Genomic DNA, 144,179 nt, shown 5'->3' with positions numbered 1-144,179 from the left:
TTTTTTGGCGGCAAATTTGAATTTCATATTTGCACATTTTTACATATTTGATTGGTCAGTGGGGCGTATAGCCGATAGTACCCACACATTCCCACGCGCCCACACATTCCATCGTATTTTGCGTTCGCGGTTCTTGAATTTGAAATTTTAATTTTTCAACATGAAAATGGTAGAAAAAATATGCATAGATAGCGTGTGCCTGTCATGTGTGCCGATTTCGCAAAGTGGATATTATTATTTCTAATAGAATGTGACGTAGAAAATGTTATATGTGGTTTGCGGATTGTTTTCCCTAGTGATTCTCCTTTACGTTTGCAATGAGCTTTCGACTGTTCTTCGCCACTGAATATATGTTCCAATTTGTTTGGTGCAGTTGTAAAAATGAAAAATGTCAACTGTGGTTATTACTCAGATCGACTGGGGATTGTGAAAGCCTCCTTAGACGTCCACACAATTTACTACTGTGTTAAACTTTGTTGCACCGAATGAACTCTCAATGCTCACTCCTTTCTTTAAAGTATTCGACTCAACCAAAAATGTTTTAAAAATAAAATTATACAAAGTTGAGTAGGTGGTTAGCTGGTTGGTAGTAAAAACATGACATTTTTACTGCTAACTAATGGAAAATTGTACAAAAGTTGTTTCAGTATATGCATTATAGGGTTCGATAGGAAAAGTCGTTTCAGTATTGCGTAGGGGTGGGTGGAGGATCCAAATAAAAGGTCAAAGTCGCTTCACAGCATTTATTTGGTCATTAAGGAGATCCACGCACTGCCAGTACTCTGTCCAGACCTTGATATGGCATAAGTACCTGCTTATAAAAGGCAGGTCGCTCAGTGCATCTTCCTCGACACGTTTGTTTACCTATTGTTATAGTCACGTACCAGCTATGCAGTCCCATGGTCTCGCACTCTCAGTTCTGAGAACTCTAGCGGGAAGTGACCGAATGCTGATACCGACCACTAAGTCCATTCGGGGGGTCTCCATTGTTAAGCCTGGAGATAATCCTCGAATACCAATTATAAAGGCGGCCCCTTTTATAACATGCATACATTAACCACCGAGCCATAGCCAGCAGCATGTATCGGTGATTGCGATTGTGTTTAGCACCGAGAGGTTACCAGGTTCGATCCCGTGCTAATCTTTAATGCTGCTGGTCAAACTTGGATACTTTTTGCTACATGTCGATCGTTTCCTATCAGAGTTTGCCAATTTATATAATTTCATTGTTAAAACGGTTCCTCCATCAAATTTCTAAACACTATCCTACCCGCTATGTCACCGATGTCTGAATTTGAGTTATGTACAACATGTAAGAATTAATGTACAAGTCTAAATCCATAGATGTCGCCATCTCGCTGTCAGATTTTAATTGTTTAAACGCCTATATTTTTTTTATTTTTTCACTCTATATTTTATAAAATTTGCTTTATAGCTTCTCATTATCTCTCATATATATTTTTAGTTCACTCAAAGTGTTATTAAATATATGTTTTATTAAACGCATTGACCAAAATTACTAACAAATTCTAGCCGATGTAAGAAAAAATGTATATAAAACGTTCCGAAGCAACGGAGATTGGAATTTTTCAACCGTTCGAACTGACCCTTATAATCCGGCAACGGAGAAAGGTCAAAAGCGTGACGTGCCCGAAACATTGATACAATTGTTACGGACTGTGCATACGATCACACACGCGTGCCATTATCAATAAAGGTTTCTCCGGCTTTTCTTTCTTTGCTAGACTAAATAACGTTCCGGTCGACCGAGAGACGGCAAACAGTTTGATTGGAGCGTCAAACATTCGTATGATGGGATCGTATTTGTTCTTCTCGCCATAGCCGGATGCTGCAGAACATAATCTCAACCGGAGTAGATATCTTCGGAACAAACAACCGGGGAAAACCCTCACCCTCACCCCTCCTCCCTCTTGGCGTTTCACCCCCCCCCTCCCCTCTACTTCCGGTACGTCTCGTGTGCTGACGACGCTACGGGAATAACTAATAAAAACGTGTTACGTAAAACTAGTCACGTACGAGTTATACGGCCGGCGCGCCCCCGCGTTTGGGAGACTCTGGTCCTCCCCCATCCCCTCCGCAATCCCGGTATTTAAAATTACGGCCGGACATAAAGCGGGTACACTGGGAGGGTACATCGAACGACGCCGAAAAAACGACGCTCGTATATCCGACGAAAGCGCCGTAAACCGGACGTGCCATTCTTAATCACTGAAAGCACTTGCCCTCGCCAAGAGTTCGGAAAATTTTACACCAAACATTGTCAGCTCTCGATTGTCGCTTCTTATCAAAATACTTCAGTATTTTGTGTGAAATATTTGCATCAAAACGTGCAGGTTTATTCACGATTCCTGTGTTGATTTATGTATATAATGAGACTTAATATTCATTAAGTCTCATTATATAATTTATACAATGAAACTTAATGAATTATCTAACTTTCGGCTTATAAGCAACTAGTGGTGCTACCCGGCTTCGCTCGGTAAATGGAAATTCTCAGACTCCTAAAAGAAAAATCGAACAAATTGATTAGGGATTTTTTTTTTCAAACAGAGTGGCTAAAGTTTGGTTAAAAAAACCTTAATATTTTAAAAAAGCTAGATGTCTTTCTTAAACTAAAAGAGTTTTTATAATTCTTCTTTTCCGATATCTTAATTTCTTTCTTTATTTTAATTTTCTTTTAGCTACCATTTTACTTCATTTTTAAAAATAGAACAGTACAGCTTACTTTTACCTCTTTTATTTTTTTTTCTCACTCACGCTATTGGCTTTGCCGCCTTCCCAAAGTACGTTAAATAAAAATAAAATAAATATTGAGATCTAAAATGTATTAATATCATTCTAGGTGTGTACGTATATGATATATACGATATATACGCGATATGATATATACGTGATATGATATATACGCGAATATATCGTCAAAAATATTTTTTTTTAAGTAAATCATTGAATACATTTTATCTAACAAAACTGTATTTTTTTTAGATTTGTTAAATTAAAAACGTATTTGATGTCCGAAGTTCATTCATTTTTATAAATTTAAAATTTACACCAATCGCATTCAAAGTATTACCACAGACTAAATTGTTGTTTCAATTGCTATTATATTGGTGCTGAATTGTTTTTTAAGAGGATTATAATATAAATTTCTGTTGCCGTGATGTTCCGTTTTTTTAAATGAAAAGTTAAGTCGATTGAAATGCTAAAAAAAAGGTACTCGGCATATATTTGTAATTAAATAAATATTATACATTTTATCAGATTAGATCCATAAAATATTCAAACTGATTACTTTTTGTTTTCATTAAACTTTTGATATTTTTCTTGAGAAAAGACATCGATCTCTGTCTACTTTTTTGTCACATTAGCAATATTCATTACGTCTAAATTAATCATATTCTTCTTAAAAGTTTTTATTATTATATAATTTTTCTTTAAGGGAAAGTTAATTTTATTAAATTAAAAGTCGCATTAGGAATATCAGTTTTTACATTCAAAATTTTTAACTAAATTTTTTTATACGACAGCACGTCTCTAAAAATAAAGAGCGAAATGTCATTTGTAATAGAAACGTTTGAAACGAGATCTAAAGCATGTTACTTTGAAATAAACTGGATTCTGGTAATCTTTTTACGTCGTTCGAGATACTTCTTCGTCAAAAAACCTATTTCAGTCTCAACGCTAAAACTACTAACGATCTATTTCTCCCCGTATACCACATATGTACATATTATAGGTACATTTTATTTTATAGCATTTGATTCAGTACAGTATTAATGTTTAATTACAGTTCTATATAGACATGTTATTTTTACACATACTAATAGCAATGGAGTTTTAGGCACGTACACGAGTGTCCATTAATTACGCGGTCGACCCCGGAAAAGCGGAAAAGCCGCGATTGTTTGACGCGAAAGCCTCTCGTCCCACGTAACGGAAATGAGTGGCTAAGTGAAAGCTCCGTGGACTTCTTGGACAACCTTTTTCAGTTTGAAAAGCGCCTCTGAAAAGCTTTTAAGCGTTTCGATCGCAATCAAAGCGACGTGCACGGAAAAATTTCATTTTACCGATAGAATGCACCGCTGATGACTACCACTTTTTGCTCAATTTCCTCTCGTATTCGGATTTTTCCCTTACATTATTAATCTTCGCGGCAAAAAGTACTAGGAATATACCAAAGGGGAAAAATATAAGAAAAAACCGCAGTTAACTGACGCGAGGCACGTTATCTCGTGATTCGCAATGCAAATTTCGAAACACCTCTTCTTTATCAGTATACGTCGCGTTGAATAAATTTTCAACGTGGAATTTATGAAAATCGTACACTACAATGAATATATTATTTAAATATGCATGAATATCAAACAGTGACATTTTATCAATCTGAAATATTTTCTGTAATGTTGGCGAATAAATATCGATATTTACTTACAAAGATGTATTTTATTTATTTATCTTATATATTTAATTTTTACCATAGATATCACAACAGTTTGCCCCAAACCGATACCTATGGTTTGATTATATATTAGTACTAAACAAATTCTACAATTTAGGTGTATGTAACAATTGTAAAAATGTGCACGACACGGAAAAGATTGGATTGGATTCTTCACAACAATTTAACTACATAAAATGACTAACTCTTCACAGGAGACGGTCGGTTTGGATTTAATAACCATAAATTACTCAATTCCGGCCAAGATTTGAACCGTCAATATTTCTACTATGCAGTAAACAATGGCTTAACCAATAGACTTCACTGTGGGTAATTATTAACTAACCTTTCCATAAAAATACATATCAATACATTTACAATACAGTACAATTCATCAAAATGTCTTTAATGTAAGAGTAATATATGTATATGTTTTTTTCTTTTAATTTCATTTAATATTTTATAATTGAATTCGATAGTCATTTTTTTCTGGAAAACCTTGAGCTTTCATCAAGTACATATATACATATCATATAATTCAGCTTTATATCAACTCTCATTTGAGCGAATTCTTCTAAATAAATACTAAAATTTGTGAATGCCATACTAAAAGCGCATCGAACTTTTCACTTTACCAATTTTTTTTAAATATAAACATATATATACGTATGTACATATATATACATTCATTTCGATAGTCTTATTTTCTCCTTTTCTTATTCGAGAGTATTCTCTATAGATTTCGATGTTGTCGTTTGAATCGCTCGGAACGTTCGAGCGTTTCATAAAAAATGTACGATATCGTTTTCACACGTCTATACAATTTTCCGCACACGTTCATTGCAGCCGACGAATTTTCCCGAGGCGGTTTTAATACGATACAGAGTTTTTCCGCCAACGGTGCTACATTTTCCCATCAAGATTTTCCCGTCAGGATCACAGAAAGTTTACTTTTTCAATACTGAGTATACACACTTTTAGCAATCGCAATATAAATTTTCTCATAATTAAGTGTCACTTGCTCGTATTTGTCAATTTAAATTAAATACATATTCTTACTACACATATCTACTCCATTTTTTTCTTTGTAATAAGACGTGAATAAGTGATTATTTCATTTTTCCATTTAAATAACTCAATTTTTAATTATCCATAGGATTTTGGCAAACGTTTGATTGTATAGCGAAAGGGACATATTGCAAGTTATAAATGTAATGATCATTTCATGATCAAAATAGAATAAACATTTTTATGTATATTGAATGCTAAAATTTTGTTACACAGGACACGGTTTTTCAATACAATGTGTTTGAAAATTCGAACAATTGCGGTCAATTCGAATGTGCGCGTAAATTGTTTTACCGATTTTGCATTACGTTGCAACGTTTACTGGACAAAACCGGAACGGCGTGTTTCAACCTGATTTTATTCTGTTTGTTTATTTTTTATTCTTCCACCTGCAATTTTATCCATTTTAGCGTTTCGCAAATTGAATCGCTGTCACTAATTGAATATTGCAAAATTGCGCACAGAAAAAAATCGTTCGGAAACGATGACGCACCACCTCTCGGTTTCAATAGATTTCATTTTAACATTATAAAATAGGTATTATGTATAAAATTATATGATGAAGAATATGAACGTAAAAAATAAATGAATAAAAAAGGTTTTATTTATTTGAATTATTGGATATGTGCACTTATACGAACGCCTTAATATTTGTTTTTATTTCTGATAGAGAAATCGACTTTAGCTCAAAGGATTCCGAGAAAAGCCTAATAAGCAGCTCAAGTTGAAAATTTATTTGAACTATGCGACCGCATCCAAAATTTTCCGATGGGAAATCCGACGACAAACCGGTGCGTTCTAGAGGAAAATGAGAACACTGAAATTTCTCTCAAACGTTCTCTCCTCCGTATCATTTCAATCCCCCTAAAAAACGATAAAAAAAAATCGCCGATTGATATAAAACATAAATTACGAGCAAAAATTAAACGGACTTAATCAAACATGAGAAAAATTCGGGGAAAATAATCTTTCATCGACTTAGCTCAGACTTCCCCTTCCTCAGCATCTCCGGTCGCCATAAATCATACTTCATTGTAGGCAATTCGGTTTTCTTAGCTGGCTCATCAGACACGAGAAAATTTTACGATTTTCTTCGACAAATCGAACCTTTCGATTGCTTTGTGAAAGAGTTTCCACTTCGGAAAAACTTCCTCTTAATCTTTACTTCCTTCGAAAGATTAGGAAAAGTAGTTTGCAAAGTAAGAGGTTATCCGCCCAATCTATGGCTATAATTCCTTATAGAAAGTGAGATGAGGGATTTGGAGCTTTCCTTGAAAACTTTGTACCATTGTGTTTGCGCCGAAATGAAATTAAATATGGAGAAAGATTTTGTACTGAAAACCAAGTTTAAATAATGATAAATGAATCGTATAATTTTATATATCGAGAAATATACATACGTTTATTTCAATATATACAATCACTGGGCTATAAGAACCTCTCATTTCCAATAAACAACATTTAATTGCATTATGTAATACATGTATTTGTATTGATATTGGTTTGAATCTCAATTATAACCGATTGCTATTTCCAGATTAGAAACGTGACGAATTCCAAAATATGAAATACGAATGTAATATTCACAAACGATATAATTAATGTTTATTTATCGTCGAATCTGTAAAACGATGTTACGTTGAAATTACATTAGTTTATTCGCACCAAAAATATAATTTCTATTTATATTCGTTTGTGTTTCTAGCCACGAATTCAATCAGGTTTATTAATTAACGGTACGAGCGTGAGCTTTCCAACAAAGAAGATATGGCTATAAATTAATCGCGCTTCATATTAAAATTTATTTACATACCAATTTCCGAACGTATTAAATATAAATTTAAAACGCATTTTAACGTTGTGGTATCGGAATCAAATTATATGCATTATACTCTACAAATAACTAATCCGTAAATTAATAGTCCTTATTATCATATATGTATGTACCTAAATATATATAATTCCCCTCTGAATGATAACGAGAGACTACTAAAAAATATATTTTCTGATTTTTCAACCGAATGGATGATTATTTTTGACAAAAAGTAAAGATAGAATATCAATTTCGCATTAAATAAGTTCATATATGTATGTATATGTAAGTTTATGTATATTGTTTAAATGTATTTTTCAGCATTCGTATCTCTTAAGCCGTATTGGATTGATATTGAAATATATTAAAAATGCAAATCTTATCTTTTTTTTTTTATAATGATATGATAGCACTTAGTGAGTTTTTTATAATGATAGTGAGTTTTTTGATGCCAGATATCAGGTGTTTCGACGTGACAGAGATTATTCTCTTCATAACCAAATATTTGGTGGTGGTGTAATCATAGCTGTGAAAAATAATCTACCCTCTGTCATTCAAAATAATTGGTTAACTTCCACAGAAGACCTTTGGATTACTATTACCACTAAATTTTTTAAACTAAATATCTGTACTGTCTATATTCCTCCTGGTAATTCTCACCAAACTCTATTAGTTACCCATTTAAATAAAGTATCTGATCTAATAACCAATTATCCAGAGGATCGATTCATTTTACTCGGTGATTACAATCTTCCCACTATTGATTGGACAAAATACGACTCAAATCTGCATCTATTTCCTTCCAATTGCATTAATTTTTCTTCCCTTTCCTTTACTCAATTCTTATCTTATAATAAACTTTATCAATACAATTATTTGTCAAATACTAATAATCGTATTCTTGACCTAGCTATTAGTAGTTTCCCCTTATATATTTCTCGTGCTGACTCTACGCTAATCCATGAAGATTCTCATCATTTATCCTTTTGCATCTCAATAATTTACAACAAATCTTCACCCTTGAATTATAATTATAATAAAACTTTCCTCTTTAGAAAAGCTGACTATGCTACAATTATTCCAATTTTAAGCGATATCAATTGGAATTCACTTTTGTCCAATTTAAATATTGATTTAGCTTGTAAAAAATTTTACGATACCTTACAAATTATTATTGAATGCCACGTCCCTTTTACTCTTAAATCTAAGCGTACCAAATATCCCCCTTGGTTTACATCGTCTCTTATTAAAATAATAAAAGAAAAAAACAAATTCCATAAAAAATTTAAAATTTATTCAAATCCCTTAGATTATCAAAGTTTTTCACTATTAAGAGCTCGAATTAAAAAATATTCTTTAATCTGCTTTAGAAATTATATTTCTCTTATTCAAAATAATATTAAAACTAATCCCAAATCATTTTGGTCATATATAAATTCAAAAAAAAATACCTCCTCTTCATATCCTTCCGTAATGTATTATGGAAATAAGTCGGCTTCACATGGTTCTGAAATCTGTACCATTTTTGCTGACTATTTTGACTCCACTTTCAATAGTGATTCTACCATTAACCTTTCTATCTCTAATACAGATACTTCTTCTTGTAACTTATCTACTTTTCATTTTGACTTATCTACTGTACTCAGTCACATCAACTCTCTCAATGTTAATCTTGGTGCGGGTTGTGATGGTTTGCCTTCTTTTTTCCTTGTTAAATGTGCTGTCCCATTATCTCTTCCCATAACAATCCTTTTCAATCTTTCTATGTCGAACGGTAAATTTCCTGACTATTGGAAATTATCTTACATCACCCCTATTTTTAAAAAAGGTGATAAGAATCTTATTGAGAATTACCGTCCTATATCTAAACTATCTGTCATTAGTAAAATCTTTGAAAAAATTATCTATAATTTCCTTTTCTCCAATTTCAAAAACTACATTATACCTGAACAACATGGTTTTTTTAAGGGGAGATCGGTAGAGACTAACCTGCTTAATTTCACTAGTACTCTCACATCTTATATGGACAAACGAATTCAAATAGACGTCGTTTATACGGATTTCTCTAAAGCTTTTGATAAAATCAATCACAACCTTTTACTCAATAAACTTTGGTCCCTTGGAATCCGAGGAAATTTATTTCGTTGGATCTCTTCGTATATACTAAATCGTCACCAAATCATAATTCTCAATGGTTTTAGATCATCACTTAGACATATTCCTTCCGGTGTCCCACAAGGGTCGCATTTAGGTCCCTTATTCTTTTTACTCTATATTAATGATATCTCATACATCTTCAAACATTCCTTTATACTTCTTTACGCTGATGATTTAAAAATTTACAAACCTATATACACCATAGACGATTGTCATAAGATACAAGAAGATCTAGATAGATTCTCTATATATTGTTTAAATAATGATCTTTTTATTAATCTAGAAAAATGCTCTATTTTAAATTTCACTAGAAATAAGTCAATTATTACTAATCAATATCAATTAAATCATTCAATCCTTAACACGTCATCTTCTATTAAGGATCTTGGTGTAATACTCAATAATAAACTAGATTTCTCTGAACATATTTCTTTTATTACCAACAAAGCATTTAAATCTCTTGGATTCCTACTCCGCTCAACAAAACCCTTTAATGATCCTTATGTACTAAAATTACTTTATTTTTCCTTTGTAAGGTCTCACCTTGAATTTGCCTCAATTATCTGGTCACCTTTTTATTTATCCCATATTAATTGTATTGAGAAAGTTCAACTTAAATTTATTAAATCCTTACGCTACCTTTTTCCTACCTATACCCATTCTACTGTTTCCGACATTTTAAAAATCCTTTCTTTTAACAATCTTTCTGTCAGGCGACGACATTCTGATGCTATATTCTTCTTTAAGCTCATAAATGGTTTCCTTGATTGTTCTGATTTACTGAATAAGGTTAATTTCAGAATCCCAGTTCGATACCCTAGACGCGTTACACTCTTTTCACTTGATCCTTTCAATACTAATTCCCAAAAATATTTTTATCTGCAGCGCGTTTATCGTATGTTTAACGGAGAGCTGAATGAGGTTGATCTGTTTGGTATTTCCCTACATCAATTCAGGTCTAACATCAAGAGAATCTTGACCGATTGATTCATTTTTTCTTCTATTCTATTTTTCCAATATTTCCATTATTTTTATACTTTAGTTTAGTTATGTAATGTGCTATTTAATCATATTATAGCTTTCATTCCTTTCCATTTCATTTGTTTATTTTGTATTTACCTTTTTCATTTGTTTTTTATATTTGTAAATTTCAATTTCTTCTTATATTCTATCTTATAACCTTTTCCAAATATTTTAATACTATAGTTTAATTATGCAATGTACTACATATTTTGTCATGCCTTTATTCTTTACTTTTTAATTTGTTTTCCTTATATTTATCTTTTTCATTTTTGTAAAAATCTATTATTGGACTCGGGTGTTACATATATTATTTATTTACTTTTTGTGTTTTTTATACCTATCTCTGTACATCCTGTCTGTTGATTTTTCAATTAATAAAATAAAATAAAATAAAAAAATAGCACTGAACAAAAAATCACGTTTTCAAGATTATAAAGTGGAGCTTATCAATATTTACTTAACTCCTTCACCCACTGAATTCGAATATGATAATAATTTTTATTAAAGTCTTTAACTCTATATTATGTATTCCTGTGATCAAACTGAATATTGGAATCAATAGTCAAATGTTTTTTCTATTGATTTTAATTTTTTGTTGATTTAAAATACTAATATTTCATTATCTAGTGAATTCTAAAAGTCAAATATACATATATACAGGTATATATATAGGTATTTTTTTTTCGTGCTATTTACTATACGTAACATAATCATTTACCGCTTAAATTAGTACTTTTAAATAAATAAAATATTGTAATAAAAAACCAACTCTTATAAACGCGATGAATTGAAAAACTGGCCAAATAAATACACATATGTAGTTTGTAAAAAGAAATATATATTTTTGACTTTTAATTAAGTATTTAAAGCAATAAAAAATCATATTCAATATAAAAAGCAACAGACTATTAATTATACCAATTACTCACTTTGAACACAGTCATAAGAACACAAAAGCCGAAAAAACCGTAAAAATTGTGTATTTTCATTAAACGCTCATATCTCAAAAATGAAAACAAACCAATAAAAATCATTACCATATTCGATTTCACTGCGTTAAATTTTGTAAAGATTGTTGAGCTTCACTCTGGTAATTTTGATTGTTTCACAGTGTTATTTATTAATAAATCAACTGAACCAAATATTAATCATTATACATTGCCAGACTCTATAAAATTAAATTTGTGATACAAAATTTTTCCTGAATAAATTAGTTTCCAATTCAATGATAAAAATCTTAAATTTTTCTATGCTAACGATGTTTGTGCTTTATTGAGCATAAATTCTGGTCGGGGCTTATTTATTTGTCGAAGACTACCACGTAAAGAAAATTCAACGACATTTTCCACTTAATAACGTTCACCATTCGAGCAACTCAAAGGAAGCATTTAAACAGCGCATTTTTTTAAATCAAATATGATAGTGCTACTTATGTGAATGCTTTCGCAAATTTATCTTTTCTGCCGAACGTCTAAAAATCCGTTCGGTAGAATAGATAAATTTTTAAAGCATAAGGTTCCTGTTCGGGGTCAATCTGGTCCCCTCTGATGGGGGTGCCGAGTGGTTGTTTACCCCTGTTGGCCACAAATCGGGGCCTCGGAGACTCGACCCCTGGCACCACGGGAGCTTTTTTCCCTCCAACGCTCGCAATCGGGGAAAATTCACTGCGAAGCTTTCATGCGAAAGTGCCGAGGGTAAAGTTTTCCACGCGTAGTTTTTCACGAGCTCTATAAATATACATAGGTATGTTTATAATACAATAGTTTATCACTGCGGCTCGTTATAATGTCGCCTGAATATATTACGTCTGACTGTACATATAATATGTATGTATGCGGATAACTACACTTTTTCCGATATTCATTTTTAAATGGAAAAACTTCAATAGAAAATCTTTTGATTTATTCCGTCTCGTTATTTTTCCATGTTTCCAATAGTAAAATCTAGCATTTTCAATTTTAAATATCGATGCGAAAATATTTATTTCTTTTACTTAAGTCTATGTAGGATTTCAAATTTGAATTTATAAATTATTCAACAGCTATATCAATAGATATCAATTCTTCTGAACAAATTTAAATTCATATAGAATACATACATGAAATATTACCAATATTTTTTTAATGTGAAATCTTTGGGAAGAGTGCTTTTGAATCATATAATACATTTCTTACAGAAAAAAACAGCAATTTGTAATCATAAATGTTAATGGAGGACTAGTCCTAATTTAATTGTAATGTTTCTCATTAATTTAAAAAAAAATTAGATGTAACCAGCCCATGACTTTATTTATGTATGTATTTGAGGAATATAGGAAGTATAATACATACACTTTCAAACATATCGGCTATCAGAACATATTCGATAGAAATTGATTGCAGGGAAACTTAATTCAATTTTTTCTAATTACTTACTATAAATATTGTAAACACAGAATATTTAAAAAATTGAAATAATTTAAAAGGTCAAAATAAAAACAGTGGAAGAAAAATATAACAAGAGTAAACTGCCACTTCTGTTTGACGGTGTTCACTAAATATTATATAATAATATAACTTGGTATTAAGCTTAAACTTGTAGATGCAAAATTTTTATACAATAAATCAAAAGGTTTCTCTAGAGTTAAAGTACCACTTTCGAGTTAGGTGAAAATAATTCTAAAATATTATTGCATAAAATTAACAATTTCTATTACATGTTAAATAAAGTTAAATTTTCAGCCTTTAAAAATGCAGATGTATACACTTGATATATGTTTATACAAAGAATATCCAATATCCAGATGCTACTTGTGTTTTATTAAATAAAATTTTGGTTACTTCAAAATACTGATAGTAAATTATATGTGAAATGAAAACAAATCATAAAGAAAAACCCATATACAATATGGAGCCTCTACAAACGAAATTAATATTATGTATACTTATATCAAGTCTTAGCTCATTTTGGTGACGTATTTATTTACGTTCACCACGTAGACGATATTTAAAAAAAAAGTAAAAGAATTTTACCAGGCGCGGGGTGAAAATTGCCCGCGGCCGACGTTCGTTCGCATTCAAATTTAAATGCGAAAAACGCAAATGTGTCGGAACGAATGTCTTTTTCACTGTGAAAAACCGACGTTGAAGTCACGACGTCGATAATGGATATTCTAATTCCAGATCGGTGGAGACACTGTGCCTAACGTCAAACACTAAATCTAATTCCATTTTTTCTCCTAAGCCCCCAACGAACCATCCATGCACAAACGCCCCTGGAGAAAGGGGAGATTTTTCAATATTCAACTGAAGATAAGTACATGCAAATAAGTTTCGAAATGATCCACATATATGTATATGTATATGTACGTATGTGATCAGACGATCAAGCACTCGCCATACTTTTAATAATACATTGAAAATCTTACAACTATTTATTTCAATGTATTTTAAGTTGATGAAGTAAAACTTAGTGCAATGACCGGTTGCCCCAAATCGATACTTGTGGTCAAACTTGTACATGTACATATAAATAAATTTTAAATTATATTCGATTAGACAATGGTGTTACAGTCAACTTTTGAGCAATTGTTTCAACAATAAAATAATAAAAATTGGAAAATTCTGATATAAAACGATCAACCTGCAGTCACAAATATCCAAATCTGCAGAAATACTTTAAATCATAAAACACATTATTCTAACCAGGACTTGAATCTGGCACCACTCAGTCGCTTGCAAGATACATATATATTTTTACTTTATCTACATATGTACGTAGTAACAATAGATGACGTTTTGTGATCATGCAAAAATTTGAACTCGAGATTTTAACTGATTCGAACTCGGAATCAATGACTGTGTGTCTGTGTGTAATAAAAACAAAATCCGACAATCGGAAGTACACCTTTTGTCTTGTGTCAGTTTCCCTAAATTTGCGATTCCCTAATTTGTATCGAAATTACTCTCATAACCGGTATGTGTGAGCGTGTATGTATGTTTAATTATCGAATTTTGTATTAAAATTTTGTCAAAATTGTATTAAATAAATGACCTTCTTATATTTCTCAAATACATAGATAAAGTCATGGGTTGGTCACATCCGAATTTTTTTATTTATTTAATACAATTTTGCCACAATGACATTACAAAGTAGTTTCAAGTCGTCACTATGACCAAACTAAAAAAAAAAAGAATACAATGAGAAGAAAATAAAACATAATAAAATCAATTGACTAAACAAAATTAGCATAAATATAAAACAAATAATCAAAAACAAGTACATTAATAGAACACGTTACGATTCCAAATTAAACAATCCCACAACTAGATCAGCATATTTTAGATTAAACAAATCCAAACAGCAATCTATTTCAGTATGTACTGGTATATAAATATGAGCCGTTATATTTGAAAATTGCGAAAGTCCGATTCTAAAATACTATTTCTGCTTGACTTAATTCACAAATTGTTATCACTTCTTTTAATTCGATATGTCCAGAATCTCGGAAAAGCAGAATAAACGTATTTACAGGCCATCAGTATTTAGTAATGAAGAAAAGTGAACTTATACCACTTTCAATTATAACGGCTCATATATGTATGGTATGGTAGCTAAATGCAAAACCTTAGAGAGTTGATAGCTCATATCATTTAGAACATTTTGAGCCACACATACCTTCGTCCAAAGTCTTGCGGTTTTTTTTTTATTTTATTTATAAAGATTTTTAGTAAAAACACCAAAATCTCACAGTCAATTGATAATAATCAGATTTTTCTTATTTTGAGAAATTTCCGATTTTCCTACAAATTTTTGAAAACTTATGGTGCCTCTATTATTTTTTTCTGTTAACACAGATGATTGTATTTGTTTTTATTTGATTGAATAAACATTAGATAAACAAAAAAAAAATAACTGATTAACATATCACTTTTAACTTAAACAGTATTATTAGCAATCAACTGTGAGATTTTGGTGTTTTAACTAAAAATCTCTAAAAATGAAATAAAAAAATTTCAATCCGATTCAGTTAGCAGTTTGGGAGATGGTTGAATTCAAAAACTTAAAAAAAAAAAAGAACACACCTATAAGGGGAGGTATCATTTCCAGTCAACTTAAAAATTTGAAAAAAATTTACGTCGTCTCGATAAGAATTTCAGTTACCGATACTAAGTTTCAGTTTGATAGGACTAACGGTGTTCAAAAATCTTCATAATAGACAGACACATTTTTTTTAGATCACGAAAACGTGATCAGTAATCGATTCTGAGTTCGAATCAGTCAAAATCTCGAGTTCGAATTTTCGCATGATCACAAAACTTCATCTATTGTTACTACGTACATAGATAAAGAAAAAAAAATCGTAAGACTTTGGACTGAGGTATGTATGTGTGGCTCAAAATGTTCTAAATGATATGAGCTATCAACCCTTTAAGGCTTTGCACTTAAAAGGTTGTTTACCAAACGCCCTGTATATACGCGAACGCTGGTTAAAATATAGAACGGTTTCTGAATGTTTGAAGACAATTCTAAAATATATGATATGTAAGTACCTACATACATTCCCGAAGTTTTTTGAGAGCACCTCGTATGTGTAATATATCAGAAGCCATATTAGCATAGTCGTAAATAACGAAAGCGTGTATAGACGTCAATTTATCACCGTATTTCCGGTAAGGCTTCGACGCCGAAGTCGTTTCACCGCGAGGCTTCCTCAATGGACCCTTCGCGAGGGCATATCATCACCGACACGGTCGCACAGTGGTCCATTATTCAAAATGGCCGTATCGATTTGGCGCCATTTGTCAGCCGGCTGTCACGGGGCGCCATCCCATCGACATACGGGGCGCCATCCGCTCGAGTGACGCTAACTAGAGGCCTCGTTAAACGGGCGCCCCGACAGAAAGTCTCAAATTACGACCACGCATCTCTCCCACAGCCTCAAATCGACCGCTCCAATGGGAATGTTCATACGTATGAGGAATACGTGCAATTTTTTGCAGCACAGAAGTGCCACTACATATTTTTATTTTATTTTAAAAAATTCCAAGAAAACCTAACAGGCAAACCTTATACGCCTTCCTGCCCAATCAAAAAAATATATATACATATGTACATATTTTATTTTTACTTTTTACATATACAGGAAGGCCTTACAGGTAACCCCAATGCGCCTTCCTGGCTAATTACAAACGATGCAGCATTTTACACAGGTCGCTGAATTACGACACACTGAAAAACTCGCAAATTTATTTATTTATTTATTTATTTATTTATTTATTTATTTATTTATTTAATAGTTTTGGACCATTGTGGCATTACAGGAAGAACCTAATGCGCCACAATGGCCTACATTTGAAAAATATATAAAAACATGATATAAAAACAAGTAAACTGTAAATAAAGGAAAAAAGCAAAAGCAGAAAACATGGTAAAATAAAATTACAAAAAAAGTAACAAAAGGAAAATAATACATCATTCAGAGAGAAAAAAAAAAATAACAAAAGTGTAAAAATTAAAAATAAAATCCATAAATCCCATTCTTTGTTTACACTGATCAAAATTAAAATAGTATATAAAAATGTACAAAAGAGAAAGAAAAAATAAAATAAAATAAAACAAAATATGAATAAAAAATAAAATCACAGCGAGGCCCAAATGGAAGAGAGTAGATTAAGATTCCACTCATTCATCACATTCAAATTAAGAAAGTAATGATGAGCGCAGGTTACCAGATAAATATGTTAAGATAATATCCGACAATCTACGCTCCCCAAGGTGGAAAATATCACATTCAGGGACAGCAGCAACGATTTCATTGAGAAGTCGAATAGCTCTTGGAATAGGAGCCATTCGAAAAAGAACTGTGCGAGCAGCAGGTACAACCATTAAATGATGATGTCTACCACGCACATAATTATTAGGGACATAAAGTCCCAACTGTTCCAGCAACAACGGGCATGACGTATTACCACGCAATAGCTGGAGAACGAAACGAATTAACGAGAAGTTTCTCCGAAGTTCAAGGGAATTATACCCAAGCATGCCCAAAAGGAAAGGAGTAGGATAGAGATATGGGTAGTACCCATACTCTTTCTTATAAAGAAAACGAAGAAATGCTTTTTGCACTTTTTCTATAATAAGAGAGTAGTTTGCTTCGTGCGGATTCCACACAATTGCATTATACTCTAGCTTACTTCTAACAAGCGAGTTGAAAAGCAAGCGAGAAGACAAGGGGTTGGAGAATAATCTAGCATATCTCAAGACAAATCCAAGTCGACGAAAGGAAACGTCAGCGATTGTCTTGATGTGGTTGTGAAAGGTGAATTGAGGATCAAAAGTGATACCCAAGTCGACCATTGATTCCACGCGCTTCAACAATACGGATCCAATGGAATATCCGTGACAATAGAGCGAATTCGCACGTCCATAACTCATAATAGCACATTTACTAGTATTCAGTTCAAGCCCTAAACTGGAACTGAACTCTAAAACAGCGTTAATATCAGCTTGAAGGAGAGAGGCTTTCCTCTCATCCTTAACAGCAAAGAATAGTTTAACGTCGTCAGCAAACAAGAGACATGAAGCATTGCGTAGTACTTTTGGGAGGTTATTAATGACTATTGTAAATAGTAAAGGGCCTAAGGTGGACCCCTGAGTTACACCAGATCGCGTAAAAAATGAAGGAGATTCATAAATACCATATCTAACAAATTGCTTCCTATCACTAAGATAAGAAGCAAAGAGTTTAAGTTTAAATTAACGAGACATCTATGAATAATTGTACATTAATCAAACTCAAATAGTGGTGACATAGTAGGTAGGAAGGATTTTGGTCAATTTTAATCGGGAACCGTTTCAACAATGAAATCAGAAAAATTGGCAAACTCTGATAGGAAACGATCGACTTGGAGTCACAAATATCCAAGTATGACCAGCAGCACTACAGATGTACTCAGAAAAATTCTTTTCAATCGAGGTCAACTCGTGGGATCGAACCCGGTGCCTCTCGGTGTTAAGCAGAAGCTTAACAACCGAGCTATGCTGCTGGCTATATATTTGTATATAGATTATCGAACATCATTTTAACCTATTTGTCTGATGGCCTGCGCTCATCATTATTTTCATAATTGAATATGATGTATGAGTGGAATTTTGATCTTCTCTTTCAATTTGGCCCTCGCAGGTATGTTTTATGTTTGCGGCTGGTTCTTATATATTGGTGCAAGATGTTCCCTTTATTATGCTTTGTATTTTATTATTTGATATTTTTACTTTATCTGCTATTATTATAATGCTGTTGGTTTTTTTTATGATTATGTAAAAATGTATTTTTTTGTCTGTGTATATGTATGTATTTATTTTTATTTTTCTCATCTCTCTGTATTTTTTTACTAGCCTGTTCTTAGCTCGCTTTCGATTTTTTCGTCTGACGAAATTTGGGTTCTTGTCCGATCGTTTTCAAACTTTTTTGCTCGTTTTGGTCATCAATATATGTGGAAATCAAATCCACCATTACGATGGTGAAAAATAATCGTAATAGAAACGTTTGAAAATTTACTCCATTGTCGTTCTCGGTGACATCTATTATTCACATTATCCACATTTATCCACACTCTTTCGATCGTTTTTTTATCTTTCCCCACCCTCTCGCTATGTCATATTTTAATTGTTTAAACGCCTATAACTTTTTCTTTTTTCACTCTATATTTTATTTCGCACATTATGGGGCATTATGGAATTCTGTCATGCCACAATGGTCCAAACTTAAACTTAAAATAAATAAATAAAATAAATATATATGTATTGTGACGGAACGCTCTTTAACTTTGTTCACACGGTCATACATGGGAATAACAAATTTTAAAATTGCGATAAGCTAAAATAAATTCGATGACACAGATATTAACATCATCGAATCGACTATATAAACCGCACTTTAATGCGATAGTCAGACAATATGTCCATTTTTTTTATTTGTTACGGGTATACACCGATTTTTTTATTAATACAACAACTTTGTGAATAAGTATTATTCAAGGCCAATTACAAACATTACAATCATCATAGAGAAAACTATGGACAAATTTTTGCAGCATTTTAAATATCAAAAATTATGAGATGCTATAACCTCAAACTTTGCAAGAAATAGGACAGGATTGCCAATTTGTTGGAACCGTTTCCAATTACATCTAATGAATTGGCAAACAATTAAAGGAAACGATCGACCTTGCAGTCAAATATCCAAGGTCTGACCAGCAACAAAGTCAGGAATAGAACCATTAAGGAATTGAAAGCATTAAACGCTAACCACTGATCTATGTACATATGTATGTCTTAAACTCTTAATAGTCAGTGTATCAATTCAATCAGTAGTAGTTATTACGAGCGGAAGCTCATAGATAAACAATTTATCCGTCTCTCAAGTTCATTGTACCAATAATAAATTCAAGAGCAAAGTATATATTTTTAAATATAATATAATATAAAATTCAACAATAAAACGAATGTATTTTATTTCTCATGAACTTATGATATAACCTAAAAAAAATAAAGAAATATTGATTGGCATGTTAACTGATTCGTCATTACCCTAATGCAATCATTAAAAAACTCCTGAAAAGTGACAGTATGTATGTGAAAGTTTACAATAATAAAAAGCATTTGTAACTAAGAGCCATTCAAAAAAAGTTGCCTGATAGAACTGTATGATGCAGTGAAAATTTCAACATGGTCAGGCAGCATGTTTAGTATTTGAATGACCTTAAAAAGGGGTGGGTCCACAAGCACATTGGCTCTAGTCGAAATTGGCAGATACAGAGTTTTGGACCTTAGCTTCTTTGGCACCGAAAGCTTTTCAACCAATGGAACCTCTGGAATGTGACATGACACTCAACTATTAGGACTTTTATAAAAACTTTCTAAAGTTCTCCGCTTCTTATAGAGACACTTGAAGTGTTGAAACCTAAAGAATTTATATTATATTTATATATGTATGTAGATTCTGTAAGATTCAAATGATTGGGCATCTGTGAATTTGCACCAATTTGCACCACGAAGTCACATTTTACACAATTTATTTGAAGCATTTTAATGTTAGGTAAAATAAAAATAGTCGTCTACTATAAATGTAATAATAATAACATCAAATTTTCAAACAATTATTTTATTTGATTTAATGCGTATACAAGATATGTTTAATAGTATCTACAATTTATGTATGTATGTATGTATTTATATACATATGTTGTTCAAGTATTTATTTTCGACCATCCTGTACATGGGAAATAACAAAGGAAGAGAAGAAAAATGTGTACGACGCTCATATTGACCGGAAAATCAAATCAGAAAATGGAAAAGGACGAAACAATAACCGATTTTGTTTATTTCCCCCGTTCTCGGCGAGATAGTCCGAGATATTCTCGCATCATTTGACCTTATAATCTCCGGGGCACGTTTATATTCATATATTCGGCCTTCTTTATTACATCCTGATACATTTCTATGCGGCGAAATGTGCGAGACGTACCTTTTTTTTCCACTCCCCGGGCAGGGATGGAAAACCGGCCAGAGTTGGCTTGTTGACAAGGAAACGTTAGAGGAAAAATATTGTCGCAGTAAATCACCGAGCGGAAATCCTTAACCGACTCATCACTTCCGGCCTATAAGGCCGAAGTATTCCCGAAGCCAAAATCTAAATACTCACAAAGGAACCGTCCCCTACCTGGACCGCGGGAAGTATCCCCCGAAATACCGGGGACGCCATTAATAATAATTCCCCTACCCAGAAGGCGATGTCGCAATAAAAAATATACAATGCTCGTTTGAAATTAATTCCCCGATATCCCATACCTTCCGCTTCCCGTAGTAAGATTTCTGATATATACATATTTACATATATATATATTATACATATGCATGTATGTACGTGTTAGTATTTACGAAATGTCTGTTACATATGTATGTAGGTAAACACTTTGGCGTATTCGATTTCACGGTTCACTAATCTCGGAGCAATCTATGTTTATAAAATAACTTTCGCCTTTTACAAAGTCACTCTGCTTACATTAGAACTTTTGTGTTTAATGTAAGCCTATATTGTATTTATGTATGTATGTATGATACATAATCGTAAAAGATTTTTGCTCATTTTTTTATTTATTTTTCATTTTGTACAGCCTTTGATCTTGTTTTTTATTGATTGCCGAAAGTTTTTCAATCGCAGACATCTCTCTTCCTGAAGAAAAGTGGAAGAGATTTTAATTTTGTCGCTCGAGGCACTCTTATTTATTCCTTTGATAAAGAAAAACAAAAAAACGCGATGTAATTATTATCAAGATCAAATCTGAAAATATTTTTAATATATAATATTAGTTTGATATAAATAAGCGTTAATAATGATAATTGAAAGTTGATTTCAATTGTTCTCTCGTCTTATATTAAACTTTCTATTTTATTATTAAGCTTGAAGCGAACACTAAAATCAAAATATGCTAGATTAAAATGCTCGGAAAATAACATTGAGTGTATAAACAACGATATTTTGAGGAATTTAATTTTTCCTCGTAAAGATATTGAACACTCAAGGCACGAATAAATAAACATCTCTTATTAAATTTAGTAAAATTCCTAGAAATAAATTTAATCATAAGATTAACTAAAAAATAATTGAACTATGATTATTCAGTACCAATAAATTACTTTATTTTGTTACATTTTTGCATTATCTTAAAATATTTTATAATATATAAGCCAGCAGCATATACTAATGGTTAGCATATAATGCTTTCGAACAAAGTGGTCACGGGTTCAATCCCACCGGTCGCTGCTGGCCAGACCTTGAATATGTGAATCCAGGTCGATCGTTTCCTATCAGAGTTTGCCAATTTATCTGATTTGCATTAAAACAGTTCCAACAAATTGATAGCCTTTGTGCTACAAATTTGTCCATAGATGTATTTGCGGATCGATTTTTGTATTTGCCTTGTATAATCTTACAATACAATACGTGACCATAGATATCGTGCTTAATGTAAATATATGGGTGTATACCTGAATATATAATCGAAAATTCTTAATCTGTATACCACACTCGTCGCTTTGGAATAATCTGTTAAGAATAGCGTGCATGATTGATTGAAAATAAAGATAAATAAAATAAAATAAAAATAATGTAACAGTTCTGCCTTTGGACTACCCATATATCATTGTGACAGCCTCGAATGAAAATCTGAACATATGTATGTAGATACAAATATATTAATTAAATAAATTCATTAAAACTCAAATTTAATTTAAATTTGAATACGTATTAAAAACGTATACTTTTTCGTTTTGAATATTGAAATTTTCGGTAAATATAAAATCAAAAAATCAATGTAAAATTATTTAATAACTTAATAGATTTTTCAACTGCCAAGCTAGCAACGCAAACTCACAATATAATTAGCTTTACGTAATAGAATTTTCCATTAGATATACTTTTATTTTCCAATTTCAATCATTTTTTTTCTCTATGGGAAATGCAATCTTCTGCACCTGACTCCTGGAAAATCGTTTTACGATCTTGAATTATATTTTACGTTGCACGGTCTAAATTGGAACGTGATCCTTATATCGTTTTCATTCTCTTCTACGTAGTACATTCTGACACTAGACTACATATTTTCCATTCCACAAGCCCTTCACTTGTTCGGTAGTATTGAATTAATCTCGTCGCAAAAGAATTCTTGTTAAAAATTATGATACGATACCATTTGACATGTTACAAGTTGGCTTTTCATTAATCATCGTAATTTATTGCGATCTCGGCAGCAATATTTCTTGCTTGCTTTCTTGCCCGCACACATACGCGCACATACATCATCTGTATTATCTGAAATTGTCATCGAAACACTTAATTTATCGTCCGCTTCGAATGCTGTGCTATAAGTACATAGTTCTAAAATATCGAATAAGGAACTCGGAATAACTAGGCGTGTCTATTATGATAGGAAACCTATCGAATTTTATCCTCTCTGTATACATGCCCATACATACAACACATGTCTATAAATCATGTAATATGTACTTAATATTTAAATTATTGTATACACTAAATAAGACAAATAAATAAATACAAACCAAATGTAATTTGTATATAACAGTCTTCATCAATTGCTCTAATCGCCTAATTGCTCGTTCACGCCAAAAAGGCTTCGGCGTATGCTCAAACTGTATACAACAGCCAATAAGATCTCGCGACTAATCAACCAATGACCTTTCTGTGCTGAGATTACATGCTGTGTATAAATATTCGGTGGTTTTATTCCGTGCTTCATTCAGAACTGGATCGTCGACTGAACAACAATAAACTACACACATACATACCTATAATACTACTTACACGTCCATGCTAAAGTAAAAAAAGTTCGTATGTACTTTTCAATATCAAATAGCTGCTATTTGATATTGATCAGCTGATCTTCAGATTTGGTACGTCTTGATTAGGTATTTCAATAACTATACTATCGAAACCACCATTGGTCAAAATTCGGTATATAAAATACCGGTAGTAACGAAATATAATTATTTCAATTTTATATTAGTTGAATTGTTTTAAATTTGAAAGAAAACGTTTAAACGGTTAGTTTATATTACATGTATTAGTCGAAGAATGAGTCAACACTCAACGGTAATTGGATAAAAAGTCACATCACGATCGCCCAAAAGACAATTTTTGCCATGAAAATCGCGAATACGGAAAATTTGGCACTCGAGTTCTGGTTAGTATGATAGTTATCGTTAGTATGATGGAATTTTCGGCTGCCAGATGTTCTGTTATAGAGATTTTAGTGACTTTTGGGCGAGAGCTTTTTGACCAATAATCACCGAACCACACTCAACATCCTTTTTTGACCTGCTATTCAACGGAGCCGTTTAGTGTATCATAAATTTAAAATCAAACATAAAAAGTATTTCAAAAATATCGTACTTGAAACTATTTCCAATTATGTAACTGATTGTTAAAAATGAGAAGCTTGGTTGTCTTCCGATTTTTTCCAAAGTTATTTCAATACATATATAGGTATAGTATTTAAAAGCTAGAACCATCCCTTCCACACAAAAATTCTTCAAAAGGAAGGAACAAGCAAAAAATGATTTACTTTTTTTTTACATTATTGGTAATTCTCGCAGCGTAGGACTCAATACATTATTTTAAATTTAAGAAAGTAATGAATTCAAGCATTTAATAAAAATAATAAATTTCAAATAGTTTAATATTTAGTCAAAATTCTGTGAAAAATCAGTGTTTACAAATTTAACATTAATCTCATATTGTATTCGCTATTGAGCGATATTGTTAAATTTATGGACCGGCATTATTGAAAGTTGAAATGTGATTTGTTGTCGTAGTTTTTGATAGTACGTATGTATGTACATACATATGACCCATTATATTTGAAAGTGGCATGAGTCCACTTTTCTTCATTTCGAGATATGTATGTATATCTCGCAAAATATGAAATATAATAATTTGCGTTTAACAATATTTGAAAATACTGGTGGCCTACAATACGTTTATTCTGCTTTTTCAAGATTCTGGACGTATCGAATTTAAAGTAGTAATAACAATTTGAGAATTAGTTCAAACAAAAATAGTGTTTTAGGAACTGAAAATTGGACTTTCAAAATTGGACCGCCACTTTCAAATATAACGGCTCATATGTATATATATGATATTGCTGTAAGTTATTCGTTTCATAAAAAGTATAAATTTTGTTTCTAAAATCGAAAATATATGTAGATATGGAACTTCCAATAACTACAAATGTATTGTTTAATTAAATTCTTCATTGTGTTTTTAAACTTACTATTTGAAACAACTTGAACCGTGTGAAAGCTCGACATCGATGGTTATTCCGTTGTTTCGTTTAGTTGGATCTGCCGCTTTTTGTTTTCTCGATCGTTCGCTATAAACAGTTCCGTTAAATCCGTTGTTCAAAAATTGGATCCGGAACAAGTCCGGAAGCCGGCGATTGTTAAAAGCGGCTCCGGATTGTTGGGCATGGACAACTTTTCACTCAAACAACGGACAAAATTTTGCAAGCTAGCGTCAAAATTAGCCGAATCCTTCAGCCGAAACCGCTCCGAGGATTATTCGGTTCAACTTTAACCGGTTGCTGTTGTGCGTAACTTCTTTAAAACTCACCAACTAGAACGCAAGAGACAACACAAACCTGACCCGGAAACGGTTCCGAGAGAATATCCTTGAATCTGAAATTGAAGCTTACGAAGTTTAATCTTGACATGACAAGGCCTTCAGTATACTATACTTTTTTTATTATCGTAGCTGAGTTACGGCTTACTAAGTCGGATTATCGGCTACTCAAACAGACCGATATTATAAACTTTTATACTGTAAAATTATTAACTGAGTAATAACTGACCAACTTTAATTAACTGATGTCTATTTATATTACATTCAATATTAATTTAATACTCACCCTTTTTTTGAATTGTAATAAAATAAAATTGAAACAAAGGTTTTTGGCTTACATACATGAGTAACTTTTATTGCGGATTAATTTTTTTACAATTTCAGGTAACATCATCTTTTTGTACAAAAATATTCTAGTAAACTTATTACTTTTAAAATAAAAATTATCTATGTATATCGTTTTTATTTTTTATTCATTTTTTTTTTCAAATTGAACAAAATCGTAATGAAAAATAAAAACAAATACATATATAATAATATACATTCATATCTTATCGACTAAAACGTTATGTGTTACCAACAAAATACATATTTGGCTCATATTTAGTTAATTGAAACGTGGCATTCAATTCGTATAGGTATAAGGTAATTTTCAAACCGTTTTACACAAATTTTATTCAGATATTACATTTTATATATAATATACATAGATAATAATAAATATAAAAAGTTTTTTTTTTACACTGAAAGGGCTATGTTATCATATATAGAATATGTATGTATATAAATATTTAAAAATTACCAACAAAATTCCTTTAAAATTCCTTCCAGTTACAAATCAAATGTTTATTCAGAACTAATTCGTATAGCGTTCGCAATTAAATTAATAAATTTACCTAATAAACATTGGAATCGTTCGATAACATTAGTTAAATTGTATGTAATATATATGTACATGTATGCGTGTATCAGATATATTTTAATACTTACTAACAAAAAAAAAAAATAGAACGAAACATATCACAACCCGTAACAGTTAATCGTAAATCGTTGAAGAAAATTATAATGTTTATATGTAGATTGACTTTAAAGCTAAACCTTTGGAATAAAATATGGTATAAATTCGACAGCTAACTAACTATGTATACATAAATTAATTACCGTTAAAAGGAATAAATGCATTTTCTTTTAGTTCATTTTTTTTTGTATTCAATTTAGACTGACTCGTTTCAACATACAATTTGAATGTATCACATTCATGCTTAATAACTAAATCACATATATATTTTTATGTTTAATTAATCAATTAGATTTAATATTTAATCCTCATACGTTTATATGTAATAATTTATGTGTATTTTACAAACATTTGATCATATCAAATTTTATGTCACACACTTAAATTTAATCAAATAAAAAATAGTCATTACGGCTAGTGTCATATAATTCACATTCGACTGTTTGCATCCTGTACTCGAAGTCACTGAAACACATAAAATCAAATCAATACACATTCATATATGTATGCATCACAGACATTTTATAAAAGGTATTCAATCATTTTAAAAGACTAGCAAAGATTATATTCATTTTTATTCGCTATTTTATTTTATGATTTTTTTTTACATTTTTGTTCAAGACGTTTCTGACATTTATTTTACATTTTTAAAGAGGAAATGATCTATAATATTTTCTTAAGGTTTAGATATCTTCAGTATTAAAAAAATTATGTAGTTCTTAAAGGGAGAAAAGGTTTATATAACGTCGAGGAAAAACCATTATTTTGTGTACAGAAAATGGCCTATAAATATATACTGGTACGTATCGAGTATCGTCTCAACCGAACTAGTCAAAGAAAACCCCCATTGAACCAATCAAACGACCCGCTTTCAAACACGTGACAATTACAGCCACAAAATACAAGCTTTTGCCATTGTATCGGATACTATCTGAGGGGTTGAAAAAAAATAATGATGCAAACGTACCTCTTCCGATCCTCGGCGGGCCGTCACTTTCGCGCAGCGGAAGTTCGACGACTTTATTGTAAAGATCTAAAACCCTGGCTAAGCACCTCAAAATCGGCGGTCCGTCCAAATAATGTTCGGGCAAAAGCAGTAATGATACCGAAAGCTCGGCTTTGTGGAGACCCTCGTCGGCGGGCTGGTGCCTCAGCAGACCAGGACTAATCTGAAAAGAAACCGCTCGCTCATCATCCACACTCGCACTCCAGGGGGTATGGGGAGGTAAAATAAGCTTAACTTGCGAGAAAAAAAAGGTAAATCCGTATTATTCAGCTATTTTTAGTACCGCGATTTAGGTAGCGGCGAATCGAAAAGGCTGGAGCTTGACGAGCGTAGAGATGTAATCCCTCGCTGGGTACATTGTTATGTACATAACAATGCCCAACATTTACACACAAAATACATAATCACACTTCAAATGTTAATTATATAATTAAAAATTAGAACGTTCTATTGTTAGTCAAAGTTCCCTTTGGTTATTCCCCGAATCAAACTACGCAACGTTCTGTCTACTTATGTATTTTGAGCTGATTTCTGTAGGATTTTGTTCATTATATGTAGTTAACAATGTGGTTAGTACATAATATGCTCCTAAGCAATGGTTAATACCTCTAATACTTCCAAAAGTCGATTTTAGAAATGATGAATGCACAAATTGGGTATTAAATTTTGTTGTGAATTTAGCTAACGAGACTAAAATCGTGTATTTATAACGTAAATGCTTACATACATTAAGAAATTTCTTTTAAATACACATGATGGTATCATTTGATTTGTCTCTTGTTTATCGGTTGTAAGTTGAAATCATATTGTTATAAATCAAAAATAATATTAACAAAGTTAATTCATATTAGATATCTCCTGTTACATTGTCTGATCAATCTAATCGGCTTTTTTTATTGAAAATATATATTCAATCATACTTTTGATAAAAAAACAATATAGGTATACGAAAAAAAAATTTTAAATGTAATTTACCTATCACAAAATCGTCATCATTATATGCAGACTTCATCATTCATTCTTGGCCTTTCCAACATGCTTCTATTCACCTGTTCTGATTCGGAACTTCTCAGGAACAGTCATCCTCTCTAACCCCACATTTTTTCCACTTCGTTATCTCATCTCACTTAAGGCTTCTAACTTTATGACTTGATTTTTCGTGTTTACTCTGTCCATTTTCCAATACCTTCTCGTTATACCGAGCAAACAACATTCCACACTTATCTAAATACTTTGGACTTCATGTATCATCTTAGATAATTTATTTCAAAACACACGCATCAAAAAAACATTCTTCTTCCAGCAGTGAAATTTTTTCTTACTTTGTTCTCTCATCTCACCAATAGTCTCAAAATTTATGACTCAAACACTTATCTTGTTCACCTTTCAGCCATTTTTCTACCCACATGCCATATATATATAAATATATATATATATATATATATATATATATATATATATATATATATATATATATATATATTGCTATTTTTGCATCTCTTTACTCCAAACATATGTATGTACCTCTCATCAATGTACATCTCGATGGCTTAGTGCACATATATTGCATGTCAATTTTAAATTTGTATCGAATTTTAAGCTTCTTGTGCTGTCTCGTTATATAAAGTAAGCAAAATCTGAGTGCTTTGGACTTAATGAATCATCTTACGTAATTGCTTTCAAAACACACTCATCAATAAAAAAAAAACAATTACCAAGAAGCAAAGAGAAATTTTTTCTTACTAAAACTTTATGATACAAATACTTCTGTTCACTTTTCATCCATTCTTCTACCCACGTGTCATGCTCATTGCCATTTTCCATGTCTTCCCTTCAGACATATGTACATACCTCTCATCAATGTATGTATATACATACAACATATGCATGTATTTATATAATATAGCTTCCTGTACCTTCTCGTTATACTAAACAAACAACATTCCAAACTTAACTGAGTACTTTGGACTTCACTTGAATCGCTCTGGTTTGCTTTATTTTGAATTACCCTACTAATTGAACTCTCCGCTAATCAAATCTCAAACAATTTCAACGGATACAAACATACATAATTCTAATAACATTTTTACTTACTTGCATAGCGTTTATCAAGAAAGTTAAATTGACCAAGGGTCGAGACGGTGGGGCCGTGCAATTGGCCCTCAGAATGTCCCCTGGGTCGTATTGGGGTCGCTCGGTCACAATGACCGGAAGACCCTCCGGAAGAGCTGCAAAAATTAATATTCAACATGAGACACACGCAAAAAAAAACACTAAAAATTAAATTTCACTTTATTATTATTGCCGATGGAAAAACCTTATCCGCGAGTATCTTATTCGGGAATTTCATCACGTAAAATGTTGAATGGGCGGAGAATCTCGACACCCGCCCACCCACCCCACGTCTTTTATAGTATTGCTGTCGCGACTCGATCTCAGTACGGTAAATCATTAAGGCTTTGAAAAACCCCTAAGCCAGGCTTGTCAAACTTATTTCGGCCGAGGGCCTGCATTTACAATTTTGAATTCCATTGAATGTCGTTACTATCTGTTTGACCTACAATTATGTAAATCTTTAAAATTCGACGTCCTCCATTTATGCATATTTAAATATAGTCTGAAGATTTTTTTTAGAATATAATTAAATATACGACCATATATTTTTTTAGTAATATAAAAATATTTCCTTTAGCAATTATAATTAGTCAATCATTAAACATACATATGTATGTATATTAGAATAGTCTTCCGCTTGCCAAAGATTTTTCAAATAAAAGTCTGTTAATGAACGTGTCATAGTCTAATTTTTTAAAGATATGTATGTATCTTCAAATGTGAATAAAAAGCATTAATAACTATTTTTTCAAACATAAAATATATATAAAAGCTCTGACTTTTGTAGTGAAAATGTCCTAAGGTAAAATTAATAAAAAAGTAGAATTACTAAATAAGTGTTTTTACGATTTCAAATTTTAGAATGTTTTGCAAACTTTAAATATTTTTTATCATTGTCAAACATTTCATTTTACATCCCTTATTTCTAAAAAAAGCAATAGTTTCGATCACTACATTTTTACTATTTTAATTTTCAACTACCTAAATTTTTATAATAATTCAAAAGCTTATAACTATGACGCAATACCACGAACTTACTATAAGTCAGCAGGCCAACAAATTGTTTTTTCTACAATGCGTCATATTTACGCTATACAATGATGTAACAATTTAAAAGATATCTCTGATTTATATTAATTTAAAGGGCAACATTTTTTATCCTATTGTAATTTAGCTGTACTAACGTTAACATAAAATAATGCTATTAGCACAAATAAAATTTTAAAATGGAAAATGATCCCCGAATCAGTAAATAATAAAATATACCCAAGATGTGTTTTATATTTTTCATTTTTTGTATGTTATTTTTTTATATTCACATTTTTTTATATTTTATTTTTATATATTTCATTTTTACCATAGGTGCCTCGACAAGTTGCATTGACAAGTGACACCTTTGTTCAAATTCAAACACAAAAACTAAACTAAACCCATTCCACAATGTGTGTAGGTATATTTAACAGTCAACAAATTTGGATTTGCGATGAATTTGCGATGAATTTGCGAGAAACAGGGGGGGGGGGGTGATGATTTTATTGGATCTTTCATTTAATTTTAAATTTTTATTGGTGACCAAACCGCGCAAAATGCCAAAGTTTCAAACCGATCGGAAGAATGCAAGAAATGCAAATCTGACAAAACGAGAGGGTGACGGAAAGTCAAACATATAAGTTAACAGACCGCTAAACGTCAAGATATGCAAAATGTTTGCATTTTTAAACGTGTCTATTACGATTATTCGGCCGCATGTTCACTCGAACTTGTATGGATGACTCTTTCGCACGCATATATTTTGTAACTCTATGTCAGATTCCCAATATACCTCTCCACTTGTCTTATAATCCTGATACTTTTGTCTCGAATTTTGCCCTTTTAAACTTTCCAGGAAGATCCAACTCAATTTTAATATTGCCAATCATCAATGCACATTGAAATGTCATCTGCGCGACCCAATGCATATCTCGTCTTTCGTATATGCTTACATTCAAACAGTCGCGAATTTCGTCAAATACCGAAATCGAAATGAGCATGCAGTCGCGTCGTTTGCAGCGTAGTTTTTATTTTGGGCATCCTCTCAGGCGTAGTTTTTATTTTGGGCATGAATCTTTTGTTCGACTAATATAGGACGAATACCAGTCAAGAAATTGAAATTGTTCACGCATCTTTTGAAAAGAAAGTCTAGTAAAAATCAAAATCAATAAAAAGTTTTTCACCAAAAATGAGGATAATTCTAAAGTATATGTAATACGTATATGTTGAAAGCTTGTACTCCGTTTGAATTTCGTATATATTTGAAAGTTTTAACGAATAGCGGGCCGAGCGTTTGACTCACCCACCCAAAGGTGACCCTTTTTAAACATTGCTCAGTGTAATCCAGAATCGATTCCCAACACATCTATCAACCTGAGCAAACGTATCAGTTTCGTGTTCGATCGCATGCAAACTTAACCAGATCGGGCGTCCATCGAAGCGAGCGTATCGAGTTTCCGCTTCCGATCAAATTATGCGGTTCGCCGTTAGCGAAACGCCACGGCCAAACGTGTCAAACTGGCCCGGCTTGTTAGTAGATAATTTTGTTAGGGACACTTCTCGTCGAAATCCCAGCCTCCCCGGGGATTCCGGGAGGTTCCTCCTCCTTTCGTGACCACCCCTCCTCTCCTTCCGGCTTACGCGGCAAAAGCTATTTGCTGGATCGGCACAAACTTGGCCAAACTGCCCACCTGCCGGGGCCACTTTCGTTCCAGAACGGATGGACACCCTAACTGGTGCGCCGTAGACAATTTTAGCACATTCGAGTTGTGAATCGTAACAAGACACAGCATGATGCAATCTTGTGTGCTCAGTTGCATGTGCTCATTGTTGAAAAATTAATGTTATAATATAAAGAGGGCTGTACACCCGAAACCTTAATTTTGTTACCGTTCCTTTCTTCAATATATATATTGAGTGTATGTATATATTGAGTGAATGCAACAATATATATCAATATATATATATTGAGTGAATGTGACAGTTGCGCTTCGACCAGATAAAACGTATTTTAAATTGACACAATCGAGGTTTCGTATTCTCCTATTTTCTCCTCCAAAACTGAACCAAAAAGATTCATCATCGGTATGAGAAAGATACTTTCTGTGCATCTATCGGCGTATTTTTTTTTAAATCGACCGTTAAATAAGCACACTGGACTCGTTTCGTGGGTGTAAAAAAGAGGCGATTTTATAGATGTTCGGCGGCTCCTAGCTCCTATAAAAAATAATTAATCAAAAAAATAAAACGATAGATGCACCCCAATAGTGGATATCCATAGGATATTAAAAAATACTTTCTATAGTGCCATAATTGAGGAAGGGAGAAGTATAGTACGTTTGTATGGACAAGGTGCTGCTGTCCAGCCCTCTTAAAGTTCAATAGTAAATACATACATATATATACAAATGTTAAATACAAAGTGCTTGCTCCGGTTCGTTCATGAAGTTTGTTGAAACGCGGACTATTGATTTTAGTTTAAGTGCTAGAAATCAAAAGCTATCTCCAAATACATACATATGTATTTGCAATTTTTTGTAATCTGCAGCGCGTTTATCGTATGTTTAACGGAGAGCTGAATGAGGTTGATCTGTTTGGTATTTCCCTACATCAATTCAGGTCTAACATCAAGAGAATCTTGACCGATTGATTCATTTCTTCTCCTATTCTATTTTTTCAATATTTCCATAATTTTTATACTTTAGTTTAGTTATGTAATGTGCTATTTAATCATATTATAGCTTTCATTCTTTTCCTTTTCATTTGTTTATTTTGTATTTACCTTTTTCATTTGTTTTTTATATTTGTAAATTTCAATTTCTTCTTATATTCTATCTTATAACCTTTTCCAAATATTTTAATACTATAGTTTAATTATGCAATGTACTACATATTTTGTCATGCCTTTATTCTTTACTTTTTAATTTGTTTTCCTTATATTTATCTTTTTCATTTTTGTAAAAATCTATTATTGGACTCGGATGTTACATATATTATTTATTTACTTTTTGTTTTTTTTTTATACCTATCTCTGTACATCCTGTCTGTTGATTTTTCAATTAATAAAATAAAAATAAAAATAAAATATGTAGATCCACCCGGTGTCCTATGAAACTTTTAGCAGTCAAAACTTTTGACCTGACCGCTCATTTTCAAAATATTGCAACCCAGGGTAAGCATACATATTATGTACATCGAAGATTGGATAAACGATTGAGAATGCCTAATAGTTTGTGCATGAACAAACTGGTTATTTTGTCAATCTGTTCTTTTGCGTACAGTGTATAAGTAGACTATTTTGGGAGTAGTTTATATTTTTGACATGAACCTTTTTTTTCGAGTAATATAGGACGAATACCAGTCAAGAGATTGATATTATTCTAGCATCTTTTGAAAATAAATAATTGCAATGAATACTTATGTCAGGTCTTATGGTATATTATTACCTGATATGTCCGTTTATTGAGACTATTTTTGTAAAAATATTGTTAATTACATACTATTTTTCTCTAAGCTAGACATTATTAAGCCAGTAAAGATGTTCATATTATTTCAAAATAACACTCTCAAAGAAGCCCAATATTAAAAAAATAGAAAAAAATGTTTATGACGGACAGACGGACCGATGTTATTAACCCTGCCTCACCGAAGTGGAGTATGCAAGTGCCCCAATTTTTACGTTTTTCATAATAACTGTGTGGTTTTCAAAGCTATACACCCTATATTTCTTGTATTCCTATAATGAACTATAAGAAATTTATTTTAATAGATTTTGTATGATTTAAAAAGGGGTACATCGTAAAAAAATACATTTATACATTTCTACGTTCCAAAGTATGTATGATTTAAAGGCGGTAGCGATAAGTCATGTTTTTGACTGTTCGCTTGCAGATTTTCATTGATCGATGAATCAATGCGAGAGAAAGAGACAACTATATTTTCGTAAGCTATTGCTTTCGTGGCTTTGGGCGCGTGACTTTAGTAGCTCATATGCGCGAACACATGTCGATGCTTGTCGTTATTTTTTAATACAAAAAAATAGTCAAAAACATGCTATACAACTAAAACTTTTTTTATGTTGATGTATTAAATGATTAATAAGATATATATTGAACCCATTTGTATTGAGAAAAGCTGTATTTTGATTACAAAATACTGGGATCTTACGCGACCCCTGTTTGGGGCACTCGTTCGATCTCGACGCTCCGTCCTTCAAAGGTTAAATTTATGTATGTAAGTGCAAACCTAAATACAAAAGTAGGTATAAACTTCCTCGACAAAGAGAAAAAGTAAACAACGGATCTACGTACAATATTTAACACAAAAATATTTACATTGTTATTGATTGATTTTAATACAATTTATCGTGCTTGTTTATTTATTTTATAGTGATTTATTTTATTAAAGTACAAATTATATTATATATTGAAAACTCCCGACGGCTGCATCAATAGATTCAAAGTAGGCCAATAAGATAACACCATTGATATAGAATATAGGTATTCTATATCTATGGATAACACTCTAAAAATGAACTACGCACAAAAAAAGCCCGCGTGACGACCACCAGCGTACACTATCTGGTCAGATTGGTTCGTGTATGAACAAACCAGTGTATTCTTGAACGAATGAAATGTACACTTGGACTGTAGCATACATATACCTATATATGATATACATTATATATACATACGTATGTATGTATGTACATATGGTTCAAAGAGATACGTATGGTTCAAAGAGTATGTACATCCACAAAATTTTTCCAAAAAATAAATAGTCTGCACAATAAACCCGAACAGATGTTAATTATTGTTTTTTTTTCAAAACGATATATATGTATGTATGTACACATATGTATATGTAATTGAGCAATTCTAAAACAAAAATAATATTCCGAAAAACGATTTGCTCAAAATGAATTGACATATTTCAAAACAATGCTGTTGAAATTTTAGGTGTATAAAAATATGTAAAACCTATAATACGTTAATTTATAAAAATTTAAATGAAAAAAAAATTAGTAATAAAGTAAACAATAGAAAAATTTTAGAATCTCTTTTTTCTTTGGAATGATACATTAAGGAGCAATTATCAAAACGTATTATTTTATAAAACTGAAATATTTAGAAGGAATAAATTAAATTTATATCTTTTTAATTAATTTTCTTTTTAATACTATTTAAAATTACAATTCATTACATATGTACATACAAATTACAGTTCATTACATACATTATATATGGATTTACGCAATGTTATATACGTATTTAATATATGCATGTATGTATGTACATATTTGTTTAATATTATATTACCCAAGCGAATATTTTTTTGTACCGAGGTTGTTACTTTATACTTTTATTATATTTGGGTTTTTTCCTTTAACTGAAAATTTTCTTAACATAACTGCGGATTTTATGAGTATATAAATAAAAAAATGGCAAAAATGCGTATCACGAGATCTTATCGGTACTGTAATATTCTGAGATGTTTGCTCTCGTTGTTTCATTATTCAAAAAACTTCCCTCTCAAGGATCGTACCGAGCACAATTTTTTCTTGTAATTTTCCTTACTTTCCACATTCAGGCAAAGCACACATCAATTTATTCGCATTTCGGCAAATTTACAGCAGATGGGATAACCCGCACCATTAACCATCGCCCGAGATAAAAATTTGAGCTTTAAAAGCTCCTCAAAAGCCCTACCACTCGTCGCGAGTTTCTCTAGCGAAAATTCGTGAAAAAGAAATTGTTTAACGCTTCGCCAATCATGCGCCAAAATATACACACATATGTATGTACATACCACATGGAAAGAAAAATTATGTAATTTTGAAACAATATTTTATGTTTATTTGTGTGTGATTTGGAAAATTGTTTCTCGAGAAACCCACGTAAGCACATCGCAATTTATTTGTATACGAATTCTTTGAAAAATTTTCATTACTTCACGTCACTTTTGTCAAGATTAATGCGCAATAAATTACATCCAAACATACATACATATTTTTATAGACTGTGAAGTTTGACTATGTAAATGTAATAAATCGGAACTCATCCATCTAAAGGACGACAGCTTTCTGGGTGCTGTCGCAAACCCAGAAAGGGGCCGAATAAAATACATAAAAAAATACAGTTGAAACGGAACATTCTCACGAAATAATTCCGAAAGTGAACAGTGGCGTATAAAATTATTGTAATGTAAGGAGAAAGCTATAAATTATCTCATATCTCACGAAAAGAAAGGCTGCAGACAGGGCGCGTACGAACCGAAAAAAATCCCTTTCACGTCTCGAATTGAAACGACTGCTTTACTACAAATATGATTTACTAGGAAACGTTTGAATACTGGGCGAATGGATTTACGTAGTTGAAATTTAATTTTTGAACTATTAAATATGTAATATCAATCGCTTACCGACGACTTCCATGTGTGCCGAAGCTATGGCTGTTGAAAATGTTTGATCAGCTGAAACTTCGCAGCTGAAATTGCCAGAGAGTGCAAATCCGACCTTCTGCAACATCACTTGTGTAGAATTCGACTCGGACAACTGTCAACAAAAACACAACATTAATATTCACGCTATAGTAATTAGTCACATTAATAATTTGACTTAATTAATATTGAGTCGAACCATTTTGTGAAGTTATTTATTAGTATACAATTTTTTATATAAAAACATATATATAAAAAGTATCAATAGATGAAGTTTTGTAATCGTGAGATAATTCGACCTCGAGATTTTTAGTGATCAGTACTCAATATCGATGCTTACCACGACTTAATGGAGTCTACTTTATTATTATATTACTACATAATTTCACACTATAATTTTACTTTATTTTTTTAAACATTCATATTATATTTTCGAAAGGCCTGTATTTGTTTGCTCAAATCACGTTTGATTTGGTCGATCGCTGACTGCCCAACTATGGTCTGTTTATCAAAAAATACATTAAGTGATTTACTGGCCGTTCATTTTTATATACATATGTTTATTGTACACTATTATCTCCAAGTTTTGGTAAAAAAACTGACCATTTTTTGAAAAGAACTGACCATTCAAATTGTCGGCTTTTTAATTTACCATATAACGAGCGTTTTTAACGTTTACAATTTAAATGGCAAATTATTTTTATCAAATAACGGTCAGTAACTTAACAAACAATCAGTGACAACAGTTATATGTATTCGTAGGTAACCACTTATTTTTTAATTATTTTTTGACAAACAGGTGACCGATAATACATATAACTTACAGATCATCTATTTACTGACCAAATAAACGAAGTTAATGATCAAATGTATACAGGGTTATTTTAACAACATTTTTACATAGCATATAAAACATAATTAATTTAATATCGTAAAAAATACATAAGTTAAAGATTTATTATCTTAAACTTAATATATTAATTTAACTGATATTTTTCTACAAAAACGATTTTAAAGATTTGATATTATTTTAATTACATTTTTCTTATCTTTCGAAAAACTTTTTTTTTGAGTTAGACAATCTGATTCAACCAAATCATCTTTTAACAAAATAATAATAAAAATTCTTATTTCGAATAATTTCTTAATATTTAAAAAAAATTCAAACATACCATTAATCTATTTATTTATATATGTATAAAAAATTCCTGTCAACATTTCTACATTATACTCGTACATATGTAAATACTCAGTCGCAACTTTAAAAGTTTCAAATTAAATTCAGACACGTCAAAAATATCTACATATACAATTCATAAATATGTTAGAAAGGTTGACACCAAAATTTTACAACATTTTGAAACCAAAATTAATCATAAAAAACTATGAGGTACATATAATATAACTTTTTAATCCACATACAAAAGTTAAGCGGCACCCATTGGCATAATCAAAGAAAAACATCTCAGATATTTCATGACACTGGCTATCGCATACTAAAGAGCGAAATATGTGAAAAGATAATCCAAGCCAGATATTAAACAGTAAATTTCTCATCAACTTCTGTGTGTAGGTCGTTTTTATATAATACATATACACAGTATTTATAACGCTGTCTAGTTTTTCACGTAGGTATGTACATACATAGTACAACGTTGATGATGACATATATGTATACACTCTCTTTGAAATATACGTCTGGATTTTCCTCTATATATCTTTTTTGCGGTATCGCATTAACGCCCTCCACCCATAAAATCCTCACTAAAAGAAATAGAGTGTGCATTACGGTTGATGTATGTGCATATCATCACATTAAGTATCGTTAACGTGGCAAATCCGGGAACATTGTCGGAGGCTTTCACGCCACTTCAAAATTACGCCATTCCTCATTATGAAATTTATGACCCAGTTTCTGGGTGTGTATGTGTGCTAGGTTAGTGCCTTTTGAAAACTTACCCCCCATAACGTGACCTTCCTAGCGTGAAAATTGATATTATTTAGCTGGCGAGATAAATGGATAATCTAATACGATGAGCGTTCTCAGAGGAGACGATTAAAATGAACGGTTTTTTTGCAGATTTTTTTTGTTTGCGAAATAAAATATTTCTCCTCGGCGAGCGGAAGGTCTGACTCTGAAGGAAACCCCCATTTTTCATTTGCGTGAAAAAAATCTGAAATATTATTTAATTTAAAGGAAACTGCGTGCGCTCGTAAATTTTAAGTTCTCAACTATAAACTTTTGTTTTAATTTTTCGCATTTACTCGAATTTTTTATTATTAACGTGAGATTTAATACTCTATTCTACATACATTTATACTGGAATAATAATAAATATATGTATTTTATTAAAATATTACAAATATAATGAAATTTTTTTATATTTTCTTGATAATAAATACATACATTATGCAAGATTCTTTCCCTACGAAAATGTAAAATAAATTCCTAAATGTGTACATTTTATATACTACTTTTCTTTTGTTCAATATGAAACTATGAATGAAATTTGAGGATTTTATTTATTCTTTCATTTGATTTTTTTATCATGTTTTTCTGCTTTTGCTTTTTATTTTATGTGTTTTACTTTATTTTATTTTTTGTTTTTCTTCTCTTTTTCAAATGTAGGCCATTGTGGCGCATTAGGTTCTTCCTGTAATGCCACAATGATCCAAAACTATAAATAAATAAATTTTATATTGATTTGAATTTGAATATCTTTAATTTGAATACAAAAAATACCCAAAAATATTACAAATTTTATGAAATATAAGGAGGCCAAATGACCTGTTTTGACGTAAAATGTCAAGTTATATTCATTTCAATATGCGTAATAGCACAATTGAATTTTCGGATTTCATATTTTGAAATATTATCAAAATAAACTACCTATTTAATTTAAATATTGATCAATCAATAACTTTTTATCAAAATTTCGATCGTTCATTTTATTTTGTATCCATTTATAATGATTAAAAATGTTATTTATTTAAAGATACTTAGGAGAGGCGACATAGCCGATATATCCAAAGGAATTGTTACTTATAATACAAAGATGTAAAATCAAATAAGATAGATCAAGATTCAAAACAAAATTAAAACCAAAAAACAACTAAATCTAGAGGAAATAAAATTAAAAGAAAAATAATAAGACAAAAACCTAAAAAGAAATTAATTTGTATTTAAAAATTTAATATTATATTCCAATCAAATTAATATTCACATTCACTTAATTCTATTGATGTTTCCAATTTAAATATAAAGAAAATCACAATTTTTTTATTGAATAATTTTATATTTCTTTAGCGTTGAAGTTTAATATATGTATATATATACCCAAAAGATTGAACGCTTTTTAAGTTTCAAATATGTTTTCCTCGAATTCGGAAAATGAGAACGAAACGGAATTCATCACAGCGTAGGCGTTACAAGCACTGATAAATTTGATAATAATAAGTCAAAAAAAAAAAAATACGCAGATTTCATAACAAATAAAATAAATTAAAGTCGTAAACAAAACGTCAAGCGCAATATTATACCGTTTTATAACTGTCAAAATCGATTAATGGTAGCTGGCGACAAAACCACACACACGCTATAAACAATTCCGGGAACGCAAAAACCAATTCATTTTCAAAAAAAAAATACATACAAAAACGTTAACGAAATATGCTGCGTCCAAAATAATTGCACTAAGTGAAAAACTACTCTTATGTGAGGAAAACCTAAACACAATAAACGTCAATGTGACCCAGCGCGGCTCAGTCGGGGCTTTGGGTCCGTAAGTGTGACGAGTTGGTCATTATTTCACGTGAAATTAAAGCCTAATCCCCCCCCACCCCCCCATGGAAGACAAGTATAGGTCACGCCAAAGCCCCAGGCATCTTATGGGACCTATTTTGTGGATATGGCGAACTACATGGCTCGACCCGAACCGTCCACTTCGTTTATCTACTGTGTATCACTCGACTCGACGATAAATTCTCATTTTTCCCCTACACGGAATCGCACGTGAATAACCGTTAACCCTTTCGAGCCCTGCGTTGAAATTTTATGTTGTGAATTTGGACCGACCGGTCCGAATCTTTGAGCATCGCCAATTTTGTGCCTGACGATAAAAGAAATCCATGTCGAAGCATCTACGACAATCTATACCAACTCTCGTATCGATATGATAAACTTATATGTATTTACAATATTATATAATAAGCTTTTCTACAGTAAAATTTTTGCTTTTAAATAATCGAAATGTTTTTTTTTTATTATAATTTATCGATGATACATTACTTTATAAATTTAATCTATAACGAACCTAAATATACATAGATTGGATTAAACCGCAAAAGTTTTCTGTTTTATAAAGATTAATTTATTTTACTATTGTCACTATGTGTCGGATGGTATTTAGTCGATGGTGACCATGTTTCCCTGGACTTAAAACGGGACGTTCCCCAAAAATTTTATAATTTTTCCCTCGAATAACCATTAATATTGTCAGAGAATTATGTTTTTTTTTTTCAGAATATACTATTCATCTGTACAAAGAAAATAGAAACAAAATTAAAAAGAACCAATATAATAAATAGATAGATGTTCTTTGCGCCGCAGGCTCATTTATTTTCTTAAGCGTATCATATTAGCAAATAAATTAATTAAAATTTTCCAAAAAGATATTCTTGCTTTCTTTTAATTAATTATATGAAATTGAAAATTTTGAATTGTTTGATTTTCATTTTTCTTTTGTTAGGTAATATAATTTTTACGATAACATACATTTCTTTAAAAGAAGAAATGAAAGAATATTAAAAATTTATATGATATAATATTATTCTTTAGTTATTTAAAAATATTTATGATGAAAATAATAGCACAAAGCGATTTTTCCTTCAGAAATACATATGTAAAATGAGTCATGTTAAAAAATATTTAAATTTTACTTAAAATGAATATATTGTATGTATATAAATTTATATTTATATATTAATATTTGTTATTGGAAATCAAATTGATTTGGAGAAACAAGGAAAAATATAACAATAAAACAATATCGAAAAAATAAACGTTTTTCTGTGCATCAGTGGACGGACAAAACGAGAAAAATCAAACAATTTTACGAAAACGCCGGGACGAACGTCAAGTATGTAAAAAACGAGATTGTTCCGGCCAAAATGGGACGTATGGGCACCTTATAATTGAAAGCAAGAATGAAAAAATGGTCACTTCAGAGGCTGAACTTGTCAATTGCTTTATACTTTTCATAGAATTATTGTAATTTATAAAATTTAAATTATTTTTTAAATAAAAAGTGAACAATGCAATATTGGTTGTAGTTATTAGTAGCAAATAAATGGATATCTGATATAAATTTTGAATATTTTCTAAAAACTTTGTACTAAAAAAATAGTACATGTGCCAAGGACATGTTCGGGTTAATAGTGGAAGAAAAGAACGTTGTTTGTTATATTTCCGCTAGCTTTTGGATATTATTTAACTTATATGTATATACATATATGTTATGTGTTACGTTAACAATAACAATACAATACAATAACAATAAAATTTATCAATACGGCCTATTGTTAACTTGCCCACACCCCAAGAAGATCTCTGTTCTGGTCAAAATCCGATGTACATACATACATATAGTCACCATCAGAAATAAGCCAGTCGTTAGGTCAATGGTCACAAAAAAAGATTCAGCGAGAGGAAAAAATGGACACTTCGCGGGCTGAACTAGGCAACTGCTTTATATTTTTCATTGTATATATGATAATTATTATTTTTGAAATTAAAACTATTTTTTAAAACAGGAAGGAAATGAAATATTGATATTTTAACTATCACATTTTATCAAAATAGATTTAATTATCTATCAAAATACATGTTACGCAAGGGACAGAGAGATAATTAATTGTATGAAATACAATACTGAATTTTCATCTCTAATATCATTCACAAAATAAGTGCTTATTCAATATTACACAATGCAATTTCATACTGTCGAATAATATTATTAAATTAATCTATCATATCGAATGATACTAAACAATAACAAATCTGATTCTGCGATACATTCCTTACACACTCAATTTAATACATTGAATCTAAATTATGATCCTAATAAGCAATTGAAAAAACATGTGAAGTTAATTGATTAATTGTGTCCATCTCTAAAATTCTGATTTCCAAATAAAGTTATCAAAAAAACATATATACATACATTTATACATGTATGATACATATATGTTTATTTACATGCTATTAGTAAGTACATACATACATACATCAAAGCTATTGAAGTCGGAACTCAAACATTATCTTATTTATCTTAAATATAAAATGACAGTTAATATAATCTCAAACAAGTAATCGACTCAATTAACTCGCTTTGCAATGTTGAAACCAGTAAATAAAAACACATTCGAATAATGAGCAAAGATAATTCACATTAAATAACAGCATGTTTCAATCATAATTGCATTTCAATTTCACTTTAAATTTTCATATTAAAAATAGCTTTAAAACTTTTTAATAGTTTTTGACTTGTAAAGTACAAAAGAAACTTAAAAAAGATGCATATAAGGAACACTCCAAAGACCAACTATTGAAACTCAATTTGCATTTTTATTTACTTTTCTATTTTTAATTAAAGTTTAAAATAAATTTGAATCATTTAAAAACCTTATACATATCATATGTATTTAAGCTAAACTGCATCCATAAAGTTAACAACTCCAAGCATAGAAATGTAAATACAATTGCAGAAGACTATAGGACTGCCCACCCACTAAATGATTTTGTGTGAATATCTAAAAATATGGCGAAGACCTCACACATCAACAGTGGGCGGTCCTACGGCCTCTTATTAAACATAGATTTAAATGGTGGTCAAGTATACTCACATCTACGTAGATTCCTGAGAAGGGGAATATCCTGGCATGGGGTCTATCTCCTGGGGTGTACCTGTAGAACTCGTGCCGCCCCCTGTACCACTTGACACAGTACAGGGGCGCACCTTGCAAATCGTACAGGCACTCTAATGTTGCGCGCGCACCTCGCTGCACCGCTGGGGGTGAAATGCGCAACTCGGCGATGCGCAAACAGCACATATCTGTAACAAATGTATGAAAATTTAGATCAAATATGATATTTCAGAACCTTCCCAATACGAATACTTCCTACGCACATTTGTATGAAGATAAGGTGACGTGGCTAAAAGAATGGATGAAAGGTGGACAAAGGAAGTGCTAAAAGGGCGAAAGTAAAGCCGCAAAGAAGATGGAAAGACGAAATTAGAAAAATAATTTAGGGTGAGATGGATGAAAGTTGCGCAAAACAGAGATGAATGAAAGTGTGTTGGAGCGGTCTCCGTGACGAGACAGAATGTTAAATTACAGAAAACGCAAATATCGGAAGGCAAAGATCGAAAATCGAAAGATCTTTGGTCGAAAGATCGAAAAAAAGTGGTGCATGGTAAACGGTACATACTCACTTAATTTGCGCGAGCAGGATACAACAGGAACAAGAGGAGCATGCTTTTCTTCCCGTATTCTGCGCGCGCACATTAATACGGGAGGAAAAGCCTGTTCCTCTTGTTCCTGTTATATCCTGCTCACGCAAATTAAGTGAGTATGTACGTGAGTGTGTACCGTTTACCATGCACCATTTTTTTTTTGATCTTTCGACTTAAGATTTTTCGATTTTCGATCTTTGCCTTCCGATATTTGTGTTTTCTGAAATTTAACATTCTGTCTCGTCACATAGACCCGTGTTGGAGATGCCTTCATCCAGAAGTGGATGGTTAATGGAAAATTATAATAATTATGAGATAGATAAAAAATTCACGCTTTACAGATATGGGCTTGGAAGTATATGTACATGTCATAGATCTAGAATATACTAGATCCGCCCTCACGTGTTATACTTGTCTCCCTTTTGGCGCATGCACAGTTTCTCTTAGTATGTAGGTAGGTAGGTACCGCTGCGTCGTAGGGAAAACACCCAACTTCCCCGGTAGTTAAACCCCCCACACCCCTCAGTTAGTGAAGACAAAATCTCCGACCAAAATAACACGTCTGGGCCCATCTGGTGTATTATACATCAATGGTATATGTACATATGTATTAAGGAGTACTTGAAATTCCTCTATTCTTAAATAAATGGGGATCAATAACTCTTTGTTCTACAATTTTCTCATAAGTACATACATATAAAAAACGTATATTGTGTATATTGATTTCAAATTTAGAGAAAAAATAAGAAATTTCCTACTCGGAGCTAACCAAGTGAAGCCTCTTACATTCGTGTTTTCATTCGGTTTTTTTCGAAAAGAAAATTGTCAAGAGTACATGTATTACTTAATCCCATATGAATCAGTGCTTTATTTTGTACAGTAGAAAATAAACGAAATATTTATTATTATTATGAAAACAAAATATATTATATTATATATGTATGTACATATATATGTAAGTACATATGTATGAGAGCAATCTTGCATAATCAACAAAGGAGAATATTTCCATTAGGTAAAGCCCTCGCTGATACAAGTCCTGGTTTTTACGATTGATGCTCCGTGTGATAGGTGGACTTCCGAGCGAAAGGTCTAAAAACTTAGTTTAGCCCTTGCATGCGAAAGAGCGAGACGGATGTATGGTGATTGTATACATCTGTCTCTTACACAACAACGTGTACTTACACGTTTTTCATTTTTGTATACAGATAAGGCACTTGCCTTATCTGTATACAAAAATGACACATATACATTATTATTTTTATAGTACAGAGGTAAATAATTTTTAAATTGAAAACGGAGGATACGAAAGTAGATACTTGAAACGTATTGTTGGCATTCGTGTAAAAGCATTTGCATATTTTATGAAAATGTGAATTCGCACTCGCCAATTTGCATTTAAATTCGGATACAAAGTAGTAGTGTTATGTTTGAAATCCGGATTTTGACCTTATTTCAGAACGGGAACTCGCTCGTATTCAAATTATATACGAATCACATATATGTGTATGTACATATATTATACACTCGAGATTCATTCATATTATACAACTAAATGATAAAAACGTTCATTTTGACATCGATTTATTATATATATGTATGTATGTACATTAGTATGCGGTGTGTTATTGTTGATCTAAATTTTGCAAAGCTCCGCTCGCAGTTTGTAAGACACTTTTTAAATATTGAATCAAGCATTCGGATGTATGTTTTTTGTTTTTATCATTTTATGTCTTTTTTCCGAAACAAATCATCCGCATATGTACTTAGGATTCTAATGGGTGGAATTCGGTAACTTTTCAATATTTACGTCAAATTCGCTTTGTTTCCCTTTCGAACGTTATTATTATATTTATATCCAAATTGTTTCTGAATGTTCGATCCAATCAAGAAGTTTACGAACCCTCTTTACCATCGCAAACCCTCTTTCCTCCCCCGAAACCCATTCCGCCTTCACCTCAAAGAATTCTAGATGTTAAAAGCGTTTTCCGTTTTTACTTTATTTCTTTTGTCTTGAAAATATATATCAAACAAACAAGATAATAAATATGTCGAACTCTGACATAAGCTGCGTCCGCTTTTTTGTAACGAAATTACTAATTTACAAATGGCAGATCGAACGTAAATCAGTGAATATTAAACGACGGCACGTTACGTTATTTTTTGTCATTTATAAAAAAATTATAAAAACTCCAAATAACATTTTTTGTTACACATAGAGTTAAAATCACAAATTAATAAAATAAATTTAACAGATACTTTGTACATTTGTATGTATGTACCGATAGATCAATGCCTCCTGTATAAAAGAATATTCTTGATTTTTATTTAGAATCATCAAAAACAACACTTATTATCTTCCAAGATGGTCATTAACAGAAAGTTTTGTTTGTAAATAAATGGACAGACAACTTTCTAGTAATTTGTCTGTCATAATAGTTCTTCAAATACCAGTAATCCTACTGCCAACAGATGAACCATTTTTTCACAACACAATATTTGTATAATATATATATGTATATTTAAATATTGATCGACTGATATGTTTAATTGTTTTTGTCTTTGAGCTACGACAAACACTGGAAAAAGATGTCCATAAATATAATCAGTACACATACGATACAAATGTCAACTCTATAACGCGCTAAATGTGTTTGTCAATAAAACGGAAATAAATACGAAAGGAAAAGAAAAATAATGAAATTTAAAAAATAAGCATGATGCACGATGTAGTGTTTTCTTTATTTTGCTTATTTTATTTTTATTTCAATCGAAAATGTACACTCGCCTTTACAGATCGCTCCAAAGCGACGAGTTTACTAATACAGATACAATTCGATCAATACAATCAATACAAGCATTTATACAATGCGAATTCATACAAATATCATCCACAGTGACAAGTATGGAGAATTTTGTAGCATTTCATTATACAAATCGGCACACCTCGATACGCTGAATAACTTGAGATTTACATGAGAGATTGGAAAGGATATGCCAATTTTAAAGCAAACATTTTAAATAACCTACGTCAACAAGTTGAAAACAAAACAAAAAGATCGACCAATTCGTACAGCGAGATGTCAGTCACAAGCTCAAATGTCAGAATGACAGTTGAGCCTGAGGCATTGGGCATATCAAGCATATTTAATTATTACCATCAAAATATAAACATTTTAACATTGATTATATAACCTATGAGTGAAGTAAAAAAAAATATATAAGAGATAATGATCACCCATATTGCAAATTTATAAGATTTAGTGTGAAAAATAAAAAGTTATAGGCGTTTAAGCAATTAAAATTTGACAAAACGAGAGGGTGGTGGAACGACAAATATATAAGGCTACTACTTGGTAAAAATTGTAGCATTTTCAAACGTGTCTATTACGATTATTTTTAACCATCGTACTGGCGTAATTGATTTGAATATAAATTTTTGACCAAACCGCGCAAAATGGCAAAGTTTCAAAACTATCGGACGAATGTAGGATATATTATAATAAGTTGTTGTAAGACCAATTAGCGAAGTGAAATATAGAAGAGCCTTGTAATAAAAATCAGAAAAATTGGCACTGATAGGAAACGATCGACCTGGAGTCACAAACCAGCAGCTACTAGTGACCACTCTGCTCGAAAGCATGATACACTAACCCACGTTGCTGGTTATTATTCTTATATTCTTAGATGTCAGAAAAGAAAAAGCTGAAATGATCCAGCGCATTATATTTTTATAGAAGAATTATCTGTTTAAACAAATTTTTATTTTTTAAATCGCCTTCGTGAGGTGAAAACACTACATACATAATATATATACATATTTAGCCAGCAGCGTGGTTCAGTTGTTGGGCTTTTGCCTAGTACCGAGAGGCGCCGGGTTCGATCCCGTGAGTTGACCTCGATTGAAAATAATTTATTCCGAGTATATCTGTAATGCTGCTGGTCAGACTTGAATATTTGTGTCTCCAGGTCGATCGTTTCCTATCAGAGTTTGCCAATTTTTCTGATTTCATTGTTTAAACGGTTCCTCGATTTAAAATTGGCTAAAAACCTTCCTACTTACTATGTCACCACTGTTTGAGTATGTTTAATGTACAAGTTAAAATTCATAGATGTCTCGTTAGTTTCGAGTTTTCAGTGTCTCGTAATTCAGCGACTTATGTAATAAAAATGCTGCATTGTCTGTAATTTGCCAGGAAGGCGCATTGGGGTTTACCTGTTAGGCCTTCCTGGTATATATGTATATAATAATAAATAAATATATGTACATATATGCAATTAGACACAAATTAATCTAATCACTTTAACATGGCACAACGCAAAATTATTTCATCACTCGAAACGCACAACACTCGCACCACTCCCGGCACTCCATTGAACAGTGTGTAAATATTTCAAACTCGGGAAACTGAGGAGCGGTTAAATTTGATATCGAATCGCACCCCACAACTAACCTCGCGATTTACTCAAACTCAATTGAATGCTGATCAAAACCACCAGCCACCCACTGCGTACCTAAGCTTCCGGTTAAATTTCATCAAAACCCGACAGCGTAACATACGCCGGGGCTAAAGGGAGAACTGTGACGCTGTGCGAAATTACAGGTAATTAGCGGTGTTGGTAGAGTACCTCAAGACCTCCAATCCAATAAGCCCCACTCCGATGAGACCTCGCAAAATTTAATGGCCGCTTTGGGGCGGTGCAATCATCCCCTATCTCTCTCCCGACTCACACATTCCTATGTAGCTATATGTATGCGCTCGCTACCCTCTAAGATAACACGTCGTTTCAACAAGCTCTCAGCAAAATACTTATCGAAATTTTATAACCGGCTCGAAACGGGTTAAAATGTTATATTATGTCGTAAGGATCGGTAGTTCGTGGAAATAAATATACAGACATGCCATTTTTTTTAACATCGTTTAAAAAATCACTTGATAAAATGTGCAACCATTTCTTATGATCCTATATAACTATCATCATCATCATCATTTACAGCCACTCGCCATCCACTGCTTGATGAAGGCCTCTCCAACACGCTTCCACCCGTCTCTGTTTTGCGCAACACTCATCCATCTCACCCCGCACATTTTCCTAATTTCGTTCACCCATCTTCCTTGCGGTATTCCTTTTACCCTTTTGCATTCTCTCGGGTACCATTCAAGCACTTCTTTTGTCCACCTTTCGTCCATCCTCCTAGCTACGTGACCCGCCCATTGCCATTTCAATCTCTTCACTCTATCCACTATGTCCACTACTCTTGTCATACTTCTCACCCATGTGTTCCGCCTTCTGTATTTCCTCGTTATGCCAAGCATACAGCGCTCCATACTTCTTTGAATGCATTGGATTTTATGTAGCATCTTGGTGTTCAGTGTCCAAGTTTCACATCCATACGTCATCACTGGCAAAACGCATTGATCAAAGATCTTTTTCTTCAGGCAGAGTGGCATTTTTGATTTAAAAACAGCATTCATCCGTCCAAATGCACTCCATCCTAATTTCATACGTCTCTTTATCTCTTCATCTTTACTACCAGACATGTCAATTATTTGACCTAAATATAAATAATTATTTACTACTTCTACTGGTTTATCATCTAATGGGATGCTATCAGGCATGCAATAACTATTGAACATTAGTTTGGTCTTATCTACGTTAATTTTCAATCCTACTTTTCTACTTTCCCTGTCTAGCTGTGTTAGTCTGTTAAGTAGGTCAGCTGAATCACGAGCTATTAAAATTATATCGTCTGCGAACCGAAGGTGACTCAAGAAGCGACCGTTGATGCTTACTCCGGCTTTGTCCCATTCCAAGTTCCTGAAAACTCCCTCAAGCACCGCATTGAATAACTTGGGCGAGATTGTATCTCCTTGTCTTACTCCTTTTCCTATGCTAAATCTATCTGTACCTGAAAAAAATTTAACCGAAGCTGTGGCATTCTTATATATTGCAGCTAACAGCCCCACATAGGGTTCCGGTACTCCCTGTGTTTGTAGAGCGTTAAGTACTGCATTTTGGCTCACTGTATCGAAGGCTTTCTCATAATCGACGAAACCTAGGCACAATGGCCGTTGATATTCGTTGGCGCGTTCGATTAGTTCGCCAACTACTTGGAGGTGGTCCATTGTGCTGAAATTTGCCCTAAATCCTGCCTGTTCTAAAGGTTGGTTCTCGTCGAGGATATTCTTCAGCCTTTCAACTATAGTAAAGTATTAATACAAATGCTATTTTTTTTTTATTTTTCATTTTGAGTCAAAGCCTTCAAAGTTAGTCTATGTACTACTTAATGCAAATTATTTCGTATTAACTAAAAAAAATTGGATGTGTACAAAAAGTAGCTAAGAAACTAGGTGTACCGTGTAGATTGAGAAAGGTGCTGTACAGAAATATTTAAGTTAGAGTATATATGTATAATGCAATTGTCCGACCACATATTATGTAATGTGGATCTGTTTTAAATTTAGTGAATGATACAATTAAGGAAATATAGAATAATTCTAAAAGTTAATTAATATACTAAAATAAAATCCACGTTGAATGAATTTAATTGGACGAATGTTAGGGATATACTCTGAAATTATGTTTGTTAGTCTTTATTTATAAGCTAGATACGAAAATGTATATACATATGTATGTATATGTGAATAAGTATTTTGTAAGAGGATTAAATATACATACATAATTATGGTACTAGGGGTAGTGATAAGTTATGAGTAAAGAATTTAAAGTTAAATAAAAATAGGAAAAACATATTATATGAAGGTGTTGTTAATTACAATAAGCTACCAGATGAAATTAAGAAAATAAATAATATTGACAGATTACTGGTAGCCCTATAACAACACCACCGTATTAATAAATAGTTAAGTAAAGTTTTTTTTTAATTTTTATTCTTTATTAATAATTGTTACATATGTATATGTTTATATACATATGCAAAGAACTACTACTACTACTATTATAAAATAAAATAAATAAATACAAAATAATGATAGGTATACATAAATACTAAGGCTTCCAATCCCGGGATCCCAGGTACCGGGATCCCGGGATCCCGGTGTTTTCTGGTACCGTGAATCCCGGTGCTGAAACTAGTCTGAATACCAGGATTACGGTGCTGGCAGAAATTTCTTTAAAAATAATATGGAAAAATCGTGTAACAACATTATACACCGAACAATAACAGTCATAATACATTTGTTTGCACTGAAGCGTTTCACCCCAGCTCGCCGTTTCCTCGAAATATTAAGCACGGCCTGAATTGTATTGCAGATTTTGTCCTCAACTGCAATGATATTTGAAGCATATTGACATTTTTTTTATTTTTATGAGACCTGTGTTATTTAGGATCGAATATGATTTTCTCAGTCATACAGAGGATTTTCAAGTGTTTAGATCTCGTTACGCGGTGTGTGTGTTGTACTAAGACGCTGTTGTTTCTGTTAATCGTACGAAGATTATCTATTTTGATGTAAGTACATTTTATTATAATATTTATATGTCCAGATCTTCGATATATACATATATCAATTAAATTGAGTTTTTATATTAGATGGATTGTTTCGTTTTAGCTAACTTCGAACTTATTTTAAAATAAAAAATAAAAATTAAATTCAGATCTGTATAATAAAAATAAATAAACGAATACTGTATATTATATATTTTTTTCATATAGTACACAGTATTCTATATTATTTCTATTTCCCGGGATCGAAATTTCCCAAAACCGCAATCCTTGTGCTGACGAAACCTTCCGGGATTGGAAGCACTAATAAATACTCAGCTCGATAAATTTAGTAACAATATATTCGACTTTTCTAAAACGAAAAAGTCATACTTCCTGTTTATTTTATTTATTATTTATTTATATATTATCTTAGCTATCAAGCTCATTTAAAAAATACATCTTAATTACTTATCAATTTTTTTTTCTTTTGAACGAATCAATACATCCTTAGCATAAGCTTTGACAAGAAAAAAATGTCGCTTTTAAATTGTAATAATACTTAAATACATTATTAAATAGGGCAAGAATGATGGTTCTTAACAAAAATAATGAGTTAACCTTTCCGATTTAAAGTCAGTCCATAGTATTGCATCAAAGCCACTAAATTTTTTATAAAGTATAATAAATGACCATAATAAACGAAACAATTGATAATTCCAATAAGTTAATATGTATTTAAAGCAAACGCACAATACAGTTGTGAAATAAATGAATCGCTTTAAAACAACAACTGTATTATTGAATAAATCCTGATCTAGAAGTATAATAGTTCCAACTTTTATATAACCAAAACAATTTTTATAACCTGTCATATATGTATGTATGTACATACATATATACATAATTCTTGTAAGAAATATCCTCGTGTGATAAGCAAACGTTGACTGTATATTACATATTGTTTCTTGGTTTCGGTTATGAATGGCTTGTCGACCTCCTCACCGTGTTATCGGACCTCGCCACAGTGACCCCTAGGGGTCGATATCGACCCTTCCCAGGCACATCTGATTTATATTATATAATATACTCGTGTCGGTAGGGGGTTAATACCTGCATTAAATATCGGTTACGTACGCCATTGTTCGTCGATCGAATTTCCCAATAGTGCTTTTTGCAAATGCGCTTAAGGACGGCTCTTCTCAAACTTCGTAAATGGAAATGCTACGCAAAGGAGAAGTTTTCTCAAAAGGCATAATTGGAAGAAGAATCTTGAATGAAGCTATGTATGTTCAGTATTTCAGTGGCCGTTTTGTTTTATTTAGGTATTAAGGCCTTACAATTTAGAAAAAAAACTTGCGTGCGTAGTGTATTGTTTTATACAGTACATAAAAGTTGGAATGAAAATTTTCCCTTGGTTATTATATTATTACCTTGTAAATGTATTTTAAATACAGTAATAAACATGATATAATTTGTACGAAAATAAATTTTTTTCCTGCGGAAAAAATTGAGTACTTCAACGCTTTTTGCGCCACATGTTATTTAACGTTTAATACTTCAAATAAATATATAAAAAATATTAAATACTATACACTCCACGTATTTTAAATCTTTATGTACATTCATACATATGTATATATACGAGTATGTTACAGTCCAAGTGTACAAGTGTAAAAGTTTGTTCACACGAACCAATCTGACAAAGTGCAAAAAATAACAAATTGACAAACGAACTATGAATTTTGTTCATACACAAACTATTTGGCATAACGTGTAAGCTTATCTTGGGTTGCAAAATATAACGGGAATGTTAGCAACGTTTTATTGTAGTTTTCATCGGATTTCCCTTTTAAATATTTGACGTTTTGACATCTCAAAGATTTTGTCAGCAATTTAAAGTTAGCTTTTATTGTTGGCACTTCAACTAAAACCAATAGTTCGTGTATGAACAAGCTAGTATGTTCATGAACGAACTGTAGTGAGCATTTGGACTGTAACATACATATGTATGTATACACTAAATAAATTTTTAATATAATCCCTTTTCATTGTTCTTAGTATGATTGTTATAAGTATTTATTTTAATGATACATCAGTACGGAAAAACGCATTAAATAATTAATGGTTGCTTTATTTTATATGAAATCTATAGAAGTGTATATTGACTTGATATTATATTAATTTTCAAAGACAATTTAGATAAGATTCTGGGCATTTTTCCCCCAAAACAATATATATAATATATCAATATAAATTTTAAAAATAGGTCAAAAGGTTGTGAAACTCTACCCCTCCATTCTCTTCTTCAAAGATTCCGTAGTACTTTTTTAGTGTCATAAAACTATACCGCTATCCGGTAACCGATAACCTCACATGAGCTTTAATGGAAGCTTATAGGATGATCTATAAGACTATCAACTTTTATCACCCATCAGAACACCATAAATATCGTACTATAAAACACGAATAAAACACATCACTACATACAGCTTATATGTAATATTATATAACATGCACGTCAAAGTACACAAAATATAATATAATACAAACACGAATACTGAAATCTCCAGCTTTGATTTATTCACTTCTTGCGTCGATAAATCAGATATTTTGAATTGTATACCTATACGAGTCGACTCCCGTTTAGCATACCTATCCCATAAATATGACGAATACTAGGCTTAAATCAAGATCACTATCCTTCAGTAACGATACTGTTCTGAATTTACACTGAGGTACATGTAATATTATTTAAAGGGGGTGCCAGTGGGGTGGTTACATTTATTATGTGTATAACGTTTGAACTAATCGATGAATGTAAATATGTATATTGAAACTGAATATTAATAATTACTTAAAAACAGTATGTAATTATTGAAAATAGCATTTACATATGTATGACGTACATATGTCCCGTAAACGACTATATGAGTTTTTAAGTACTTTTTTGAAACAGTTCCCTAGCGTAAGCATTTGTTTTACTAATTACTTTAACTGTTCCAGTCAAAAGCTTTTTCCCAGTTATAAAATTATAACGAGATGCATAAAAAGCATATTTACGATTTTATGTCGTCCATTATTATTTCTACTTACATACATGACAAAAACTTTTAAAATTGCAATTCAAATAAATTTAATAAAAATCAATATTGGTCGTATGTATATGATTTATTTTTTTAAATTATCAATAGATCAGTAAACATTACAAATAATAGACCTAAGATTTACTGTGAAAATTATTTATAAAAATCATTTCAAAATAAAAAATATATGTACATATGTTTATAATATTTTTAATAAAAAAAATAAATCTTCAATAAAAATTATAACCTTCTGAATCATAGAAATTCAATATAACATAGCATACTTTTGTATATTATGTATTTGTGATGTGTAAATAATTTATACAGGGCTAATTTAAGGCTATGTACATACATATGTATGTTAATAATTTATTATATAAAATATGTAGAGATGAGAAGTATGGCACGAGTAGTGGATATAGTGAAGAGATTTGAGGGGTTGAAGTGGCAATGGTAGGGTAGAAGGATGGTCAAAATAAGTGCTGGAATGGTACCCAAGATAATGTCAAAGGAAGTTTGCAAGAAAGATGGGTGGATGAAATTAGAAAAAATGTTTGGGTTGAGATGGATGAAAGTTGGGCAAAACAGAGACGAATAGAAACGTGTTGGCAAGGCCTTTATTCAGCAGTGGATGGTGAATGCCTGTAAATGGTGATGAAATCACTTTTCCTGACCGTAAAAACGAAGACGAATACTCAACTTTATCTATAAATACATATGTACTTAACGTTTCTAGTTATTTTTGATGTATTATATATGTATGTATGTATGTATCTCGGGAGTGGTTAGTTAAATATTCTTGTTGGGTTTTCTTTCGGCTATGTCGTCCAGATGCTTAAGGACTTAACCGCCATAGTTCTACCGTGGCATATGCACGACCGAATTGGCTACTTTCGACTAATGCGACCGGTTTAACCCCTTATGTCCCACTTTCCGGTCTCGCCAGTCCGTTTTCTTCTTTCTTTGGCCGTCCTCCGAGATTAGGGGCGGCGTTGAAACTCCTAAGTACCCGTCTTGACCGTAAAAGTAGTTAGGCATTGTAACACAATAAAAGAAAACGACGGGGATTCTTCACGAGAAGCACTCAGAACACGTGAGGGGAAACGGATATGTCAACACTCGACCACGAATCTCAGGACGAAATTTGTTATATAAATACATATACATTATATACATATATATATTTTCCACTTTCCTTTTACTTTGAATCACAAAGGACTAGTTTTACCCGAGAAGACTCCGTATATAAATATAATATAATATGGAGCTAAAAAGTAGCACCAAACAAATTTAATACACGGAATTATTAAATATCTCATACATAGCCAGCAGTTTGGCTTAATGTTAGCGTATATAATTAGCACCACTGAGAACCAAGGTTCGAATCATCAAACTGCTGGTTAGATTTGGGGATTTTGTGACTCCAAATCGATCGTTTCTATATCAGAGTTTGCCAATTTTATCTGATCATTGCTGAAACGATAACTGAAAAATTGGTATTAAATCATTTTCCTGTTGGCACAAAAATCTGTCTGTGTATAATTTGTAATGATTATGCACAGTAATCTGAAATCTATAGATATCTCTATAGACATCTCTATAATTTCGTAAAAAAATCTAAAAAATAATCCATAGATGTCTCTATGATTATTGTTTCTGATTAATTGTTATATAATTAATTGGTATTTGCTATATATTCTGATTGTATATGTATTATTGTATTTATGATTTCTGATTGTTTATGTATTCTGTATTTCGTTATCAAACACCCGTCGCATTGGAGTGATCTGTAATGACGAGTGTATATTGATTGTAACAATAAAATACTATAATTGACAAACTATTTATATACTAAACATGTTTCGTTATAATTATTAATTTACTGTCTTTCGTACGTTCTTATTAATATATAATGTATTTTTTATATAGAAAATCATATTAAACGCCCACACTCAAATAGAATATGTATTTTTGGGACAACAAACGATTATTTTGTAAATTGAAAAACCCTTAGAAACCTTTGTTAGCTTTACTTGGAATTTTTGTTACAAAATAAATATGTATTCAATTTTTTTAAGCCGGTAATAACTTAAAGAAGAAGCCCACTTCTTCTGAAGTTCAATCTCATTTTCATGCCATCATTAAATATATCATACATACAAGGAATAATGTCAAAAGTAAAGCATATTATCTAGATATATAAAAATACATATAATTCTCGTAAATACATATCTTAATAAAAAGTACGCTGATTGCCGTAAATATAAATAAAATGGTTGCTTTCTGAGAATTCAATCTTAAATTAAATTCAATTAATTTTTTTATATCTACATATATATTTATTTTCGCAAAATAATTGTTGAAGTAAAGTTAAATCATTGAAATGAGCCGAATCCGTCTAACTTTTTTATTGAAATGTTATTGGAAACATTTAATTGCTATAAGTCCCTTTCGAATCGGGGGCGAGAAAGAAAAAAAAAGAGATCATCCCCGAGTTCAAAGGTGATCGCTTCACTTTTTTATAGGGAAAGTCTCTTCAACGAGGACCGAGTCAAGTGTTTGAATAATCTCGAGGCGTTTCAATGGCCCTTAAAGGGCCATCGGCCACCGTCATAAATTACGTTTTATTACCGAAGCGATTTGGCGATCGTATCTTATCCGATCCGATGGCGTTCTATCAATATTACGCGTGGGGAGAAATAATTTGCAATTCTGAAAAAAAAACTTCAAAAATTTCTCACCGTGATTGTTTTTCTTCGAGGGAGAAGAGTCGGGAAATTTCCAACTTCTTCCCCCCCTCTCCTTTCCACAGAACGGGTTTATCTGAATTATAAATCAATCCAGCTTTGAAATATTTGATACCATCCCCTGCTCTCAGAAATTCCCTTTGTGGTTCGTTGGCGAAGGAAGACGTTTTGCGTTATACACTCTCGACTAGGTATAAAAGCGGATTAAATATGAAATATTATCCATTGTATTCGCAGATATAAATTCTATTCGAGTATTTAGTGAGAATATTGGATGAAATTTACACGTGCATTTAATTGTTCAACCAAAGATTATCCAAAACTCACAAACAAGCTATTTGTACGAACATACATAAAAACAATTAGAGATTTTTAAAGCATTTTAAGCCAGCAGAATGGCTCGCTGGTTGCATTTATGCTTAGCAATAATTCGATCCCGTGCTAATATTTAATACTGCTGGTCAGACTTGGATATTTGTGACTCCAAGTCGATCGTTTCCTTTCAGAATTTGTTAATTTATCTGATTTCATTGTTGAAACGGTTCCTCCATCAAATTTTAAAAACAATCCTATCCGCTATGTCACAAATATCTTAATATGATTTATGTACAATATGTAAAAAGTCTTAATCCGTAGATGTCTCTATGGATTAATTAATTGGTAATTTCGTGTTCTTCTTCGATTTATGAAATAAAAAAATACTGCAATGTTTGTTATCAATTTGCTAATTTATCTGATTTCATTGTTGAAACGGTTCTTCCATCAAATTTTAAAAACAATCCTACCCGCTATGTCACAAATATATTAATTTGATTTATGTACAATATGTAAAAAGTCTAAATCCGTAGATGTCTCTATGGATTAATTCATTAATTAATTAATTGGTAATTTCGTGTTCCTCTTCGATTTATGAAATAAAAAAATACTGCAATGTTTGTAATCAATTTGCTAATTTACTGATTTCATTGTTGAATCGGTTCCTCCATCAAATTTAAAAAAAAATCCTACCCGCTATGTCACAAATATCTTAATTTGATTTATGTACAATATGTAAAAATTCTAAGTCCGTAGATGTCTCTATGGATTAATTCATTAATTAATTAATTGGTAATTTCGTGTTCTTCTTCGATTTATGAAATAAAAAAATACTGCAATGTTTGTAATCAATTGTCTAGGAAGGCGCATTGCATTTACCTGTAACGCCTTCCTGGTATATATCTATGTAAAATAAAAATAAAATTTGAAGTTCAGAGAAAATTATTATTAAAATAATTCACTGAAACATCTTGAATGAAATCATTATTAAAATATCTTGTTACGATTCATAGAATTATATATAAATATTATAATGATTGTATGTATAGGCGTACAATTTTTTGTTTGTGTATATACATATATATTTTTCATCGAAAAGGTTCATCTCTGTATTTTTTCGACCATTGTGGCGCATGAAGGACTCCTGTAATCCCACAACGGTCTAAATTTAAACTTAAATAAATACAAAATCAATTTAGTTATATATAATTATTTTAATTTAGTAAAAATAAAGCGTCATACCAATTTTCCACTCTATTTTACTGAAAGCGTGCAACTTCATAAGATTTTTTCAAAATCCGTCACTCATATAAATATAGACACATTAATTTGTGTATGTATGTACATATTTTTAGAAAAAGCTTTTTCTCTGAAGACCAAATAAATCGATTACAGAATACATGTACATATTGTATAATCAAAGTACAACTAAAATGACCTAAAATAAACAAGATCCTCTCCGCATTGATAGCTTGTGACGGAAAATGAATTTTCCACATATTACATTGGTATTTTTTGTAGCGTAAAATGAGAGAGTATGATTTCCCGTCGTCAAACAACATCACAACTGTAATAACGTTTTCAAGCTAATGAACTGGAAAATTACCAAACTTTCAAGGAGTATGCGAGCATTCCGACGACCGCAATAACATCCACGGTACTAACGACAATTTTCTTTTAATAAAAAATTGTAACGGAATCGCTTACATCCACAAATATAATATACACACACACACACACATTCGTAAAATCCATATGCGAATACGTATTACTTAACGTGGAAATATCGTTCTCGGCGCGCATTCCTTTGCGCGAACGAGATTTTCAAAGCGATAGAAATTCTCGATAATTCCACGAGTGCCTCGGATATTTTTTGATCTCGACGTAATAAAAAGATATCGGATCAAAAGGACGCGAAAAGTATTAAAAAATACATAAATAGACATACACGAGTGTGCGTGTGTGTGTTTCGTATAAATGTATGTTTTATATTTCCTATTGCGTCGTTCCTCGGAAAAGTCGTCCTATAAAAGTGTAATAATGATCGGACGGAAAACAATCGACGAAATTGATTTTCTCGGAGATTTTTCACGCTCGATTTCCCACGTCGGTGACGTCAAACCAATAAAAATTTATGCGTGCCGAATAAAAAATAAAAAAGAGCGATTTTCGCCGATAATCTTTTTCTCCTTCTTTAATACGTCCGCTCGGAAAAGTATTGCACACTTTTGCCGCAATTTTTGGTAATTAAATAAAAAGAAAAATCGATCGAAGGCACTCTTTCCTTTCAGGTCTGCAAATTTCAAAGCGTGACTTTTCCATTTGAATAATTTCACTCTACTCTAAGACAAAAGTCCTTAAGAGGATTTATAAAATATGTACAAGTATATAAACGATCATTTTTCATTATATTTAATACTTAAAATCATTTTCATAATTTGAAATCCTCACCTCAAATTTATCGTAATATCTATTTATAAAGAGAATATAAAGCATACATACATATGTATGCTTTATATTATATTATATATTATCTGCTTGCTCATTTATTTATTTAAGAATACTTGTGAGAGGTGGCATATCCGATGAACTTTTTAATTATAAAAATAAAAAAACCAAATATCGAAATAATGTAAGGAAAGTAAAGAAAAAAAAAAGTTTAAAAAATTACTCCTGAACAAAATATTTTTTTGGAAATCATCGAGTCTATTTTTAAAGAGGCTTAGGTTATCAGAAGTTACTTATTCATTTGATTGACTATTCTAAAATTTAAACCACTCTTTTTGACTATCTTTTTGGAGTCGGAGAATCTCTCAAATATGTTTCTGTTAAAATTAAGAAAGTTAATCTTTGGACAATTGTAATCAAAGTGGAGAGATTCATTCTTTTCAAACTCATATCGTATGATTTAAATTCAGAAAGCAGTTTTTATTCTTCTTCGTTGGACCTTATCTATACATACAAACAATGTCCTTTTTAAAATAAAGCTTCCAAATAATTAATATCTTAATAAGTGACCTTCATAGAAACACTCTCCAGCTCAAAGAAATTCCATTTAAGCGTGTGTTGTACATAGATTCGAATGAATGTAAAATCAATTTGATAAAATTTATCTTGAATTTCATATTTTGACTAGTATTAAAATTATTTGTTATACATTGCGTGATTATATATTAAGTTCTAGTTCCAAAAACCTAAATTGAAAATGAAGCTTTGCAAGATTTCGTAAGGATCTTTAAGTATGACGCACGAACCGTCTATCAACACTTTTTAATTAACGCGTTGAAACCATCAAAGTCTTCATTATTCTAACCTTTTTACAAAAACAACACGTTTATGATGTAAATTATTACGTGAATATGAAAACTTTAACAAATAAAAGCTCCAAGTTATATAATGTGTTTGTACACATTTCAACCCTCAACATAATAATGTATGCTAACACGGAATACTTTCTGATGCAAATTCGTTAGTGATATAACGAATATTAATATCTAGGGAAACTTTCTTGTTTAAAACGAAATCGCACTAAGTTTTGCAATATATTAAACGTATACGTGGAACACGCGAAAGTTGTACTAAGTTTCCAACAATAATATGTTACAGCTATTACTCACATGTTTAATGTGTTTCTTGAATATAAACATCCTATTTTAGAAATGTACTATATTATTTCTTAAATTAATTAATCTTCCTCCCCCCCCTGTTTATTGCGCTTTAATCAAAACTTATCTCATTACATAATAGAACTGGTTTTTCTTACTTTCAAAAATTCCATTTATTAAATGTGGTTTGATTCATAACAGATATTATAGCTCTCCTTTTTTATATAACGCGCGAAAGTATATCACGATTTATTATTTGATAAATCGTCGAACGTAGGAAAGGGACATTATAGAAAAATGAGCCTTTAAACACGCTGTTAAAAGCGTGATTTTTCCCATTTTCCATTTTCCTTTCACATCCCATACCAATTCGGCGGGTTAAGAAATTGAGCACTTTTAAACGGGGTAGAATTTATTTATTGTTTGTAATGGATTTAATGAGGGGAATGGCGCCTGCGGAAATATTAAATTTCCCCTTAAAAGGAATTTGATATTATCCGAAGAAATAATATCAAATTTTAATAACAAAAAAGCGCGAAAATGGATGGAAAAGAGAATGAGAGTGCGTGTTACCTAATCTTTCGTGTTTTATACGTCAATTTGTGAAAATGCTTATTTATCGCTTTAATGGCACCATTGTAAACATCATTTTAATAAAAATTAACCGTTTCAATTTGTAATGCTTAAAAAATTAATCAGTCTTCTCGATGACAAACAACATCGATCAGCTTAATCCCAAATCGATGTTTTTGCGAAAACACATTTTATTCAGACTCTTGATACAGAAAAAAAGCATTTAGTTTCCGTCTGCTTCTGCTAGTGGATCTGTCACTTTCTGTAATAAGACATTAATCACAATCTCATAATCTCATTATATACCGATTACCGCTTTACAATTTCTCTTCGAGTTGAAATATAAAGAACATATTATAAATTCAACGACAGCCCGTCATTTCATTTACGATTTGTTTCAAATGTCAGCTATTCGGCACGAAACGAGTAAATACATACATATTTAATACCGAGAAACTTCAAATAGTTTTTCGAAATCGTATTGTCCAATTTTCGTAAGCGCTCCACGATAATATATTGTTAAATTAATTTAAAGAGAATTGGAAAAATAATAAATCTCCCCGACGAAATTTAGAACGGTCGGTTTTTTGGTTAAAATCCCATATATTTTCATTACACAAGACAAGCTCTAATCTATTTACGTGTTTTCAAAATATAATCCTTCTCACACTGCTCCCAATATATTGTGTCATTTCTAAATATAGACGTATTGAGATAGAGACGTCGTGATTTTTTAGTCTTCTAAATTAGTCTTATTGTAAATGGCTTACATTAAATATTTGGACTATATAACACTCAAAATTAATGAAAAAAAAACACAACTAAAAAAATCAATTATTGTATTTAAACACAGTTCACATATTCTAAGCGATTATTAATTTATGGAATAGTTTATGAAGAAACCCAAGAAATTTTATAACAAATGTCGATGTTATTAGATCCGCCCTAATTTTATTATTCATAAGTTAAACGCTATTTTCAAGAACACGAATATAAATTTGTTTTTATTTAAGAATTATTATAACTATAAAATATTCTGAATGAAATTTTAAGTCTTTAAATTAATCGTATACAACATGTTTCAATTGTATTTGAAACGCGTTCAATTGTTTCAATTGTATTATTTCAATGTATTTGTTTAGAATCATTCAGTTGAATACAGACTTATCAGACAGTGTAGAATTACAGACAGCTTATCAACTTACATATTTACAAAATATTTGGAAATATGTAAGTTGATAAGCATTTATATGTACGTAATAAATTAATCAAAAAATAAAAGTTTTTTAAATATATCGTTTATTGTTGCATAAAACAAAAATAATAATATAAACATTTTAATATTAATTATATAACGTATTAGTGAAGTAAAAATATATATGAGAGATAATGAGAGCTTATAATGCAAATTTTATAAGATAAAGTGTGAAAAAGATAAAGTTATAGGCGCTTAAACAATTAAAATCTGACAAAGCGAATGGGTAGCGGAAAGTCAAACATATAAGGCTTAGTGGCCACTAAACGGCATCATCTTTTTTAAACGTGTTTATGACGATTATTTTTCACCATCGAACTATCGGAAGCGATTTAAATTTTTATCGGTGACCAAACCACGCATAATGCCAAAGTTTCAAACCGATCGGAAGAATGTAGAAACACTATCTGAACGATTAGCGAAATAAAACATTGTAAAAAATTGTCATTTATACGCCCAATGTTTTATGCAGATTTAAAACTTTTTTCATACATTTAATAGATTCAAATGAATGTAAATTGAACATAGAATAATATTATAAGTAGTTTAAAAAATAAATTATACATACCAGTGATCAGTGAGGACAGTATGAGGAGTGCGTAGATTAGATAAGAACACATTGCTAACAGTAGTCATTTCCAACAAACACAATATTTATACATAAACTTTTTTTTTAATTCATCTATACATGGTAAGATATGATTCGAACATCAACTTACAGTTTCACTCATTGCTTTTATAAACATACAAACCACCGCCAAAAGACGTCTTAAAGCGGACCGTCAACTCAAACATCGCAATAAGAATAAAACAACATCGTCAGACGAAACAATCGCAAGTGGAATACGAAGCGGACACAGTCGGAGCGAACACTGAACCTCTGAGCCGAGGGATCGTTCAAGTTTCGCATATATTTTTCCGAATACTTTAGTCGATCGTGGGTTTTGGACCGAGAGGAGAACACGCCCTTTCCGCGCGGTGCATCGAGGGAAACTGAGCCGAGGAGAAAGAGACGGTCGAAAGCCGGGAGGGACGGGAGGGATTGAAAACGACGTATTGGAGGTGGAAAGACCAGAATGGAGAGGGGGTGAAGGTGTGGAGGGGTGCGACCGAACGTAATATGAAAAGAATAAATAAATAAAAATAAAAATAAATGGGGGGGGGGTCTATTTCGGATGGGCTATTTCCGCGTAGTGCAACGCGCTAATGACAAAGCGCGTCAAGTTTAATTAATTTATTGTCTTCGGTGATCTACCGTTCTCGAGTGCGTGTGACGTAAACTGGGAATATTACGAACCGGGATGATTTTGTCATCGGTGTGTGCGTGTGATGACGTCTGTCTCGTTTTGCGCGGATCTGCGTTAAATTGTTCAAAAAAATTTGACGTTAGCCTAGAAATTGACTCGGTTGGATTCGCACACGAATTGTGTAGTACAGCTATTCCGTTACAATTGATTTAAATACAAATATTACAATATACTATTACAGTATGATATATTATATTACAGTACATTATTACAGTTTAAAGTATAAAAATTGATTAAAATACGTATATTACAGTATAAAATATTTACATATATTATAGTATTACAGTATACTATAATTGATTAAAATACTTATATTACAGTATTACAGTATACTATAATTGATTAAAATACTTATTTTACAGTCTGCTAGGCTTTGCTCGGGATGGTTTAAATGCAAAAAATATTGAACTCGTTCAAAAATGTAGTACATATGTACATATACGATATAAATTAAGATATCATAAGATAGAACATAATATAACCAAATTATGTAAGCTGTAAATTATTATATGTAGATTTGAATGATGAATAAAGAAAAATTTTACTTTTTGTTTTATATACATTTATAATATCATCAACTAATCAACCAACTTTGTGATGGCAAAATACGCGCATTGTCGTAGAATTATATCAACCCGTAAGCCACATATAAGAGTTAGATATAAATCTGAAATTTTCTCAATGAAACTTATTTATATCGTTGAATACAGTAAAAAAATTGAGATCATATTTCACAGGGCTTAAAAAACTATCCCCCCCCCCCCCTTATATATAAAAAAAGTAAAAATACGTTGCACGTCCAAGAGTTTTATAATTTTTCCATAAGATAACCATCAATACTGTCAAGGTATTGTAATTTTTCTCAGAATATACAATTCTTGCGTACAAAGAAAATAGATGTCTGAAATGTGTAAAATGAAAAAATAAAATAAATACAAATTTTCCACAACAGATATTCTCATTTTCTTTTAATTGCAAGAATTATATGCAACTGAATATTTTCATTTCTTCTTTTGTTAAGTATTATGATTTTTACCAGAACGTACATTTCATTAAAAGAAGACAATTAAACAAGATAAAAAATTATTAATAATATTGTATTGTGTTTTATAGTTATTTCAAAATCATTATGATAAAAAAAAAAGCAAATATCGATTCTTTTTTAAAAAAAAATCTTCTGTGAACGAATAAAACGAGACGTATCGTCAACCTACGTTTAAGCCAATGTTGCTTCAAAACGTCGCAAAAAAATTATGAAATCCCATAAGCGACTTATAAATTCCATTATTTTTTATTTAAATGATGTTTATATTCTTATATTATATTAAAAATTCTGATGATAAAATGGATAAATACATACTTGTAGACCTCTGGTATTCTTATTTTCGTAAGAAATCCTTTCATTTTCATTTCTGTCTTATTTATCTAATTTATTTTTATTTTATTTTATTTATAGAAAAATCAACAGACAACGGGATGTACATGGATATGTATAAAAAAACAAATAGTAAATATATAATATATGTAACATTCGAGTCCAATTACAGATTTTTACAAAAATTATAAAAAAAAATGAAAAAGATAAATATAAGGAAAACAAATGAAAAAGAAAAGAATAAAGGCTATAACAAAAAAAATATGTAGAACATTGCATTATTAAACTGTATTATTAAAATATTGGAAAAAGGTTATAAAATAGAATATAAGAAGAAATTGAAATTTACAAATTTAAAACAAATAACATCAAAAATATATGGTAATAATTATATTAACATCAAAAATATATGGTAATAATTATAATTAATTACACCGAGCAACAAAAAAAATTAACGCAGCCGAGACTAATCAATCTGTACTAAGTTTATCCCACTTACATAATTTGAATATGATAATGATTTTATTGGTTTCCACTCTTATATAGGATATGAGCGCTTAAAAATGAGCAATTTTTACAGGTCTTTGGCTTTTGCAGATTTTAACTCAAAATTTTGTATTATTGTGGCAAAATTGAGTATCGGAATCAATAGTCAGGTATTTTTTCTCTTGATTTTAATTTTTAATTTGTTTAAAATACTTATACTTATATAGTGAATTTAAAAATTTTAAATAAATAATTATATAGTGAATTTTAAAGTCAAAAATATACTCTGCACATTTTTTCAACTACAAAATTTATATTTTACTACGTTTACAGGGATTGGTTTTCAATCTCAATTTTTGTTTATCTGAACGTACTAATGCGAGCAATAAATGATTTCATCATACGATATCATCAAAAAAATTGTTTAATGCCTTATATATTTCTTTTATCAATTATATACATAGAAGCGTAGATGATTAATCGTATCAAAATGCTTTTAAAAATTTGACATTTCTGGAGATCTAGAATCAAACAGTCTTCCACACCCCACCTTTTACTCTGTCGCTATTGATGAATACTTGTTCAAACCGTTGTTTATTTTAACCATATGTTCAAGTATTGTACTATATACAATGGTGACTACATATAAATAGCCCCTCTTTTAAATTGTTATATGTAAGACCATATAGGATAGATTTACTTTAAAAACAAACATTCAACATGTGTACATAAACAACCATTTTTGTGTTATTACTAGCGGTTTCGTCAAAGGGAAACCATCTTCTGCGGCGTAAAAATATCACTCAAAAGAATCTAATTACTCTCAATATTTACACTTCCTGCGGATACACAGCTTATTTATCATATTTCAGCACAATAATTTAATGAGTTTTAATTCCCAATTAAGGACCAAGATCGCAATCATATATGTGTATTATATATAAACCGGGTTTATGATTTCTAATATAAATTATTTTATTTGTGGTAATTATATTATATATTAAATATGGAAGTTTGTATTTCTCGAAATACGAGTTTATACTCCTGAAGTGACTTTATTTGATCTCAGACATTAATCCAAACTTAGTCGTATATTACTCGTCACACTCGGTCCATTGGGATATTTGCTTTTTCCATTGGAATTTTAAATTTTTCATAAAACAAACCTTTGAGGCAATATTATATATACCTATGCATACATATTTAAATATTGAAATATCAAAAGTAAAATTCATTTTTCGCCTTTTTTTAAATACCATATTTTCCAAAAGAAAATATGCTACTGCTTTATATTACATTAAATTTACATCTTATTTTAGCTATCCCATTCTAACAATTTTCCAACTTCGATTTTCATAGTGTGTATATTATGTATATGGATGAAAAATTTTTCACCTTTGGCATTTATTCATACAGTTTTTTCACCTACAATATGAACATATATTTTATTGCATACATACATACATACATAATTTGTGCCATGACAGAAGTTACCCTAAAGGCGTCACATATGGTTAGATTATTTTTGTACATAAGTACTTAAAATTTTTCAAAGATATCAGTACATAGAATAATATAGGGACATCTATTGACAATCAACAAAAATTTGATACACAGCAAATTTATTACAGAAATACATTAAATTACGTTATAAATACATTTTATAAGATTCAACAAATTCGAGATGCCAATAACTCGAATTTGCAAGACACCGATACCGATTTATTAAAACCGTCACAATAATTAAACTAGAAAAATTGGAAAACTACAATATCTTGCCAGCAGTGTATTTGGCCAGGATTTGAACCCACGGCCTCTCTGCCGATATGCAATAGCTCTAAGAGTTCTGATAGGCTTAATGTATTTATCTTACGAAGTCGTATTTTACAAATACATGTATTCATATAGATGGATACTTCTTTTATATATTTCATATATGTAGATGGAGAATTTTCATCATTACTTACCTCTTATACAGTTCACATGGTTTTCGTGTTAGTGGTCATTTTTTATATCTCTTATCTCTTATCCGATCGTTTTCATACTTTGCCATATTGCTCATTTTGGTCATCAACATACGTTAATGTATCGTCTGCCATTACGTTGGAGATAAAATATCGTATACAATGCGTATCAAATATCCAGAATCTCGGGTACGGTGACGTCTATGACGGTACGCAAGCTACCATAATCTTCAACCTTTTCGCCTCGATATGGCGATATCAGATTTTTTTAAATCTTGAGATAAAATACATAGACCGTCGGGAAATAAAAATCAACTGTTTATTTATATAATTTTAGATATCAAGCTAATTTAAAAATACGTTCTTAATTACTTTACTCTAAAATTTTATGTATACAAATATAAACCGTCGTTTACAGAGGTGTCTCCTCGCATCTCTCAAGAATTCATCCACGGTTTTAGAAGACCTGACGCACTCAGGGAGGGCATTGTACATGAGCACACCCCTGTAAAAAACACCACCACCTGTCTTCTTTTTCCTTACTCTACCTAAAACTAAATTGTTCTCATTTCTAGTATAATAACTATGGATATCTCTATTTCTTATTGTACATATATGTATTTATGAAGATTGAGTACAATATATGAATATGTATGTATAAATCAAACGACATAAACACGTACAGATTATGCGAATAGAGTACTAGACAATTGAAAACACACACGCAAACAGTGATTTGACCCATTTAATCCGAACGCCCTGTCATAAGAACAACATCGACGATGATGACTTCAACATCATCAATTGAATTGTGACGCGCGTTACCGAGTCAGAGAGAAACGAAGACACACTCCATATAAATATGTATATACATAGGTACATACATATATACATACAAAGATACGTTAAATAATTAAATAGGGAGAAATTCGACTATTACGAATCGACGACAACTATGTATGTATGTACCTACCCATTAGTTTTGTTCGTGCAAGAAACACACACACACATACAATTAAGTTTCGTCCGGAATTTCAAACCAAACCGAGAAACGGCATTAATTAAACCGGCTGAGTCTTACATAATTAAACGATCATGTTTAATTATGATTTCTTTATTGAGTGTCGACGACGAAAGGTACCTTTGTGCGTAGTAATGGCCGACGGGAACGTTCTCCTCTCCTTGATTAAATATTGGTTATTTCTAATTAAATTCACCGGCCAGTGCTAGTACCCCTATATACCTTTACTACATAGTATGGCTTCCGTTACTGTCCCGGTCCTTCGCAAATAATTATAAACACTAAATAAAATCAATTACCGCTCGAGGGGTGTCCGGAAGATGGGGTGTGGGGTCCCGGGGCTCTAACGCGGATTATGTCTTGTAATTGCTTTAATTAAATCAGACCTTACTCCGGTTGTACAGAATTACCGACGTATAAATAACCGTTGCGTTTCACGCCCGCCGAACAATGGTTACCGTTCAATGCCGCAATTTATTTTATATCTAATAAAAAAATCGGATGAAACCATCTTGCGTGGTGTCTATTTCAAAAATATCAAACTCAATTTTCTCAACATAATATTGATACGTATAAAGGTACATATATGTATATTATATTTATTTTTATTTTACATATGTATATACCAGGAAGGCCTTACAGGTAACCCCAATGTACCTTCCTGGTCAATTACAAACAATGCAGCATTTTTATTATACAAGTCGCTGAATTACGAGACACTGAAAACGCGCAAATTGACAAGACGTCTATGAATTGTACATTTATCATACTCAAATAGTGGTGACATAGTACATAGTAGGTAGGAAGGATTTTAGCCAATTTTAATCGGGAACTGTTTCAACGATGAAATCAGAAAAATTGGCAAACTCTGATAGGAAACGATCGACCTGGAGTCACAAATATCCAAGTCTGACCAGCAGCACTATAGATAAAATTATTTTCAATCGAGGTCAGCTCAAGGGATCGAACCCGGCGCCTCTCGGTGTTAAGCAGAAGCTTAACGACCGAGCTATGCTGCTAGCTAGAATTTATGATTATGAATTTATGAATTTAATCAATCATGCTCACTCGTCCAAAAGATTGCTCCAACGCAACACGAAGTGTGCTATACAGATTAAAAATTATTTATTAACTATTGAAAGAGGTATAAGTATTATTAAAAACGACATCTATTGTAAAACGATTAACAGCCATAAAGACATGTATAAACATTTTTTGCAGCATTTTCTAATCGGTGTGTGAATATATCGATTTTTTGCGAAAAAGGGTTGCCAAGTTAGGAACCGTTTTATTCGTATATATCATCATTATTATCATCTACAGCTGCTCAACATACTGTTGGATGACGGCTTCTCCAACACGCTTCCACTCGTCTCTGTTTTGTGCAACTCTCATGCATCTCACCCCACAAATTTTCCTAATTTCGACTACCCATTTGGTCCCTGCGGTCTTCCTTTTACCCTTTTGCATTATCTCGTGTACCATTCTAGCACTTCTTTCGTCCACCTTTCGTCCATTCTTCTAGCCACGTGGCCCACCGATTGTCATTTCAATCTCTTTACTCTATCCACTATGTCCACTACCCTTTTCATACTTCTCACCCACGCGTTCCGATTTCTGTATTTCCTCGTTTTGCCAAGCATACAGCGTTCCATACTTCTTTGAGTGCATTAGACTTTGTGTAGCATCTAAGCGTTCAATTTCCAAGCTTAACGTCTATATAAATACTTCATCACTGACATACATTGATCGAAAAGGTTTTTCTTTGGGCAAAGTGGCATTTTTGATTAAAAAACGGTATTCATTCGTCATATACATACATACATACATAAAAACAAGTCTTCGTAATTTTGATCTGAATTCAGAATTGAGATAACAGAATAGTTGTCATTGTCATCATTATCAACCAGAATAAATGCCGTCATTCTTCTCTACTATGAACTTAAATCACAAATCGAAACAAAGTGATTCGTTGCTTTTTTCTTACTTCATGAACCCAATTATGTAACTTAGGTATTATTCAAGCATCTCATTCTCTCTTAAAAAACAACATTAATTCGTCCGAATAACATACATACGTCCGAGTAATATATGTATGAGTAACATTCGAATAACTAAATAAGCATACTCGGTCTAAGTGCGTGTCAACCTGTGACCTATCAAAAATCCAATAATTAATCATTAACATATTATATATTTGTACTTAAAATAATACGTTGAAAATGAAGAATAATAAACATTGAATATTAAGCTATGTAAGCATAGTTACATATGTAATTAGACATTTTAAAATATCAACTTCGTACAAAGGTAGAGTTAGTTAGTTACAAAGTTATTACGCTCCAGTATTTCTACAAATTTTTTATAGCTATGGTATTCTAGAAAAGTAACAGAAGCTGACGTTTTCATTGAAAAAACATTAAATGATACCAATTTTATACGAAATCGTCAAATAAAATCACCCAAATTCAACAACTACATATGGACATATATCAATCATTGAAAAAATCAAATACAAATACAAACAGTTCCTTCCCTACTTTTACAATAAAATTTTTGAAATCTATCAATCTTTAAAGTCAATACGTATATGTGCAATATATACATAATATCATATATCATTTTATAAATGAATGGTCTTTTGCAAAGCTCAGATATGAAAGCGTTTTATTGCTTTTTTCGTACGATGGCATATAAATCAAAAAAACGTACTCGAACCCAACAAAAGTCATATGCTGACTTTACGAGTGCCATTTTAAACGATTCATAAAGTAAATTTTATTGTTTGGGGGATGGTCAGTTTTACGCACCACCATCACACAGGAAGGGATCCGAGGATTATCTCGAAATTTTATCGCAACTTCGGAGTTGTCAGACCTAACTGGACAGAGAATAAATCCACCTGGATGTAATATATTTTTGACGAGTCCATTTTTGCACCCGCTACACTGTCGGACATATACATATGTATGTATGTATATACTTGGTTCCATAGGCAATGCATAGATAGGTATATTTTTTCATTGTCTTTTTGTAATTAAATTTAATAATTACGTAAGTTATGGCGTTTCTTTCACTCTGTCGTTAAAAATATATATTTTCATCCTGTTAAAGATTGTTAATTAAATATTTTAAGAGCGTCAATTTCGTACAAAGTTGGGGCTTCTCACTGCGGAATAAGTTATTGCGCTCTCGCCGAGCAAACATTACGCTTTCTTTACGACTGTATTTAAGAGACGCGTGGATCCTTCATCGTCGTTTTATAAATAACCCCTTCACACTTCTGGACACTAAGCGGCACTGACGTTCGGGTGTTAATTTCCTACTAATCTCCTCTGACACAACCCTTCGATAATCTCTCGGCACGGTTGAAAATGTTTACTAGACAATATTTTTGTGTAAAAAGAGACAGACTTTGTCATGTCGGATATTTCATTAAATAAACATGAAAAATATCAACTCAAGTTGGTCTGTCTATGTAAGACCGGCCACCTTAAATAGAATCTATTTTTGTACTTGAGCGGTCTAATTTTGAAGTGCTCGTGATAAATTTACTTCCCCCACATTAATCATATATCTCATTATTAATTCTAATTTTAAAACAAACATCAGTTTAAGTAAAAAAGTATTGTATCGAAAAATATTGGTGTCTTAATGTTGAAGTATCATAAGATTATACTTTTAGAAAGTATTAAATTCGTACATTTATACATTTATAGATTATATTTACATCTATAAATTTATATAAATTAATAAATTACATATTTTATATAATATGTGATTAATAAAACATATTAAAAAAAAAACAAAGAGTTTCAACAATGAAATCTTATCAATTTGGCAAACTCTGATGGAAAACAATCAAATTAATCGAGGTCAACACAGGGCTTGAGCCCGGAACCGGAATATGCTTGTTCGCATAAACGCAACCATCAAGTTGAATATAATCGGTTAGGGACTTCAAATACTTTATTATTATATAGGTATAATATATATGCCCAATAAGAGATTGATCAGAATTTCAATTATTTAATGGATGTGGCTATTTGTACATACAGTATCGACGAATTATTGACTATTTGTACATACAGTATCGACGAATTGTTGACTATTTGTACATACAGTATCGATGAATTATTGGCTATTTGTAGATACAGTAGATAGTACATAAGAAGATTATAAAAATTAGGATTTAAGATTATTAAATTATAAGATTATAAATTTAAAGTCGATTAAGAAACTTTTCCTTCGGCCGTTGCACATAACCTAAAAGCGCAACATTTGACAGCGAAAGTGATGTTTGGTATAAACTTTTTAAAAGACAACAAAACTGTTCAAAAACCGTATTCAAGACTAAGATTCGATTCAATCTCACTTATTTGATGCTTCTTTGCACTGTTGCCATATGTACAAATAGTCAATAATTCATCGATACTCTATGTACATAAAAATACCCACATCCTTATTTAATTACATGGTCAGTTTATTTTGACAGTTGTATCGTAATTTTATATATGAAGTTTGAAAGGGTGGCATAGCAGATGGGAAGAGGACCCAAGTTTGTCAATCAGTTTAAAAAATTACAAAGCAATAAATAAAAAAAATATGTAGAAAATTATGTAATATACAAAAAAAGAAACTGAAAATATTAAAATTCAAATAGAAACGATAATTGTAAAAAGAAATAAAATAACAGTAAAGAACTGCCAAAACCATAATTATTTTTTAGGACATCGTCAAGTTTATTATTAAAAGGGTTTAGGTTAGGTTAGGTTACTAATTCATTATGTAAACAGTTCCAAATTTTAATCAATCTATTTTAAAAGAAGGAATCTTTCATTTTTTTGTAAGATACATATATATTTTTGGAGTCTGGGAGTATGACCTCTCAAATGACTGCTTTTGTTAAACGAAAGGAAGTATGTAAATCATAAAACAATTGAATCGGCTATTTTAAATTTTGTAAACTTCGAATAGATCGCCTCTCGTTCGTGATTTTTTAAATCGAAAAAACTTGATTAGTTTTAAATACATATGTATATAGGATTGATATTTTGAGTCCAATAAAAGTATGTACTAACAAATTCTTAGAAAGCTAGCAGAAAATTTCCTATCAATACCAAGTTTGATGGCTCTTAATTGAAAGCTGTAAATTTCCATATCAGACATATAAATGTATGTATGCAAAGGTTTCATATGTTAAATTTTGCTCAAATTATAAAAAAAATGTTTGTTGCACTGTAATACATATTCATGACGTCGTACAAAATTTTTCAGGACGTACTTGATACATATGTACAATTTTTAGTATACAAAGAATGCATATAAAAAATTACAATGTCAGGCGACAGGATGTTGCACGGAAAAGTTCCGTTTATGTTCGCCGTGAATTCGCGTAAAATTCTTTCAGCTGAAAGTTGCCTGTAATGCAGTTGAACCTGGTAACATATAGATACATTTCCAGGCAAAACAAACACGGATAAGTTGTTCTTTATCCGTTTTCATATTGCCGTTTGCCCACGTTTGCTTATCTCGTGATTTATGCGTTCATAAAGCGCAAAAGGAAGTTGCTCCGCTTTATTATTGTTCTTTTTTCGTCGCTCTGTACGAGTGTGAGTCTGTACGTACGCGGTTTTTTTCCCATTCTTTTTTTTATTATTTTAATGGTAACTCTGTAAAACTGTGGAAAAAAGGTACAAAGTCGGCTGAATGCTCCCATAAAATAAAACAATAACATCCTTCCTGCTTCCTGGGCTTAAAGCTCTCACGACATCGTATACCGACGGAAGCTTTCGCGGCATCAGCTCACTCATTTTCGTAGCTCATAGAATTCGACATTAAAGCCTTCAATTTCCAATTGAGACATTGTATAAACTCTATTAAATTGAATTTATATTAGCTTCACTCAGTTCAAGAAGTTGCAATATAAGGTGATACTTAATCACACCATACAATAAATCGACGCGTTTCATTCGCACCATTCTTTCATAAAGATTCTAAACATCTTTAATACCAAATAATATAATATAATAATAAATTATTAGAAATATAATCTAATATTTTTCGCAACACAAAATCGATTTAATCGTCGGTTTTTATTTCACTTTTATGCTCTAAAAAAACACACATATATTCTAACACATAAAATCACATCGATAAAACTATAAAGCTCTTTTACGGGTGATTCGAAGCGGCGAAAGCTTAAATAATATTCAGACCATTAAATTCGCAATCAAAAAAATGAAATAAATTTTAGCAATAAATATATCGAACGTAATAATCATTCTCAAAATATATACACACTCACACATATGTATAGACATCCGATGCATGTATGTATAAACGCGAAAGTGGATTTGTCAATGGGAACTATTGATATTTTTGTTCGCAACCGTTCGTTCGGAAAATAATGTGCGAGCCAGAGTTTTCCATTACATGCCGACGTATCCGTCGCGAAAAAGCCAATAACTCAAAGTGGTTTTATTGTTATTATTATATATTTTATATGTGTGTATAATGTAGACGAGATCCGATCAAAAAATTCGCGAACCGAACCATTCTCACGGAAATTATGAAACTTATCTACGAATTGCAATGAATTTTGCCGATTGCTTTTATTATATTAGATTGGAACAGTTCCAGAAATAGGCTCCTTTTGTTTTTGCATAAACTTTTTGCTATCCAAACATTTAAGCATTTGAATCTTGGATGTAATTTTTTTAATTTTCTACTATCTATAATAGAAATATATATTTATTACAATTTTACCATAGTGACACTACAGAGTAGTTCCAAGTCGTCGCTATGGTTAATCAAAAAAAGTACAATAAGATGAAAATAAAATATAACATAATATAAAAACAAAACTAGCATAAATATAAAAAAATAATCAAAAACAAATACAATAATAAAACACATTACGATCTCAAATGAAACTATCTCTCAACCAGATCACCATATTTTAGATTAAAAAAATCAAAGCTAATAAAAATCTGGTTGAAGACATGATGCCCCTGGCAACAGGCGACGAAACCATAAAATTGGTATGTATTTTAGTGGGCTGGGAACATTGAAGCTCAATTCTGCAATCATTTGAGCATTGCTCACCAAGCCAACCAGTAATACCCAAATATATGTACGTTACATCGTAATTCGAGGGAATTTATATGTGGCGAAACATTATTCATCAGTTAAATGTTTTAACCCAAACCAAAATTTATTCGATTTTCTTGATAATCATGTACATATATGTTTATGCATTGCAGAAATACTTCGAATAAATTCTTTCAATCAAGGTCAAACCAGGGCTTGAACCCCGGACCTCTCGTTGGTCAGCATTAACGTAACCAGTTAACTAAACTGCTGGCTATAGACATGATAAAAATCTTTCATCTTTCAAATTCGACTACATAATAAATAGTACAAATGTTTTAAATAGTAAAGGCAAACGTTTTAAACTCTAATATGCATCTAATATATAATTTCGAAAGAGACTTTGAATGCAACTATTGTCGGTTCGTAGAAAAACAAATGAATATTCAAATAAATTTAATAAAATGTTTACTATTAGATTGACCATATTTAAGTGGTTTATATTACAAATACCGAGCGAAGCCGCCTAAAAACACTAGTTTAAAATATATTAATAATAATTCGTTGTTTTCAATCAAGAACCTCTTAATAATTACGATCCGCATACCAAAACACGGCTTACGATCAGTGTCTGGTTAACGGACTATTGGCCTAATGGACACTTAACCGACGAACAATAGGCCAACGGACGCCTGACCAAACGGACATTTGGCCGAACACTTGGCTGGATGGACGTTTTCCGATGGATATTTAGCCATATGAAATTTGAATTGTTTAAATTTTTCAAAAACATCAAATCTTAATGAGATCAGTGTGATTTCTGAATAATTTTTATGTTTTCAGTGAGTTTTGAGTAATTTCAATACACAATCGGCCAAATGTCAAAAGTTTGCACACACAAACAAATCTCTAGTAAATTTCTATAAAGTTCAAAAAAAAATGTAGAAACTGGTTCGTGCCATGTAGAAAAGCCCTTTTAATACTATTTCTATTTGGTTCTTGTCCTAAGAAGTCTGAAAACTTCTATTTTAAGCATCCAGAATTTCTAAAAAAATAATGAAAACTTCTATCTACCGACTAACTATGTATGTATGACTAATTCACTTATATAGTTTTTTTGGGTAATAAGAAAATCCTTCGGAGAAAATATCCCTCAACTTTTTGAGCACATTTATATGTACATGTATAATAAATATATGTATATATATATATATTCCTTTGTTATTCCATACCTCCATCGACGGTGAAAGTTTTAAGTGGTAATTTTTCTGACATCAGAGCCTCCAGACGTGGAATGAACATTAATTCGCAAAGTTCTCAAAGCGTCATCCGAACTGTCGAAGTAATCCTGTCTTCGGAACTGGTTACTGGTTACAATTCCCGCTCCTTGGGAAAAGCTCACGATTAATTTCCCCGACAAGGTGTCCATTGGAAAATTTCAACCGCGATGTATTTATTCTTCAGTCTTCACGCCCGATTCAATTCAATCGGCCATAACCGAGAGGAATATCGACGCGTCCTCCCCGGGGAGGGGTTTTCCTCGAACAACATCTCTAACGTAAAGAATAATCCACTGATTAAACGAAGTGGAGATCGATCGGCAATTTGGGGAATGGTGTAAAGAAGCTTTTCCCCCGATTTTTCGCCCTTCGTACCTTCGTCATAGTGGAAGACGTCCCTAACGGCGGATCATTCGCCGCAGGAGAGTAGAATTAAATTGACCAAAAGCTTCGTTGGCCTTTTCGACTTAATCCAAATGATTTATTGAATATTCCAAAAGGCCAAAGTGAAATTAATAGCCGGCGTGTAAAAATATTGCGATACGTTCGGCTCGATTCGCTTTATTCATAAAATTATGTAGTTTAATTACGGATAAAACCAGCACCTGCCCCATCAAGTAATTAAAACTCGATCATAAACATAATTTATTTATATTATAAATATTGTACAATTTGTTAAAGCTAAAATAACTTTAATAAATTTTATATTTTGAATAATTTATACATCAAATACATTTAATATTTTGTAGTAATTAGAAAATCTATATCAATGTTTGAAATAAAGTCTGTATTGTATTGAATCTCATTCCCCTGTCGCTTTGTCTTTAAAACCACAACAATATAAAAACTTTGAGTAAAAGTCCGCTCACGCGTATATGCGTGAATAAAAACTTTGCGTAAACGTCCGCTCACGCGTATATACGTGAATAAAATTAGCTTGCGCTTTGTGTACATACACGCACACAAAAGCAAATTCCCATACATATATGTATGCATACATATCTATATGTGTGTATGTATATCTATATGTATTTATTTTAACGCTGAGATGATCTCATCATCGGTTAAAGGTCATCTGAAAATCTTGATTTACTTTTTTTATATAATAAAATTTTTGAATTGAGAAAAACAATTTAAAATATTCTCATCATCTTAACGATATAAATAATTGCAAAATTTAAAATGCAATAATTTTTTGTACCAGGGTAACCATCCTTTTTTTATAGAAAAAAATTTTTGAAGTGGGAAAAAAAATCTAAAAATATAGCATCGTCTTTTAGCTATAAATAATTGTAAAAATTAAAATAAAATAATTTTTTGGACTGGGGTGACCAAACTTTTTTTATACAACAAAATCAAAATCAAATAAAAAAAAATATTAAAATCATTTTTGGGCTATAAATGATTGCAAAATTTTAAATATAATAATATTTTGACTAGGGTAACCAGCCTTTTTTTTATTCAAAAAATTTCTTCAAGTTGAAAATAAAATTTTAAAATATTCCTATAGTTTTTATACTATAAATTATGACAAAATTTAAAATAAAATAGTTTTTTGGAGTAGGGTAACCAAACTTTTTATATAAAATTTTTTTTAAAGCTAGAAAACAAATAAAAATATTACCATCATCTCTGTGATATAAATTATTGCAAAATTAAAAATATGATAATTTTTTGACTAGGGTAACCAGGCTTTTTATACAAAATTTTTTTTCGAGTTGGAAATAAAATTTAAAAGTCTTAATGCTATAAATATTGCAAGCTTAAAATATTATTTTTGAGACAGGGCTTACCAATCTTTTCATACAACAATTTTTAATGTGAAAAAACAATCAATATAATATGTAAGTAATGTTTAATGACAATTTATTATTATTTTAATTTAAAAAATAAATAAACTTAAATTAAATTTTAAAATTTGTATGTCGTTGTTAAAAAATTATTTTTTAAAAAATTTGAATATTTAATAATTTTAAAATAAAATTAGATCAAATCAAGATACAGTTAATAATGTATGTATGTTTAACTTTAAGCGAGAAAAAATCCAAAAATATTCCCATCGTTTAAATGCTTTCAATTATTCTAAAATTTAAAATAAAATACTATAATTTTTTTACTACAGTAACCAGCCTTTTTTATACAACAAAAAAAATATTAAAATATTCCCACCGTTCTTATACAAAATTTAAAATTAAATAGATTTTCAAAATAAATTAGATTATTTTGTCAATTAAAAAAATTCGTTGTATAAAAAAGGCTGGTTACCCTTATAAAATTTATAGTATATTAAATTTTAATCATAAAGATGATGGGAATATTTTGATATGTTTTCTGACTTACCCCGAGTTACCGCTACTCCCGCTTAGTGCATTCGGGGGAGATAATCCTCGAAACCAATTATAACGGTCACACAGTCTCTGGGATGCTACTTGGCCTAATACAATTGCACTTACTCGGCCTAATCCGAGTGTACGTAACAATATTTTTTGTATAAAAAAAGGCTGGTTACCCTAGTCAATATTTAATCATATTTTAAATATTGCAACTTCTTCAGTGGGATTCATCATTGGTGAGAATGAATGTAAATAATTAAAAATGTGGTTTGTACGTTCAACCAGCTCACTCACTTCTGGGGTATGCTGGTATCACTTCTGGGATATGGTCGATGCTGGTGTTGTCTAACACTAACCATACTTTTTCAAGATTAATACTTAATCTTTGAGAAACACCGAGCTTAACATTATTATTTTGACATCTTGGTCTTGAACTTTCGCAATTTACAAAAAAAAAAAAATGTCGTCTCGTAATTATTAATGGCTAAAGAGTATTTTTTAAATAAAAAAGTTAGAGAATCACCGAATCAAAATTGTTAATGTATTTACATAAAAAATACAGTTTGAGAATAATTCTTGAAAAATAAATTTTATGACCTCTTAAAAATAGTTGCCTTTTTTAAAACCAAAATATCGCTTTACAAAAATGCAAGTTAAAGAAACACTGGATCTTTAAAAAATTTAAAACACAGATGATACTGTTCTCAAGGATTCACTAGTTGATTTGGGATACTAAAAAAATATACTTATACTTTACAGTTAATTTAAATTAAACCCAAATATCCTATTTAAACATTATCCTAAGCAACTATTATTCCGAAGTTATCACAAATTGTCTCATTTTCAAATTTGTGAAAAATGATTTTATTCTTCACATTTTTGGAATTTTGATTTACCATGGTCTGTCTATTACTGTCCACTACTACAAACTTCAGTTTTATGCTATTTTTATATTCAAAGGCTATTCGGATGACATTTACGTAATTTATTATTTTTTAACATTAATTCGCGTACTCCAGTTTAAAATCCCTGGTTTTAATTTTTAGATGTTTGCAGAGTGATATAATGAACATTGTTTCAAAATATCACTACAATACGATCATTATTCTAGAAGTAATCAAATGCACAAAAAAGGCTTTTTTTCTATTGAAACTGAAATCGGCCCGGATTCTAGTGAAAATAGTCGCGCACATTTCCGGACATGGGTGAAAACAATCCACGCGTCAAAGCGGGCGGTAAGGTGTTAAAATAAAATATGATATTTTACGTCAAAATATGTCATTTTGGATTTTCGTTTATCAGTCAAAACTAATCATAATCAACTCAATCAAACCGTAATAGGTGATAATTGAACGTTCATTTTTTTAATATTTAAAAAACTACTTCAAGAAAAAATAGGCTCGCACATACATATTATAGAAACAAAATCACCAAACCAGAAATCTGGATCCGGAACTGAAAAAGAAATTGGTATCCGGAACTGAAACAAGAATCCGGATCTGGAACTGTAAAAGCATTCCGGATCCAGAACTGAAAAGTAATTCGTTATCCGGAACTGAAAATGAAATCGGAATCCGGAACTGAAACAGGAATCTAGAAGCGGAAATTAAAAACGAATTCGGATCCGGAACTGAAAGACGAATTCAGATATCATCACGTCGGCATAGAAACTTTGATTTGTTCGATGACGTCATGGATTTTACGAACCAAAGCTTACATACAAAGTCTCTTTCGAAATCGTATATTAAGATAAATAAATGTAACAATCTTCATTCCGTAATAAAGGTTTTATCCGGAAAATGTATAAACGATTTTGAAAAACCGCCTTAGTACCTACGTTTTTCGCTCACCTATAGGCGCATTCAATTAACGTTACCGCCGCGGCAAGATATATCTCGCTGCGAAATTGAACATTTGCGAAATCGGCTTAAACCGGGAATATCCTTCTAGGACGAGACCGTTCGCAAATCCTCCGACGCCAAAAACGTTAATTGATAAATATGAATATTTATAGGTGGGGGAAGAGAGAGAGAAAGAGGGGATGGGAGACCTCCCGGCCCGAAGGACGACACGCTTGATAAATGACCAGAGGAGCCAGACCAGAGACCAGCCGACGAGTATTATAGTCTGCCCCACAGACCAACCAGGTAAACAACGTCGGCGGCCAGATTTGATAACGGTTTGATTTATTGTTCGCGATTCATTACGCCGTTATTTATCGCTTTCCGCTCAACTTTCGCTGCGCTCTACCCTCCTCTCCATCTTGTTGCGATCATCTCGCACAGATACTGAGGAAACGATATCTTGTTTTTTTTTTTGTCTTCTTCTTGCTCTTCCCCGATCTCCCCTGTATAATATTGCGCTTTTATCATCGACGAAGGAGGGTGAAAATACGGTTTCCCAGACAACAACTAATAAACTTTTTTTTGTTATTCGTTCGCTGGTGATCGTTCTTGCTTGCACTTTTCGATTAGGGTTTGTATACGTTGCTGGCAATCTATCGTTAAGAAATTATCTAAAATTGATTATATATAGGTTTCCTATAAAATATTACGTACTTCAATTTAAAATAAGTATTTTTTTGGTAAATTTAGTTTCTTGCAATTAATTTTTGTTTCACTTACAATTTTGCATGTATATATGTATGTAGACGTACGTATATATAGGTATTTTCTATGATAATACTATTTACGGTGTCCAGTCAAAACCGCTCGGTACATAAGCGCCCCGACATAACCACCCCGACATTACCGCGCGGTAACAAAACAGCCAGCAACAAAAAATTTACATATGAATTTCGATTTTGATTCATAAAATTCATGTCATTGCACTTTGTTGGGAATATACTTTGTAGAGAATATTTTTTAATTATACATACATATATTTATAATTAAAAAAATTGAATAAAACAACCTTGAAAATGGCAAAAAATAAAAAAATAAAGTTTTCTACATACAATACTTCGTCATTAAATACATATATGTACATAGTGGTATCCCGACTTTTGCCCAACAGACAAAAGCACCCCAAATTACCGCCCCGACATTACCGCGCGGTGACAAAATCAAGAGAGACGTAACCGCGCGGCGACAAAACCTTTTTATCACCACTATTTGAATATGATTCCAAATTTATATATATATATATATATATATATATATATATATATATATATATATATATATATATATATATATATATATATATATATATATATATATATATTCCACTTTCACAAATATTTTTAAATAAATATTCTAGAAACAAAGAGAAGCCGATCTTAGAAAAGATTAACACGTTGGTGGTTGTTAAAATAATTTGAATGTACATACATATCTGTTTTGATATACGAATAGAATGTCATTAAAAATATCATTATTTTAATTTAATGTTTGAAAGCTTAAAAGTGTATTGTATTTGAGCACAATCGTTGAAGTTATTCCAGTAACATGAAATTGCCAATTTATTATACCCTTCAGGAGTCCAGTATAATATTCTATGCTTTGTATCGGTTTCTTGCTGTTCCAAGTTTAAATTCACGTTTGAATTTTATGTAATAATATAAACCAGTCGTATCACATTCGAAAGGAACGTCTGTGTATTTAACGTTTCGATACAAATAAAGTAAAAATAAATTCACATTACGTCGTTTGAAAAAACGGTCACCCCAAGTCCGTCGGAACGTATACGTGTTTACTTATTGATGACAACAAAAACCACTGAATCGCAATGGTTTTGTAAATAAAGGCCCGAACAACAGATGGGCTCGAAATCGATAGACTGTAGAAAAAGTTACCGTGTTTTTGTGCCATCGTGCAATTTTTTTCCAACCCATCCCTCCTCCCCTTCCTTCCACTTCTCCTCCCCGCCATTCACTTGGTATCGCCAAAATTTTTCCCTTTGGACTCATTCCACAACAATATCCAATATTGAACCTCGAAAGACATTTTCACAATAAAATACAAAATTATTATTCGAGTTTTTCCGCAACGAAAATATTAAATGAAAACCGTCTCTTTTGTACGACCACCTGTCATTTTGTGTTTTAAGATTGAATAAATAGTAATATACATTATACATTTAGCCAGAATTTATATTATTTATTTAAAATCGAGACATTTCGAATTCAAAACGTTTCCGCTTTGAAAGATGCATAAAGTTTTTCCGGCAAAAAATTCACAGCTTTTCCAATTTCCCGGCGTGACTTTGAAAGTTCGCACTAACATACACTATCTGCATTCGAATCCTTATTTTTATTCTAAAATCATTTCCTGAATTTCGACTAGAAAAATTCAATTTGTATTGAAAGCATCCAGTACACGACATAAAATTTAAATTGAATAAAATAATACTTTTTTAACCTACATACAATGTACATATGTTTGTAATATATGTATGTATGTATATAAATGAAATTATTATTATATATTGATCTTGAATGCGATTTCGATTTCGATTTTAATTCCTTTTTCTATTCCAGTTCCGGATTCCTTTTTCAGTTTCAGTTCCGGACTTTATTTTTAGTTCCGGATCCAAATTATTTTTTCAGTTCCGGGTCCGGTTTCCTTTTGCAGTCCCGGGTTCGGATTCTTTTTTCATATCCGGTTCCCGATTTCTTTTCAGTTCCGATTCACAATTCCTGTTGCATTTCCGATTCTTCATCCCTGTTTCAGTTCCGATTTCCGATTCCTACTTCAATTCCGATTACCGATCCCTGTTTCAGTTGCAATTCCCAATTCCAGATTTGTAATTCAGGTTGGATTCCTATTAATTATTACCATTCGTATTGTAACTTTATTTTAAATCATGAATCAATTTGTTTCCGAAACCACTCGATGAAATTTCGACGGGCACAACACTGGTGCTATATATTTTACAACCGAATGACTTGCCATAAAAAAAAACCATACTTTTTGATACTTGTAAAATATTAAGTATTTTTTCGCGGTGCGGTGCAAGCGAAAAAATAGCCTTTCGATGTGCACATATGCCAATAATTGCATCTGTGCACATCGAAAGGTTACTCGTCATCTGATGTGCAATCTATCATTCGAGAAGACGAGAATTGCGTTTAAAGCTGCCATCCAGTTTATCTGTCGTTCAGTCTGTCTGGTGATTGTCGAGCGCTTGCACCAAGCGCATTTTTTTTCTACCTTATTTTAAAAAAAATTACGAAAAATCCTTATTTACTACAATACGTAGATATGTATTATGAAGTGAATATAAAAAAAATTCAAGGAAGCTTTATATAAGTATACATATGAATACCATAATGAAATAAAATCAAATTTCTCCTAAATTTCCACCAGTTAGCTGGTTCCCACCAGGCAATTGGCTGCCACAAGGCAGTTGGTTGCCACCAGGCAGTTAGTTGCTACCAGGAAGGTTTTACATCAGTATAGTCCAAATGAAATGAAATTCCAATAAATCATAGACCGTCGTGTCTCCCGAAAGCTAAATATTATACATACATTTAAATATTATACATATGTAAGACAGAACCATGAGGAGCAACAAAACAAAACACCCAACGCCACTCGTCCTCGGAAGGACGACCTCTCGAGCGAGAGGTGTCACTTTGGAAAACAAACGTCCTCCGCAAACGGGCACATCGGAAAATAAAAATGGTGAATGGAGGCTCTGTGGGTGACGCGGCGTGGCCATAATATGGTTGGAAGCTGCGACAATCCCTGGGCGTGTTCATAGGCGCCTTTCGTCGCGTCGAGGCGCCTTTATAGCGCGGGCCCCGGATTTGTTCTGTTTTATTGTGGCCCCCTAATGGTCATACACTAAATAAACCAGCGTAAACACTTGAAGCTCCGTCTTTTGCCGTTTTCACCTTTTTCCCGTGTTTAAGCCGGAATACATTTACCCGGGTGCCGTAACTCCGACTGCCGACGCTTTACAACCGGAAAATTTACCGGTTCAGACGAGATCCTTGAACCGACTATATCTCCGAGAATCTTCTAAATGGTCTAAATTCTAAAAACAGACCTGCGTATGTAAGGTGCTCTGCCGAAAAGGAACTTTTATGAGGCATCATAAGTTATTAAGTAGTATAAAAAAAATACATATACTGCACCATTAAGTCAAAAACAATATAAAACAACGGTAACAATAACCGTCTGCGATTCAATGCTTCATACACTGTTTTTTTTTCATTAAAATGCAAATATATATGTAACTTATTTTAAAAAATTGAATATACATATTTATGTATACACTGATATTTTATTTTAAGGTCAATCGGCATTCTGAATGAAATGTGAAAACCGTAAATCATTTTCGTGACCTTTAATTTTATGAGTATTCCAAGTATACGCAAGGGCCCAAATTATTGTATATACATAGATTATTCCCCACAATACGTAGTTGTATCGTACTACTTAATCAAATCTATCAATTTGAATCTTTTTATTCCTTGTTAACCGGAAAAGTTATATTAAGTTATATCAAGATCGCATATATTTCGATACAAATTACCCAACCGATTGTTATGGCAAATTACTGCATTTCTAGGACCATTCAGTTTCAGAATATAAATAATTTTTAAAGGCTTATCTCGGTTCAGACCTGAGACGGAAAAAGTTTTATTTGAATCAATTTTTAGTTTCCACCAGAGCTGTGGAGTCGTTAAAAAAAATACAACTTGGACAACAAAAATAAAATAATAATAATAAAAAAATCTCATTTCCGACTAGGCTATTTTTTAATATTTCTGGATTTCCTTTATAGGGTTCCGCATATATGTATATACATATGTACAATATACATATATACCAATGGCTTGCGGTCATTTAATTATAGGATAGACTAGGCTAGTACCCTAAAGTATTTTACCTAAAATTTAAAAATATCAATTACAATAAATTCAAATCCTTGTCCATATTTATACTGTTCACTCGGATTTGCTATGTTCAGAAACCGGAATCGGCCCTACCTGAGGTAATGGTAATTGTCCACCGCGTCGTTCGCTTGTACCGTCTCAATCGTGGTCCCTTCACGGTACTGCTAAATTGTATACGCCTTCCGACAAATAAAAAACATTTTTTGATTTACTCGTCTCTTCAAGCATTTATGGAATTCTCACTAAGAATATTCTGATTTGCGTCTATCAAACATTATTTTGAACTATTTTTTGTTAAAATAACAATATTTGCAAAAAAATTTTCGAATGCAACTACAACAAGGGTAGGCCTCTCCAACACGTTTCCATTCGTATCTATTTTGTGCAACTCTCATCCATCTGACCCCACATATTTTCCTAATTTCGTCTACCTATCTTCCCTGCGGTCTTCCTTTTACCCTTTTGCATTATCTCGGATACCATTCTAGCATTTCTTTTGTCCACCTTTCGTCCATTCTTCTAGCCACGTGCCCTGCCCATTGCCATTTCAATCTATTCACTATATCCACTATATCCACAACCCTTGTCATACTTCTTACCCAGGTATTCCGTTTCCTGTCTTTCCTCGCTATGCGAAACATACAACGTTCCATACTTCTATGAGTGCATTGTACTTTGTGTAGCAACTTGGCGTTCAATGTCCAAGTTTCACATTCATAAGTCATCACTGGCAGAATATTGATCGAAGATCTTTTTCTTCAGGCAAAGTGGAATTTTTGATTTAAAAACCGCATTCATTCGTCTAAATGCACTCCATCCTAATTTCATACGTCTCTTTATCTCTTCATTTTTACTACCAGTCATGTCAATTATTTGACCTAAATATAAATAATTATTTACTACTTCTACTGGTTTATCATCTAAGGGGATGCTATCAGGCATGCAATAACTATTAAACATTAGTTTAGTCTTATCTACGTAAATTTAATCCTACTTTCCTACTTTCCCTGTCCAGCTGTGCTAGTCTGTGAAATAAGTCAACTGGATCGCGAGCTATTAAAACTATATCGTCTGCGAACCGAAGATGACCCAAGACGCTTAAAATCAAATGCGACATGAACGCAAAATCGACGTCGGAGCGAGAGTAATTTTAATTTTCAACAAAACCGACTTCAGCCAAAATTCACGACTCCATCTCCGACTCCACGGAGACGGAGATGGAGACCTTGAATTATATAAAATATGTATAACTGCAACTGCTCCTTAAACACGACTTCTCCCTTAATTGTACCGAGTACGCGGCCCATATGCAGAGTACACGCAATAAACATCGAATCGTTCCAATTACGCGAATTTCCGGTTAACACTGCGCGGGTCGGCTAAAGAGCGCAAAAAAAGGAGTGGCGTTTAATTTGAATCCGGCGCGCTTACATCCATTAAAGTGTCCAATTGAACGTAAATATTTGCAACGTGACCGCAACACCGAATTTATGCTAACCTTATTCGGATCATTAAAAGGGTCATAATCATAAATCAGCTTTATGCGGCGCACGCCACTGCGGACCCGAACCCTACCCCCCCCTCGTTTTCCTCCTCTTGTTGCCCCCCCCCCCCTCTTGGCCAACAAAATATTTGCAGCCTTTTTTTGTAGTGAATGTCATTATTACCCTAGCTCGCGCAAAAACGATGTTTATTTTGTACTTAATTAAACTAGACACGGCCAGCCGGCCCACAACGGGTTAATGGAGGTGTAAAAAAATATACGTCGTCTTTCGCAGGGGGCCGAATTACGGCGAAAGTTATTGTACTTTGTTTCGAGGCAGTATTGTATTAATTTAGTGCTCGTTACTTTTAAATACGTAAAGATAAAAATACTATACATATGTATATATTAAATATTAAATTTATATTTAATATTTATAGACAAAAGAGGTGAAAAATGTTTTGTTTAAAGCAAAGAATTCGTTCATTGATTGATTATTGAAAAAAAATTTACGTCTTAAGTGTAATGAATTTATTGTGGCATCAATCTAAAAACCCAGGTTAAAAATGTTATCGCTAATTAAAATACTATAAAATTTGTCGCTGATGAAATTGGTAATAGTTGAGAACGCCAATAAGCGTCATCGGACGTAGAAAATTAAATGACTTGTGACACCTATTACCGAGGCCTGATTGCTAAGTATTAACTTTAATTTTTGCAGACGGAAATAATATCTAATGTGTTATCAATTTAATTTTAAAAATACACCAAACGGGAAATTATGATTCAAATAATTTTATTAAATGAAAATGCACAAACGCAAGAGCAGGTAATTTTATTACCTAAGTATTTGAAAAATAATCATAAAATAACATTTGATGTTATTTTATTAAAATAATTACAATATATCAACATTTTCCGTTGAACATTGCTTTATAGGAAAAACAAGGTAAAAAGAGGTAAGTAAAAATTAACTAGATTCCCCCCAAATCCATCAGTGAATTTATGTAGCAAAGAATAAGTTTCGCCCGAGGCAAAAGCTTAAATTTGGTACACGCCGCCCCTAAATGTTTTACTTCATCTATTGTTTACTTTATATATAATATGTACATACATACATAGTAACAATAGATGAAGTTTTGTGATCATGTGAAAATTCGAACTCGAAATTATGACTAATTCAACTCCAGAATCGATCACTGATCACGTTTTCATGATCTAGAAAAAATGTGTGTGTGTGTCTGTATGTGTAAAGCCAGCAGCATGGCTCGGTGATTGGCCTTTTGCCTAGCACCGGGTTCGACCCGTGAGTTGATCTCGAATGAAAATAATTTTTTCCGAGTACATCTGCAATGCTGCTGGTCAGACTTAAATATTTGTGACTCCAGGTCGATCGTTTCCTATCAAAGTTTACCAATTTTTCTAATTTCATTGTTGAAACGGTTACTCGATTAAATTGGCTAAAAACCTGCCTACCTACTATGTCACCACTATTTGATTATGATTAATATACAAATTAGAATTCATAGATGTCTCGTTAGTTTCAAGTTTTCAGTGTCTCGTAATTTATTTTAATTATTTTTATTTTTTATTGTTACAAATCAATATACACTCGCCATTGCAGATTTGCTCCAATGCGACGGGTGTACGTTAACGAAATACAGAATACATAAACAATCAGAAATCAGAAATACAGTAATACATACATATACAATCAGAATATATAGCATATAACAATTAATCAGTAATAATAATCATAGAGACATCTATGGATTATTTATAGATTTTTTTTTGTATACAATTTTTATACATATAATAAATACGAAATTATAGAGATGTCTATAGAGATATCTATAGATTTCAGATTACTGTGTATAATTATTACAAATTATACACAGGCAGATTTTGTGACAACAGGATTAGATCTAATACCAATTTTCAGGAACCGTTTCAAGAATGATCAGATAAAATTGGCAAACTCTGATACAGAAACGATCGATTTGGAGTCACAAAACCCCCAAATCTAACCAGCAGTGGCGAGGACTCAAACCTTTGACCTTAGTGGTGCTAAATATATACGCTACCACTAAGCCAAACTGCCACTTATGTAATAAAAAATGCTGAATTGTTTGTAATTGGCCGGGAAGGCGCATTGGGGTTTACCTGTTAGGCCTTCCTGGTATATATTTATATAATAAAACAAAAATAAATTTTTGTTATTATGTGTGTCGGTGTATTTTTTTTTTTAATAAGCGTATAACAAACAACTATCATCAATTTGAATCAAACTCTGAGCGAAATATGTAATTCCATTTTTTTCTCACTTGATAATTTATAGTGTTGTTTCATAGCAAGCCTTGAAAAAATGTTTACTTTCATATAAATCGAAAAATTTATCGAGTATTTTATTATCGAAAAAGTTCGACACACATTTCTTCGAAGAATTCGCCTTCTGTATTATTCAAAGTATTACCCGACGCAATCGAAAGAAACGCTTTATTAATTTTTCTTCCCTCTTCCCTCGATTCGATCTCACTCTTTCAATCTCATCACTATTATTATTATTATCATCGTCATTTTATTTTTAATAATTTTCACGTCGACATTGATCACGTCTTCGGGCGAAATTAAAGCAGACCGGTTGACTACTGAACAGAGGTCGACAACCAGAGCAAATCCCAAGTGGCTCGAAGTAATCAAGAGAGACAAAGTACCGAGAACGCGACTCCACAGACAGACACCGGATATAATATCTATACAGCTCCGACAAAACCATCCGTACAACAATAATACCCACTCAAATAAATAATACAACTAATAATAAATTCAATTCACACCACTGCCCCATCGAACGATTCCGGATTTCGTACTATTATACATATATATCATAGACTTGTGTACGCAGCCTGCGAGATTACGATCTCGGCTGGTATCTATCGAGGTAAATATATTATAAATTCTTTGTTATCTAAACTTTGGACCGGCGACACGCTATTTTCGCATCTTTCACAGAAACAGTGGCAAACACTACGTGCTCCAATTAACAATGTAAATTTTCCCACCCGCTTTCCCGCGTGTTTATCCTTTTCCCCCCGTTGCGCCGTGTCCTCACAGTTCGCTACGTTTCTTCGAATCCGGAGGGTTAACCGCCCTTAAAGAACCTGAAGGCTGTATTGAAACGCTCGCTGGCGCTAATTCGCACATAAATTTGCACGAGGTGCGACCGTGTGATTTTCATATTTTCCCGTTTGAACTACAAAATTAGTGAAAGCACACGCAGATATCACGAAAATGTATCCGATAGAATAAATTTGAAGGGATAAGACCACTTTTTCGATTTCAATTATAGTTCTCAATGGTAAATAATGTTAAGCGACATTTGTCACTTTAAGAGATATTAAGAAAATAAGTTTTTCAAAAAATGTTAACGTACGTACATTCGCGTATGTGTATAGATAAATAGCGCTATGAGTAATCCGAGATAGCACTGCCATCTTTTGAGAGAATTTGTAACAATTTACGAATTTCTATAGTAAAAGTCTCACAACCTTTTTTACATGAAAAAACAATTTAATATTGTTTACCATTACTTACTGCCAAGGCCCTCAATACATATCTACTAGCTTTATGAATTATCCGGCGTTGCTCGGACGGTTGAAAGTTCTTATGGGGCACCTCGATTTACGGTTCCAGGTGATTTAATTTTCTTTACCCTCGTTTGCTAAATTCTGATCGTCGTAGTCATTGATATCATCTGGAATCCGGTGGACGATCCGCCTCCATTTCTTACGGTCCAGTGCCAAGTTGAAAGCAGTGTTAGAGACGATCTCATCAGACTCTCCACATATGTATGTAAGTACTTCCTGGAAATATGGCCAAAGAAGGAATGAATCCTTTTCTACACGTTGTGAAGAGCCTCTCTGAAACTGCCAACTCTTTCAGGATGGAGATGTCTGTGCGTATCGCAGTCCATGGAATGCGCAGCATCCGCTTCCAACACCACATTTCAAAGTCATCTATGTAAAGGTAGCATTTTGGAACTTGCGGCCGAGAAAAGAGACGGAGACAAGAAAAGAAGACAGGTTGCTTTATTTTTGCTTTGTAAATATACAATATATTGGAAGGAGAACATTTGGGAAAGAGTTCCCAAATACCATTTTAACATGTCTCTTTCTCTCTTTTTAAGTGTCCATGTTTTAATTCCATGAGATAAACTACCAAATTTGGGGGTTTAATATTAATAATAACATAGCGGATATATACAGTAAGCATACATACATACATATGTATGTATGTACATTTATATGCAGTTGCAAAGAAAAGATGCCTCCAACCAAACGATTAATCTTGGAAAAAATGCAGAAAATTTATGTTTTTATTTCAAACTTTCACCTATTAAAGTTTAAATTATTTTACCAATAAACAAGAATTCAATTGCCATTTTGTATGAACTCAATAACTGAATACAAAATTTCTATTAGGTCCATTGTGAATCCCGTTCGCAGACTTTAGGCCGAAAGGACACTTGGCCTACGGACTTTTGGACGAAAGGACATTTGGCCGAACGGACGCTTGACCAAACGGACATTTGGCTGATTTTTTTTTATTTGGTTCTTATCAGTGGATGGTGATAAAAAAAAGCATAAATTTTATATTTATGGAATCACTAAAATATAATGAAAAATCACTAAAAGTAGATAAAATATTCAGAAATCACTTCGACGTATCATACAAATTTGATATTTCTGATAAATTTTAACAATTAAAAATTTCATTCGGCCAAATGTCCATCGGCCAAGCGTGCATTCGGCCAATATTTCGTCAACCATATTTTTCATTCCGATCAAATTAATTGATATACATTTATAAAAATAAATGCTTATTTGTCCGCTGAAATTGCCAAACACAATGCACATGATTTCTAGGCAAAAGTTTCATTTTCGGCGCATTTTCTACTTTGAAAATGGTTCACACGATTTGAATATTCCAACAAAAAGTTCATAATATGTAGTAGCCTACAATCCAAAATATATTTAGGAATACAATGATTTTTAATAACATTTTAAACTAAGCAATTAAAACAATTTATTCCACACACCTATAGATAAACATTGATTCCAAACAGTCATATGTGCTTAAACTTTATTTAAATACATTCCCAATGACTTGAAATTACTAACAGGTTCACCTCAAAACATACATTAATATGAAAGTTGCGTTTCTAAATAGTTCACTTTCTCTCGTATTAGCCGAGTTTTCCCCTATTTTCGCGAGCGCCACTAACCCTTTAGCTGTCGGATGTTTGTGCATCTTTTTCGTCCCGCGTAATCCGGTTAGAGTAAAGTTTGTTATTCGTACACACACACACACATCCTCCCATCCCTATATATACAAGGGGCTGCTTTTTCCGCTTACATTTAACAGACAAACATACGAGTGTATAAACATTTACATATGTATACATATGTACATCTGACTGAGGCATTGTCTCAACCCGCGAATTTGAATAAACTAATTCTCGTCGCGGCAATATGTACCCCCTATGTACGTATGTTGTTTTTATTAGGGAGTGGGTTGGATGAAAACCACCCCGAGCATAAATTCACGAACATCCAAGATATATTTAAAAATATATGTTTTCGTTCTTTTTATATTATAAATCTGTTATTTTCCTTTAAAAAGCGTTCATATTTATAAAAAAAATACTAGTGTGTACTCACTCTTCAGTAATATTATGAGTATTATTTCAAGCTGAAAATACCGTATTTACATTTTATATGATATAATAGTAACAGTACAAACACGACATAGAAAAGTATTAAATTATACATAAACAATATTACAACGCAGCAATATTATATCTAGAAGATTTCATTTTGAAAAAAAACATAAATTTGTATTACATATATTATGTTAGAGATATAAATATTGTTATTCTTTTAATTTTGATGCATTAAAAAATACATACCTGTAAAGCCATAATGCTCCATAACAAAATAAATATACTCAACATATAAATATTTATATGAAATTACGGAAAAAAATGCTTATATACATACATACGTCTTTAAAATTATTTCATCAAATATGTATCCATTCGCAATACAAAAATTTTTTTTAGCTGAAATACATAATTCTTTCAATCATTTTTTCAACAGTATCGTATTGCAAGTCATAATAGACCAAAAGTCTACAGGCAAAAAGTCTACAGGCAAAAAGTCTACAGGCAAAAAGTCTACAGACAAAAAGTCTATAGACAAAAAGTCTACAGACAAAAAGTCTACAGACAAAAAGTCTACAGACAAAAAGTCTACAGACAAAAAGTCTACAGACAAAAAGTCTACAGACATAGTACATATATGATCAGTATATGACGGTTTGTGTATGAACATTATGTCATGTAATCATTTTATGTCATGTTATGATAATGTCGCATAATCATTTTGTCTGTGAGAATTATTTCACCTATCATTTTTGCTGTAGAAGTTGATTCATATAACAATGTACATATGTACATACAATTAACCCCTCCACTGCGCTTGCAACTTACCCATACGCATTTTTAAGCATTGCAACTTACCCATACCCATTTGCGATCTTCGATCGCGCGATCTTTTTCTTGCTTGATAAGAAACCTTAGAAAATGGCAATGATTATTTTGTCGCATGTGCGCGTGGTCTTACTTAAAACCGTATGTTTTTGCGACCATTTTTGCGACTAAGTGATCGCGCGACAAAAAATCGCAAGTGCGTATGGGGCCTAAGAGTTAAACTAAAAAAAACTATACTCGATATTAAAAATTCTACTGATGACATACAATAACAACGTGAAAAAATTCACCGATATACTGAATTTGCTGAATAGAACAGTGTTTCAGAGGCGTGGTCATTCTGATTGTGTCGAATTTGTCGCAGAAATTCGTCATTGATGATTCCGTTTAAGTGAATGAGCGAACGGCAGGAGGCATCTGGTAGGTTCTGTGAAGCTTCTCATCGTCTGCGCCATTAAACGCGAACTAATTCGATTTTCTGTTAGCGCCGCTTTTAATAGCCTTTCACATTTTGTCAAATGGTAATTTTACGCTCAACAAAAACCGTTACACTCCAACGAATATAATTAATTATCCATTAACGAGTTGTTACAGGCGTCTGTTCTCGAACAAACGTTCAATACGCCAAACTAACGACGTTAAATCGGCAAAGGTACACCTGCCCCGAATTATTTCGTACATTTTGATCGACGCTAAAAGCCCTGAATGAAGCACATTGTACGTTTATTTTCCTACCATAGTAAGAATCTGATTATTTTATATGTACATATGTACGTACAAAAAACCCCGTAACTATAAAAAAAACACACATAAATAAACTTTTGAATAAAGTACTGCAAATATTCATAAAATTGTATTAGTCAAAAATATATGTATGTATATACATACATATATGTACATACATATATGTATATACCAAGGTAAAACCCAATGCGCCTTCCTGGCAATTACAAACATCGATACACATTTTTTAGAAAATTTTAACAAAGCATCATAGAGACATCTATGGATGAATTTTTGATAAACTAACATTTTCGAAGCTTTTTTATATATAAATCGGCTAATTTCGAAATGAAACACTCGAAAATTTACGAAAAATGGGTATAGGCTGTCAATTTGTTGTAACTATTTTAATGAAAATCAGATAAATTGACAAACTCTGGTAGGAAACGGTCGACCGGGAGTTACAAACCAGGTCTGGCCAGCAGCAACCAGTGGGACTCGAACCCGTGACCACCGTTATCAAAAGCATATATTCTCACCACTATTCCACGGTGCTGGTTGTACATACATATGTACATTAGGCCTGAGTGAAAAACATGAAATTTCGATTTTCATCAATAGACCTAGTGGAAAACTTCTTCGTATCAAGGGAACGTTGAATAAAAAAATCATTAATTTTAACGAATGTCCTGTATCTCCAACTGATTTATCTCAACAAAAATTTCAAAAAAGAATCTTTTTTTCATACATCTCTTATTTGAGAATTGTAGTTGTGATTTTTTTACTATTTAAAAAATTAATATTCATCGTTTAAAGTTTGTTTGGGTTGATTATGAAAAGTTTTAACTGATTAACGACACTTCAAAGTCGCCGTTTTTATGAAATATTAAAGAGGCCAAAATGACCTTTTTTATACAAAATATCATGTTTTACCGTTTACGTCAAATCAAATTCCACAAGTCAAAATTATGTACATACATACATTTACAAGTTGTTGAGTCTTTATTCATTGCCCTTATTTTATCTTTACCTGAAGTATACAACAGTGAAACAGTCGTTAAATTCTTGCAGTTGCTTTCCAAATTATTAATGGTATTACTAATAATAAAACATTTAGGAGTATTGAGTATTATATTTATAAATTTATGAATTAACGTATTTACAAATTTATAAATTAACGTATTTACAAATTTATGAATTAACGTATTTACAAAATGCGTATTATTAAATCATTATGCCTGACGAATTGACGAATTGAAGGCATTTTGGAATTTACTAATACGTTTGACGGTTTCTGTGCTTCTTCAGCCGAAGAAGCATAGAAACCGCAAGAACTATGATAAGAATCTAAAAAGATTATGTACTAGCTTAGTATATCACGTCAATTACCATGAATTACGTATTGAAATCCTTTGAGAACTACATTTCAAACAGTAGACATTATATTTCGACGTATTGAAGATTACATGGTTAATTATGACATATTGACCTTTCGGGAAACCTGAAAATTTCAAATCAAATATCATTTCCGAGTATTGCCCCTCCCTTTAAAACCGCTTCAAAAACGTAATAATATTTTGATTTGATTCCATGAAATTCAATAGGTATTTGAACGAAGCGAGTGACAAGTATTGTCGATCTGTCAACTGAAAGTATATATTTTTCCACGCATCGCTTATTTTTTTCAGTATTTAAAGCTTGTCTGTTGTTTATTTCTACATTATTATATACGGTATCTGTTTTTTTCCCCGGGTACCGGAGGGGCTTGTTTGTTGTGCAAACATAATAGAATTCCTATTTGAATGGGCGATACTAGTGCCGCGTGCCGAAACCGAACCGAAAAACCGATTTTGGAGGTCGTTCGACGGTCTGTATATAAAATTTTCCGTGACAGTTTTATAGGCCCAGATTAAATCGGAAAAAGGGAAAAGTCTCCGATGGCGGAGAGGGCAGGGGGTAGGAGTCCGGGAAGGTTGGGGCGCCAGAAGCTGCAAACAAATACCAGGACCCCCCCCCCTACTCCGATACATACACTTATAAATCAATATGACAGTTTATGCCCTTTTTATGATCGCCGCCGTAGACGTTTATACGTTTTTGTTTCTCTAATAGTGATGTTCGTAAACAATTTTCCGGTGTGTTTTTTCCCAGTGCTGTCGTCGGAAAAATACGGTCTCATTATGCGGAATAGATTTTTACACTAGGGCTCCCATGAAATTACCCATCGAACACCACCAGCCTTACAACACTTTAAATTAGCGAAAAAAAGATGACGTCATCCGTACATGATCCGCTACATTTGAAAGTGGCAAAAGTCCGCTTTTCTTCAATTCGAGAAATATTTCGCAAAACATCAATTATAATGTTTAACGCTTAAGAATATTTAGAAATACTGAAGATCTATTAAACGTGTATTCTGTTGTTTCAAAATTCTGGACATATCGAATTAAAAGAAGTGATAATAATTTGTGAATTAAGTCAAACAGAAATGGTGTTTTTGGAAATGATAATTGGACTTCCCCCACTTTCAAATAACTATAAAGGCTCATATATGTATGTAACTACATATCGTACATATGAGTTTTACTCTATCTATGTACGTGGTAACAATAGATGAAGTTTTGTGATCATGCGAAAATTCAAAGAAAGATTCGAACTCAGAATCGATCACTGATCACGTTTTCATGATCCATAAAAAATGCGTGTGTGTTTGTCTTTGTGTATTTTGACCTTTTAAATCATATTTATTTGCTTGATATTTAATGCGTATAATAATTATAGTAATTTTAAGTAATAAATTCCGAACAAAATGAGACAACCGAAAGTAGAACTTTTGTCTTGTGTAAGTTTCCTTACATTTGCGTTCAATTTGTAACGAAAATGCTCTCATAACCGGCATATGTGAACGTGTATATAGTTTTAATTATCGAATTTTGTTTTGTCACCTTCTTATATTCCTCAAATACATATATAAAGTCATGGGTTGGTCACGTCCAAATTTTTTTTCATTCGGATCATATTCTTCATATCCAAATGATATTCTTCATGAAGATATTGATAGGTTCTCTCCCACTCCAATCATCTTACATTTTATTATAATTTTAAATATTAAACTATGTAATTCATTTAGCCCAAATACCATATAGCTATCCAATAAAGAATATCATAAGAAGTATTATTTTCGTATTATTTCGTATTATATCGTATTTTAACTTACATATGTAGATTAAAACATAATCATAATCAAATATTACAAATAAAATGTTATCACTTGCCATATATCCGTAAATATTTATTTATTTTTTTATATACATATGTACATATGTATATACCAGGAAGGCCTTACAGGTAACCCCAATGCGCCTTCCTGGCCAATTACAAACATTGCAGATTTTTTTTATACAAGTCGCTGAATTACGAGACACTGAAAAACTCATTACTAATAAATTTTATTGTACATTAATCAATCTCAAATAGTGGTGACATATGTAGTAGGTAGGAAGGATATTTAGCTAATTTTACCGGGAACCGTTTCAACAATGAAATCAGAGAAAATTGGCAAACTCTGACAGGAAACGATCGACCTGGAGTCACAAATATCCAGGTCTGACCAGCAGCACTACAGATATACTGAGAAAAATTCTTTTCAATCGAGGTCAACTCATGGGATCGAACCTGGCGCCTCTCGACGCTAAACAGAAGCTTAACGACCGAGCTATGCTGCTGGCAAATTTACGAAGAATTGATATGTGAATTAACAATTCTTTCGAAATACTTGTTCGATTTTTTAAACATAAAGTTAATAGAAGATACTGAAAACATCATAGAGGAAACTCAAGGGAACGAATGATATTTGTTCGACCTTTGAAATGAAGAAACAGGAATATACTGAAAAAATCATAGACCAAACTTAAAAGAACTAGTGGTATTTGTTCGATCTTTGAAATTGTGGGTTATAGAAAGTTACTGAAAACATCATAGAACAAACATAAAGGAGCAAGTGGTATTTTTGCAATCTTTGAGAGGAAAAGTTAATAGAACACACTAAAAACATTATAGACCAAGCCAGCAGCGTGGCTCGGTCGTTAAGCTTCTGCTTAACACTGAGAGGCGCCGAGTTCGATCCCTTGAGCTGACCTCGATTGAAAAAGAATTTTTCTGAGTATATCTGTAATGCTGCTGGTCAGACCAGGATTTGTGACTCCTGGTTGATCGTTTCCTATCAGAGTTTGCCAATTTTCTCTGATTTCATTGTTGAAACGATTCCCGATTAAAAATTGGCTAAAAATCCTTCCTACCTACTATGTCACCACTATTTGAGTATGATTAATGTAAATATTACAATAAAAATGTATGTACAATTCATAGATGTCTCGTTAATTGTCGAGTTTGTCAGTGTCTCGTAATTTAGCGACTTATGTATATAATAAAAAATGCTGTATTGTTTGTAATTTGGCCAGGAAGGCGCATTGGGGTTTACCTGTAATGCCTTCCTGGTATGAAATAAAAATAAAATAATAAATAAAAAAAATAAAAGAACTAGTGTTAGTTGTTCGACCTTTGAAATGAGGAGTTACAGGAAGATACTTAAAGTAGCATAGACCAAAATATAAAGAAACCAAAAGAATCAATGGTATTTGTTCTACCTTTGACATGAAAGCTTATAAGAAGATTCTTAAAACGTCAGAGACCAAACACAAAAGAACAAATGATAGTTACAGGAAGGTACTGCAAATATCATAGAACTATCTCAAAGGAACTCGTGGTATTTGTACGACCTTTGAAATGAAGAATTACAGGAAGATACTGAAAACATCATAGACCAATCTCAAAAGAACTAGTGGTATTTAGTCTACCTTTGAAATCAAAAATTAAAGGAAGATACTGAAAACATCATAGAGCAAACTCAAAGGAACTTGAAGGTCACAAGTACATTGAGATATTTAGAGTAATGATATCATAAATTAAAAATTCCATACTTTAAACAATGTAACCAAATGTATTTTCATAGGTAAAAAGTATTTATAACTGAACAAACAGGTTAATGAGTTGTTTAAGATAGCGAAAGACAAGTACTGATTAAAAGTAATAAAGCAACAGAAGTCTTGAGCTCTCTAGAACGAGCAAAATAAGGTTAATTTCAAATGTTTACTATATATATTTCTGATAAAAAAGAAACCGGTATTAATTTACATATATACATATGTTTATAATTTAATTATACGTAAGCATGTTTTGTAACAAAAATTTGAAAAAAATCTAATCAATACCGCTCTCAGTAAATTCGATCAAAGGTCACAATTCGTCTGTATACTGTATTAATTTTGTGATGGAATTTGACGTGAAATTTCCTTACATAAATCACGTTTGACGATCGTATTCCGTATAAAGGGCGGGTATAAAATGTTTATTGTTTTGTTTGGGGTCGACTGCGGTAGACTGGCTTGTCGTTATACACGTCGAAAGTGTAGCAACAATAAAAGCTGTTCCCTCGTCCTTGCGAAAAGAAAACGAACGGAAGTGGAAGTGGGGGAAATAAAGATGAGAGGGAATTAGACAAAAGTCGGACATCCTTTGGGGACTTGTACGTACACTTCCCGAGCGAGGGTCTCTCCGATACGATACCTACCGAATAATACAATACGGCATCTGGGGAGTGGCCAAATCAAATAATTCCGAACCGAACATTGTTTTCAAATACGCTTTTAATAATTTCATACTTCGACAGCCAGGGGCGGTACTTTGAACGCTGCACGTTATTAAAATATGATATAATATACATACATACATATACATATAATATGTCGGTCTCCGTGACGAGCCAGAATGTTAAATTACAGAAAACGCAAATATCGGAAGGCAAAGATCGAAAATCGAAAGATCTTAAGTCGAAAGATCAAAAAACAAAGGGTGCATGGTAAACGGTACATACTCACTTAATTTGTGCGAGCAGAATACAACAGGTACAAGAGAAACAGGCTTTTCCTCCCGTATTAATGTGCGCGCGCATAATACGGGAGGAAATGCTTGTTCCTCTTGTTCCTGTTGTACCCTGCTCGCGCAAATTAAGTGAGTATGTACGTGAGTATGTACCGTTTACCATGCACCCTTTTTTTATCTTTCGACTTAAGATCTTTCGATTTTCGATCTTTGCCTTCCGATATTTGTGTTTTCTGTAATTTAACATTCTGGCTCGTCACGTAGACCCATAATATGTATAATACAAAAGCATTTTAACGCGCCGAATTTCGCACAAAATTAACGGAAAAGTTTCATTTCCGATTTTCAAACATCCAATAAAATATTAATTAAATTGAACTCGATTAGCTCAATATTCATTTCCGATTTCACGTCATGCCGCGAGTGATATCTAGATTTTGTTTTCAAAAAGCAAACAAATTGACAAACTAATTATTGTTTCGTAATACAAAATCGTATTTTCAAAATTATGTATATATGTATGTACAAAGCATCGCTATTAATTTGAATTAAATTCGGTTTTTTCGCAACATACATATAACGATATAACACCTCGCAGTAATATCGGGGCGCTTTTGTATCGAGAGCTTTTGACTGGACACCATATATGTATTTTTTTTATTTCATTAATCATGTACACTCGTCTTACAGATCGCTCCAATGCGACGAGTGTACTATACAGATCAAGATACACACCAAATTATATATTAATACATAATTAGTATATATTTTTACATTATACATAATATATGACATCTATGGTCAAACATTGCAAAGTGCATTGCAAGCATTTTATAATACGACCAAACAGCATTTATACAATACGAATTTGTATACAATAATCATCCACAGAGACATCTATGGAGAATTTTTTTGTAACAGTTTTTACACAAACTGGTGAACCTTGATATGCTAAATATTTTAATAACTAAAGATTTTCGAGGGAAATAGGGGAGGGAGTGCCAATTTTGCAGGAACCGTTTCAATGAAAATCAGAAAAATCGGCAAACTCTGATAGGAAACGATGGACCTGGAGTCGCAAACCAAAGTCTGACCAGCAGAAACCAGTGGGATTTGAACCAGTTACTACTTTGTTCAATATACATACTTATATGTATATAATACATATAAGTATGTATATATATATATATATATATATATATATATATATATATATATATATATAGGATCCGGATGTGAAGGATTCCAAGTGAAACGCGCAGATTAAGTCAGAACTATTTATTTGGACATGTTATCTTCAGGCTTGTTCTCCAACAAGTGACCATAACAACACGCATCCGGTCTTTCCCAGGCATACCACACACACTCTATCTCGGCTCGTTTAAAAATCAATTCTACATTCGGTCATTCCTGACTGTCATTCGCCCTCGGATGACATTCTTCGTCTTTTATATTTTTACAGCATTTCATCTCACATTCTTTTACATTTCATCTTCTACTCTATACAATGTATCATCTTACATTCTTTTAAAACATTTCCTCTATCATCCTCAACAATGTTTCATCTCACATTCTTTTACATTTCATTTTCCACTCTATACAATGTATCATCTTACATTCTTTTAAAACATTTCCTCTATCATCCTCAACAATGTTTAATCTTCCATTCCATAAAATCATCTTATATTCTTCTAAACATGCTTTCAATTGTCACAATTACAATTTAAATCACAATTACAATCATCATCACAACTACATTTCAATACACTTATACATCAATCATTTTACAATTTACATAACAATTACAATTATAACAAATTAATCGTTACACATTTCACTACAAATCAATTTTTACATTTCAACACAATTCAATCTTCAATAAAGTTACACATCACAATCATCACAATTACAATTTAAAATTATGTCAAGCAATACAAAACAGAAAGGTATCACAATTACAATTTAAAGTTATTACAAGCAATACAAAACATTAAAATCAATACCTTTACAATGACAAAAGTTAAATCTTTACATCGGAAACAATCACATTTCAAAACATTACTAGAATTAGCAATAAAACATTAAAATCAATACCTTTACAATGACAGGTTAAATCTTTACATCGGAAACAATCACATTTTAAAACATTACTAGAATTAGCAATAAACATTAAAATCAATACCTTTACTATGACAGGTTAAATCTTTACATCGGAAACAATCACATTTCAAAACATTACTAGAATTAGCAATAAAACATTAAAATCAATACCTTTACAATGACAGGTTAAATCTTTACATCGGAAACAATCACATTTTAAAACATTACTAGAATTACATTTCAATACAGTTATCTTATATTCTTCTAAGCATGTAACCAAATTAAAACATGATTCAATATACAAAGCACTTCCCAAAAATACTAGAATAAGCAATAAAACATTACACTTTTCAATCATCAAATTACAAGTAAGGCTTAACTAAAAACCCTCCAGGCATTTCACTTATTCTCTAATTCACAAACGCACACTTCACTTCCATCGGTGCAACTTAAATTCTATCCAATGCCCTCGGCGATTCTGTGACTGTCCGAGGAATCTGCCGTCACCCCACAGATATTCTGCTAGTAATTTACCATAAATGAAGTCAACACATATTGGTTCTAGCTCACTGATACATCCAGTAAGTCTTTTCTCAATCCATGGTTCTATTTTCTTTTCCATTGAATTAACATCAATCCGACTACGACCGAGCTTGAAAGTGAATACAGTGTCCTTCGGTGTTGAAATTTTGACTGGGTCTCTTAATCCTTCTTGTGATTTAGCCATATCTTTCTCTTTGTCTTTATGTTTCTCCTCTTCTTTATTCTCATCTTCAGAATTCTTCAAATGACTATAATCCTTAGATCCTTTTCTAAATTGATCATCGGGTGGTTGATCTGTATTTGAAGACGGTATGTCTCCGTAGTCCCAAAGTCTTCCTCTTTGCAAACCATCACCGTCCATACTTCCATCAGCCAGGTTCACACCTCCATCAGCCATGTTCGCATCGTCCTCTTCATCATTGGAAACAATGAGTTCTCTTTGAGCAGACATCTCTCGTGAAGCCCGTTGCTGCAAAGGTCTTTTTCTGTGCAAACCATCACTGTTCACACTTACATCAGCCATGTTTACATCTCCATCAGCCATGTTCGCATCGTCCTCTTCATTATTGGAAACAATGAGTTCTCTTTGAGCAGACATCTCTCGTGAAGCCCGTTGCTGCAAAGGTCTTTTTCTGTGCAAACCATCACTGTTCACACTTACATCGGCCATGTTTACATCTCCATCAGCCATGTTCGCCTCGTCCTCTTGTGTTAGAATACTGACTGGTTCTCTTATTTCTTCTTGTATTGGAATACTGACTGGTTCTCTTATTTCTTCTTGTATTGTCAAGACAGTCTTTGTTTTGGTGCTGTTACATTGAGCTGATATGTGCCCAAACTCGTTACAATTGAAACAACGAGTTCCTCTCGTCTTAAACCTACAGTCGGCTGCTAAGTGACCACGTCCACTACAATTGTAGCATCGTGAACTCAGTCTTTCTCGGTTTTCACGGTGTCTCACGGACCCCGTCACCCTGGGTTCGTCGTCCTCTCTAATTTTCTCGCACTGCGTAATTCGCGTCTTCAGCTCCTTAATAGATCCAGCCCAGCTCAGAATCAATTTTTCGTACTTATCAAACCCAAGTCCACCAATTATGTACGCGATAATCGCCTCTTCCTCAATAAAACTACACTTGGCTGCAATCCCCTTCATCCGGTAGATATAGCTTAAACTGTCTTCTGCTTTTCCCTTTTTCTCTAACCTCAGTTCTCTGTGCACGTCCGCACTATTCAACTGATGGCCAAACTCTCTGGTCAATCGTTCTTTTAATATCGCCCACGTGATTATGCCCGTTTCCGAGTCCAAGAAGTTCTTGGCAGTTCCTTCACACAGCATCCGCCCATACACCAACTGTTGTGTCTCCGTCCAGCCGAGGATTTGCGCGTTTTCTTCGAGGCGCTCAATCCACACTGCAATAGGGCTATTTCTGCCGTTATATTTCGGCAGACCGAAATCAACCTCCAGATCTCGGAAATTGAACTGTGGTATCTCCCTCGTCGTCGTTGCCACTGGCGTCGTCTTTCTCGTCGTGGATATCATCATCGTCGTGTGGCGTGTTCGCTGACGTGACGTCACCGACGTCACGGGCTTCCGCATTCTCGTCATCGCGCGCGCGTCCTAACCTCAACTGTCAAAACTCCGCGTCGTCGTCTGACCGCTTCTGGCTGTCACTCGAAATGTCTTCAGGCATCCCGGACAAAGCCCCCAAATATAGGATCCGGATGTGAAGGATTCCAAGTGAAACGCGCAGATTAAGTCAGAACTATTTATTGTACACGCTCTTCGGGCTTGTCCTCCAACAAGTGACCATAACAACACGCATCCGGTCTTTCCCAGGCATACCACACACACTCTATCTCGGCTCGTTTAAAAATCAATTCTACATATATATATATATATATATATATATATATATATATATATATATATATATATATATATATATATATATATATATATGTATGTATATATTATATATACATATATATATATATAATGTTTCATTCAATATACCATACAAAAATATGAATGATTGAAAGGCTTGACTCAGTATTTAAATTACAAAATACCAAAATGTATAATAATTTGAAACAATGAATATCTAAACCGGGAAAAAGCAGTCTTGAATCTTTAAATTTTTGTTTTAATGTTATTGTTTAAAGGCTTATTATTATCTAAGAGAAATCTTATTATCTAAAGGAAAACATCATATTAATATTATGACAGGTTGTTGTTTTGATCCCACAACATGGATATTGTGTACCACAGCTATTGGTAAAATCTTAGTCTCGTATATAAAAGATTTTCCTGGAAATTATCGGCACGTGTACAAATAATTGAATAGAACGAACAGAGACTACTTCGATTTTCAATATTATATTATATTATATAATCCATATTTCCTTTTTACTAATATCGTGTTGTATACACACATCAATCCTTATTATACACACTCAATGACTTACTATCGAATCCTTTTATCATAACACGAGTCTATAAAGTTTTCCGTAATCTGATGACCTATACATTACTTCTTCACAACTTGACATACACTATACGTACATACATACATAAAATATGCATAATATAAATTATTATCACATTAAAAATTAAATACAATTGGCAGGGCCAATGACTTCAATCTTGAATCAAGTTCTGGGGTATTACTCCAATTAATTAACTCCAACTTCAACTCCTGGCCAATTACAAACATCGATAAACAATTTATAAACTTATTTCACAGAGCATCATAGAGACATCTATGCATACATTTCAAGATGAACTTGAATTTTGCGAGAAATAAAGCAAGGTTGAAAATTTGTTCGAACCGTTTCAATTAAATCAGATAAAAAAAAGAAACGATCGATTTTAGAGTCACATATCCTAGGTCGGGCCAGCAGCACAGCCAGGGATTGAACCCGTGACCAAACAATTGAAAGCGTTACACGCTAACCATTTATCTATACTGCTGTATAATATGAATAGATCGTGCCATTTACTACTGTTACGGATGCGCTACGTGCATATCACGGAAAATATGAATGTGCATAAAGAATGCTGTTTAATGCAGCTATCGATATGTGGTGTGTTAGTTTAAATGAACCTTTATCCGCATATATGTAAGTACATAGTTAGTTAGTAGACAAATTGCTAGAGACTTGGGTGACAATTTGTCTGCAAACTACATACACTACGTACAAACCACAGTTCACTTTTGACTAAAATTCTGTCTCCGATCTCAATTCAAATATTGACATTAATTTTGAAATTCAACTACATAATAAAAATTCATATACATACATATTTGCTCCATGAGCTCTATTGAATGAAAGCAATGAAAATATGTAGTATGAATCCAATCGCACTTAGTTCCACATCTTTATCTAGACAAACATACAAAGGTAGAGAATCAACAAGTGGAACTGACCACTTCTTGCACAAATTTCACTTTTTCAAACGGACATGGCGAACCACGAATTAAAGCACCGATCACTCGATTACACGCAACCATAACATCTGCCACAGATTACAAAAACGACACAGTGTGCCATTTTTCTGTTGCCCCGGAGGCACTTTCTCTCCCCTTATTGTTTTTGTTTTCTTTTTTCAGCCACCGTTTTAATCTCTAGTCGTTGTGTCCTGGCCGGAGAAAGGAGGCGGGGGAGGGAGACTCGGGGAGAGAGAGGTTGTATAACAGAAGATGGGGGTGAGGGGCGGTTACAAGCAACCCTTGTGTAACAAGTAGCCTCGGCCCGGTCAATTTATTAAATTTTATCTGGGGGTAGTCACGCTCGCCCGCACAAAAAGAATGAACGTTTTGATATTGTCGAGTACCCATTCGGAGGTAATTTTCGTTTAAATACGATGTAAATGTTTCGAATGGCGCCCACCCCGCTTTATTACGACTAATTTCTCGACTTGTTGTGCTCACAAAGGAGCAGTTGAAATTTGCCGGAAAATGCCTTTTGCATTTCCATTGTGATTGCTCAGCGAACGGTGAGATATTCAATACGCGCAATAAAATTTAATTGCCCGAAATACGCCTACGACGAAAAAGTAACGTTATCTAAAATAATTTGGCCTAATAACATTACGTCATACCGACCCATTCCGATCTAAATGAAAATTTACTGCTAAGAGTCAACAGGTCGCGACCTCTCCACTGCGCGATTCGAATCCTCCAGGACACCTTGCCAGCTTTATTTGAAATATTTTTTTTATTTAAAATTATGTCATAAATATGCTCAATATAAATATATAACGCTTTTCTCTCCCGACAAAATGAGAATTGAAAACGAATCAAAATTGACGGAGACGTTTTGAAATTTCTCTTTTGTCTGTCATTTCATATCAAGCAACGTGCTTGACACGCTCCACATACGGAGGCTTCTCTGTTCTGTATCGCTAAATAAAAATCTGAAAGATGACAAAAAATAGGCATGTCTCGAGATGATATTTATTTTGATTTCGCATCATTCAAATCATATCCACTGTGTTTTAGACACTGACGATTTTATTAAAATGAACTTCACACTTACAAAATACGTACCCATACATATAAGTAGGATTTGAATAAAAATATTACGTATATCATGAATAAAATTTTGTCTGAAAAATAATAAAACTTTATAAACTAACACTTCGAAAGAAATTAAATAATGGAGGAGTACTATTTTTTATATGGAAAATTCATATCATCATCTACAGCCATTCACCATCTACTGCTTGGTCTGTTTTGCGCAACCCTCATCCATCTCACCTCACACATTTTCCTAATTTCGTCTACCCATCTTCCCTGTGGTCTCCCTTTTCCCCCTTTAAATTCTCTCGGGTACCATTCCAGCACTTCCTTTGTTCACCATTCGCCAATTCTTCTAGCCATGTGACCCGCACATTGCCATTTCAATCTATTCACTCTATCCACTATATCCAATACCCTTGCCATACTTCTCACGCACGTATTCCGCTTCCTGTATTTCCTCGTATTGCTAAGCATACAGCCTTCCATACTTCTTTGATTGCATTTCACTGTATGTAGCATCTAAACGTTCATCTAAAGTTCAACGTCTATACGTCATCACTGATAAATACATTGATCGAAGAATTTTTTCGTTGGTCAAAGTGGCATTTTTGATTTAAAAACGGTATTCATTCGTCATATACAAGTATTCGTAATTTTGATCTCAATTCATAATTAAGATAATAGAATAGTTGTCATTATCATTATTACCAACCAGAATAAATACTGTCATTTTTTATTCTTTTAATTTCTCTACTCTGAACTTAAATCGCAAATCGAAAAAAAATGATTCATCGCATTTTTCTTACTTCATGAACCCAACTATGTAACTTAGGTACCATTTAAGCATCTCATTCTCTCATTTGTCATTTGTCAAGTATAATCCATACTTTCGTCCACTCCTTCGTCATTATTCTCACTAATTAAATCATAATTCTACACAAAGGTGTCTCGCTTATTATCATGATCATTCACAACCATTCACCATCCACTTCTAAATGAAGACTTCTCTAACACACTTCCATTCGATTATGTTTTGAGAGCAGCTATCATCCAACTCATCTCACATATTCTTTTTAATTCAACAACCCATCTGCCCTGTGGTATTCTTTGCACCGTTTACATTCTCTCGGGTACCATTTTTCGTTCATATATCGTCCATTCTTTTGGTTATGAGACCCACCCATTTCCATTTCAATTTCTTTATTATCACCATTGCATCAACCACCTTTGTCATACTTCTTAGTTCCAACCCACGTTTTACGTTTTCTATATCTTCTTATTATTCCCACTATACCTATACAGTGTTCTATACTTCTTTGAATGCACTGGGTCTTATACACCATTCTGTCGTTCAACGCGCGAGTTTCGCAACATACATAGCATCCATGAAACTATAAAATGATTAGATTATCTAGAGATCGAAAATCGTTCGATAAAGAAATAACAAAAAAAACACCACGTGTTTGTTGTCTGCATGAAATCCCATCACAACAAACTGAAGGAAAATTTAACTCATTACCTTCTGGGCGCACGACTATACAACTTGAAAAGTTTTCTTGTTAACTTTTTTTTGTGTTTCATCGCGATTCAAATAACTCGCCTTAATAAAGTCAAATTGCTTCTGCCGGCTTAATTAACAAAAAAAAATAATAAGAAGAAGTTTGTAATTTTATTTTTATCACTAATTAAGACTTTTAGACAAGAGTGACATTTTGCCAAAGGCAAACTCGCCTCGACGGAGTGCACCGTTTAAGACCACGATTATAATGAGCACTCTAACTCTCCAACATTAGCACACTGGCTACTACATAGGTATAAAACATACATACTTACATACATACATATATTCGAATACATTTATTTATGTATTTCTATGTTCATGCGTGGGTGTATTCTTTCGGTGGGGATTTTCCGAGATGAGACTAGATAGAAGACTGTGGGTGGCGATGTAAAATATTGTAAGCACGTAGGAATAAACACAGGGGGTTCGTCTTTGAGAGTCGTGCTCCGAAGCGCGTGTGGTACAGTTTGGTGCGTGAGTCGCAGAAGAGGGTTTTGATGGCAATTTGTGACTTTCGCCGACAAACAGACTTACGTATTCCTCTCATGCTGGCTCTTCAAAGGACACATCTTCGATTTACGTATCGAAACATCATTTTTTCAGATACGAAATCCCTCCCGCCCACCCCCGCCGACCGCCCGCTTTGCTTCGATCCAGATGCTCTTCTAGTCGTGTGATAATATTAATTAGTTCACTTTATCAGGCGATGGGCTTATTTGTTTTATCTCAAATGTCGATTTTACACCTGACGAAATTCTGAAACTGAAGACACGTCTATCTTCTATGTCGATATTTGTTGACGTACATATCTACAATATGTATCTACATAAGTACACAGTCTAAATTATAATTACAATTATAAATTGTGTTCGTAAGCCGTCACTTCACTCGAAATACTGAAATTTCAATAATATTCATTGAAATATTATATTGAGCATTTATTTTTGACTCGATGTGAAATTTGATTTCTCGAATGTACACAGATTAAGTCTTGATTATTTTTATTGTGCTTTTATACCTTAAATATAAACAAAAAGCTAAATATATATGCATACCTAGAAATAGAATAATTTGATGTCATATTTTTGTTTTTTAAGCATTACGAAATTTATTCAATGCACTAATACTAGTAAAATAATTACATAGAAATAAGATACAAAATCGAGTAAATATCCAAATAATAATATTTAATTTATAACAATTAATTGTAATCGAGAGGCCCCATTCCTGAGGATCATAATCATGGAGAAATTTAATTCTCCATAATTGTCTTGGGAAAATACTTCAATGGATCCCCACTTCCTTAAACGTAAATACCTACATGTGCATGTATAAAAAATTTATATCCTATAAAAATTAAAACATACTCACAATAAGATATTTGAGTCACATGATTTATAATAATGTTAACGAACGACTATACAATTTTAATAATAATATTTAACCCTTTCCGCTCGGAATTAATTTAAAGTCTCAGTATTATCAGCTAAGAATTAGTTTTATGATTTTTCATTTTCCAAATATGAAATAAATTTTTGAAAAAAATAATTTTCAGCAACTGTACACAAAAAAACTATTGCAAGTTAATTCTTGTATTTAAAACCTGCTTACCATATTTTAAAAATTGTTTTCGAACTTTGAAAATAAAGCGGAAAACCCGTTTCAAAAGCTAACAAACCCTAGTGAATTTGTATCGATCAAAGATTCTTAAATTAATTTTCCTCGCGAGCTTTGATAACAAACCAACAATATTTTAGACATATCTTGGTACATATGTATCTACATAAATATGAACATACATATATAGGTACATACATGTGATATTTATTTAAGTACTCAAAATCCAAACTAAAAATCGAATCAACATAGAGATTAGACCATAAGTGCTTTCAGAAATACTATAGTGGTATATGAACGGTCGAATTAGCATTGTTAATTGAGAGAGAGCACGACGCAACGTGATAGATGGGGCAAACAGTGCATGAAGATGCATTATTAGGGGGATTTATAATAGTATATATGTATGTATATACATAAATATATGAGCAGATATATTTGAAAGTGGCGGAAGTCCAATTTTCAATTCCAAAAACACTATTTCTGTTTGACTTAATTCACAAATTGTTATTACTTATTTTCATTCGATATGTCCAGAATCTTGGAAAAGCAGAATAGACGTATTACATGCCACCAGTATTTTTAAATATTGTTAAACGCAAATCATTTTATTTAAAGTTTTGCGAGATATTTCTCGAAATGAAGAAATGTGCACTTTTGCCAGTTTCAATTATAAGGGCTCATATACATACATATACGTATATATTGTGTTCTGAACCTATCAGATGTGCAGTTCTCTGCATTCACGTCCGATAATATGGACCACCGAAATTCATAGACAAGCTGCCGGAACGAAAAAAAATGTAGATTTGCTACCTTATTGCTTGGCTAGACAGGTAAATATATACAGGACATGATACGTAATTAAATTGCGTATAATGTGTCGGAAAATTGTTCTGAATGGGAGCGCGTCAATATGTCGTTTTAACGAGCGCGCATTACACAAGCACGTCGTCGTCGATTTCGCGCTCGGCGACGCGCGCACATTAGCGCAAACAGATTGGCGAATTTTAAACGGTTCGCTAATTCTCGATGGTTTTGAATATGCGAATATACGAACTGCGTTATGAGAAATAGACGGCTGTGAATTTTCTGCAGAATTCACAACGTACATATGTACATATTATACATATATGTATGTATATACGTATGTAATTAGTTTTCTATATTGAGATTGATGACTCTACATATTCATACATATCCACATAAACACGTATGTATTATACATATATATATATATATATATATATATATATATATATATATATATATATATATATATATATATATATATACATATATATATATATATATATATATATATATATATATATATATATATATACATATATGTATATTATATTTATTTGAATTCAATTCCATTTATATGAAACACGTTTTTCTCTCAATTTACTGTTTACTTATATTATATTATATAAGTACATACATACATACATGACTTAGACAACTTTCTAGGAAAGAGCTTACAAACTAAATTTCTTTTAAAATGATTTCCTAAACAACATAGCTTTTTTTACTTTATTTATATTCCTTCGATGCGGTGCAAACGATCGAAAAGCGCCAGACAGACTGAGCCACAGATTAACGACACGTGTACCTTATGCGTGCGCACTGCTCGCACTTACACTAAGCGAAATCTACCCGAAGTCCCGACATACCTACCCTGTATACGTTCTGTGCTTCTGATACTTGAGTTCCGAATTTTTCCTTATTAAATTATTAAAAACTCGCCAGAAAGATCCAACTCAATTTTAATAATTACCATTTTAATAATTGCATCTGTGCACATCGAAAGGTTACTCGACATCTGATGTGCAATTTTTCATTCGTGAAGTCGAGAATTGAGTTTAAAGCAGCCATCCAGTTAATCTGTGGTTCAATCTGTCTGGCGCTTTTCGATCGTTTGCACCAAACCCATATTCCTTCCCTATTCAAAATTGGCAAAATTGACACAAACATTTATGAACATTATATCTTCAAATGTGTACTCATGCAACAAGACTATTGCGCTAATGTATGTATGTAATTCCCAACTGACCAGAGTTACAAACATAAAATTAAATTTTAGCAAATGTAAATTTCAAAAAATTTCAATTATGTAGAACTAAGAACATAATAAGTAATCCAATGTCATTTATGCTAAAATTAACCAAGAAAAAATAAAAAATTTATATACGTACCTCAATATATAATACATACATATACATATAAACATGAAGTGTTCTACAAAATCAAAAAATTTTACCTCATCAAACTGTCAGATTAAAAAAAAACGTACATATGTATCTATGTATGTACGTACATACAATTATATATTAGGTCATCATTATCATATAAATATTCAACAGGCAAAAATAAATCAGAAAAGTAATGTTTCAATCAGGGTTTTGGAGTCGGTTTAAAATACACTGCTTCCGGTCTAACTTGAACGATTTTAATAAGTTAGACATTTTTTGCCAACCTGTAAAATTATTGGTTGAAAAAGTTACTGATTTTCAAAATATAAAAAAATTAAAGCAATCAAAAAAATCACTAAAAATTGATATACATATAACCCAATTTGTTGAATTATTGCTAATGAAATACATAGGTATAAATAATAAAAAGTAAGTAAATTTTGTATGTACATATACATATGTATGTATGAATTTCATTCACAAACACATTAATTTACTGAAAAAATGAGAATAAAAAGTATGAGAAGGAAGAAACAGTCGGTTCTGGCCACAACACATCAAAATTCGTGCGATTCAACAATTTTATTTTTAATGTAATTTAAATTTATAATTTTTTTAGATAAATTATTAAATTTCACAGCCTTGGTTTCAATGATAATACGAAAAGATCGAAATTTGTAAATCAGTGCAACAAATAATAAAATAAAGACAAAAGTTTGAAGTATGCGCAACTTATTTTTGCATATTTTTATATATATATTTTTTTTTTAATTGAATAAAAATATAGGGTGCACTTGATGCTTCGTTACACTTTTTTTTTTATTTTAAAATGGATCTATGTTTTTGAATAGACGACAAATGAACTCCATTCCAGAAGTCACAAATTCTGTACGCATGTACAAATCTGTTCCGTTGTACACATGTCACGAGTCACATGTGTTTACATGTGACGTTAAAACGCAACAAATCAAAATTTTCTAACATCTAAAGTTTCAGATTGTAATGATTTTTAGAAAACTCAAGAATGTTTGGAATTATTTATTGGAAAACTTTGTATATATTTATTTAATAGTGTTTTTACCCGAATTTGCTCGGTATTTGTAATATAAGCCGCTTAAACATGGTTAATCTAATAGTAAACATTAATTTGCTTTTTTATTAAATTTATTTGAATCGAAAAAAAAATAATAAATAAAACGATCGTCATAGTAATTTTGATTTGTTTTCGATGCTCCCAACAAACCTTACTTATGAAGTTACAAAGTCTCTTTCAAAATTATATATTAGAATTATTTATTTATCGAAAAACCAACAGACAACAGATGTGGAAATGCATGAAAATAAAGAATAATTGTAACAAAATAAAATAACATCTGAGCCCAATTATAGAATTTTACAAATTATATAAAATGGTACATAGAGACAAACAAATTTAAAAAAAAAGAATAAAAACTAAAACATGACTAAATAGAACAGTACCTACATAACTAAACATAAAGTGATATAATATTGGCTTAAGATTATATGTATAATAGATATAGAAAATGGATCAATCAATCAAGACAAATTATATCAAGAAAACGTTCTGTGCTTCGACCTATCGATTTATTTCTACCCATTATTTAGCCAGCAGTATGGCTCGAGTAATCACTGAAAGGTCGCCGGGTTCGATTCCGTGAGCTGACCTCGATTGAATATAATTTATTCTGAATATAATCTTTAATGCTGCTAGCCGGACTTGGATATTTGTGACTCGAAGTCGATCGTTTCCTTCGAGTCACAAATATCCAAGTTAGTCCATCAAATTTGCAAAAACCATCCTACCCACTATATCACGACTATATTATATATAGTCTATATGAATTTGATGATATATTATACATATATATAAATATGATAATATGACGCAATATATGTATATATGTATATACGATGCAAATTTCCACTAGATCCATAATGGTAGATCTAAAATTTGCATTTTTCGCTCCAGCCCAAATAAATATAAAAACCACAGAGCAAGTACATAAATCGAATAAGTAGATTATATCCGCTACTTTGCTATTTCAACGTATTGTTTACAAGGCCGTATTTTCCCAGTCACCGCGTAATAGGATGTATGTATTATAAGGTGGCTGTAATATTCCCAAGGGGACCATACGTAGTATTTTGTCTGAGAATAGCGCTCAGCTCTCTGGGTGTCTCTGCGGCCACGTAATACCTGAAGATACTCAATTAAGACACAATTTAACGAGTTTCCCCAGAGTGCTACCCTCCATATATGTATGTATAATATGTACGAACATACACTTGGCGTTCTTCTCTAGTATTGAAGTTTCTAGTGAAAATCTCCAACTAAACCTCAACAACACTACCACCGACAAATCAAATCTGTATCACCTACATAGACGTTTTACGTAGACTCCGTAATTCACATTAAATTCTTTACGTGTACATGTATACGAACATTAAATTTGAATAAGTTGACCTTTTCGATTCTAAATCCGTAGTCTCGCAATGGAAATGCGAAAACATTTGTTTTTCAGCCTGGGGTTTTTTGAGCGGTGACGTCTCTAAAAATAAATATTATTTTTGTGCAATTCGTAATGGATAAGGCAAAGGGACGAAAAACAATGTCGGAAAGTTTCATTTGTATATTGTTATTTCGCAGAACGTCAGATTTTTACGAAAATTCGTTCGATACAAAGTCAAACGTACTTTTCAATACAAAGTGATTCTCAGAATTACTTGGTAATATAGTCTCCACAATATCCACATCTGTACATAGATATAAATAAATCATTAACTAAAAAGCTAATACATTCTCTCAAAATTGCTATTAATTTCTTCAGTCAAATAGCTCAAACCACTTTCCAAATTCGGATCAAATAAGCACGAATATGATTTCATCACAATTTAAATAATGCAAATCTATTATGAAATTATCAAATTAGATTTGCATTATTATTATAACATTATTCATAAATTGTTTTAACCTATTTGTCTAGTAGACTTCAACCATCATTATTTTCATATTTGGATGTGATGTATGTACATATGTATAAGCGAATTTTGATCTTCTATTTGGGCCTCATGGGGATTTTTTATATTCACGGCTGGTTCTTATATACAGATACAAGGGTTTTTTCCCAGATTAACCCGGGACAGAAATGAAATCCACAAAATTTTTGATGTATCGTGTCCCGGGAGTTCTTATCTCGAATCCCGGGAAAAATGTTTTAATCAAAACGTTTTTATTTAAATGTTATAATGAAAGCAAATGTATGTCGTACCATGAAACTAAGTATATACTATGAAAAGAGTATATCATTCTTGTATTGACTATTCCACAATGGAAGAAACTTCTCTAATGAAGATGAGACAATTGTATGTTTAATTAAAAATTAGATAAGTACAAGTACAAAATAACGTAAATAGAAATAACCTCAACTTTAAAAATAAATGAAAATATACATGCTGAAAATATACACGAGGAGAAAGAAAATATAATTTAAAAATATTGTTTTCGTCCTTTTTGACTGTAAAACCAACTTCGACCGAAAGTGAAAGAGAATTTTCGATTGCTGGAAATATTTGGGCCAATTCTAGAAGTAAGCTTTTGAATTTCAATATGTATTCTTAAGAAGGTTTTTCAAATAGATTTACTTTTATTTTTACATTTTTTCTAGTTAATAAATATATTATTCACTTCTTTTTCAATATTTTGTAAATAAATAAATTTTATATTTATAAAAAATAAATCCAGCAATTCCGGGCATCCCGAACTCTGTTCCGTGTCCCGGGAATTGAAAAAGTCCGGGAAATCAGAAACCCTGGTGCATACCTACATACATATGTACATACATTAGCATGGTCTAGTGGTGAATGTTGAATTATCTCGTACTTGATGTTACGAATTTGATTCCCGCCAAGTCTCGCTATTGGCCAGACCTTGATTTGTCAAGGTCGATCGTTTCTTATCAGAATTTGCCAATTTTTCTGATTTTCATTGAAACGATTCCTGTGAAATTGGCGTTTCCTTCCCAATTTTCTGTTGCGAACCTTTAGTTATTGTTATATCTTAGGTTTCGCCATATTGCTCACCATAGATGTCTCTGTGGTTGTTTATCGAATATAAAATTCGTATTGTTACATGAAAGTTATTCATCGTTATTTATCGTATTAATACGATATTTGTAATATCTGATGATAGATTTCAGATATTATTTAGATTTACATGTATCTATGTAATAATTCTGAGGACCAGGAAGGCGCATTTGGGGTTTACCTGTGAAGCCTTCCTGGTATATTTGTATATATGTATGTAAAAAATATGTATGTAAAAATAAATAAATAAATAAATTAGTATGTAAGCATATATTGATGCTGACTTTTGATGCAAGACACTCCTAATTTTTTCTCCTTGTATTTATTTAACTATTATTATATACTTATATTATTATTTGTATATATACTTATAATGTTTTTTGTTTCTCTTTTGTTATATTTTCAACCATTGTGAAGCATTAGGAATTTATTTAACGCCACAATAATCCAAATTTCAAATAAATAAATAAAATATAAGCATATATAAATTAGTGTTTTGAACAGTACTAAAGAATAAGTTCTTTCTTTGTATTTTCATTCATATTATGTTTGAAATGCTTCAAATGAATGTTCCAATTCGGGTGAAAGCCGAATATGAAATCATATGGTCCAAAATAATATTCGAACCCTTAAATATCCACAGAATTGATTATAAACAAAATACAACCGAACAACGCGGAAGTGTTTGAGCGAGCTTTCGCGTATTTATTTAGAACACTTTTTCGAGCTTATTTAAAAAGTTTTGCAAAAAAGTTTCGAACGTGCGCGCTTTCATACGCGAGGGAAAACATTTAATTGATTTTACGTGCACAGTGTGTACGTACATACACAATAATGCTAATATATAATAATAATAAACGTACAAATTGCGAAATAATTGGACTGTTTCACAGTCAATACGGAATAGACAAACGGAGAGCGAAACAACATTAAACTTTGCGCATTTCCAAATTTAACTCTTGCGTTAACCCTTCATCAATCACGCTTTCCACATACCGACCAACTTGTACAGGGGCGCCTCGCGCTCGCGAATGATAAATTATTTCTACGAATAAATAAGTACACACTCTCTTGCGCGCTCTCGCTATCTATCTTCATACGCGGCAATTAATAAACGTCCAAATTAGGAGGCTAAAAATCCGCACCCCCGCATAATAATTACAAACTCTTATCTGCCTTTGCGACAATTTACACCAAATGTCACAGTAGATGTAAGTAAGTACTTAAGAAATGGTTGAATAAGACCATCACAAACTTAACGAAAAATAATGGTAAGAACATACTCAAAAGTACGGCACGGGAAGAGTCCGTGAACTCCAGCTGTGATATGCGTATCTTCACAACTGAGGGGTCACGAGTTCGAGTCCTGGTCCAGTGTTGCTGGACAAAGCTTGGATAAATGTAACACCAGGTTGATCGTTTCCTATGAAAGTTTGCAATCTTTGAAATCTATCTAATTTTCATTGTTAAAATGGTTGCTATCAAATTGGCCACCTACCTTAATTTGTCACCACTATTTAAATTTAATTTCAAATTTATAATAATATACATATATATATAAACGGACGCGATTTATGTTTGTTTGTGGGTATGTGCGGTGCATCAACAAGTATGGAGATATCAAAAAAACAAATTTTATAATACCAGAAGTACGTATATGTTGTGCCTAGAGATATTTAAAAATGAAATACACGTAAACGAGGCCCACAACCAACCAGCGTGAAGTGTTTTACGTGGACCACTTAACGTTTGACCAATTAAATAACGACGACACAATGAGTGCATTTTAAGCATCCACTTTTGTTATTCCGAGTTAATTTATGCACATAAATTAAGTCGGTGTACGCGATATATCGGTGTATGAGTGTTTAATAATAATAATAGATGCATACACAAACATCCACAAAAACACACACATTCATTCATTCATCATTTCGAATGGGTGAACGGGTTGGAATGGTGAGCGTGTAATGCGCGCACTCAACTTCATCAATACATCACCTTACATTATATTTATATATAACATATAACTTTATTTTAATTCGTGTATCAATTACTTTCTGAAATCAACGGGCACAACACTAGTTTATATATAGGAGGTACATATGTACACAAATTTGGCCAAATATGTCGCCTTGGGGCAATACTGTAATGATACTGTTGCGTAGGAGTGGGTTCAGGATCCAAATGGAAGGCCAAAGTCGCTTCAAAGCATTTATTCAACGATTTAAGAGGTCCACACGGATCCGCCGCTCACTCTATAATAATCTGATCTACCGTGTTTACCTCTTTATAAACGACAAGTTGCACACCAGAGCTTCCCCGGTCCATGTATGTATCTATAGTCTAAGCACGTAAAGGTCTACCGTAGTGAGTCTATTATTCTGTGAGAACTCCAGCGTATCCTTGGTTCGGGCACTTGGTTCGAGTCCCGTTAGCCTGATTCGTAGTCTCTATTGTTCACCCACGAATTAACTTAGACAGTGGATACTCTCTCTCTCATGTTCCCATGTTACAATACCACAGAAACGTAATACACACACTACATTTTTATTTTTTTTATTTTAAGCGATTCACTTACGCAGTGTTTTAATATGAACCGGTTAGTAGTTTTATACGGGCGCTACATTTCAAGAAACGCTATGCCTCCTCCGGTGCGATCCGACAATTCATCAACAGGTTAAATACTCGATTTCGTTTATTCAAATTGAAAAATCCAACGCTGTCTAGGGGTTTGTTCGCAAAACTTCGGACGTTTTAGCGGTGCAAATTTATAGACCAGGGGGAGATGGGGAGAAAGGTGCGCTGAAAAGCGAAACGAGTCACACGGAAGCTGTTCACAGCCTCGGAAAAACCATTGTGAAAATCGCATTACCGATTTTTAGCATACATCACCTGGAAGAATTGGAAAGTCGTGCTTGCAGGCGTCATTTCACTGTGCGCTGATTGCGTCCCCACTTCGTCGCTCAGTTCTATTCAATTTCATTTCTGAAGTATGCAATTTTAGCGCATTGTCCGTCTACAGACAACTTACTGATTGCAGCATGAAATTGTGTGCATTTTTAATTTAAAAAAAAAACTAGTCTTTAAAAATAAGTATTCTAGCATTCAATAAAAAACATTATTTCGTACTTAGCAGAACGCATAAATGATATGTATTCATTTGAACATGGGCTGCATACATACTATTTTGAGAACAATTAGTCATCAGCATGGCTTGATGGTTGCGTAATGCAAACCACTACGGGATTGCCGGATTCGATCCCGGGGTTGACCTCGATTGAAAATAATTTATTCCGAGTATTGTCTGTAGTGCTACTGGTCAGACTGGTATTTGTGAATCCAGTTTGATTGGTTCCAATCAGAGCTTTCCAATTTATCTCATTTAATTGTTGAAACGGTTCCTCCATTGTTGAAATTTCATTGGTGAAACGGTTCGTGGTGACATAGTGTAATTGGCAAAAACCATTACACTATGTCACCACGATTTGTATATGATTTAAAAATTGTTAATCTATAAATTTATATACATACATATGTACAAGTTTAATACCACAGATATCACTCAGGGGCACCCCGATAACGGCGTCTTGAGAAAATATTAAATTGGGTGCATCAGCTACATATGTCACCTTTCCCAAGTGTATGTAAATAAATTAATAAAAATACAAAAGCAAAGCATAATATCTAATAATAAAAATAAAAGTATATATAATGCTCCTGATGCGTTGCAAATTATGATTTTTGTTTAAAAACATTCATAAAATTATATCCTGACTTTTTTTTCTATATTTAATTTTCTATATTTTTCATTAATAATAAAATATTAGCAAACTGTGCTCAACCAACAAATCAACAAAGATTATACCATTGAATTCAATCAAAAAAGCCATTAAGTAACATACATCGACTGTAATACGAATTTGAAAAATCTACCTATATAATGAGTCGATGACATAAATCTGCAGGTAAAGTTAGCAATGAAAAAATTGCATAATATATATATATATATATATATATATATATATATATATATATATATATATATATACATATGTATGTACATATATGCATTTAGACAGTTTGAAACTCAGTAGAACTACTACCAAGCCGCTATTTTTTTTACTATTACTAGCCTCTTCTTACTTCACTTTCAATTTTTTCCTCTGACGAAATTTGGGTTCTTATCCGATCGTTTTCAAACTTTTCCATTTTGTTCGGTTTGGTCATCAATATATGTAGAAATGAAGTCCACCATTACGATGGAAAAAAATAATCGTAATAGACACTTTTCGGCACTCTCTCGCTATGTCCAATTCTAATTGTTTAAACGCCTATAACTTTTTCTTTTTTCACTCTATAGTATATAAATTTTGCTTTATATGTTATCATTGTTGGAAACAGTCAATAGTTACAAAAAAATATCAAAGCCTCACCTCAAAAAGAATTTAAATAGCAATCCAAAATACCCAACTACAAAACCTTAAGACCGACCAACCCTTAGTTTGATGAAACACATTATTTCTATCTTTATATGTACATACATATGTATATAAAGTTCATATTCTACATATATGTATAAAGTACATATAATTCATACCCCACTATGAATAAGTCCAAGTAATGACACATTTATTAATTTATTACCCGACAGAAGGCAAACGGGGGAAGGGGTTAAAAGCTCACCAAGCTTAATCACTTTATCATTCGGGCAATCGGATATGTGTGTGTCTGTACATACATGCATACATACATATACGTATGAATACACATAGATAATATATGTAAGTAAATTATGTATAATATGTAGAATTGTTTCTGAAACCGAACATTCGAAACAGAGGCACTAAAATTTTGCGGCTTAGAAAGTGAAAGTTTCCCGATCCATTTGTAGTTTAAAAGCGCCGCACACCCGTTGAACTCGACCGATGCGATGGAGAGAACACTTGTACTTGTTAATGCAATAATTTTGTTTAAAATTCACTCGACTAGGGGACTCTAGGGTAGTTTGATACGTGTTCCGAGGGTATAAACCCGAGGTTTGATTCGTTTTTAACCTTTCGAACACGCACACGCACGCTCAAAACTATTTTAGAATTTATGTATAATATACTATGTAGGTATGTGCATGTATAGTATGTACAACAGTATTACCGACAAATAAAATATAGACATATGTACATATCATAACGTCGTGAATTGTTAGTGAAAACACACATGTACACATTATATTTGTTTGTTAAAGAACCGATATTAAATTTTGAGAGTAGTACATAAATATGTACTATGTATATAAAATACGCGTATTTCATATTATATACAAAATCCTTCTATCGTATGTTAGATTTTCAATATCCAAAAACATGTTTTGCCGGATTTGTTTATTATTTGAACAAAAGTTGTCCTCCAGAATGAGTATACGCGATGTATTTATGGAAACTGTTTATTATGTAAATGTACATATAATATTGTTTTGTAACTTATATAATATGTGTTATTTATATAAGTTACATTTTATTTTCGTTACAATATTATTACTATATTTTAAATAGCAGCCCCTACTACATATGTATGTATGTCAACATTCACGTTCTTCAGTACAAAATTTTGCTTTTATAAGTGATGAAAACACTAAAGAGGTAATATTGTGCGCAGAAAATAAAAATACTGACACTACGTCGCGATACAAAAAATGAAATACTGCGAGGTCACCCCATCAAAACCGCGAACGACAATGCCGCGCCGACAATGCCGCGAACGAAAATTCCACGAATGAAAATGTCGCGCTGACATAACCGCAAAAGCCAAAAGTAAAATGTCTTTAAATTATATACATATAGAAAGGAATATATACATACATATATGTACATATGTACATGTATATATTTTCCTTTTAAATGTTACATTTCAATTTTATCAACCGGATAAATTATTTGAGGGCTTGTTTTCTCCAGTAAACGCTTAAAAAGAAAAGAAAAAAAAGTATTTCCATTTACAATCAATCATTTTACTTTTGTGTTATTTCGCATGATATGTATGTAGGTACATATGTTTTGTCGTCTTACAATTATTTCGTGCGAAAAGGTGCTACACATTTATTTATATAAATACGTTTAATGTAAAATGCCAGCAAATATAATATAATATAGTGATAAAAATTAAGGTACAATATTTGTTAATACATCGGAAATTCCTATAGCGGGGGTTGCAACGCGTCGCGATCTGGTTCGAATTGATCGCGATCTGAATTGAGATATTTTACCGAGTGCACACAGGCTACTAATAAAATATAAATTCCTACATTGAGAGAGGTAGTTCCAAAAAGGAACGAATGAAACAGTAGATTAATTCACATTTGCGTTGCTTAAAAACGCTACATCCACATATAAATAACATAGATAAAGTAAAAACATGCAAAAAGCCACAAATTTGAAAAAAATTACTACATTAAATACAAACACAAATTCATCCCTATCCAAACTGTTTATCAAGAACATTCCGAATGACCCATTCAAATCTCCCAATATACATGTAGTAGCTCCATTGCAGTTGTTTGAGATACATATAAACGCCAAATGAAAAATTCATCGTAATTTAACAATCGCCGAATCGCTCGAGCCGCAATTTCAGATTCTATTAAAATTGGAATATTTGTCATCGTGTTGATCCAGCGACAGCACGGCCGACGGATAACGAGAAACGGCCGCAGATTACGCTCTCGCGCCGTGTTTGCCCGGATCTCCGAGGGTTTGAGGGCCTGTCCCGGAAGGTTCTCGGGAACGGGGAGGATAGGGCGCTTAACCGAAGGGCCCCTGCCCTTTTCGTGTAATTGGCCCCGGTTCCTTAAACTAATCGTCGCTAATTAATCGATCCGGGGTCGCTGCGGCGGCGGCTCCGTGTACTACGCGACGAGAAAACGCGCGAATTTCCCGGGAAATGGTGAAGTAGTGTGTGTCACATACCATCTACCGTGTAGTGTGACGAAACAAAGCGTGCCGACAGGCTTTTATGTTATACTTTACATCATTCGTTATCGATAAGCATCTGTTTTGGATGGTCAACGATGCAAGTAATTAATTGTGAATATATGTACGTTTGTATTGCGTGCTCTAATCGACTGTTTTTATTGAGCATAACATCTTTAAGCTCTGATTGATCGATAAACCCAAATTGTGAAGTTTGCGCCGTAGTTTTTGCATGGTGCTTAATTCGTAGCGGTATAGGGGGTAAATCCGCAAGAAAAAAAACTGTTTGTTGATGATCGTCATTAAATAATCACGCATGTATTGTTTTATTCATTGTTGTTGTATTTATCATTATAATGCGTATTACTTTATTTTAATTGATGTGTCATTTCGGGCACAAAACTATTTCAATATATTACTAATTGGGTAAAAACAAAGAACGCTCAAAGCACATTCAAAATTTGATGAACACAAAGAAAGATCAACGCTTACTGATTGGTCGATAAACATAAGTAACGAATTTCAAACATACATAAATTCAGTAAAATAATAAAATATACACAAAAATAATTTATTATTTAAAAAATACATTAAAAATATAACTGTTCGCTTACCTTTAATAGGGTGCGTCGTGCAAACTAATTTGACTACCTTGATCATCGTCACTATTTGTAATTATCTAGCTTTCATTTCCACTGTAACAATATTTAATTTATATAATAAATAATAAAAAAATTTCAACGACGTTTAAATATGTACATATACAATGTTATAATTCAATAAATGAAAACAGTTAAATTAAAAAAAAAACCTACATACAATACATACGTAAAAAAAATTAAAAAAACATATATGTATATTTTAAAAAAATTATTAGGATTATGACGATTCAGTCAACTTCTCAATCAATAGCTCCCCATTATTTTTATTTAATTTTAAAATTTCAATTTAAAATTATTTCTGTCCTTTACACTAGAAAACTATCGATGGAATACAAATAGGACACAATAAAAAGCATAAAAGTACAATACAATAGCTTTTACCGTGCTCTCTTTAGGCTACCAAGAGGTTGCAGCGTGTTTGTAAAAGAACACATACCTCACTTTGAGGCCATTTTCAGGATGAGTGCGGCCTCCCTACGCTATTTTGTCTATTGAGACGTGATAAAAGATATTTAAGGAACATCGACAATGGACTAGAGCGCGCTAATATTGGCGTTGAAGGTACGCACGACACAGTTTCAGATTATTTTTCGTACCTTGGCATTGTGGAAAAACATCCCATATGAATTTTTTTAATGTAAAATTATTCCAACTATATTATAAGGTGAATTGAAAAACATGAACTACTAAAACTGAGCTTAAGTTATAAGAAAACCTTGAAACATCGGTAAAATTTACGAATGTCACAAACTTATACATACGTATGTGCTATTGGGTATGCGAACATGTACCCCCTGGACACATACCCCCCGGACACTTACCCCCCGGACACATACCCCCCGGACACATACCCCCGATAAAAAACCTCCTGGACATTAACCCCCCGTGCAAATAACCCCCACCATAGATTAAAATTGTTTAAAAATAGTAATAAATAATTAATAATTAATAATAAAGTAAAGTAATAAATAAGAATAAATTGAGTGTGGTAGAGCATATTGAATTTCAATTTATATACAATATTTAATTTGAATTTATTGTAGTAAATAGAATAAATATCAATTTAAAAGACTTAAATAGAAGTACATACATATATATTATTGTTATATTATTATTACTATACTTTAAATATTTTTAGACTTAGATTTTTTATTATTGATTATTGATTATTTATAAAAAATCTGATATATGTATGTATTTCTAATATCTATATTTATAAATCTTTATTTTTCTGGGTAAAATAAATTAGCATTGATATTGACTTTTTTCTAAAGATCCTGTCAATTTTTATAAAATATTTTTATCCATGACGGGGGGGGTCGGCTTTTCGGGGGGGTTAATGTCCAGGGAGTTTTTGACCGGGGGTATATGTCCGGGGGGGGGGTATGTGTCCAGGGGTAAGTGTCCTAGAACCGTGCTAGTAGTGGCAGGGCAAATATATTTTTTTACATTTTTATATTATTTTAAAGGATTCCCCATGAGACAAAACATATTTGCCAACTAAAAGTATTTCCAAATTCAAAAATTCGCTGTTTTCGATATACCCTAACCCCAAAGTCCATATGCACATAATATGTACATGCATAACAATTCGACGAAAAAATTCACAACCACAAACCTCAGGATTCAAAACGGCAAACTTTCACCGACTTCTTCGTCATGTTCGAATATTATTAATTTGACGCATCTCACTTCGCTCATCAATCACACCAGCTCGGTTTCATCTCGACTCGACAGAGAGAGAAAGGGTGACTAGAAGAGTGGGAGATAGAGAGAGAGACGTTTGCAGGAGCTCGCTGAGGCGTGATGATATTTAGCCGTAATTGGTATTTAAATCATATCTCGTCGACTGCGAAGGGCATTATTTAGATGGGTGACTATACGTTAAAGGGTGGGTGGGCGGGCGGGTGCGGAGGGCGAGTGAGAGGCCTCCCTTGTAATTGAGTTGTAAGACGTGTCGTGCCGTTTTGCGCGCTCGCTCGCGATAACAATGTTTTCGGTAACATTGCAGAACTCATTTTCGGAGCGTGTGAGAATTAATTAGCAAAGTTAATTAAACTTCAGTCGCAACAGTGGAAGAGCCTGAGTTTCCACCATGAGACGATGGCTATCGACGAAGCACTCGGATCTCGCGTGACGCTGTCGAGCTTATGATCTGCGAAAGCGAGCTCACAATGGCCCAACGAGCTTGTATCGTCAGGCTTTTGTAGCTGTCGATGTGCTATCGACCCTGGCTGTGTTTCTATCGGTGTGTATAATTGTTGGCATACATATACATATGTACATACATGGAGCTGGATACAGAGCCATGATGACACGGTTTGTGCGGCAGAAGAAATTTGGAGGGTGGATTCAAATTTTCATTAAAAAAATCGATGCGTTAAACGGTCGTTAAATCAAATAGTGGTCGGAATCGAAAAATGTATTCGAACTTCTCAATGATTATTGAAAATTATGTATGTATGTATGTATAGGTACATCCATCGCTGATAAAATAGTTGAAATTCACATCGACAGTTTACTGACAGTATTTATTTAATGTTTCGACCATTGTGGTGCCAATACAGGAGGTGCCAATACGCCAGAATGTCGAAAATAAAATAGAGAGAAAAAACAACAACAACAACAACAAAATCGGTTGTGACAAACCCATTACTTCATCTACATATGTGCATATATGGGATGCGGTGCATCCGCTCTAAAATCGCCAGACAAATTGAACGACAGATTAACGGACGGCTGCTTTAAATGCAATTCTCGTCTTCTCGAATGATAGATTGCACATCAGATGACGGGTAACCTTTCGATGTGCACAGATGCAATTATTAAAATGGTAATTATTAAAATTGAGTAGGATCTTTCAGGCGAGTATAATACGGGAAGATTCGATAAGTTCCGAATCTTGCCAACTCAATTTTAATAATTGCATCTGTGCACATCGAAAGGTTACTCGTCATCTGATGTGCAATCTATCATTCGAGAAAACGAGAATTACGTTTAAAGCTGCCGTTCTGTTAATCTGGCGATTTTAGAGCGGATGCACCAAACCCGCATATATGTACATACTGTTATGACCTCATAGCATTGATATTTATAACGAAGGCCTTATCTGCTTTCCACCAACGATAACCACATACGGTCGCACCAGACGAATCAGATTACGAACCATGCGAACCGTCAGCACATTCTTTAGATAACCACATACGATCGCACCAGACGAATCGGATTACGAACTGTGTGAATGGTCAACACATTCCACATTCCACATTCTTTAGATAACACAAGAAATGGCGTCGTCTATTTTGTATAAAAGGGGATACACGAACCCCGATAAGTTAGATTACCTCAGACAACACCACGTATAACTACTCTACTCTACTAGTGAAAACCCTTGTGAAAACCCTTGTGAAAACTCTTGTGAAACAATTGTGAACTCTTGTGAAAAGCCTAGAAAAACCTTGTGAAATTCCTTTGTTTAAAACTAGCATTTATAAACATTAACTTCAACTTAAACTTAAAACATCGAAGTGATCTGGACCTTTTTATAAAAGGGTGCCTATAAATATCTCTTAGGCTAATATTGTAAACATTATTAAAGAATATAATAAATTCTAACTAATAAGAAAAACAAGTGACTTTTTATTACGGAAACAAAAAGTGTTTATCTGGTTTGCTCGTAGATCAAACATTGATCTGCTTGTGAATCGGATATCATTTTTTGTGTCTCCGGTCCGTCAGGACATAACAATACATATATATTTGAGAAATATTACAAGTATAATTAAGACAATATATAGCACTATGGTATACATTTATAATTACAATCTATAAAAATAATTATTACATAACCGTTATTTATATCTTTTATTTTTTATTTATTTTATTCATATACATACATACAAATGTATATGCAAATAGGAAAACCTAACAGATACATATACCCAATGCGCTTTCCAGGCCAATTACAAACGATTAAAGTATTTTATAATATCAGCAAATTCGAATATTGATTTCATTAAAATCAAACCAAACGAATCACGAACACGAACACAGATTTTATCAAAATAATCAGTTTTTCCACGTGCTGCATAGATTTATTTATATTCAAATCAACATTTCATATTCATATTTCCATGAATCACCTTTATTGAAAAATAAATAATATAATTGAAAACTTCCACTCTTCACGGAAACAATTAAACGTATCCCAACAATAATATATGTACATTTATTAACATATGTACGTATGAATTATGTCATTAAATTTAATAAATAAGAATATTCATAACCATCGGATACTTATATATATAAAAAAAATATTATTATATTTCACATTCAATTGTTTTAAAATTTTTTTATTCAAATTTAGTTAACGAGAAACGGATCAAAACGTTCAAAGTCAAATTGACATAAAAAATAATAACCACTTAACGCAATTAGATCACAAATTAATCAAAAGACTTCCACAAAATAGTATTACAATTTAAATAATACGTTTCGACGTTTTATTTAAATAGCGCGTTTTATTTAAATTACTTCACTCAATTTGCGAGAGACCGGTTTCGCACGCAAGACGCGTACTAGACTATTGCACCACTAGATTGATATTTTTTAAATTATTATTTTATAGTAAATTCGCATTATTATAATACATTACATATAGCATTATGGTTGCCCGTTAAAGTTTTACCGTTCTCAGTATACAACCATTGCGAATATTATCGTCCGTGAATCAAATCTTTGAAGGCAAAGTACGCGTGTTTTAGTTTGATAAATCATGGGCACTAAACTTATTAAGTATTTAATCCAATCTGCCTATATAAAACGATTATATTTAAATTATTTTAGAACCGTGTACATACTTACGTTATACGCTAGCCATTTTCTTGTATACGTGTAATAACAAAATTCATTTGTTTTCGACTTGAAGTAATCAATATAATTTTCAAATTTGATATTATTTAAACGAACACCAAACTATAATTAATAAATATAAACGAAAAAGTAATGTGACTAATGCCATAAAGACTTCATAAGGTTTGTAAGTATAATCTTAGATTATTTTTAATCTTTTCCACCCGCCTGAAACATTTTTGAAAAGATTACTTTACGAAAGCAGTATTTGTCTTTGATTATAGCAAAATCAGTACATGTTTAATATGAGGAAGCACCATAATTTACTTGAGCTTTTTACTTTATATACTTTATTTTAAATTTAAATAACCCTGATTTCATTACGGGCTTTAAGTATGTGTTAACATATGTTATAGATTATAAATTTAAAATCATATTCAAATAGTGGTGACAAGTAGTAGGTAAATAGTAAATATATGGATATACATACATATACCTGTATATCTCAATAATAAATCCTAATTTGTATACCACGGTCGTTACTTCGGAGTAATCTGTTAAGACCAGTGTGCATGATGATTGAAGTACAATGTATTTATGGTCAGTTTAAATAACATACCTGTATGAAGAATTGAGAATACATTTGGAACTGCATAAATATTTTATTTTATAAAATATTTATTTTTACCGTGATGCCATTACAGGTTGCCCCAAAGCGACACACATGGTTTTAAACTTATCATATATGTATATTATATCGCTATTCTGTGTGTCTGTCTGAGATAACGCTCGCCATACTACATATAATATTCGTTTCAATTCGACACACATACATACATATGTACATACGTCACAGCTAAACCACTGCCAAAACGTACATACGAATTCAATAACAAAAGAAAAAAAATTCTATATATACTATTTAATACCAATGTTTCCTCTTGGCAGAAAATTTACTGCCATATATTGAAAATTTATTTAATTAATTAATTAATTATTTTTTCTATTGGTATTTTATATTGTTTACATGTAGGTAGGTAGGTAGTTTTTACCTTTTTTTCATATTCAACAATTAAATATAAATATATTTAAAAGGTATTTGAAAAAATTCGACCGCCCCGGATTAAACCGACACATTTCTTTTAATGTTTTTTATCAATACTTCGTTATTCAATTTTATTTCAACAGCAAAAGAAATAAATATTATAAATTATAATGATTTTCGACTGTATTTGTGTACTCGAGATATTTCTTGACCAACTTCAAATAACACTTGCCTGGTGTTACTAACGGTTTGCTATGATATAAATTTATTATATGGAGGTCATCCCATTTTTCATGGGGATAAAAGGCTTTATTAAGATTTCCCTTCGTGTATATATATAATATATATTTATACTATCTTCAAAGTAGTGACACAACATATTTTTTATTATATTAGAAGTTATATTATTATAACAGTATGGGGGGGTGATTTTATTTATAGACTCCCAAAATTTTATACGCGCGTTAGAAATAATAGAAGCGACCAATCTATCGGTTCGAGGGCGAGACTAATGCGCGATTTTGAGAAATGGTACAGCGCTTTGTGAAAATCTCGATAAAATCCTTATCGCGTGTTAGAAAATTTTCCGCGCGAGGGAAACTCCGGAAAATGTGGTGTTATACGCGAAAAATGGGTCAAGATGTGTAGCATTCGCGTATCTCGTCGACGAAAGCTATAAAATCTTGGCCGGGCAATAAAGTCGCCAACCACGATAATGACGACTGAAAGATACTGCAGAATTTTCAGTCACTCTTTTCATACGAAAATGATAATAATAGTCGTAGGGATAATAATAATAACAATAATAGATTTAATGTATTCGACCTCGTAAAGTTTTATTTTACGTTGGAAAATTCTGTCTCTAGCGTTGAAATAAAGAGTCCAAGGACTACAAAGCGTCTCGGAAAATAGGCACAAATGAATTCCCTGGGAAATATTTATAAAATAATTGACATTGTTAGATTCGATTGGACTCAATAAGCGTTCGAGTTCTTAGTAATAAATATAACAAATCCTACGTTATTTGAGAGTCGCTTGAATATACATCTGTGAACTATCGCAACTCCTAAACAAACTGTTATTAAATTTGCATTTCGGGTAGTGGGGCTTATGCCATTGTTTAACAATTCTAAAGCAATACTCGCCGATCTTTCCAAGAAGAGCTGGCATGTGAAATTGCGCAAATTTAAATAACGATTATTATTTGTATGCACGCATTTAGAGTTTAACGAGTAGAAAATTGAATTTCAGTTAAATGGATGTGCACATTTTGCTCATCAGCAATAATGTAAATAAAATCCCTATGGGAAATGTAGAAAGTTAAGAGGCTTATTTATATGTGTATGTATGTAGATTCCTTTGAGACAAATTCATTGAAAATTTTATATATTTTGAATTCCTATATATTATTATTCATTTATATGTACACAAAAAGAATTGTAAATAGGTTTTTGAGCTCTTTTTCCTATTATGCTGTGCATTAACATTAGAATAATATAATACTATGATTACTAACAAAATTAAATTAAAATTGTAAAATATAAAATGATCAGTATATCAGTAGCTATTAAAATAGATATAAGAAGTATTGTGAACATAATTTAGTAATAATAAAAATCATTTAAAAATCAAAATATGTATACAAAAAATTGAACTTGTCTTTTCATTGAATGTTTATACAGTAAACTCTCGATTGTTAGCATGTGAATTATTGTCCGGTTTGCGTATAAATCGTGAATGAATATACTTTTTTTTAATAATTCTTATATTATAGAAGAGCAAGGATCCCGTATACAAATGTTCGCCAAGTGAGCTATATTCGGGTATAATTTATATTTTGAGCGTGAACTTTTTCTTTTCGACTAATAAAGAATGAATACCATTCAAGAAACTGTAATTGCTCTCACATATTTTGAAAAGAAATAACTGCAATGAATCTTAATACCTTCTATAACCACTAATATAGACTATTTTTGATTGCATTTACTGTTAACCAAATACTTTTTTTCTCTAAACAAGACATTATTTAGCTACCAGCCACAATAATATTAACATTTTTATTAATTTATTTTATTACAATACATTGTATTTGTTTATTTATTTTATTGTGGTTTATTTTATTAAAATACATATTATATTTTATATTGAAAACCCCTGTCAACAGCATCTATAGAAAAAAAATTGGCCAGTACAATAAGACTGGAAAACTGAACTACGCCCAAAAAAGCTCGCTTGGCGACCAGTGCCGTACACGCAAAAGGCTCACAGACGTAGACGAATACATGCACTCAGTGATATAATCTTAATGTTAAATCATTAAATGTGATTTAACAGGAATTTATAATGACAAAAGAGTAGCTTAATCTCAGTCCAAAGGAAACCCAATACTTCACACTCATTCTATTGTGAGGGACAGTTTTTTCAAAGTTATATAAAACAAATCTATACATTAGTTAGATGCGTCAATAATAATGTGACATATTTTTAATTATATGACAACTTTACATTAAGGTGTAGAGTTCAATTTGATATATAAATGTGAAGAAGAAACTAGCAAATGTATGTACATATGTACGTACATATGTAGATTTCAAACATGATGCTTACTTCTGTATCTGACAATTACATATAAACATTATATAAAAACAAATCCTAAAATCACGGAAAAATCAAAAATACGTATTTTACATAAAAGCATGTCATCTGATTTAGAAATATGCTAAAATCAAGTTCAAAGTCATGTAAAACAAATGAGATATACAATATATTAGATGGGTCAATATGTGGCAATGAACAATTTTATATTAAGGTCCAGAGTTCAATTTTGATTTACAACTGTATAAGTAATATACAAGTGTATGTTTGATATAAGAATAAATTAACAATTGTATATACATAGATTTCAAACATGATTCTGACTTCTTTAACTGACAATTTCATATAGAAATTATAAAAAAAAATCATGAAATCACGAAAAAATTAATAAATTCTCTTAAATAATACGTATTTTACATGAAAACATTTCATTTGCAGTATAAATATGTTAAAAATAAAATAATATTATAAATTTGGACTATGTATACCCAACCGTCTCCATCGCGGATAATGACATTTACATTTGTATATTATTCAAATAGTGAATTTTATTATAAAGAGGTGGGACATTGTAAACAAGATATGCTTTCTAGAGCGACATGGAATGCTTTTAACCGGCAAAGTACTATACGGCGCAAACAGGTTTGGGTGCATAAATCCTGGAATACGTATTTTTTTCGCTCTATAGCTTTCGAGGCCAGGTCGTTTTCGCTATTTTCGCTATCCGATGCACCGCTCGTTGCACTGCTGAACAAAGCGCACTTCAGCCGGGGCAAGATGAAAATTCCTATGTACAAAAATGTGTGCCCCGAAGTGCAGCGACACAGTTCATATCTAAGACTTCTCCGAAGTGCATTCAACCGAAGCTGGGAGTGAAGAATTCCTTTCCTTCTTGCAAAACTTTTAAAGAACCTTTAAAGTCCGATAGCAGCTCGAACGCTCTTTCGCATTCAATGAAAAGTCTAATTGCACTTCTGTGGAATCTTAGTAATATATTCATATACATATGTATACCTACATTTGTATATAATATAATCAAATTTGTACATACATATGTACTTACATATATCGATGTTTGATTGTTCTATTAGTATTTTTGAATATTTTTCAATTTTATTTTATTAACATAGGTACATATAACAAGAAGGCCTTACAGGTAAGCCTCAATGCGTCTTCCTAGCCAATTACAAACATCATAAGGATAAATATTGGCCATATGGATAAGTTTTGACACTTTTTGATAAATTTGCATTTTTATTTAAATAAATCACCGAATTTCGAGATGTTTACAAAAGTGAATTTGAAATGCTGTAAACTTAAATTTTGCCAGAAATAGGACAGGTTGCCATATTGTTAGAGCCGTTTTAATGAAATCAGATAAGTTGGCAAACTCTGGTACACATTACATTACACGCTAACAATTACACGCTAACAATTATACTATGTGCAGGTTGAGCAATCGGAGATATTTCAATGTATTTTTTTTTTCTTTTAATGAATACAGTTTCAATCGATTATATTATAAAACATTGTTTAATTAGCCGTGAAAATTTGTGTTTTTATGTATATTTATAATTTACATTGCAATTACTTTTTACAGTATTTTTTATGTATGTATATTTATAATTTACATTTCAATTTTTTTAATTCTTAGCTACGCACATTTTATAAATACTTTTCAATTTTTTATTCAAAATTTGAAGAATAATTTAAATAAATTTTTCAGATTATTGAATATTACCTAAGGAAGAAAACACTTTGTTAATCTATGTATTATTAACTATAATACCTGATAAATATATTTTATGATGCATATAATTATGTCAATATACATATAAGCTGTTATAATTGAAAGTGCCAAAAATCCAACTTTCAGTTGAAAAACACTATTTATGTTCGACTTAATTCACAAATTGTTATCACTTATTTTAATTCGATATTTCCAGATTCTCGGAAAATCAGAATGAAATTATTACAGGCCACCAGTATTTTAGAATATTGTTAGTCGTAAAACATAATATTCATTTTTTGCGAAATATTTTTCGAAATGAAAAAAAGTGGACTTAAAGATCAAAAGATCACCCACCGTTCATTTTTCATTAAAATGGTCGTTTTAAAGATGATATGTACCTTTTGTACTTCTCATTACGTTTATATTGTTTAAATTCTACTAATCTTCGTTTCTACGTAAGAGACAACTTTAATTAGAAATGCTTTCAATAACTTTTCCCTTTATAGTTGAAGTGCCCTATAACGGTTCTACACTTTTTAATTAAATTACTTTTACTTATATTTTTTTCTTTCACATAAATTCTGTTACGTTTATTTACATTATATTGTATTTTATCCTACTTAAATATTCACATTGTATTTAATTTCCTACATACATATGTACATACGATCAATTCATAAGGAAAGATATAATAATGCAGTCATTAAATTTTTTTCATATTATATTCTAAAAGATCTAAGCTTCATTGTTCCTTTCCACCGCTGATTATTTTACTTATTTATTTAATTATTACTACAGTTAAGCTAAAGTGACAGATATATTCCAGGACGTCACTATAGCTAGGATCGGTCTCGGTGACGAGCCAGAATGTTAAATTACAGAAAACACAAATATCGGAAGGCAAAGATCTAAAATCAAAAGATCTTAAGTTGAAAGATCAAAAAAAGGGTGCATGGTAAACGGTACATACTCACATAATTTGCGCGAGCAGGATACAACAGGAACAAGAGGAACAAGCTTTTCCTCCGGTATTAATGTGCGCGCGCAGAATACAGGAGGAAAAGCCTGTTCCTCTTGTTCCTGTTATACCCTGCTCGCGCAAATTAATTGAGTATGTACGTGAGTATGTACGGTTTACCATGCACTCTTTTTTTTTTATCTTTCGACTTAAGATCTTTCGATTTTCGATCTTTGCCTTCCGATATTTGTGTTTTCTGTAATTTAACATTCTGGCTCGTCACGTATACCCAGCTAGGATATATGTATAATGTACCTACATGAAAAAACAATTAAAAGATATTAAACTAAAAATTAAATATAAAATGTAATAAAATGTAAACAAAAATAAAGCATGAAAATAATGTAAAGTTAAGAACAAATATAATAGAAAAAAATTATTTATGATCTCAAACTGAATATTTAATATATTTTATTTATATTAAAATACAATAAGCTTAAAGTGAGCCATAGGTGTCGCCTAGAGCAGTGCTACTCAAACTTTTTCAGTTGGCGGACCAGCATATATTTTTCAGAAATTCTCACGGACCAGCATCATATTTTTAAATAAAAAAGTTATATATGAATATGAGTGAAAATTTGTTCATATAACAAATAAAAATAATATTAAATATAAGTAGTAAAATTTATTTTGTTGAATTCAAAGAAGTACAATATCTTTATATCATATATGTACTTAGACAAAGATGAAAAATGAAAATGAAAAAAAAACTAATGAGACATGAGCTTTTTTGTTATCAGATAACTTATCCAATCGTGGTTTTATCGAAGACAATTAATTCCACACGTAATGGATCATGAATATTTACACTATTACGATATTTTGTCTTTATTAAACTAATGGTTGAGAAACCAGTCTCGTAAAGGTAAAAGAGTTTCAGTGGATATTCTTAAATATCTGGGAAGAATTCTGCTTTCAATTTGATCTAAAAGGACGCAACTGAAGTTGTGGTTTCAAAACACTTTTTTAATTCTTCATTTGTAGTCAGATCAATTAGTTTATCTTTCAAATTAATTAATATGTACGTTATAATAAGCTATTGTTTTAATTTTTTATTTACTTCTTTGTGCGCGGACCGGCTACAGCCGGTACACGGACCAGTACTGGGCCGCGGACCATAGTTTGAGTATCACTGGCCTAGAGGCAATCCCGTAATGACACAATCGTGAAAAAAAACTTAACTGGTTTCCGTACTAATTTTCAATAAAATCAACCAACCTAACTAACTAATAAATACATCATAAGATGAAGTATCACATAGCTGTAAAATTATATATCTACATACATATATATTATATATGTATTAGAGAGTTATTCACTTTGTTGAAACGTAATACTTCAATACTAAAAGGGCACAACTTTCAATGTATTTTGAAGAAAACAATCTTTTGCGCGTATTTACTCAATGTTCATGAATTGTTTAGTTGTTTACTAGAAAACAGACCGTTTCTAAAACCATCCAGATACTTTATCATGCAGTTGTTTATAAATTTGCATTGGAAAAGCGAGCGCAGATGTTTGCTCACATTACCATTGTAATGCACCCTAAAGCTCGCTTGCAGCGCTTTCGTATAGCCCATAATACAAAAGTCGGCAACTGTGCATGTTCACAAGAAAATCTCGGTGGCAAGTTTTAAGTTCCAGAACCTTTTGGTCTTCGTCCAAGCGACCAGTGTGCTCTCTTCATTCTCGCTTGGAGTCCATTAGATCCCCGGTAAGCTGGGCCTCCTGGCGCCGTCGTCCAGCTTATGAATATGCATGCGAGATGAAAATTGCTCCTGAAAGCTTCCTCCATTGTTCGGCTACTGAGACCGCATTTAAGAATAATGTCTCGTCGTTGAATAAGTGCACTCCTGTTATCGTTAACTCGGCAGATTTGAATTATACGGCTCTTTCTTTCTCACGCCACGCCCAGCTGAGGCGTTTTCTTTGAAAACTTCTGAGTCGCATTGTTAATGTATTTTGATTAATGGTCGCATTTGAACCTATGCTAACTGCGCTACTTATTATGTCTTAAAACTATGTTAATCTTAAATACGCTATTTTCGAATTGAATCGTAAACTGTAGATCCAGATATAAATCTGGTATAACTCAGGGGTCCATTTTAGGCCCCTTACTATTTACCATTCTTATAAATCACCTCCCTAAAGTACTATTTAATGCATCATGTCTGTTTGCTGACGACGTCAAATAATTACTGTCGGTCAAGGATGAGATGCAAGCCTCTCTTCTTCAAGTTGATATTGACACCGTCTTGGAGTTAAGTTATATTTTAGGTCTTGAAATTAATATTAATAAATGTGCAATTATGAGTTATGGACGTGTATATTTTATCTATTGTCACGGGTATTCCATTGAATTCGTCTTGTTGAAGTGTGTGGAATCTGTGGTTGATTTGGGTATCACTTTTGGTCCTCAACTCACATTTCACAACCACATCAAGACTGTCGCTGACGTTTCCTTTGGTCGTTTGGATTTGTTTTGAGAGGTGAAATGTTATTTTCCAACCATTTTTTTGTCCTCTAAAAGCAAGCTAGAGTATAATGTGATTGTATGGAATCCACATGTCGCAAATTACTCTCTATTTATTGAGAAAATGCAAAAATCATTTATTCGTTTCCTATGTGGGAAAGACTATGGGTATTACCCATATATCTTTCCTACTCTCTTTTTTTTGGGTATGCTTGGGTATGATTCCCTTCGACTTCGGAGAAATTTCTCATTCATTTTTTTTGTTCTCCTGCTTCTACGTGGTAATACGTCATGTCCGTCATTGCTGGGCATCATAGATATCATCATTTGATTCTACGTGGTAGCACCCATCGTTGCTAGAACAGTTGGGTCCCTATTAATTACAATTATTTCCCTATTAATTACATATGTATGTGCATAGTAGACATCATCGTTGGTGATTTTACCTCCTTCCCGCACAGTTATTTATCAGATGGCTCCTAATCCAAGAGCTTTTCGACTTCTTAAGGAAATCGTTGCTGCCGTGTCTGAATGAGATGTTTTCCACCCCAGTGAGCGTATGCTATCGGAGGTGGAAATTACTATTTAATTACGATTATTTTATTAACCTATTTTAGTTAATAATAATATATTATTATTTTAACCTCATATTATATATTATTATTTTAATCTATTTTTCTGGTAGCCTGCGCTCATCATTATTTTCATAATATATGTGATTCATGAATGGAATTTTGATCTTCTCTCTTCCAGTTGAGGCTGCGTATTTCATATATTGGTGCTGGCTGTGAATGCAATACATTCGCTACTATTGTATCATGTTATCGATTTTTTTTCTATTGTGTATTTTTTCCTTATGTTCATTTTTATATATTATGTTTTTATCATATTTTTCTGCTTTTGCTTTTATCTTTTTTTTCTTGTTTTCGTATGTGTGCTCTTTTGGCGTATTAGGTTATTCCCGTAATGTCACAATGGCCCAAAACTATAAAATAAATAAATATAAAGTTGAATCCAAATGCACCCACTGAGATATAGTAAAGATTTAAACTCACGTTCAGATTTGATTTGGGATGATTATGCTGTTATAAGCACTAGCAACACGATTTTAAGATAAATCATTTCGGTAACGAGAATGAAACTGACACGATGCATTGAAGAAACAGAACCTCATAGCCTGGATGCTTCTGTGTGATCACTTGGAGGTTTCAAGATCGAGCAAATACCAGACATATTATACATTATAAGTTTTAAATGCCAAATATTCGATAGAAATCTCAACTTTAGTGGACCCTTTCACTTTTTTGTCTCCGTACAAGCCTTGTATCCAAATTTGAACAAATTTAAAGATTTTACAATACTGGATGACGTGTTTTGGAAAGTATCAGTATCCTCTGGAAGTTTTGTTTGATACGTTGTGCAGCTTTAGGCTACTGATTTTGATCATTCTTCCCTCTTGATATATGTTTGTATTTACGTATCTGAATTTACACAAAAAAAATGATTGAAAAGAATCGTGTAAGTACAATAATTTAATCATCAGTATATAGTAACTAGTGAATAGCCCGATGAAATATCATCGCATGGGTATAAAATTATTATATACCCGTATAAAACTAAAAAAAAAATCCGGAACCGGAACCGTTACTTTAGTAGACTCTCATAGATAGTTTTCAATTCTTTATTTGTAATAATTTTCAATTCTTAAAGTTAACGTTAACAAAATGTAATATTTTCCGATTATACACAAACGATCATTGACCTCGTAACGTTGAATATTATTATTACACATAACAAATTACGTGCATATACATATGATGTGTATTTACAACACGTATTCTGGGCGAGGATATGGCGTACGGTGCGGGCTCGTGAGGACATTGCGTTTGCATCGGAGGGTCCGAGGTTCGATTCCCGGCGCCCGCGGTAAATGAAATCAATTTTTTTCTCGAATATCGTCAAAATATAAATAATTTAAATTATAATTTTAATTTAATAGAAAATAAATATATTAAAAAATGGTTCAAAACCTCGCTAAATGAAATTATTAAAATTACGTATTTTTATATGGCGAGAAGGAATATTTCAATTAATGTTTAAAAAAAAGGCGAAATGAAGAATAGGATTTGGCGTGATGCACGTGACCAATTTAGACCCATATTCAGGCTATTTGGGGTGATCGGTTCGAGTCGTCGAAAAATGAACTTATCGATTTTTATCGATTCATTAATTATGTTCAGCGAGAATTAGGACACACACACACACACACACACACACAGATTACCGTCTTTATATATATATATTTTATTTTATTTTACATATATACCAGGAAGGCCTTACAGGTAAATCCCAATGCGCCTTCCTGGCCAATTACAAATACAAATGCAGCATTTTTATTATAAGTCGTTGAATTGCGAGACACTGAAAAAACTCGCAAATTAACGAGACATCTATGAATTGTACATAAATTTTTATTGTACATCAATCAAATTTCAAATAGTGGTGACATAGTAGGTAGGAAGGATTTTTAGCCAATTTTTTTTCCGGGAACCGTTTCAACAATGAAATCAGAGAAAATTGGCAAACTCTGATAGGAAACGATCAACCTGGAGTTACAAATCCAGGTCTGACCAACAGCATACTCTGAAAAATTCATTTTCATTCAGGTATTGAACCCGGCACCTTCTTGACGGTAAGCAGAAGCTTAACGTCCGAGCTATGCTGCTGGCTTATGATACGTATAAGATGAAATAAATACTCAAAAGTAAAATTATTATTTCCGATGTGAAAGACTACATTATGTAAACGCTTATACTAATATATGGCTTCATCTTTCATTACGAAAACTTTCATTCAGTCTTTAGCAAATTATTTCACTTCAACTCAAAGAGTGCACGAACTCGGCATCTCTCACCAAAGTCCTTCTCGCAATTCAAAATTAACGTTATTTCCTTACCCATTTGCCAAACATGAAAAACAAATAAGCGATACGAATAACAGATTGAGTGCCATTCTGGTTTTTTTTTCGTTTCAACGAAATACTACGTATTCGTAATTGAATTAACCGCAAATACGGGTCGATCCTAAAATCAATAGCGACGCGACCCAATTCGCGGCACTCGCATTTCGTCATTGTTATTATTATTATATTCGACGAATGAAATCTAATTTGTTTGCTTACTGTCTTGAAAGGGAGAAACCCTCTGCCGTCGCTCTCCTTTGCGAAACGGTCCAGAAGCCGCGAATTTCGACTCGCGAGTAACCCGATCTGGCCCCTTTTGTACTGCATGTCGTCGTTTTTCTAATTTTGGTAATGGCCTCGTCGTCAAAAAATTCTTTGAAAAACACGCCAGTATTTCCTTTCCTCCGTTTCGGTAAAATATGAAACGATTCAATTATTCGGTTCGTGGAAAAGCGTTTTTCCGCGCTCGAGCCGTTGATTTGATGGAACCGCGTTCAATTCCACGAAACAATGGTGGTGTTTTGAATACGTGTGTGCATATGCAACGTGCATTTTCCAAATTTGATTTGATGGTGTAAAAGTTGTTTGCGGCTACATATTCTATGCACTCTGTTGGTGTTTGCCAAAAGTATCCATTTTCCCTTTGAAATTTTTTCCAATACACTATTTTTGTATGTATGTCATTTTATTAATGTATGCTCTTCCACAATATACGAGAATATTTGAACTTTCAATGCAATACGTACAATATCCAAAATATTTTTTTTGATATTACATTTTATTATTATACCAGGTGACACCTATGGTAAAATTTTTGTACAGACGTACCAAACATTACATTACAGTTATTATTATACAACTAGTGTTGTACCCGATGACATATCATCGCATGGGTGTTGGCATATTAAGTTATTAAATAAAAATAATTAAAATAAATGTGTCGTCGGTCATGTGTTCGATCCCCGCACAGTCGAATATTT

General features: G+C 32.2%; 2 protein-coding genes across 6 annotated transcripts; both read right to left on the bottom strand.

Moving 5' to 3' along the window:
* Window positions 1-26,903: 26,903 nt before the first annotated feature.
* Window positions 26,904-126,553, bottom strand: LOC143919044 (uncharacterized). 2 transcript variants are annotated; one of them, XM_077441224.1, is made up of 6 exons: window positions 126,473-126,553; window positions 44,208-44,416; window positions 37,287-37,419; window positions 29,817-29,950; window positions 27,684-27,885; window positions 26,904-27,181 (listed from the first exon to the last, which is right to left on the bottom strand). In XM_077441224.1, the coding sequence occupies exons 1-6, from the start codon at window positions 126,516-126,518 to the stop codon at window positions 27,084-27,086; spliced, it is 822 nt and encodes a 273-aa protein (XP_077297350.1). In that variant the 5' UTR covers window positions 126,519-126,553; the 3' UTR covers window positions 26,904-27,083. The 2 variants fall into 2 exon arrangements, with proteins under 2 accessions (XP_077297350.1, XP_077297349.1); XM_077441223.1 differs by lacking the exon at window positions 126,473-126,553 and adding an exon at window positions 64,415-64,841.
* LOC143918694 (uncharacterized) lies at window positions 103,460-106,689 on the bottom strand. Of its 4 annotated transcripts, XM_077440677.1 has the most exons (3): window positions 104,519-106,689; window positions 103,818-104,341; window positions 103,460-103,717 (listed from the first exon to the last, which is right to left on the bottom strand). In XM_077440677.1, the coding sequence occupies exon 1, from the start codon at window positions 106,494-106,496 to the stop codon at window positions 104,778-104,780; it is 1,719 nt and encodes a 572-aa protein (XP_077296803.1). In that variant the 5' UTR covers window positions 106,497-106,689; the 3' UTR covers window positions 103,460-103,717; window positions 103,818-104,341; window positions 104,519-104,777. The 4 variants fall into 4 exon arrangements, with proteins under 4 accessions (XP_077296803.1, XP_077296801.1, XP_077296800.1 ...); XM_077440675.1 differs by having other exon boundaries at window positions 103,818-106,689; XM_077440674.1 differs by having other exon boundaries at window positions 103,512-103,747; window positions 103,842-106,689.
* Window positions 126,554-144,179: the final 17,626 nt, after the last annotated feature.

This window comes from Arctopsyche grandis, chromosome 11 (assembly GCF_051622035.1).
Source record: "Arctopsyche grandis isolate Sample6627 chromosome 11, ASM5162203v2, whole genome shotgun sequence".
Classification (NCBI taxonomy): domain Eukaryota; kingdom Metazoa; phylum Arthropoda; class Insecta; order Trichoptera; family Hydropsychidae; genus Arctopsyche; species Arctopsyche grandis.
This window is presented reverse-complemented; position numbering and strand designations above follow the sequence as displayed.

Coding starts and splice junctions, on each gene's coding strand:
- LOC143919044 (XM_077441223.1), bottom strand. CDS start 64,466: ATGTGTTCTTATCTAATCTACGCACTCCTCATACTGTCCTCACTGATC. Junction 37,420..44,207: donor TCTCAGGAATCTACGTAGAT/GTGAGTATACTT, acceptor TTTTGTTGACAG/TTGTCCGAGTCGAATTCTAC. Junction 29,951..37,286: donor GGCACACATGGAAGTCGTCG/GTAAGCGATTGA, acceptor TAATTTTTGCAG/CTCTTCCGGAGGGTCTTCCG.
- LOC143918694 (XM_077440675.1), bottom strand. CDS start 106,496: ATGACGAGAATGCGGAAGCCCGTGACGTCGGTGACGTCACGTCAGCGA.